The 121,896-nt window shown below is 39.6% G+C and overlaps 4 protein-coding genes and 1 long non-coding RNA gene across 9 annotated transcripts; 1 reads left to right on the top strand and 4 right to left on the bottom strand.

Moving 5' to 3' along the window:
* Positions 1 to 306: 306 nt before the first annotated feature.
* On the bottom strand, positions 307 to 55,218 carry wdr27 (WD repeat domain 27). Of its 4 annotated transcripts, none has more exons than XM_074646337.1 (24): positions 55,092 to 55,218; positions 48,183 to 48,324; positions 47,743 to 47,867; positions 47,499 to 47,612; positions 47,324 to 47,375; positions 46,976 to 47,046; positions 46,763 to 46,877; positions 46,545 to 46,647; positions 44,292 to 44,383; positions 44,039 to 44,103; positions 42,766 to 42,878; positions 41,091 to 41,164; positions 36,142 to 36,211; positions 35,866 to 35,934; positions 35,679 to 35,782; positions 34,496 to 34,585; positions 33,498 to 33,619; positions 31,068 to 31,201; positions 28,983 to 29,080; positions 27,903 to 28,024; positions 25,543 to 25,640; positions 20,062 to 20,164; positions 17,617 to 17,715; positions 307 to 1,396 (listed from the first exon to the last, which is right to left on the bottom strand). In XM_074646337.1, the coding sequence occupies exons 2-24, from the start codon at positions 48,283 to 48,285 to the stop codon at positions 1,283 to 1,285; spliced, it is 2,250 nt and encodes a 749-aa protein (XP_074502438.1). In that variant the 5' UTR covers positions 48,286 to 48,324; positions 55,092 to 55,218; the 3' UTR covers positions 307 to 1,282. The 4 variants fall into 4 exon arrangements, with proteins under 4 accessions (XP_074502438.1, XP_074502435.1, XP_074502437.1 ...); XM_074646334.1 differs by lacking the exon at positions 55,092 to 55,218 and adding an exon at positions 49,165 to 49,473; XM_074646336.1 differs by lacking the exons at positions 35,866 to 35,934; positions 55,092 to 55,218 and adding an exon at positions 49,165 to 49,473.
* Positions 11,839 to 13,278, top strand: LOC141774038 (uncharacterized). The gene is made up of 2 exons (XR_012595224.1): positions 11,839 to 13,008; positions 13,111 to 13,278. It is a non-coding gene; the product is annotated as an uncharacterized LOC141774038 (long non-coding RNA).
* On the bottom strand, positions 51,950 to 55,097 carry gpr75 (G protein-coupled receptor 75). The gene is made up of 2 exons (XM_074646339.1): positions 54,709 to 55,097; positions 51,950 to 54,333 (listed from the first exon to the last, which is right to left on the bottom strand). The coding sequence occupies exon 2, from the start codon at positions 54,203 to 54,205 to the stop codon at positions 52,559 to 52,561; it is 1,647 nt and encodes a 548-aa protein (XP_074502440.1). The 5' UTR covers positions 54,206 to 54,333; positions 54,709 to 55,097; the 3' UTR covers positions 51,950 to 52,558.
* A 1,973-nt stretch (positions 55,219 to 57,191) lies between the features above and the next one.
* psme4a (proteasome activator subunit 4a) lies at positions 57,192 to 89,137 on the bottom strand. 2 transcript variants are annotated; one of them, XM_074646307.1, is made up of 48 exons: positions 88,610 to 89,137; positions 86,043 to 86,183; positions 85,667 to 85,783; positions 83,202 to 83,258; positions 81,049 to 81,093; positions 79,175 to 79,324; positions 77,029 to 77,092; positions 76,859 to 76,933; positions 76,326 to 76,448; positions 76,140 to 76,232; positions 73,847 to 74,112; positions 73,498 to 73,684; positions 73,291 to 73,380; positions 73,123 to 73,187; positions 72,677 to 72,827; positions 72,479 to 72,577; positions 72,316 to 72,385; positions 72,127 to 72,194; positions 71,792 to 72,007; positions 70,370 to 70,527; positions 70,175 to 70,270; positions 69,676 to 69,731; positions 69,119 to 69,175; positions 68,894 to 68,949; positions 68,408 to 68,506; positions 68,170 to 68,232; positions 67,992 to 68,087; positions 67,709 to 67,840; positions 67,391 to 67,600; positions 66,151 to 66,287; positions 65,808 to 65,861; positions 65,592 to 65,721; positions 65,386 to 65,467; positions 64,483 to 64,636; positions 64,278 to 64,347; positions 64,042 to 64,167; positions 63,797 to 63,949; positions 63,491 to 63,595; positions 63,289 to 63,380; positions 63,076 to 63,207; positions 62,749 to 62,957; positions 62,530 to 62,615; positions 62,251 to 62,379; positions 61,479 to 61,634; positions 59,200 to 59,362; positions 58,984 to 59,117; positions 58,648 to 58,788; positions 57,192 to 58,255 (listed from the first exon to the last, which is right to left on the bottom strand). In XM_074646307.1, the coding sequence occupies exons 1-47, from the start codon at positions 88,804 to 88,806 to the stop codon at positions 58,654 to 58,656; spliced, it is 5,544 nt and encodes a 1,847-aa protein (XP_074502408.1). In that variant the 5' UTR covers positions 88,807 to 89,137; the 3' UTR covers positions 57,192 to 58,255; positions 58,648 to 58,653. The 2 variants fall into 2 exon arrangements, with proteins under 2 accessions (XP_074502408.1, XP_074502409.1); XM_074646308.1 differs by lacking the exon at positions 83,202 to 83,258.
* Positions 89,138 to 90,852: 1,715 nt separating this feature from the next.
* Positions 90,853 to 97,444, bottom strand: erlec1 (endoplasmic reticulum lectin 1). Its single transcript, XM_074646330.1, has 14 exons — positions 97,111 to 97,444; positions 96,874 to 96,978; positions 96,044 to 96,124; positions 95,777 to 95,854; positions 95,624 to 95,687; positions 95,465 to 95,511; positions 95,129 to 95,352; positions 94,868 to 95,009; positions 94,614 to 94,775; positions 94,466 to 94,525; positions 93,269 to 93,393; positions 93,094 to 93,171; positions 92,896 to 92,971; positions 90,853 to 91,767 (listed from the first exon to the last, which is right to left on the bottom strand). Exons 1-14 carry the CDS (start codon positions 97,249 to 97,251, stop codon positions 91,696 to 91,698), a joined length of 1,455 nt encoding a protein of 484 aa, XP_074502431.1. The 5' UTR covers positions 97,252 to 97,444; the 3' UTR covers positions 90,853 to 91,695.
* Positions 97,445 to 121,896: the final 24,452 nt, after the last annotated feature.

The raw sequence follows: 121,896 nt of genomic DNA, 5'->3' as shown, positions 1-121,896 counted from the left end.
TTTAGAGGAAGGAGATTGGCTTTAAAAGAATTTTGACCAACGTCAGGTCGGCATAGTTCAGTATTGTTATGTAAGTCTATTTATAACATTAAGACTGGAACAATACAGAACACCGCTACCAAAATTAACTATTTTTTATTATAACATGATCAATGTGTGGTTTAAAGGTAAGTCCAGAGTCGATCCATAATCCCAGCTATTTCATTTGATCAACTTTCTGGAGAGATGTACCGTCTTTACAAACTAAAACCAGAGACTTGGATTTGGAGTTGAGGTTCTGACTCATACCAAAGACCATTGTGTAAGACTTTTTTTTAATGGGTTTCTTAGCTGACAACCAAGTTTCTACAATTTTAAAGTCAGATTGCAAAGTGTCTTTATATATGTGATAAATAAGGCTTTGACATAGTTTCAATGTATACATTGTAGTATATATAATAGTAACTAATAACAATCAGAAACGGAAAACACAAGTGGTCCTAAAGTAGAACCTTGAGACATGCAGTAACACAGCTGCATAGGCATGTACTGTAACCAGGGTGTAACAGTTTATTTATACTTGACATACATATAACCAACAATGAAGCCCTGTGTCCTTTATTTTTTATTAGGTTCCATTACAGTTGTTAGTCTTAGCTGACATTTTGTTGCGACTGCTGGTGAGAAGAGTACATGTACAGCTCAAACAATGTGGACGGGTGTGTCAGTATGAACAGTAGTAGCATCTGTGTCTGGCAGCCAAATAGGTTGCACCCAGTTGATGTCATAGCTCTTTGTGTTGATCTGTTAAGTAGTGGTCACAGCCAGGGATATAGAAGTACATCTGTTCCACATGCTGAACAAAGAAAATCTGATGCTGGACCATCCAGAATGTGCACGGACGGATGGGAACAACTTCTGCTAGTACTTTTTTTTTGGCAAAATTATCTGTAATTATCTGTAATTGAGTACATATTACATCATCTCATGACAGAAATGTGGTTAAATGAATCTGATGAAAGGTATTCAATCAAGCCACTGATAATGTCAAAAGAAACGCGGTCTAATGATGTACATACTGGAGGTTTTACAAAGATGAGCTGAAATGAAGCACAGGAGTAGAAGAACACAACAGGCACATAACAAGAAGAACAAAATCTCTTTAAACTTGTATCTATTTTAGATCTTCATTTAACAACTACAAACAAAACCCCTTACTTTCTCCTTTCCCAGTAAAATCCTAGCCAGGAGGTTGGAACTGCTTTAATGAGACCTGCATGGTCTTTGCAGCAGCCTGCTGTAATTACACAGTCATGTTGGGGACACTATGCACAGCAGCACTGTTGTCATGAGACAGACGGGCCCCACTGTTGGACTGAAACAGTCTCAGCTTCCCATCCAGGGTCCCAGTTAGCAGCTAGGAGAGACAGAAAAAAAAATGACATCACATTCAACTTTTACTCTTGTGGTTCTAACTCACACAGGCTCCACTTTCTACGGAGCTCTATGGGTAATACTCTCCTCCAATCACAAACACGGCCACTGAAAATTTGCACAAGTGTAGCCAATCAGGACATTCCTACCTGAATATGTGCGGACCCCACGGTATATAAGGCAGCACACACCGCTGTCTGCTATCCTTTTTCTCTTCAGATTTGCCCACTAACTGCTCATCTCCACGGATGGAGTTGCTGCTTCCAGAACCTCGTCAGTGCCTGTCATGTCTCGGCCATTGCCGGGACGGATCTTCCCGATGCCTGCTTCGAGCGCCTTGGCGCAAACCACACAGAGAGCCACCAGCTTGCCCGGCCTGCCGAGCGCTGCCCAAGATTTGACACCAGCAGCCGCTGTGCGACCATGGCATGAGGGTCTTCTTTTATCTTGACGACCTCATCGTCATGGCCAAGTCCAGAGAATGGGCTATGTTCCACATGGCCCAATTTATCTTACACCTAATCAAGTTGGGGTTCACAATCAACTGGAAGAAGAGCGGCCCCCTGCCACACCAACAGGTGGAGTATCTGGTGGTTGTGTTCGACACACGTAGGCTGCGGGCCACTCTGTCGGAACACCGACAGACGGCCCTGCAGAAGGCAGTTGGCAAAGTGAGGCGGGATGCGACTGTGACGGCATTGACCGTCCTGCAGGCGCTGGGGTTTATGGCGGCTGCACATCTGGTGGTGCAACTGGGGCTGCTGCACATGCAGAGGTGATTTATTTTCACATCTAACTCGGTGAAATAAGGGTTTACTTCGACCAAACCAGTGTTGGTGAGTTTTATTTAGTTTCTCTTTCTCTTCTCCTCTTCTCTTTTTTACGATGCTCCGCCGCTAGAACAGTTGAACACAGTGCACCATGCGCACACACACACACACAGTTACACAAATATATCTGCAATCGCCGGTTGTTGGGCTGACGATGGCCGGTTGACAAATTTGAACATATCGCCCAACCCTATCTGCCTCATCCTTTCCCTGTTGGAGAGAGTGAGTCAGGAGCAGTTGTCGGACATTCAGGTACCCCCAGATTGCCGCTCGGCACCGTGGTATGCGGAAATGAGTCAGATGTTGGTGGCCCACTCTGGGCCATCCTCTCCAGGTTTGGCTCCTGAGAGGGACAGGCTGAGCAGGGCTGGACTGTCAGTACAGGTTGTGCAGACCATCCTGGCAACAAGAGCAGGATCCACCATTGCCTGGAAAGAGGTCAGGGTTCCAACGCTGGTGCGAGGAAAGGAGGCTAGATCCCCTGTCCTGTTCAGTTGGGTCTATTCTCTCCTTTTTGCAGTGTTTGGTGGATCGAGGATTGTCTCATACCTCTGCTCCACCCTCTGTACCCATAAGTCTAGCAGAGGGCGGAGCCTGTGCGAGTTAGAACAGAGGTTACAATTTCGTAACCCTAGTTGTATAAGCACAGGTGGAGCCCTCTACCTAGGGGCCCTGCTGCTCCTACGGCGCTTGCTGAAGGATAGTAGACAGCGGTGTGTGTTGCCTTATATACTGTGGGGTCCGCATATATTCAGGTACGTCCTGATTGGCTGGCTACACTTTTAAATGCAAATTTTCACTGGGCAAATGTGTGCGTGTGATTGGAGGAGAGAATTACCCATAGAGTCCAGTAGAGGGCCCCGCCTGTGCTTATTACAATATTGTAACCTTCGTTATTTCACAGGAACTGTGTCACACAGCACTCTCATTGTAAAGACTCTATTTTTAGAGGTCCAAGTTGCATAACAGCACATCTGCTTCCTTAAAAAGCAGACTAGCATCACCGGGGCCAAGATCCATACTGAGTTTCTTGTAGAAATTCTTGATTTTCCATACCTGCCATATATCACAAAAAACATGAAGCCTCCTGGCCTGAACTTTGTTATATAACTTTGTTTAATCTTGAGGTTCCTGACAGTGGTAGTCATGGTGAGTCAACTGCTTACACATTAATAAGCCACCCACATATCAATAAACTAACATCAACCCACACCCTGCACAGCCATTTAGGCAAAGACATGTGTACACACACACACACACACACACACACACACACACACACACACACACACACACACACACACACACACACACACACACACACACACACACACACACACACACACACACACACACACACAAACACACACACACACACACACACACACCAACCAACATGTGGATGCGGTACACGCACACATGTACACAATCACTTCTTCATTATATTCCTTAACAAGAAGGGAGGATTATCTCATCTGTTTCTATCAGCAAGTAGAGCAGATGAGGGTGAGGGAACATTACCTCAACACTCTGACAGCCAATCAGCAGCAATAACAATAGGAGACGAGGCTCATGATACATATTCATGTCTGCAGCTGCTCAAAGTAGAGAATATGATACGATGGAACACTCATCATCCAAGACATTTGTTAATAAACGGCTCTATTTTCACTTTATTTTCAAGCATACGTGATGCGTAAGACCAGGGCATGTGACAAACCATTTCAAATCAATTCCATACTACTTCAAGCCAAGGTTATTTGTACTACACTTAATCCCACTTAAAGTTCACAAATCCTACATGATGAAAAAATAAGTGGAAACAACGCAACAAGTTGCAAACATAAAGTGAATGCTTGGGGGAATGTCCAGATCTGCTGAGGAGCATCAATGATTTCAGCGATTTTTTTCCGGTGGTTGTAAAGACAGAGTATCTTTTTAAAGTATACTAACAGCGGGGAATCTTGGAAAACAACGATTTGCCAAGCAGTGATAAAAAACACATTTGGTACAACAATAGTCCAGCATTTTTTCCCATGTATTAAAGCTGTTTTATGCAGGAGAACTCATCTTTTACCAGCAAAGCAGATGCCTGTGCTGGGAAAGGGAGTCACAATAGCTGAGGTCTGAGGATGACTCAAAGATACAAAAGATTAAGCTGGGGTGGATTTAATCTTCTTTTGACGGGTGATCATTGCGGCCCCTCTCCTATAGACACACAGAAGATTTGCAGGTGTGTGTGGAGCCCAAAGACGAGAGGATTTCTGCAAAAAGGCAGCCAAGTAAGAACAAACACTACACCTACATAAGCATGTGTTGTACTAGTGTTTTAGCTTGTAAAAATGTTTGAGGCTCTCCCACAAAACAAACAGTTTGACAGCTCATTTCACTAGCTCTTCTATTTTAAAGAAGTCTTCTTTCTCCTGACCTCCTGCTCAATGGCCTTAATCAACAATAGTCAAGCTGTCTGGGTCCTGCCCCCGAGCTGCTTAAATAGCTACTTAAAACTTAAGAGGGTCAGAGGGCAGCTCCATTAGCAACCACAGCTCTCTTCATTAGCTGCCATCCAAAACCATTAGACTGTGTAATCGCCTAAGCATTGCACTTGTCCGGGTAAACTTGCAGTGTGGAGTTGAGGCTAAATCAAATTTTTTTTAAAAAGGTAATGGAATTAATTAACATTAATGGAATTTAAACGTCATAGCAAACATATGTGATCCGACACATTCCATGTCTGCAACCTTCAACCTTTGTTCAGTGAGGCTGAAACAAGCTAAGCTGCTGAGGACAGAGGGTTTTGGGCGACCATCAGGGTCAGATGTAAAAACTTCTTGCGATTCGCTGTAGATGTGGAGCATGGGGTCATGTTGGACCATCACAAGTAAGATATTTGTAATACTTCAGCATCCCACTTCTAGGAAACACCGTTTTCATAGATTTCTCTGTTTTAAAGATTTATTTGCAATGGCAGATGTCCATATGCAATCCTGTCACAACTGATGATTTATCATTTACAAGAATATGTTTGTCACTTTTCTAAAAAACATTTGACTTTTAATAATCTCAAAGACAGGTCATGCATGAGAAAAGGTTGAAAATATGGGCCCCATCCTCTTTTATGATCTTGTTCTTTGAAATTGTTTTTCTGTTTAGTGTATTAAAATTTCATTCAAATCTTTTTATGAACTCAGGGATCGTAAATCAGATTGAGAATTTACATGGCTTGTCACGCATGTTACAAAATCTAAGTTATGGTCAGACATGCTGGCTTGATACCACGGAAAAAAAGACCACAAATCTAAAGTTCAAAGCAGGAATAAAAAAATCAGGATTAAGAAATGTGCAATGTGGGTTGGATTTGTGTCAAATATTGTCATTCTGGACAAAAGAAAGTGCCTGTCTGCAGAAACTGATACGAACAATAGGCTGAAGCTTTGAAGATATGAGGAGCGATGTGTTTTTCCTCCCAAAGGATATCATTCATCAGTCGTAGAGTGCAGACTTCACAAATGCCAACATACTAGGATGTTCTGTACTGTACATGGGAAAGGAAGCTCCACATGAGAGACGGGAAAAGGAGCAGACGGTCACCAGGGTCACCAATTTGATAACAAGTACATGAACTCTCAGTGAAATACAAGTATAATCTGTTGCTATTGGTGATAGTATTGGTGGTGACTTACGTATATGATCCCATGGAGATCTTTTTAACTCTCTAATGCAATCATAGTATCAACACACAAAGTTCTATATAAACCTACAAACTTTTATTTTTGTTGCTGTTAAGCCTCCGTCTTGTTTATTAAAAATGTCTCTTATTTCTCCATTGACAATTAGGGAACTGATAGTAGTCAAAATTGGTAACTGAATGCACTGACCAACTACATTGGCAGTGAATTAAAGACACTTTTTGTATTCAGAAAGTGTCCATTGTAATTAAAGCTTCAGGAAAATAAAACTCATATCACATTGGAGACATGAAATTCTTCACTGTTTTGTTCTTTAATACATTTTCAATCAAGTTTGCATTAATCTAACCTCAGCTCTTATCCTATTTATTATTACTGATGGCAATTAAAACGATCCAAATAAAGAAAGTAACAGTAAATTTATATCTGTCCAGCGAAAACTCGCTTCCTGTTCATCCATCTGTCTCTGACAGTCAACTTAGATCTCATTTATAGGGCCCTGGACAGGCCCATCTGCGTGAATGTTACAGAACGCAGAGAAACACAGATACGATCAGACTCACAGCATTCCACGTGTCTGCTCCAGCAGCTGTGTTGCTGCTGTTGCTGCTGTTAGCTGCTTTCTTTCTCCAAGAAAAAGGCAGGAAATGTATACTGGGGCTTACACAATGACAGAACACATTATTATTTCAATGTGTTGGAGCGCTAGCCCTGTCAATATCTCAGCTATTTTAAAAGCAAGTTTAATGTCATCACCAAAATGGTTGCATAATGAATGTGAAATACTGCACATCCAAACTGACTGGTTAGTCGCTTGAACTCTAAATTCCTCCGCTGATAGCATCAAGTTAGAAAAAACATTCTTGACAACATTAAATGTATTCTGTGTTTGTTGAGTATCTGTTTGTTTAAACATGACTATCTGTATGATGAAGAGTGCGACAAGTATGTAGCTGGAGCCAGCAGCTGGTTAGCTTAGCTTAGCATAAAGACTGGAAACAGGGAAACTAGTGTGTCACAGGTACCAAAAACGTATCAATTAACACATTATATCATCTTTGTTAAATCATAAATCCTATGTAGTTTTTTTTCTACTGTTTTTTTTTTCCAAAAGAAACACTTACATTTAAGAAAAATGATTTTAACATTACATCAATTTGATCGCTGTGCATTCAAAGTGTTCAATCATAAACCCCCTGGATATGTAATCTTTAGTTTAGTTAGTTAGACATATTATATGCTATTTCATAATTTTGTGTTCATGGCAACTGTAAATGTTCATATATGAGCTACCTTAAAGGTGCAGTGTGTAGGATTTGGCGGCATGTAGGGTTGTGGTTGCAGACTGCAACCAACTGAGTACCCCTCTGCTCACTCCTCCCTTTCCAAGACTGCAGTAACGTGAGCTACCGAGTGCAAAACTGTGGTAATGCCGTTCGCCTCGCTCAGAGGTCATCCTTAAACTTAATGAGGAAGTCAGACGGCAGCATATTCGATTTCTGCAAAAAGATCCCCCGAAATGTTACACACTGTTCCTTTAATGCATTTAAGCTACACAGACCAGACATAATGCTGCATGTCATTCCAATTTACAGTGTCCTGTCCTTCATATTTTGGGTATTCAGGCAAAGAAAGGACAACACTATTAACTAACACCAACTAACCAACTAAACATGGACAACTGAGAAAATGATGTCTCCTATATGTGAAAGGTTTTGATACTTGAGAATGCCTCATGCAACTTTGGAGCCAGACTCTTTATTTCCTCACTTCCTGTTCATTGCCTTCCAGCTGTGTTGAACACCGGCCAATTGAATTCAGAGAGGCTGTCTCAGCTCAGTCTGTGTCTCACTCTAATGTGACATTCTGGAGCAGACAGCAGAGTCCACCTCTGTATTTACTGTCTGGCCACTACAGTAAGAGGAGCACGTTTTGCTCTCTTGGGTCAGGCAAAGAGGAAACAAAGAGATAAACTATAAAAAAAATGACTACGGAGTGTGGAAAGCTTTTCAAATGCCAAATGGCCAAAATGATAAGATACAGTTAAAAGGTCTAGTGGGACGGCAGCTGCATCTTTTTCCTGCCTGCAAAGAGCAAAGATGATGCGTGCTGACACATGGAGACAAGAGAAGCACTGAGCTTGAAAGCCAGTGAGATGATTCACTCATTGTTCATCTTCCTATTTGGGATGATAGACCATGTTAACTTTTAGAGACAGCTGCTTGTGTCAGTAAGCGGTCACAGTCCTGCACTAACTCCAACACATGAAGTACAAACTAGGTCTAAAGTATTTGAGGGAAAGAGTTCAGAGAGTTTACACTAAATCAAAAGACTAAAACTGAAAACATTATTTAATAGATCTTATTTCATTCTGATACTATTGTTGAAATAAACAATACTAAAAGAGTACTGGATTCTGTTTCTTTTCACATCCCCTTACAACAAACACACACGTGTATGCATTTATTGACCAGATATGTCAGAGTGCAGCGGTGTCTCTGGGACAGATGGGCTGTCTTATTCAAGGATACTTTCACAGAAACAAACACACTTGTGGAAACCATGCTCACCATGATTTAAACACACTTTATAATTTGACATTCGTTATGTCAGATTACTAAAACTTCTTTATGTTTGGTAGTTTTGAAGTCTATCTTTAGTGTCTTGTGATCTGAGAACCCTTTTTTGCACAAAATCTTCATCAATCCTCAAATCTTTTAAACCAAAAACAAAACAGAACGTTCTTTGTTTTTAAATTTGATCTTTTTGTCATTTTGGCCAGCATATAGAGAACGGAAATTACACAAAAGATGATGACACGGCAACTCAAGTATGTTTAAAACTCTGCCTGAAACACCTGGTTTAGGATTACTCAAAAGCACGACCCCCGTTTTCATTTGATGGCTCTGGCTTGTAAATGTCTCCTACTGCACCATCCATCAGCTGAAAGTTACAACTTTTACAAATTTTCAAATTCGTATAGTATGAGTCATGTCTAATAAAGGCAGACATAACACAAGGAGACTTTAACGTCATTGTTAACACTTTTTGTCTCTTTCCTCTTGAATCTGTTGTAAAGTTCAGATTGGAGAGAACTATTCCTTATTGGTCTCCTACTCTAAGTCTTTTAAGACTCTCTTCTTACACAAACAAGGTGGTAGAAACTCAAGAGCATAGAGAGAACAGTTAAGGATGAGGGCTTTGCTATTTGTGACCAATCTCAGTGCTCAATCTAACTATCCACCTTATTCTCGGGGGCGTTACTGTAGAAACGATTATTGGCGTAACTTCCGGTAAGGCAGCGGAAGTAGCAGTAAGCTAGTTAGTCCCATAGGCTAACCATAGTAGCTAACCGCCAACAGTAATTTGCCTTAAATTGAGCAAATCCTGCTATATTTTGAACTGATATTTAACTAACGTTAAATTTGCATTTTCTAAAATGTCCTTGTGGAACTCTGGTACTTGTTGCGCTGTTCGCGGCTGTACTAACAAACAAACAAAGCTACTTTTTTGGATTGTTGATGTTCCATACAGTTTTACTATAGCTGGCCCTCAAATGTAGTTCAAATGCTGTGGGCAGGGCTTTTATTACAAAAAAATACCATATCTCCTGAGCGCTTTGTGCTATTGGGACCACATTTGGTGGACATGTGTAGATATGCTGCTTGAGTAACCAAGGCAAATCCAGTGCCATTTGGACAATAGGTGGAGCTGTAGCAGCATCATCTAACTATACAGGAAGTATGCGCTGTCTGTCTGTCTGTGTATGTATGTATGACTGCCATTCGCATATCTCAAGAACCGTTCATCCAATCAACTTCACACTTGGTGGGTGCAAGCAGCCATACTGCAGTTCTCAACAACGCTGCAAGCTGAACTTCCGGGGGCCAAGCAATCGGCCCGTTCCGGACGAGCACTGCACTAGTGAGATTCAATGTACAAAGCACAAAGCCATCCTTTCAATCACGGACGCAAAAGAAGCACAAACAAGCCCTTTTTAATCTAGAAAGAGGAGTTTCTAAGATAAAAACCCTAAATCAGCTTCAGCTTCTTTTTCACAAATTGCTCATTGTGATGCTGAAATGTAAAAGGTTCCCAATTAAAACTCCAAGGTGTCTGAATGAAGAATAATTTAGCAATGGAAGTAATAATAGACAAGAGGTTCAACATCTTTTCTTAAAATACATTAAAGAAATTATGTCAGAATAGTCTGCATTTAAAACAGTCCACTGAAAACAAATTAAGGAATATGAGAGGACACTCCACTGTCTACTAATAAGCTGACCTTTGGCAAATACAACAAAGATGTTTCCACTGCTGATGTGGAACAATGTAACTGGAGCTATCGTCAACGCGGGATGAGACAGTACAGGAATCTGAGTAACCCAAATAGAGCACAGCCCCATGAAGTCTATACCTCTTGTCTGACCTAGTAACCTGTTTCTCTGAAGTCCCTGTCGATTCGCCTCTGGGTACAGCATTTTTCTTTGCCTTTACTTATATGAGCTTTTAAATTCCTAAAGTCATTGGAGGATGTAGCTTCAGATACACGCTTTGTTTCCAGGCGCTACTCAAATTGGATACAGCTTAGTTTGCCTCCCTTAACTCTATTCTGAAAAGAAAATGAAACCAGCAGAGACAAAATCACTCCTGTTGCAAGTGTGAACCCACTTTGCAACTTTTGCAGTATAATTTGCAAGTCTACTTTTATGGTAGCACAACACAGGAGAGCTTACAAAAACTTTACAGAGGCATGCCATGTGAAATCCCACACAAGATTTTACTAGACAACAAAGTGAAGAGACAGTAAAAGTTGGGATCTTTCATTACAGACTAAAGTACAGGAATAAACCTGAGGGAATGAACCCCGGAGGTAGATCTGCCTGCTCGATGGTCTTTTAAGTATTACGGTGGAAAACATGAGTGAAAAATGAGTGGAAAATATGCATTGCATTATCTGTCTGTGCCTTGCATCCGAGGGTTCTCACAGCAGTAAATATGGAGAACATCTGGCCCTCAAATGTGGCTAAAAAGCAAGGTGAGAACAGGTTGGGGACACTTTTTGCCAGTACTTTTTCATGTCTTTGTAAGGAGAAAGCGCAGGCTCAGGAAATACAGTGATGTTACCATTATGACATCACATGGCCTTGGTCTCAGTTAACTGTAAGAGTGACCATCCATTTCCCAAGACTTCTTGAACTTCTAATCATTTTTTTTATTCACACGTCTCTTTTTTGGCCACAAGGAGAAGAAAAATAAAGATAGATATGTATGGATCCATTCCAGTCAGACATTAGATCAACCGGATCAAGTTTAACTAGAAGCAGCCTCACAACGCCGAGCCAGACACTCAATACATCAATAAATTATCAACCTCTGTCTGAGGAACAGGAAAGACACACTTTTCAGTTAATGTGAAGGCGAGCTTTCTGTAACTATGCGCCATCAGTGTGCTTCATCTGAAAGCTGTATAACAGGACGGTATAACTGTATAACCATGTTTAGCAGCAACATAAATCTGCAAAATGTAAAGATGCATCAGCAACATTTCACTACTTCTTTACTGTATAATTCTGATTTTTCTAAAACATGTGGCAAATCCTGAAACCTACACAATTTATCCTGCCTTGCTGATCCCTTGTTTTTATTTTTATGTCAACTTTGCAGGGTGCTAAATGTTGAAAAACATTTAATTATTAGCATAATAATGCATCTTGACCAATTACGTAGAATAATTGAAGCTACACATTGTAATAAAAATAATATAACTATGTAAATGTAATGACATTAATATGATTATTATCCATATATATGTATATAATAGGAGTTTAATGGGTCAGAAGGAGAGATTTCTGTCTTAAAACAATCCATCTGTATGACAAGTGAGCAAACTGAAAAAAAAAAATCTGGAAAATGCTAGTAAGTGGACCTTGAGATTGTTTTGTTCGGCTGCCATTTCCAAGGTAAAGACTGAGCTGAAGAATGAAGGATGAACTTCGACTCTTGACTTTAAGCTAACACGGACGAGAAGCCATAAAACTGCTATGGATGGAATCATGACATTACTGAGTTCACATGTCAACAGATCCATCTCCATGACAACTGAGCAAACTCCTTCCACTAATGAAGACAATGGCTTCGTCTGAAATCACATAGCATGCACTACATACCCAATATGTGTACTATCGTTCAACATACTTTTATGTGAATAAACAGTAGCGTGTATCTTTTCGGACGCACTGAGCAGTAATTTACGTCGTCACTTACTGAGAGCCTCCTTGCCGGTTGGAGACGTGTAACCATGGTAACCAGTGCTAACCTCATGTGACCAAAAACAACGGTTTGTCTCTGAATTAATTTAAAATATATATTACGCCTAGCAAAGAGAAATCTTATACTTACACAGTTAAATTGAAGTGTTAGTGATGTTACAGAGCTGTCCGTCAATGTTGTCGTCACTACAGCATTGCATTGTGGCATATTTATGCAAGCATAGTGTCCAGCATTGCATACTGTAATATTTCACTGGAAATAGTATGCAATTCGCGTACTATTGGTTTTATACTAAGGTTTCAGACATACTAAAAAATCTCACATACTGTTTTTGTCATTGTGCCTCTCTGGAGTGCTAGCATAGGGCTATAATAGCCAAAACAATATTGAAGTTATGGCTCTGTAACTTCAATATTACAACAAACGTTAATGTTATTGTCAGTGCTAATGATAGCTGCTGTAGTTATAACCTAACCTAACCAACATTTGAGTATAGTACTCATGTCGCAGCTGACGTTGGAGACATCGCTGTTACATCGGGTATTGCAGAGATTCATGATAATGTTATTGATGTCACGGCTCTGGCCTTGACTCCAGTAGTTTTCCGGTGTTCTGCTTCCCCTGGGTCTCCCCCTCCCCTGCCTGTCTGTGTGGGTGTGGCAGGGGCGCGGCTTCCTCATCAGGCACCTGGTCTCACTCTCCACTCTGCATTCTGCACCTGTCAACAATCACCTAATCAACCCACAGTACAAGAACACCAGCTTTCCTGCCAGTCCTCGCCAGATTGTTCTGCCTACCAGTTGGTATTCTCTCGGCCGCTCTGTACTATAATTACCAGAGTAATTCTTGTTTTTCCTAGTGCTTCTCATATTTAACATTGTGTTCTCCTGTCTTCTGGATTCCAGTGCCAGCCTCCCATCGAGCCATCCTCACGCCGCCGCAGCTCATTCCTCCAGCTACTCCACCCTGCTCAACAGCCTGCCTGTCCCCTGCCTTCTCCAGCGCCCTCACCACCTTTATTATAATAAATCCACCTGACTTTCAACCACCATCCAGCTGTGTCTGTGTCTGTTTCTGGGTCCTAAACCAAAGCCCTCACAATTGATATCTAACTATTCATTCCGAGTTCCAGGAGGACACCACCAAGTTTATTTATTTTCAATATATGCTGAATATTTTATTTCAGTAGTGTAAAATTTCCATACTAGCAGCAACAGGTATCCTATAGGTGTTTACCAGGATAACGCACGGAGGAAATAATGTCTGTGTTGGTGACATTGCAGGCTGGTCCGAATGGAGGAATTTTGTTGAGGGAAGTTCCCTTAACCGACATTCCCTGAACATGGAGCGGGGCGTACGGTTTATGTACATTGTGGAACCGAACGCAGCTTGTGTGATACGGTTGAAAGCTAGTAAGTAGACCTCAGGGTGGGATTGTTTTGTCAAACCACCCTGAAATTAATTTGACAAAGTTTGGTCACAGGATGTGAATCTTTCAATTTCATACAGTTTTGTCTCAATTTCCTAAGAATTTCAGAGGTCTTCCTCCCTCTAAGAGGTCTCGAGAAAGATTAAATAGGCCACAGTGAATGTTGATTTCAGTCACTGTTCAAGAACAGCCCTTTCCCCTTCGAGTGGACAGAGAAAAAGGTAGCTGTGCCGTGGTGAATGCACATGACATGTGCAGCTGACAAACACTGGAGCAGACAGTTAATTCAATAAACTACAGCACTGGTTGTTGGTTAGTATGACGCACGTTTATTTCATGAGCAACTATTTATGTGCTTAAAATTTAAATTTGAATGAGACAGACAACTACAGTACCAAAGTAGACATCAAGCCTGAAAAAACAATAATAAAAGTATATTAAGAGCCACCTAAATCCTACTCTCACACACAAGGCCCAAGCCCATTGTACCTAACTAATTGTTTTATGATTCAATGGCTCTCACTTAGTCAATATGTGTCAACACAACATAAATCCTATGTTAAGAACTAACTTTCGCATGGTTTGATTTTCAAGGTGGGAAGACTTATCCTGGCTCTTTATGTAGCTGCAGACCCTCTGGAGCCCTCCAATTTTTTCACACATTTGTGAATTTGACGATTTCAATCTGGTCAAATCTTGGCAGGTTCATGTAGTGTGAGATATTTAGTGACACAAATCGGAGACGTGACGGCCAAGAGGAGATGACCTCATGAAAAACATCTGATTGATAGAATGATACATGATATTACACTGAAGAGAAAACATATTACACTGAAACGAGAAGGTTTTGATTATTTGCACAAATTTGAATATTTTCAAAGAAATATGGCCAGATTTCCATGTGGAAATAATTTGTCAAAGTATTACTGCAACTATAGTAAGTGTTCACATTTGTGTCCTAATTTATCATATCAATGTTCAGTTTGATTAAGGCTAAAGCAGTATCTTAATTTATCACCTGACACGTGGTGGAAAATACAATAAAGGTTCAGTCGATAGCGGCAATCTTTCTTGATTTTTTTTTAGTTTCTTGCTTTGAGAGCATGTCCTATCGAACAGAACACAATGTGCAGCAGTGCTGATGGGGAGCGAGCTTGCTCTGACTGATGAAGTGTGTCTTCAAACTCTGCAGATTACTGTAATTCAGCCAGTTAATGGCCACAGATCAAACTTTCCACTTTGGAAATCTGAATGTATCATTGCACTGCAAAGTTTAACTGAATGGAGTTACACAGATGGACATAAATTAGATTTAAAACATGTGCCTCAAGGCCAAAAGACAGTCAACAAGAGGTCTCATAAGACATCCAGCAGAGGTTGTGATATTACATTTTAAAATGCTTCTTTTGCAAATCTATTTGCTTTGAACAGTTCCAAAGGAAAATCATTAAGCAGACAATAAAACATTTCGGAAGGAAATTTTGCTCTGTACGAAATGCTCTGGAGATTTTGAAAGGATGCTGGTACTAAGTACAGCTTTAAACTTTTGTTTCTTCTTTTCCTGTAATAGCATTTCAAGACAGACAAGTAACTTTGTCCTGTGTTAAGCTTTACTTCATGTTTTCCTTGGCGAGACACTACAGTTTCTACATTTCTATGGACATCTACTAAGGCTGTAAAAGTTAACACAATAAGGCAAATTTGTTTTAATGCTACGAACTTCTTTAACGCAACTTGCGTTTTTTAGGTTGTATGGGACTCAGTTATCATACTAACTTCTCGCAAAGGAGGCTAAATAATGCTCCAAGCTAAATTTGGGAAAGGAAAAACTGGCATGGCCATTTTCAAAGGGGTCCCTTGACCTCTGACCTCAAGATATGTGAATGAAAATGGGTTCTATGGGTACCCACGAGTCTCCCCTTTACAGACATGCCCACTTTATGATAATCACTTGCAGTTTGGGGCAAGTCATAGTCAAGTCAGCACACTGAGACACTGACACTGTTGTTGTCTGTTGGGCTTGAGTTTGCCATGTTATGAGCATATATCTTTTTGGCTAAATGCAGTAGTTTTGAGGGTTTCTGGACAATATTTGTCATTGTTTTGTGTTGTTAATTGATTCCCAATAATAAATATATACATACATTTGCATAAAGCAAGCGTGTTTGCCCACTCCCATGTTGAAGAGTATTAAATACTTGACAAATCTCCCTTTAAGGTACATTTTGAACAGATAAAAAATGTGTTATTAATTTGCAATGAATCGCAATTAACTATAGACAATCATGCAATTAATCGTGCTAAAGTATTTTTATTGATTGACAGCCCTAATATCTACCAGTTTAGATTGATAGTAGGCCAAGCAAAAAAAAAAAATAGCTTTAAATTAATTGTGGTGACAACCTGAAATAAAGAGATCACAAACTGATGCATTCAAAGCATTTCTACATTTGGCACACACAGTGCCATCGAATCGAATCGAATCAAATTTTGTCTCTGTCGCATCCATTTAGACATAGTGCAAAAAAAATGGTACAACATTAAACTACAATGGACCCAGTTACAAATTGTATAAACAGTCCACATTAAAGTTGGAAAGCGGATTCTGGGCTGAACAAGCACAACCCTGTATACAACTTTTGTCGACTGTGGAACTGTGCAGCCAATCACCGGCTGGAACAACCCTGCAGGCAGCCCGTCATAGACGTGGATCAGCACGGTGAACAGTCCCACAGGGTTATGGCACGATAGAGCGGTAGTCATTATCTGATTGGACTCTTAACTGGCCACCACTGGTTAAAGCCACAGCGATTTGGGGGATATTCATTTTAAATGAAAATGGTATTATTGGTACAGGAGGCTAACATTTATAAAAAAATGTGCGTTGTCTCAGTAATGTTTGTAGATGCAAGCAGCATTTTTAGTTTGGGTTTATACACATTGAAATTCTTGGGTGTTTTGTTAACACCTGCACTATACCGTGCGGTACGTATAGACAGTATAGACAAAGACACAAAGGTCTGCACCCAGACACTGAAACACACACGTACACCCATCTTATACATATGAAATGTTACAAAGGGTTCAGCTTCATCTTTATATTGAATTTGTTCCTGGCTATTAATAGAAATTCTGTGAGGTCACTGACATACAAGTCCACCCTCCCTGAACTTTGGGATGGTCTCTATAAACCCTGCCATGTGACCTCAGCCTGACGATATCATTCCTTCATTACAAACACTCGTACACTTACACACACACAGAGCAAGTAGAGATGCTGCAGACCTGTGTTACCAACTGACTCTATGATATATTAGTAAAAAATGATGTATATATGACTTTCAAACCATGCAATGTGATTTTTTAAAATCACATCACATAAAGATGACTCAAAAACAACATACTACTATTTCTATTTGTTAATTATCACAAAGCGCTTTACATATTTGTACTACTGTATATCCTGAGAACCTATATTCACTTTGGAAATGTGTATTTTACAACATTTCCAGAGTGAAATTCAAGTAAAATACAGACTTAAGAGGTGTAGCAATTTCTGACCTCTGACTGACACTGCTTTTCATCTTGACCTCTTATCTTTACTTTTAAATATTTTTCTTTCATACCTGTTCGATATGCTTGAAAGTAAACGCACATTAACACTTTTGCCTGTATGCATATCCCCTGGGGTGTTTACACAGATTGAATATAGGTCAACTTCTGGAAAGTAAAAACAATCTCTGGTTTTACTTCAGCTGTCTGATATCTGATGTCAGTAGGTAAAAGTGAACGTAGGACATTTACTGAAACTGTACCGAATATTTACTCTGGTCAATAGCTTGTACAGATGTAGAGAAATAAGACTAAATTCAAGATGATGAGATATTTCAGTTCTTGGAGATGGGGCATTAAATGCATGGTAGAGGAGTAGAGAAAGGAAATAACAGAACCACAAAGACAGATAGTAAAGATGGGTTCTTACCTCTGGTGTGGCAGGGTTGAAAGTTACACTGAGCACCGTGTCTGAGTGTTTCTGAAGTTTGTGGAGGTAGCTGCTGCTGCGGATGTCATACACGTATGCCTGAAATTAATGAGATAGACCTCATGAACAAAAGCCAATATAATATATTTTGTTATTTGGCATTCAATGACATGATATTACAGAATATTTATATTCAGGGGAGACAATTAGCACACATTTTAACTAATGGGGGCGGTAAGGCACCTGGATAATAGATAGGTGGCCAAAAAAAAGGTTGAGAACCACTGTCATAGAGTGACAAAAAGGTGGTGTTTCACCAAACTCTCCAGTTGAAAGTCTCAAGTGAGTTGTATCCAGCAGCTAGCATCACTGATTAGTGTTATCAGAAGTTTGCTCTGTTGCACCTGTAACTACGCCCAACAGTGATGCCACAAGATTTTCAGTTTGTATGAAGTTGCTCTTTAAATGTAAATATCAAAACACACTCATAGCACTCAAATCGTGAGCTACTGAAGTGGCAATTGAGACCAATTAACAGTCCTAATAAACCCTTGCAGATATATTAGTTATTTTCTGCTTTGAGGTAGTAATAACCATCAACTTATCATCCCTTTACTTGAGGGTGTTAAGTATAGGTGTGGATTTTACACTTGGCCTTGGATGCACTGCACAATAAGATATTTGTGCTCCGCTTGTGTAGACATCTTAGAATCAGCACTTCAAATTGAAATCTTCGAATAGATATTAATGTGTTATCAGCTTGTTAGTACAGTTTTTTTTTCTTTTCTAAATACAATCAGTGAGACACATTCGTTTGCTTCAGTACCAGGAGCACAGATAAAAACAGATGTGGAGATGTTTGTTACCAGACGACGACTCATCAGATTCCTGCAGCTGTTTTGTATTATGTTTCCCCGAAAAACGCTTCAAGTGAGCTCCGTCAAACGGTCCATGGGTAGAGTGTCTCCTGTCTAAGGCATATGACGTGTGTGGTGCCTAGCAGGGCATTAGATACTTGGAAGAAAGACATTCTTTCAGGAATGCTTAAATATCACGTGGATCCCCAGATGTATCAGTTTATATCAACTGTAACTGAAGCGGAGAGCAGGGGCAATACTGAATAGACAACAGGTTAATAGTGACCACACTGAAATCATATTCCACTTAGATTGTTTTTGGCCTTATGTTTTTTTGGAAAATGTGTAATATGATCTAGGGAGTCTTTTTAAAGTATTTAGGTTCTTTTTTTCCATGATTGCTTTTTGATATATTAAGACAAGTACAAATGTGTCTGGCTTATGGAAGTCTCAGGGCAGCTACAAATAAATACGGTGAAGCTCACTACCATATACTCTCCCGATTTCCAAGAAGCGTTGGAAATGTCCGATCTCGACAGAGATGCTCTCAAATGTCCGTGCTGCGCTGAGTCCCCATAATTAATAGTAACCAGCAGCATGCATATATTATTCCACTGCTTTCAACAAGCACATACACCAGAAGAAAAGAGAGATGGATAAGGAAAAGGGAGGCAGTCTTCTGAAAACGTCTTGAAAGCAAGTATAAGGCGCAGTCTGGAAAAGCAATTAAACAGTTCTGCTTCGACATGAATGTTGAATTTGACTTCCACGGAAAAAGGCTCGAGTCCAAATGAAAACCTCTGAGTCAAGCACAAACAATCCTCACCTTAAATGGAGGTGAAACTGATAAAGATGTGCTGTGGTTTTTCCTGCTGTCCTTCTGCTTTACAAGATCAAGTAAGTTATAAACAATATAAAGTATATCTAAAATAATTTATCGTTGTAAGTCAGAATACTTTGCTGTGTATGCCTCTGGTGAACTGCAACTACAATTCAACACACATGGTAACAGATACGAAAAAGATAACATTTTCATACAGGAGTCATCTGCCCCTTTGCATTAGTGTTTTGTGGGCTTGATTTAAAAATTTTGTAAAATATCTCAAGCTACTATATATGAATCAGGGTAAGTACCGGAAGTAAACAAGTCACCATTAATGCGGTGGCGTCTCCCTTCAATACGAGTGCGTTTGAATGCAGGCTGTCCTAAGTAGTGTACAATTTTCAACTTTTCCCTTTACTTTCTATGTAACGTTGCTTTTGACAAAGATGTTTATTTTACTTAAGTTACTACAAGCAACCACAGAAGCGGTCGCTGGATTTGTCTATATTTTGTTGCTCTCTTAACAGCAGATTCACCGCTATGTAAACTGGCAAGACACTGATATACAGTGACATATAATCAAGTACATATTCAGTCTTGTTGAAGCTTTTAAAATGCCACAATAGCCATCAACTTTTTGCATCTTTCTATCACTGTTCTCACTGAACACCACACAATTTATAGGTGGCGTGTACACACACACACACACACACACACACACACACGCACACACGCTGTATAAGGAAAGAGAGTATTACAACTTACACAGTTATCCTCAGAGCCTGAGGCAATGAACCGGCCGCATGGTGAGATGGCTGAAGAGCACGGATGGCAGCGATTCAGATGGTTTTCATAACGCCGTACACACCTGAGGAGGATATGCACACTGTGGTGAGATATTAAATTGGGTTAACACTACTCAAACCAACCTGATGTAAAGGAAAGACGGAATTTTTGACTGGTGATGTCATAATACAATCTTAGTTTTTCAGGGTCTCTGTGGGATAAAATCAATATATATATATATATCATTCCTGGCTTGTCCCATTGCAATGGTCATATTAAGAGCACATACTATATAAAATAACATAATTTAATCCATTAGAAATTCTTTTACCCTGAACTCTGTGTGCCAAGAAAAACTGCGATATAGAAAGGGACATCTTTAAAAAACAGTATTATAATCGAAAAAGCAATGCTTGAAAATGAGATATCGAGTGCAACCATTTTTTGTAATCTGTTATGATGTGATGTTAGATGAAAAGATGCAAAGTCTATATGTTATACTGAACTCTGGCAGGGATAACCAAGCCGAGCCGACTGCCACCCCGCAGACTTAACGTTTTACAAACATCAGAACCAGCCGAGGACAAGGAGTTGAGCATGACTCAAGCAAAACACAGGAAAGAGAAGGTAGCAGATGACAAACGGCCCCCTCGTGCCACTTCTGTGCTGTTTCTTTTGGTTTGCAGCAGCATGTAATGTCTTTACAATGCCACTAACAGCTAGCTGAGCTAGGGTCTCTGTATGGGCTGGCATGTAGGCCGGGCTTTGACAGGATATGGTGAGAGCATGTCTTTGACATTCACATGCTAATGTCATTAAGCTGGGCTGAAAGTAGGTCATATTCACTGGTGATCATAAAGACATTTGATATACCCAGTACACAGTGAGCAAGTTAAATAAAAGCAAGCAATACAAACAGTATGAAGCTTATAATGTTGATTGTTGTTAAGACTGTCAGAGAAGTGTTGATTCAACTCTATGGCAATTTAATTTTTTTGTATTCACTGGTATCACTGTATTTTGTAAGGTGTTCCTCTCATTTTCCCAGTATATTGTCAGCTGACTATGCTATCTGCCCATACAGCCCTCAGTAGGTCATAAAGTCTAACTGTCTGCAACTGAACACCTCATGAGACTGACTTGGTTCAGCCAAAAACCTAGAGTCTTGACAATGCTGCAAAGATTGACTAGTGCTAAGGCCTTTGCAAGAAGATACTGAAAACTGAAAAAGAAATTGTCTTTTAATGTTTAAAAGAATTTATTTTGTAAACACTTCTAAATTTGCCCAGGTTACCTTGAATTTAAGAATATACTTATACCAGGGCTGTCAAAGTTAACGCAATAATAACGTGCTATCGCAAATTTGTTTTAACGCCACTAATTTCTTTAACGCATTAACACAACTGATTTTTAGGTTGTAGCAGGCTCAGTTGTTTTGAAGCTAGAGTGAAGATACTGGCATCATATGAAACTAGAAAACCTAAGGAATCCATTGGTACCAACTATGTCACACTACTAGCTTGTCAAGAAGGAGGTTAAATAACGCTCCAAACTTACGCTAAGTTTTGGCAAGGAAGGAGTCCCTTGACCTCTGATCTCAAGATATGTGAATGAAAATGGGTTCTATGGGTACCCACGAGTCTCTCCTTTACAGACACGGACTATGGACAATCATGCGATTAATCGCGATTACATATTTGAATCAACTGACAGCCCTAACTTATACCCAACAGGGTTATATTATCTCCTGTGTGAGAGCTAGTCTTGACATAAATAGTGACAGCCTCTTATCATTTCGATGCATAGCAAGATGGATGAGAAGTATCTGTTTCTAAATCTATATCAGTACATCTGGACATTCAGGTGTGCAGCAGATCTGACAGAACCTGTCACTATCACACTGATAAGAGGCAGTTTAACAAGCTGGAATAAACACTCATCTGGTTTTCTAGGTCAGAATGTGGATCTAATGTTTTGACTTAAGGAGCGGAGATGCTTGGCTGAATCCCCCCCACTACCACACACACTCTCTGTGTTGTGTGAGTGATGACTATCCGGCGTTTTCCTGATGACTAACACAGACTGCACTGGAGGGTCCGATCCTCTTGAGTGGGAGCCTATACGGTTACTGAATCCTCCTGGGTACTCAGTGTCAGTCATCAAGGTAATCAGCAGGCTAATCATAGCTCTTTATTTGCAGCCAATACATTTCACCCAATTTAACTGCGTCAGAGCAAATCAGCCAAAAGTTTGCTTGTACTATTTGATATTATTCATTATAAATGCATTATTGATCTATTTAGTCACAGCATTAATTTATCACGATAGAAATTCCACATTATTTAAGGGAGATACATCACTGGACTAAAGAGAAACATCTGTTCTCTCTATCTTTAGAATCGGTATCTGAGGGGGGGGGCTGATTTTAAACTATGCTAAATCCTGCAGTGTAGACCCTAAACTGGAACCTTGCACACTTAAACAAGTAATTTCAAAATACAAGGAGTGAGTGAAGGCTTTAAAAAATAACTGTAATCAATCCAGTGACTTATATTTCTTATAAAACTCTTTCTTTAGGTGTTGGAAACTTTCATGAACAATTACCCTCATGCAATCTTTGATGGATACACATGGGTATCATGCATGTTTGTGCTTCTGTCTAGAAAGGAAGGAGCAAGACGTGCTGGGGATTCTCATGTGACAGAGCAAAATAAAATTAAGATTGAGTTTCAGAGGTTTCCACTGAGTTAAATGCACATTTCCAACTGTGGTTTTTCTGGAAGTTCTCTAGTTTGATTGAAGACGGTATACAGTTTTAACCCCACGTCTGTCCCAACTTAGAGTTTATGTCGATGGAGTTTGAACGTCTAATAAGAACACTATTCCATTAATATATCAATACGCTTTATTGGCATGAATGTAACAAGGAAAATATTGCCAAAGAGTCAAGTAATAATGAGATTATAAAGAAAAAGCACATTAACTGTGCTGTATAATGGTCATGGCCATTATACAGCACAATATGGCCATGGGTAAAAAAAACGTAATCTTTTACCCAGACAGCCATTCATCAGTAGTGTTTATAGACAAGCACGATAAAGTCATAAAATAACTCTGTTAATGACTCCGATTCCGAACAATTTATTGCATTTTTCTTGATAAAATGGCAATAACCCTACAAAATTGCGGATGTCAAACTAAACATGACTGCATATTTAATCAGTCTTGTGAGAGAATGTCTGGTCACAATGACTTCCTCAGTGATTTAATGTTTTTGCCTGCAAGCCAAATTTTTATACACTTAGGTTTAACTTAGACAGATGAAAAGGCATTAAGTTCCACCGTAAGTTAACAGCTTAAAGGCAAAATCACCAAAAACACATTTTCTCTATTAACCCTATAAGGAAATCTAGCCATTCAAAGATCTTTGGTTTTACGTGCTGAGGTTTAGAGATATTTTCTTCTTAAACTTCTGCCACCAGTCCAATACAATGAGGACAATTTTATTTTCTTTCTGATGCTCAAAGCATCAGAAAAATAATAAATAAAGACATATATACAGTATATATATGTACACTGCTAATTCAGAGACTTTGCTGTTGACAGATTTCATTGATGAAATTCAACTTCAAGTATTCTCATTAGCTTCAGCAGCACATTACACTAAAATAGTGGTTATTATATTGTAGCTACTTACATTTTTGTATTAATTTATCAAGAGTTTCCTTCAGTATAATGTCACTAACATTTGTTTTTCACAACTTATAAAATTGTATGCACTATGCACACATTTGTTGTCAACTTCTGAACAAACAAACTAAATGGTAGCTCAAAGCATTGTTCCATTTAGAAGAAAAAGCAGGAGCAGTCACATGAGTGCCTTATGTAAGCTCTACTCCAGCAACTCATTGTTCCAAGATTTTTTATCTTGCCTTATTATATCATGAGGAGATTCTGATGAACATAAAATCTAGAACAGACTTAACTGCTTCCATTAGCGGCAAGCCTCACATAAAAACAAATTAATCTAGGGGAGCTGTAACTCTTTCTGTGGTTAGTGCTATAGCTACAGAAAGAGACGCATACAGTTTATCAAAGAGGGGAAATCAAATTAACATGGCCGACAAATTGGAAGAAAAAGCTCCTACATATTGTTTTCATCCATCCATATGTTTCACCTCAGGGGAACTGCATCTGCTGAGGGATGCTTGATGACAGCATCAGGTACAAATATTTATCAGACAGAAATAAGGTTTTGATTGAGTCTGGGATGAGGGGTTAAAGATGGAAGCTGTCTCAGACAAGAAAGAATGAAATACCGAGCCAAAAAGAACATTTTGAAATCCAAGAGAGCCTACTTGAATTATCCGCCTTATAAGGAGCAAAGAAAAATACTCTCAGCTACGTACTTTGGAAATTGAACAATTGCAGATTTGCTCATTAACTGAGGAATGTTTCTGAAAGAAACAATTTTTAATGTAATTGGAATATAAGGTAATATCTGCCAGGGATAGCAGAGGAAAAAAACAATATTGGTTTCTTCCTTAATGTGCTTGAACATTTATTGCTCTTGGGTAATTTCGACAGATATGACGAAGCAACCCTTCAGCCAGTGTGAGCAGCCTGAGTAGAGATTAAGACTGTAAAGCCGGCACAAAACAAATGAGGTACAAATGACAGAACAGTTTCATTAAAGTTGCTCTTCACTGTAAATCTAATAGGTTTGTCTTTCTGTCAGAAAATAAATACACCTTGATGCAAACCTGTTATAGAGGTTGCATTCAGGTGTTACAAATAACATGTTACAGTAACATGAGGGAGTAATTTCCGAATTGTATGCCAGTTGTTCCGGATAGCACGATAAGCCAAGAGTCCAAAATGTCATGAAAAAGTGAATGTATTAGATATCGATGCTTTCTTGTTTTGGTTAAGTTGCCATTAGGGCTGCAACTAATGATTATTTTCATTATCGAGTAATCTGTTGATTATTTTCTTGATTAATTGATTAGTTGTTTGGTCTATAAAATGTCAGAAAAAAAATGTAAATGTCGATCAGTGTTTCCTAAAGCCCAAGATGACGTCCTCAAATGTCTTGTTTTGTCCACAACTTAAAGATATTCAGTGTATTGTCATAGAGGAGTAAAGAAACCAGAAAATATTCACCTTTTTTTCTTAAAGAATTACTAATCGATTAGCAATAGTTGCTGATTAATTTAGTGGTTAACAACTAATCGATTAATCTATTAATTGTTGCAGCTCTAGTTGCCATACACTACTATAATGCCACCAATGTTGTGCTCATGGGTTTTGAACATAATGTTCCTTCTGAAAAGCCTACAGAAGTATTTAGTAAACGTGAATATACAGACTTCGCCATTTAATTGCACTTTTCTTGCCTTATTTTTACATTAAAGGTGCATTGATTACAAATCCAAGAGAACAGACTATATTAAAACCAACCTCAGTGTCCTGAGGTCCCAGATCTTCACACCGTCTGTGACTGCACTGGTGAGGAAGAGGTTGTATGAATCCAGCGCTTGTGTGCTGAACATGGAGCCCTGTGAAATAAACACAAAAAAAACAAAAATGACTAGTCAGCACATGCTTGACTGAAATAGGTTATAAATCAGCTTCTCTTATTGTCCAGTACTGGAAAGGTTTTTTGCTGTTTGTCCTGTATTGGCAAACAGTTTTCACATTATTATTCCAGGTAGTATTATTACTACCTAAAAGTAGAAGGTGACGTTAAAGACAATCTATGCACAGTGGGAGTGGAAGGAAAACTGGAATGCAAGCAAAATTGTTAATTTGTCATTTTCCATCTTGTATGCACCACACTGTGATACGCTTCAGCTATAAATATATAGATTTTCCACTGCACATCTTAATATACATTCCATATCTGACTTTCACACCAAGTTATCAGATGATACAGTGGAGTGTGTGTGTAAGAGGGAGGGAGAGAGAGAGAGAGAGAGAGGGCAGCGGTGGGGGTGTTTTTTGTTTAGATTTCCATTAAGAGTGTGAGAACGGGAGTCTGAGAGGGCATTTCCAGTTTAAATTTTCCGAGAAGTCCTCTGCTCTGATGAGTTCCAGGTGAATTTTGACGAAGAGGCGATGGAAATTTGAAATGGGAAAAGCTGCTTCACATGCGGCAGTTCCTGATGTTTGGTCTGCCTCGGGACGAGAAAGCAAGAGGGGAGGGAAGAGTGATGTTATGTGTGCAGTCTCCAGGCAGGGGCAATCCCTCTGATCCGCAGGTATTAACCCTACAGCATCCAAAAGGCCCTCGGGCTCCCGGGCGGAGGACCCCACATTGACGCAATAGCCAAGCTGAAACAACACACTGCAGGCTTTCCGCAGTGTATGGCACACAATAGCTGGCGTGACAAAGACCAGGCACCTCTGGGTGGAAGGAGTATAGTCAGCTGTGTGCAAGAGTGCATCACAGTTGAATGGGTTGATGCATTTAATCCATGCCACTAGCTGCAGTGTGTCCAGCTAATCCAGGCTGGCCTTGAGTGTCAAGTATGCACAGGTCAACATGCAGAAAGTCAATAGCCCGGGGTCACTGGGTACAAGCCTCTCTTTCGCATAAATACACACTTTTCTGTATTCCATCTGTAGGATTTCTATATTTTTATGATCAAAATGAATGGCTTTGTTGCTATAACAAAGCTGGGAAACATTAATATGACTATATATGGAGATAAACCAGGACCTTCATTTGATAGCTGCACAGAAGTGTAAATAATATGCAGAAAATCCAGACTTGAATGCGTGAGTCTATTACTGATATTTATAGTTTCATTTTGAGTGATGCGGTATTACATTCTTCTTAGCACTATAATGGATGTGGATATAGGCCCGAGCTGTCTACTTGTTAGACACCAGCAAATTGGACCCACATTGGTCCAAGACAGTGATGAGGGAGTAAGGCCACATAAACCCAAACTGCATCATGGAACAGCATTACTCCAAGGCCAGCATCCAGCGTGGAATCTGCGCCTGCCATCTCCTATGGCAGTCTTAATCCTGATGCACGAGGGATTTACATTCAAACACTCAGCAAGATGAATGATACCGATGATGGCACGTCCTGTCTGTCTGTCATGGAAACTTTTGGGGTATTTTACTCTTTTTTTTTTTCTTCATTCACACCACAAACTAACACTTTTTATTCCCTCAAAGATGATCTGGGCCTTATGTAACTCGCGGCAACACTCATAGAAGTCTTATGTAAGACTATAACATCTGCCAAATAGTAGACCCTTCAAGAGTAAGATGGAAGATGGGGCTCATAAGACCAATTGATGCCAAGCCAAGCTGAATCTTTGCTGTGCGAGTCCAAACGTCGCTCAGTCTGTCTGTGGAGGGATGAGATGTCTTTGACTCTATCCATTCACAAAGGTTAGAGGTTATCATAAGTTTTAGTCAAACTACATACTGTATAAGAGAAAAGAGTCTGTGAAGCAGATGTGACAAAAAAGGTACGCTACACGTGTGACTAGTCTTTCTGTTTCTAAGATTAGAATGAGGAACAGTTGAAAAAATGTTGTTATGCAATTAGTATGAAATAATTTAGCATTTTAAGAATCACACTACACTACTGATGTAAGAAGGTAGAGCTGAAGCTGCAGAATAAAGAGATTAAAAACAAAACTGATATCTTGAATTTGAATAACTGGTCGATCGATCGACATCCACTTTCAACATGGATCCTCGATCCATCGATTGATATAATATAGATGATAGAACATATAGTACATAGAACTTTTAAATTCCTATTTGTGCAGTCGGGAACATATACATGGCCTCACCTTGTTCTGTGTAATGCAGTGGACGGCTCTGCTGTGGGCATCAGGCAGGACTGAGGCAACTAAACCCTTGTTCATGTCAAATACTTGAATGGACCGATCTGAACCACACACTAGAACGATGTCTGGGACAGCTTTTAAGAAAAGTTATGAGATTTATTATATACAAACTATAGGCCTGCTGTAGATAAGATGTGAGATATAGAGATATATAAGTGTTTGTGATAAGTGTTCAAAATGACTTTTCTAGGACAAAAAACATATATCTGATCAATAACTGACTTTCCGTCATTCTTCATGGGCCAGCACTAGCAGCTAGTTCTGAGCTGAGTAGATAGAGCTGCATACATCAGTTTGCTTTCTAGCAGACAGCTTCTATCTGTGATGCAAAAGTATTTAGCTTTTAAATGTCAGCAGTTGTCTGGCAAGTTTGCAAATTGTTGTATTTAGCCTTCTAAATAGTCTTTTATGCTCAGGTTTTACACAATGTCTGACTCTACATGCAACATGAACAGATACTTTCAATGAAATGATAAAAACAAAAATGTAGATTTTCTTTTAAATAACAATTTTCCTAAAGTAATTCCTATTTATTCACTTTAATGCCGTGTTAAAAGCATTTGGATTGTAGTATACTATACAAGCGAGAGAGTCTCCTTTTTACGCTCTCTCAGTTTAATTCTCTAAAAAAAATCTCAATGGGGCTTTTAATGATACGCAAAGTAATCCTTAATTTATATGGAAAATCCAGAGCCAAAATATCAAAACGTATTTTACTGTAATCACTGTATATCCATTTTCCACTCCCAAGCATGGTGGTGCAAAATAACTCCTGACATGACTTCCCTCATCCAGACGCAGCTCACTTCAGTGGATTTATAGGAAAGTAAATGCATTGTAAACCCTAACAAGGGGCTGGAATGCAGACATTCCTGAAAAATTAAAGACCCCTAAATGATTTATAGGTGAGGTCGGCAGTAGAAGCCCTGAGGCTTCAAGTTCATTTTGCCCTCCACAGCATCAGTGCAGTCTAAACTATAACACTTCCTGCTGCAACAACAATAACAGCAACAAAAAGGATACAAGAGAAGAAATCATTGATTGCAGACAAGGCGGTGATGTCTGTTGCTGATGTCGTCGTAAAGCATCTTGCCAATTCGACGACACTCCGTTGTTGATATCTAAGAAGAAAAAGAAGAAGATGCATCATTTTCTAAACCAATAAAAGTGACTATATGATCTGCACATCTATCATTCTTCATTTCTGTCTCAGCTATATACGGAGGAGGAGAGAATTCACTATCCTTTACGACAAATTTCAGATTTTGTTTTTTTCAGTTAAGTGTTTCCATTCACAAGAGACATCACACAAACAACTACCTAAAGAGGAAATGAATGAATAAGCAACATGCACTGCTAAAATAGGGTATGGGGGCTGGCCTCCAGAATAAGCCCTGACAGCTTACAGTACACAGCCAAGCAGTTTGGGTGGTAATGAGTGTCAGCCGTGTGTGGTAGCAGCTAAATAAAGCCAGACCCTCATCAAATCAGTTACAAAGCTAGCTTAAGCAACAAAGCCTGCTTCCTTACTTGGATGACATAAGTCTCAAAAAAGAGCAATCTATATATCCCCTTTTTACCTGCATTGCAATGTTGTTGCAACAGATATATTGCATTGGTAGTCATTATGACAATTGTTGGAGGAGAAAAGTGGCAGATGATTGGTTTAAATCTCTGAAAAATGCCCTCTCTACCCTGCAAGTATTGTTAATGTTCACTTGAGAAAGGCAAATGTGTCAGCGTTACTGTTTAGAGGCCAACAAGAGTGGGGTTCATGTGCAGCTTTGAGGTTTGCATGTATACCATTGTGACTGTGTAACACAATTAGATTTATTTCTATGTTGTGATGCTTCTCTAACAGGCCAGGGTCGTGGCCCACATTTCTTTCAGCTGTATTCTACTTATGGCTTACAGGGAAGATATATTAACAGATACTAGAATACAATAATACAGTATACAGTATTTATACAGGAATTGACTATTACAATTATATCTCTTATTTCTTGTGCACAATGTTTGTATAGAGCAAGAGTAAAATGTTGAGATCATTTAGTACAGTGCAACAACTAAGATGTTAATGATATGAGGCATTGCCAGTAAATGTTATTGTTGATTCCCCATTGCTATACTGTCTTAAACACACAAAAAAAACGTGCATTTCTGCAGTTAATTGCATTAGATCAGGGGAGCCCAAACTTTTTCCCTCGGAGGGCCAAAACTGTAACTCAATGGTGGGCCACAGGCCAAAAGTAAACACCTATTGTATTGTACTGTTAAGATGCAAAATGATACAAGGATCCCAAGTTCCCCTAATTGAATGTTATTTTAGCTTTTACATAGTTAACCCCTTAAAACCCACCTGCTGAATACAATTGGACTCATTTCCAGTCATACCCAATTCATGCAATTCCTGAGAGATTGTTTAGGGACCCAGCATGCAGAAATATTCAAATACACCATTTTTAGAATAAGAGAAAATAACACATTTATACTTCATTCAAAAACTGATTACCATAAAGTGTGCATGTCTGTAAATGGGAGACTCGTGGGTACCCATAGAACCCATTTTCATTCACATATCTTGAGGTCAGAGGTCAAGGCACCCCTTGTGAAAATGGCCATGACAAATGGCTATGATATCTGTACTTTCACTCTAACTCTAAAACTGAGCCTGCTACAGCCTCCGAAAGACAGTAAAGTCGGTCAGGATCGCCAGGGCCTTTTAATAAAAATAAAAAAAAGCCAACATCTGGCGGACCAAATCGAACCTGATAGTGGGCAAACTTTGGCCAATGGACCCCACATTGGGCAGCCCTGCATTAGACCAATAGCTTCAAATGACTACCCAGCTGTGACCATGAATTTCAGGTGTGTGAAAAAACTGAGATTCAGCTTTGACACCAAAAGAGAAAGAGAAATCTTTGCCCTGACTCCAGTGGAATCTGTGTTTCTTTGCACTGAATAGTGTAATACATTTTTATATTGGTGATTGATTAATAATAAATGACATGCATTAGTAAAAACAATTCAAAAACTCATAGTTAGTTTATCCATCACAATCAAGTGTACATGCTGAACTGTTCTATATCATAATCCCTTAATAATTACCTTTTGATGTTGTCCCTTGTGATGTCCACATTATACAGGTACAGGTATAGAGAGGGTCCAGACGCCAGGAGCAGAAATTTGTCGAGGTAATAAAACTGAGCACTTCTAATGGGTTTGGAGAACATACTGTCGCCCTAAAGGAGGAAAGAAAGGAGCCAAAAATCAAGATAATCTCTTGGAATTATTGAGACATTCAAGATGTAAGAAAATATATTACTAAAATAAAAATATAACCTAATTTAATTTCATATGAAAAATAACTAAAAATAATACATTTTATCAATGCATCTTTTTTTTTAATTATTGGGAATGTATGCTAAAAAAATACCTTGAAAAATAGATTAGTCTAACTTCTTACTCCATATTGCCTGAAGGTGATTTAAAGCAAAGTCACGGCTGAATTCTTTAAGCAATAAAAAGCTGTAATAGTAAGTGCTGCACACCGCTATAGCTTTTTAATTGCTCAAAATGATACATGTAACAGCCTCAATTGGGGAGAGATAATCTGCACATACTGTCTGTGTTATCTCATTAAACCCACGGGAATAAACTTACTCTACCTCTCAAAAAAACATCTCCTCATTTTTGTCTCTTTATAGTTCATAGAGAAGTTTTTCACACCATGTGGAAAGGAGACTTAACATTAATCTCCTTAAACTGCATAGTTGGAGTCCATCAGGGTAAAAGACGCTAACAGATGGGCTATCCTGTCAGATTGTTTTCTCTGTCAAGGTTTATAGATGTATTAATCTTCCAACTATCTGACCTCTTCAGACTTCCAATGACAACATATTATAAGAATATGATGTTGTCATTTGTGGTTATTTCTTCCTAGAGTTTTCAAGTATAACTGAGAAAAAGCTATTTGTGATTCTGGCTCACCCCGACAGAACTCTTGTCCCCGAAAAGACTTGCATTTGTTGCCAAGATCTTTCACAAGAACACCGAGCAGTCAAAGGCTGCAGACCCGGCCAAGCCAAAAACAATCTGACCGAGTGGAGAAAAGCATGGATGGTTAGCATCAGCTATGGGGAGACCCCAGATTTTGTTTGTACTTGGCATGGGGAAAGAGACACACTTCTGACTGTCCCATTAAATGTGATACCCAATGAAGTAAGGATGATCTGCGTATGATCAGAGTTTTGGATGCTCTGAGTCCAGCAGATGCTTTGAATGACAAAGTCACTATCTTTGAGCCAAGAAACACACAATGTCATCATCCCAATTAATTTTCTTTTTTTTAATTCCATGAGGATCGTCTTATTAGAAGGAAAACGTGAATTAAGCAAGTTTTACATCAGTATGTCAAAGATACACTTTGAACATTACACAGAAATCCCCCTGCAGGAGCTCTGTTACAAAGGTGAGCCAGTTTCTAATGCGTAACAGACAAAACAAATTAAAGAATTTTCATCAGAGCATCTCTTACCTGCATTACACCACTATATAATATACTACACCCTTTCCATCACCCTTAATACACTACGCATCTCTTAATAACCGTATGTAAGTTAAATTACATACGGTATGTTATCAATTGATAACATTTATAACATTCATCCACTAGATGTCGCATTCTCCTTCCCCTGTTCTATTGCATTCACTTCACAACAAGTCATTGCCAAACATTTACTGTCAATCTCAGCCATTTATCTACTTTTTCCACACTAACTCTCGACCCAGAAATACCACGTGATATCAATGTCGTTATACTATTGGCTCACAAGCCTTGTTAGAAGTGGGAACCAGACATCAGATATCTTCCAGAGAAATAAACAAAACATTTATTTTGGACCTGTAAAAAATTCTTTAAATGATTAATTCACAATCATAATAATTTCTTTTCAGGAAAAGTCATACTTCTGTTTGGCACCTTTCTAAAGGCTCTGTACATGTATTATTTAAAAAAAAAAAAATATTAGTCTACATAAAAATGTTATCAATAAGCCCTTTAATCACAGAATCCAAACCTGAGACATTATACTTTGAAAGCATGCTCTTGAGAACAACAAATGAAAACATTGTGGATACAGTAGCAACCACCTTTTTAAGGTCACTCAAGTGTGGCATTGTTGCCTCATTTACAACACTGCAATTACGGGCAAAATCCTTCCAGCGGCCATAGCCGTCTCTGAAGACAGGAGTGAGAGTGAAAAATGTGTATGGCATGTGTCTGTAGTTATTGTGTTATACTTCTAAACCAATTTGAGTTTTAGACCTTCAGAGTGAGGACATTTTTGCAATATGAGGTCACTCTGGCTCGTCCTCATTTCACTGTTTTTTTTTATGGTCAGGACTTGAGTAAGAGAAGGTTTGATAAGGACTTGAGGTAGGGTCTGTAGTGGTTATGATTAGGGTGATGTGAAATTCATAAGAAAGGAAAAAATAAATAGGTACAACTTTGTATTAATGAATGCAAGGGACATTTACCATTATAATGGCAGGCTCTGGGCTGCCATGGGTCCAGATTTGTAGTGACAGGTCCTCTGACGCACTCAACCACCACTGTCTGTTGAGGCTCCAGCTCACGCTGCTCACTGGCTTGTCATGCCCTGCTTATAAAGAGAGATGTTTGAAATTAACCTGGAAACAACAAGTGGCTGCAACATTTACTTTTATGGTGCTGTTGAGCGAGTCAGGCAGAGGGAAGAGAAGAGTCACACGGTGACCTACTGGTCACCTCAACTTCTCTCTTCTTATCTCTGCTGCACCCTTGTGGAGACTGTGTTCCCGCTGCTCTAGAGCCACCAAGTGCAAAACAGATGCTTGACATGGATGGATATCCGTGTTTACTTTATAGCCTAGGATTGCTCTGTGGCAGACCGAATTGATCGCTCTTAGTACTACTTTAATTTTGAATACTGTGTCAAATACTGAGAAATTTTATTAGTTCAAACATAGTTGATCTCAAAAGACAATGTGCTCTTTTCATCTTTCTTTTTCTATCATTACCTAGGATTTACTGTCTGGTAAGAACAAAGATGGTATGTACCCAATTATTGCGTTGGAATATAACCAAACCATGCTTATTCTGGTAAAAGAGAACTCTTTATCTACCATTTTGACAGTGATAGCTTCGAAAGGATGAGGATATTCATGGAGTCTTTCATCTCAAGCCATGGATCCATTTCAAAGTATGTTAATCAGAAATATCCCAAATAAGACCTAAATCCAAGCAGAAGATGAACCGATCATCCTCTTTGTTTTCAGATCTTAACCTGTGATGACTCTAAAATGTGAGGAGTCAATTAATAAAGCCCTCTCATAAAAAAAATTTCATGAATAACTCATGAAATGAATCATTCTCTTCGTGAAAGAACCTCCAACTTTCAAGTGCACCGCTGACAAAAACACTGAGGTAACTGAGGTCAAACACTGTTCAACCCAGAGGTTTATAAGGTATGGATACTCATGAGCACTTCATGCACCTGTGTAGACAGCTGGATTGCCAGTAAGGGAGGACTTGTACAATAACACTGAGCTGTCGCCAAGACCACACAGGATCTGTTTTCCGTCACCTGGGAGAGACAAGGAAACACAGAATCATTTTATTAGGATTTTTCAGTCAACATTCAATTTAATATTAGAGAATAGGAACGCGTTTTTTAAACGTAGCCGGGAAGTGAGGTGTTTTGTCTATATGTACTATAATTCTCTATCAACAACAATGAACTGATCTTAATGTATTGCCAATCATACTTAATAAATTATTGTTTTACGTTGATTCAGCCTTCCAGTAGAGGATGGACAAAACTGGATGCAGCATATAACTCTTCTCTGTTTGCTATGCAATGTTTCAAACTCTGTTACTGCTGATGAAATATTACAAATTCAGGCTCCAATGGGTCTTTGCAATCCAAATAAATGTAAAATGCCTTCATTCAATGCCCCTCATGTTGTAGTACCATAGAGTACCATTCTGCATATATGACACATAATCATGGGACGGTTCAGTAGGAGTGGGGGAAAAGAAATCGATACAGCATCGCGATATTTTGCGTGGCAATATTGTATCGATACACAGACGTCAAGTATCGATCTTTTATGATGTGAACTATTAACCTCTTAACAACCTGATGCCCGGCCGGCAGGCCCAGCAGCTATTCTGTCTTTCAGAGGTTGAAGATACTTGTATCAAATTAAACTAGAAAACCTAAGGAATCACATGGTACTAACCATGTCATGTTAGCTAGCGGGGAGAACGCTAAATAAAGCTCCAAAGTTATGCAAAATTTTGGCGAGGAAAGACTGTCATGGCCATTTTCAAAGGGGTCCCTTGACCTCTGACCTCAAGATATGTGAATGAAAACTCTGAGATGAACAGAGTGAAAACTGTATCTTATCAAATAAAACAGATGTTGACCAACTGCATAATTTGCAGTTAAAAAAAAGGTAATAAATTGCAATATATCTTATCGGAATACTCAGCATATCGCAAAATGTTTAAAATTGCAATAAGGTCGTATCGTGATAATATCGTATCGTGGGACCTCTGGTGATACCCACCCCTACAGTTCAGTGAACAACTGTGTGCTCAAACACATTTCCAGTAGTTCAACCTTTACACAGAGATAATCAGGATGTAGAATTGCAGCAGCTAAATTGTCTCACCTGAATACTGAAGGCAGTGAACTGGCTTGTTGGCAATGGTTAGATGAATGTGTGGAATAGTAGGTGCTGCACTGTCTGCTGGATAATCTCTGAGGAGTAAACCTCTAAATGACAAAGAAAAGTTTAGTGTTAATATCAACAATTAAAAAAAATACTAACAATTAATTTAAATGATGGGACTGCTTACGTATTTTTGTTAGCCTTTTTAGGGGAAGGATTCTTCTGGATATTTGTTTTAGGTGAAAACATACTACTTCTGAAAAGCAAAAATATTCCTGTGATGTTTCATGTATCAACTGATTTGATTAATCAAACCTCATTTCATACTGTATTTTTTAGATTTGGTGCATTGTATATTATTTTTATTTTCAATCCTCCACTTCAATTTACATTAAAGTTGCTCTTTAGCCTGACTGCAATAAACTGTACTTTGATTTTCTATTCAGTTACTCTGTGAACCTACCTTGGGGCACTGGTGTATCCAGATGACTTCACTTTTGTGTGGAAAACCAGGGGCTGCTCCTTCATTCCTCCTTTGTTAAAAAGATAAGATGGTTTATTAGACACCGAAAAACATATAAAAGATCTACAGTATGCTCAAAACAAAGACAAAAGATACTACAAAAAGAGTCCTATTTAAAAATGAGTAGATGTTACAATATGAGTCAAAGGTGGAAAGAAAAGAATGCTCATTATTTTCCATAATCAGGATAGAACTATTCATTATACCGTAGTGGCTTTTCATGAATTATATTTAAGGAAGATACAATATTATTATTATACATTGGGTGACCACTCTGCGCTGTGAGCATTAAGTGCATCAGCCACAAACTGTGGGATGGTTCATTCTGCTCCCTGCTCACTGTCAGTGCCTTTACTATATTACAATGAGCTCACTTTTTCCACAACCATTAAAATGTGTGAGGCTTTCCAAAAACTGTTCTCCTGTCAAATACAGGCAAAGCAAGAAAACGTCACATAATCTAAAACTAAAACTAAATCAAAACTACAAGCAAACCTTGAAAAGGAAACTGTGTGTTTGAGATCTTAAGATACGGCTCTTTAATTTCTTTCCATGCAATTACATGTTTTAGACAGTTAATATTTTTTTCAGTAACAGTAATTCCTTTTATAGATGCTGCAGTTTCCTGACAGATTGTTATTGAACATGAACTTGAAAAACACAGACTGATCAGTACTGTAGTCTGATTCGGTCACACAGATGTGTTTACAGTAGGGATGCACTGATCCGACTTTTTCAGTCCCGTTACCAATAGCGATACCTGAGCTTTGTGTATCGGCCGATACCGAGGCGAAAACCAATCCGATACCAGTGTTTACTTAATAAGCTGTATGCCTCACTGGCTGGAAGTTGTATCATTCTTTTATGTGTAAGGAAACATCAGGCTCGACTCATACATCACTCTCTTAACTTTGTAAAACAAGATGTAACAAATAAATACATAGATATAAATTTACTGAATTGTCATTTATTATAAAAAATAATAAGTTGTACACCAGCAACTTGGTAAAAATCTTCAAAATGATCAGGAATTGCAAGTGTAAACCATTTTAATGCAGCAACAAATTAATTAATTAAAATTCCAGTATATAATGTATATAGTATATAAACATAGAATTGAATTGAATAGATCGGCCCCATTGTCACGATATTCGATCCAGCTGTTATCGGTGCATCCATAGTTTACAGCAATAGCTTATTTCCTATATGTCAAGTGGCAATAGACATACAACATGTCAGTAGTTTTAATTTGCTATTATATAAATAAAATGACAAACGGCAACAAACAGCTTAACAGACTCACCTGATGAATCATTTACCTAGTGTTTGAGTGCTAGGTACTATCAATTGTCTTTTTTAGGCTCTTGGACAACTCAGTGTAGGCGCGTTTCCAAACCAATGATAAATGTAACAAGTTAAACCAACCAGTCAAAAATAGAAATACATCTGGATCTCATTTCAATTCTCTCTTATCTGGGAGTGCTTTTCATCTTTGATCGCTGCTGATCAAAAATGTTAAATTCAGTTTTGGCTTGAAGGGTATTTTCCTGTAAAGCAATCTTGACAACCTCAGAACAACTGCTTCGTTCTCTTTTCCTTGGATTTTAAAGTGAAATATGAGTTTGTCTAGGTACATGTTGTTTCTTTATCTGTCCAGCCCAAAGGATTGCAAATTGGTATTGTATAGTATCAACAAAGACATTATGAAAAAGTACATTTCAACTTGAGAAAGGTCTTGTGACAGGGGTTGCTTCCATGTAGCACCTTCCTCCATTCCTCCACTGTGTTGTGTGTGAGGTTGGGTACTGGAAGTTGCTTTTGATCCAGAACAGATTACATGCAGGAAATTTTAGGCCAGAAATCTAATTACCTGGCAACACAATCACTTTGCATTGCTCAACAGCCCTATTAACCCCCTGTTGATATATAATGGTCATTTAGTTTTATGGTGCAGTAAAAATCTCATAATTTACGCTGACTTCACACTAGACGCTATTTGAAGCAAAGAGAGGGTTTCAGAGAAAATTTCCAAGTCGAGTCATATCTGCGTAAAACCACAGCGGTTTTGCTGTGTGCTCCCTTTACAGCACTCATTATGTAAATTTGAGCCTAAACTGCCTTAACCATTGCAGCAAAAAAGTCTCATGATATTGAACTCTAGCTCAAAAACATCAGGATTTTTAGCCTCTGATGCAACAACTAAAGCAGCAACAAATGATTATTGGTACAATAAGTTTCTATCTGCCGTATTCAGGTCTGTACCTGTAGGTGCAAAAACCAAGTGGTTGTTAGGATTAACAAGACTTAAAATATACACCACTTTTTTGGCTTCTGTGACTTTTAGAAGTGACAGTGATTTGTTTTACAGTTTGGGTTCTCAGCACTAGCAGGGACAAGGCTCAGGCCGGCCCCAGAGTTTATTCTAAAATAAACTCTTGTTCTCAGTTGGAGAACAGGAGATGGGAAAACGCAGACCTCCCTCTGAGTTAGCTGTTGAACGTGGCCCAAGAAAAAGAAAAAGAAATAATTCAAGCTTCTAAAAATGTATAAACCGTAGCAGGTATATGTGTCTCTAAGATATTATTTTGACTGTAACCAGAGTCTCTGGTATGAGTTATTGCCTTACTGACCTGTGAAAAGTGGGTCACACAGTAGGGGAAAGGAGCGAGAGTAAAAGTAAAAAGGTATCAGAGGCACGCTAACTGAAGACTGACAGGAATTACAAATATGGAGCCAAACTAAGGGTCTCCCAGCCATAAAAAAAATCATGTAGAATATGCTGGCCATGTGGAACATGTATGTAGCATGCTGGGGGGAAATGAACAAAGAGGGCAAAGAATGTACTACTACATGTAGCTATGTGAATAAAATACTAACTACGATATCAAATTTTAACAGACAGCTAGATGTGAACTAGATTTACGAAACACTAAGGTGCTCTGTACAGCAGTTGCTGTAAAGCAGTGACTAATGACCCAATAGTCAGAGGCATGAAATACTTTCCTCTTTCATTCAAACTGGAATAGTCAAGGCCTCGCAGTTCCCTTGTTTTTCCCATCTCACTCCACCCAAAACTAGAAAAAAGGAGCTCTAATAAATGGGGCTGACATTGATGCTTGATGTTCTATGCCATGTCAAAGTAGGCTGATGTCTTGCAACAGTCATCCAGATCAGTGTTTCCCAAATAGTTTTCCTGGGGACCCATTTTTAAAAAAATGACAAATCATCGCAACCCGATTCACAATAGGGTGAATCTATAAATTGTAAGAAGAGAGAATTTGTGCGTAAATGAACGTTCCTGACCATCTTTACTGCCATTTCCACATAATATTATATTATCTTGTAATCTCCCTCACAAAAAATAACAAGGCTAGGGAATTACACTTCAGACATCATGCAAAAACGTAATGGCAACTGATTATCATCATCTCAAAAGGCCAAGAGTCCTGGTTCACTTCATGATTATGTAACGTGACGGTGTGACGTGACAACGGACATCTAATCTGCACACGCAGTTCTCTTAAAAAAAAAAGCTGTACCAGACTTACAACGGAAAAACATTTTCCTTTCCAGGAGTCTCAGAGGTTTATGGTGTAATTTGTATACAGTTCTGCAGAAATCCTTAATAATATAGAGATACATGGGCGCAGCATGGTGGGTTTGCACTACTCTGTAAATGTTTGCGTTTTTTTGGTCTGACAGTTCAGTCATAGAGCACCTCTGGACTCCCGTGAAGATCCCCTACATAGTCTGGCACTGGCAGCTCCCTTCACTCCAGCTGTGGGGAGCCCGGCTAATACTGGCTTTGTCAGCGGTAGCTCTCTGTAAGAGCAACATGTGAACCACAGTATACTAGGTCTTCAGCAGAATAGGTTCAAGCTGCCAGATCCTAATGATACACCAAAGAACCACAAATAGGCTCACTTTACCTCGTTGTCCACTACTGCAAGAAGCAACCGTACAACACAATGAGCTCATTAATGAGAATGTCTCAGTCTGAATGTGTGGTACTCTCACTGTTGCATCATTTGAAGCACCTGCCTATCAAGGTGACCAGATCCCAACAAAACCAAATGTGGGACAAAGAGTATGTTTGTGTGGGACAATGTGGAACACATTGCCAAGACTGAGAGGTAGTCTACAATTTTGATATAATGTCTACCTAACTTAAATAATAAACATTTCTATTCTGCCCCTTAGCTTGTAACATCTGCACATCTGTTTTTGAGCCGCGCGTTTCTTGGTGAGACTTATGAACTTTGTCGCTTCATGTCGTATTACCCCCTGTGTGAAATGTGGTAGTTTCCATCATATTCTGTCGAAATCTGCATAGTGACTTTGTGGTAACTCGCAATTTTCTCCGTTGGGCGTAGCGTAGCAAAGACTGTGAAATGTTAACCTGCACTTGACCCACGTGTGCGCAGTTTGACAGCAAACACAGCCCCGTGATGACAGCCTTCCCTGCTTTCTTCACAGCTATTGGATAAAAGCCAGATTTTAAAAAAGCGTCTTTCCTGCAGCGGTTTGACTTTTGAAAACTAGAGCCAATGAAAATGTGGGACATCGTCTCAATATGTGGGACGTGGGACAAGGGTTAAAAATGCTGTGCTCGTCACCTGGTCAACCATACTGCCTATGTGGCAAATGAAAACTGAGGGAAATTTAATTATGACATCAACACTGCCCAAACAGACTTTCTATAAACCTACAATAAGTACAATTTAAGAGAATTGTCTGTGTCCAAGCAAAACAGACAACGAGCCAGACATGGAGTGAACTATAAAATGGGTCATACTTTTAAAACCCTGAGTCATCAAACAGCAGTAGCTTTCTTTTTATTTGATGTGCGTGAACATAAGTGAGAGGGGAGTGGGTGTTCTGACGCTGACCTTTCTTTTTAGGATGCTCGGGCTCCTTCTTCTTTAACTCGGCATTCAGAGGAGATTCAGGCAGTCGAGGAGAACTGAAAACAAGGGGAGGGGTGAAATGGGGGAAAAGAGTTACTGGAAATGAAGGAGCAAAGCATTTTCCAGCATTGTGGATTATTAGTTCTTCTAATTCTCAGTACCATGATATTGTTGACTCATGAAAAACAGATGTCAAGAAGAATGGTTATAATATGCAAAGTTAATATGGAAATGTCAGAGTCAGAAGGCGTTACAGGCAGGAGGCCAACTGAAAAATAGAACACACTTCTGTATATGTCTGACTGCTGGTGGTGAGGTCAGGTGACCAGCGTCTGGGAGAAAGCAACAGTCTACAACTGCACTGTTTGGCTAATTTTAACAAGCTGACATGATTGTGCTTCGGCTCATAAATCGCAGATTTGTTAAAGCAGAAAAACACATAACGTTGATGAAATTATCATTATTTATTGGTGCTGCAGGATGTTTCTACATAATCCTTTATGGAGGTACAGGTAATGGATTGCATTCCTTCCCCAGAGGACAATTTAAAATGTTTGGCATTTATAAAGTGATGTTATTATGAGAGCAATAAGTATGATTTCTGGATTAATTTCGTACATCCATCCAGAACGTACAGCTTTATTAACCCATGTGGATTTAAAAGCTTAGACATATAAAAAATGCTGACAGAGTTAAGTCATTCACTGAGCAGAGAGCAGTTCCAGACGGGAACCAAATGATTACGTGAGCTACAGAAAAGCAGTACTTGTGTCTTTTGTAGATTGTTTCATTAAGTGGAATGTACTATTGTCACTGAATAAACAAATGACAGAATACCTGAATATTATTTACAATACAAGCAGCTGAGATACATATTACAGTATTTACCATGTAGTCCTTTAAAGGGGACCTATTATGCTTTTTCCCTTTCCTTTAGTGTGTTATATAGTTTTTTTGGTGCATGTAAAAGGTGTGCAAAGTTACAAAGACCAGAGTCAACGGCAAAGGGAGTTACTCTCCCGCACAGAAACACTGCTCCTGAACTTCCTGAAACGCCTCGCTGGAAGTCCAATCTTTTCTTCCATAACGTGGTGATGTCACCAAGTAACACATTTGCATAATGGCTAGCTTGGCACGACCTCAAACAAAGCTAGTGAGAGTGGAGCTGGAGCTGAGTCCAAAGAGTTTGGTTTGGTTAACCAATCACAACAGAGTGGGCCAGCTGACCAATCAGAGCAGACTGGGCTTTTGGGAGGGGAGGAGGGCAGGAGCTCAAACAGAGCGTTTCAGACAGAGGGTGAAAAGTGGTAATGCAGCCCAGCTGGTATGAGAAAAATAAAGTGCTTTTTGAACATTAAAGCATATAAACATGTTCTAGAAACCCAAAATACAAGTATGCACCTGAAAATAAGCATAATAGGTCCTCTTTAACAAAAAACCTGGGTTCCAGCCCCTGCGTATACAAGACTACTGTAGGCCAGGTCAAAGTGTCCCCGAGCAAAATCTTTTCAAACAGAGCTGATTTGTTACTGCACTTTGATCTCTATATTGAAGGGAGCAAGCAAACAGGTAAATTTGTCCTCTAGGGGGTCAACATATCAATATACAGTATACCAATGTAGTCTCACTAAATATTTGCCTTTAACTCCAGGTTTACCTCGGGAACACAGAAAAGCCTTCACCACAAGCCGAGGTCCTCCTTAGGTCACACAGACGTAACTCCAACAGGACCACACATGGAGTAAACAAAGAGCTCACTAATAACACCATCTGTGTGGAGGATTTCATAAAATGGATCATTAAAACAATTGTATTACTCCATAATTGTTTCAAAAAGAAACATTAAAAATATAACTTTATGAATAATGTTGAGGAAAATACAGACAATGGAAAGTCAGGGTGTTTTTTATGCTGCACTATAACATAATTGCTTCTCTGTAGGAACACAAAAAAGGGGCAAACCATTGTAAAATCTTGTAAAATATATATTTCACATAATCCTATAGTGGATTGTGAAAACAAAGTTTAAATACTAATTACAGGGGCACCTTAAGACATTCAAAATTAGTGAAGGAAACAAAATGAAAAATTCCACACAGAACCTGAATCTGATACTTAATAGGGATTGATTTCAGTTGTTGTTACTATAGTGCAAAGGACATTTTTTAGGGCTGCCAATCAATTAAAAAATGTAATCACAATTAATCGCACATTTTTGATCTATTCAAAATTTACCTTAAAGGGAGATTCGTCAAGTATTTAATACTCTTATCAACATGGGAGTGGGAAACTATGCTTGTTTTATGCAAATGTATGTATATATGTATTACTGGAAATCAATTAACAACACAAAACAATGACAAACATTGTACAGAAACCCTCACACGAACTGCATTTAGCATAAAAAGCTACGACACGCTACTATGACGTGTTGGTACCAATGGATTTCGTAGGTTTTTCTAGTTTTATATAACAGTATCTTCAATCTAGCTTTAAAACTGAGCCTGCTACAACCTCCGAAAGATCGATTTTCTTAATGCGCTAAAGAAATTAGTGCAGTTAAAACAAATTTGCGTTAACACGTTATTATCGGGTTAACTTTGACCTAAATTATAGACCTATAGACCTAAAATTTGTATAAATTCAATAGTTACACATGTCATTTTATGGGACTTTTATCATCATAAACTAATAAGATTCACCAAATATGACAAAAGCAGCCAGGCCTGCATGATCTTCAGCAAGTAGTCTGACTCAAAGGATCACTTGCAACATGATACAAATCTGATTAGCGATTTAATTACAATTATTACAATTACAGATAGTCCATACTATATCATGGTCCAATTGAATGATAGAAGTCCAGTTGAAAGGATAATTTAGTGCAATGTCTTAATGTGGTTTATCAAGATATTATTGGAATTACTCACAGTGTTATCCCACCCTGGAGAGATTGACCACGACCCAGCCATTGTGATACTCAGATTGGGGTAATCTATAAAAACAAACATCAGTCATGAGTTTGGTGTCAGTAAATTCCCTTTAGAGTTTGAAATCAATCAGTGTTTCTTAAAAAGAAAGATAATCTTAAGTAGAGTAATGGGGCACTGGTTGTGCACAAATGCTTAAAAATATCACAGCAGTGCAGCAGCAATCGGAGAAGCCGCACCACCAGCAGCCTACCTTTGAAATATAGTACTGTTAGGAGTTCTGAGGTAGCCAGGTCCACCACATACAGGCCATCCGAGCTTCCAATGCACAACCAGCTGTTGTCCCTGCAGGGGCCCACACAGAAAAGTATGGAAAAAGTGTTACAGGATTTCCCTTTAAAGTATTTTTTTTCCAGCTCATTTGGGGAAAGACAATGTAACCACATACTAAAGAAAAACATACTGATGTGATGAGTGGCAAGGCATGCACACCATAGGGCTAAAGGTCTTTATTCAAGTTTCCATTGACTTCATGTAGTCTAAACTATGTACACCCAGCAAGATGGAAACTTCTGCCACACAGAGGAGAAGGGAGAGGAAGCTGAGTCTGAAGGATCCTTTTCTTCCACTTCCTGCACTGAGCTACATGCTGAGGCTATAATATTGTTAGACAAACTTTATATTTTAGTGCATCATTATTTTCATGCTGAGCGTGTGCTTTTGTACAGGATGGAGACAATTAAAGCCATTGTGTGTGGACGTTTATGGGATTTTTACACCATTCAAATTGTTGGCTTGTAGAGTGGCATGCACTGCTGTAAGCCACAATGAATCTTTAAAATTCTACCACTGGGGGGCGCCAATGTCTGAATTTTAAAATTCGACACATAATGGATTTAACATTATAACATTAGCATTGGACCTGTTAAACAATGACTAATTTGAAGCATCAGAATCATTTTTAGTCTTTGTCACACCCAAAATATAATGCACTGTACATACTCTGTTATACGACACGATAGTTAGGTTTAGGAAAGAACTACATAAATGGGTGTAAAACCACTACGTTTGTACAGTGAAAATGACACTGAACTACAGTGAAAATGACAGAACTACGTGAAAATGACACAGAACGTTGTGAAGAGGAGACACGAACGACCAGCTGATTGTAACGTGACGCACAGGACAGGAACAGCGGTCTCCTGGATGAAAGCCCTGTGTTTGTTGGACCCATCCACCTCCCCTCCCGCCTGCCCGGTGAGTGTCTTTTCGCTCTTTAAACTACGTCACCACACTCCAGGTGCACTTCCTCGGAGTGTTTACTGTTGCCACGGGTGGGTTTCCATTATAGATAATGGAACGCCCGGTGCGTTTCATACGGGCGCTAAAGGAGTGCATTGTGCGGCGGTACCGAACACCGACGGCCGTGACAAAGCCTTGGTATTTGACACCCTGATAATGAGAAATGTGCTAATGGAGCTAGTAACTTTTCCAGCTGCATATTTATCCCATAATACACCTGAGCAAAATTGTTTAAATTGTTAAAGCCGGTAAAAAGGTGGTTGCAGATGGACCTCATGCGGTTGATGAACTACGCTAGAGCGTCTGTTCAAGGTAAAGACTAAAGATTATGTAGATACTGCTCTGAGATCATGTGCTTTGCTTAGGGCAATAAAGAATCAACGTCCATGTCATTCCAGTGGTCCACAAAACACACAGAGAGTTATGTCCGTGCTTTTTAAGTGCCTGCTTCCTGTCATAACATCAAATGTTTTAACAGCCTGAAGCAGTTTATGCTACGAGCCTGCAAAGTTTCCTGTGATGTGTGAAGTTTCCTGTGACGTTTTTCTGTGACACGTGCAGAATGTAGCTCATAAAGATGTGGCGTTTAGTTCAGGATTTTCTTTCCAGGCTTGTGTGGCAGTATGACATCTATGTAGCGTTACTCCCATTACAACTGTGTTTGTATTGCTTTTGTCATATTTTCCAGGATCACATACAAGTTTTACCTTGTGGAAATAAGAACACAATTGGGCTCTTGAGAATGACCACAGTGTTGATAGTATCATGTCTTGCTTTAACATTAAGATTCCTTGTCACAAATGAAGTAAAACACTTCTTCTTTGTGGTAAAGTCACATTACAAGGTCTATTAATCATTTTTGAGCACTTGGGAGTGAGACTGGTCTCTATGCTGACACTATGAAGTCCACCTTGGACCATGTGATTTTCCCCTCTATCTATGCATCCATTCATCTTATAACTGCTTATCTAGGTCTGCCAATTCAAAGGAAATGCTCCTGGAAGTCAGGCATTAAAAAGTAATAGACTTCAGCATCAGTTTATCACTTCTGCAACTACCCGAGCTAAACATGGCCTATCTGGTATACCATTAGCCCAGTGCTGAGTCAGGAGTCTCTTGTGGTAATGGCTATGGCCCAGAAATCATGTACCTACTGTAAATGTTTTCACACTGTTTATGAATGCTATGGAGATTATTCACTTACTTTTTTTGATCACTACTGGTGTCAGTGAATGAGCTACATAAAGCTATTCTGAGGACAGGTTTTGAAATCTCCACTGTATCCACAGCTGATTTTTCAGCGAACCCTGGAAGAAAATATCAAAAAAAGTAGTGTAAAAGTAGATCATTCATGTAGCTGATCATCCACAAAGCCGGTGCTAAATATGCTCATTGTTTTTATTGTTAGATCAGTAACATCACCTGCTTGATCGCTCGCAGTCCCTTGGTGCATTTGATGTCTTTTTTCCATCTTCTCAAGGTCCATTTTGGTCACCAGGTGACACTTGTGGTCATCGGGGAGTGAAAAGCACCACAGCTAAACCAAACGGGTGCAGGTGTGTTAAACAGCTTGTGGAATTTCATCCTCTGATGGTGATTATGAACTGTTAAGGGCTGTGGGCCTCAGTCACTAACCTGTCCATCAGTTGAGCCAGTGATAAGGTGCCTGTTCTCCTCCAAGAAGAACACACTGAGCAGTGGAGAGGCTGAAGCATTGAAGAATTAGCTTTGGGTACGTTAACAGAGAATGTTACATTTTCAATCATTTGGCAAGCTCTGACTCTAAGCTATTTAAAGTTTAAAGTGCTTGTATTCAACCCTTTCCAGTACTTAAAGATAAGCCTTGACACCTATATTTGGATACTTGTAGTTCATTTATATACTAACAAATTCTACCACCTCTACTGTACAAAGTTAATGGAATGAATGGCCAAATGAATGACTGATGTTGTGTGTATTTTTACTACAGTAGTAATATCATACCTGAAAGCACAAAAGACTGGTAGCAAACAGCTTCAGTTTTTAAATCCCACACCTGAAAAGAAACATGGAAAAGTACATTTTAGTTATTCAAACTCAATTACAGTGTGTGTAATATTTGGTATAAATCAAAAGAGTGATCATTTTGACTATCATTTTGTGAATCTTAATTCATTACCTTAAAAGTACGATCCTCTGATGCGGTGACAAGAACGTCTTTATTCCAGGGACAGAACTCTGCTGATGTTAAAGGTCCGAGGTGGCTGGTCAAGGTAGAGATCACTTCACGTCTCTGATGTGGAAAGCAACAATACAACTATGTGGTAAGATAAAGCTATGACCTGTGATGGTGAGCCAAAAATGTATTCAGCAAGTGTTCATGTGCACCAAAGGGAACTGAGAAAATGTGCATCATCTTGTACCTTTGAGCTAAGGATATATACGGTTGCCCCCGAGCACGCAGCCACTCGTTCATCTGAGAAACAGAATGAAAGATGGACGACTTCACCCAGTAAAGTCCCGATAACTGTTCCAGCTGCAACTTTACCTGCAAACAAATCAATTCAAGGAAGTTCATGACCATATGAGTGACCTATCTGGTAATATTCCACTAGATGGCAGGCTTGTTAAGATATTCACTCAGGAAAATGATCATATAAACAGCATATAATATGATGTGTGCCACAAGTTTGCTCCATAACTTATTAGGGATTTAAACTAGTTGGACATTATAACAAAGGTTATGAAGAAAATATTGATTTCAGAACAAAATAAACAACACTGAATTAAACTAATGTTGAAGAGAATGCACCAAACTCTGACCAGGGGAGCCACTGCACGCACAGATGAAGTATTTCCTCACCCTCCTGTGTTCTCTTCTGGCACAGTTCAATATCCCAGACAATGATGTAGTCAGCAGAGGCAGAGCAGAGGAGAGCAGGTCCGCTTCCTTTTCCAAAGGTCATGGCACTGACCTCACCGTGGTGGCCGGTTAGCAGCAGGGGCTATGAACAAACATTTAGACTCACAATAAAAAACACACAATACATTATAACTAATTATTTCTAAATCTGTGTGGCTCCTGGATGACAGATTAAGTGATTAAGAAAATCAATGTTGTCTTTCTCAATCTTAAAAAACAACATAATTGATATAACTACATGCAAGATGCTTTTTCGTCTTATCAGATTGTGGCCAATTTGGGCAAATATAAAGTACGTTTTATAAGATAAGATAAGATAAGATAAGATATTCCTTTATAAATCCCACAGTGGGGAAATGTGCAGTGTACAGCAGCAAAAGGGGATAGTGCAAAAACAAGAAGCATCAGCTAACACATTAAAAAAGAGCTAAACAAAGTGTAACAAAATATGAACCATTTAAATAGAAGGAAGTATAAAAATAGGAGCAGTATATACAGTATTGACAATAAACAGACTATAAACAAAATTGTACAAGTGGAAAATGATATTGCACAGTGAGAATGAAATGAATGAATGAATGAATGAATGAATGAATGAATGAATGAAATTCCACCTGAAAATATCAGGTTATTGTCAGTTTTTTGGTGTGTAAGTAATCTACTCTTATTTACTTTTATTTAGAAATGTATATACATTTGATATCTTTATTTTATAGCCTTTCCTTTCCCCCAAAAAAGACTATAGTTAATGTGTAAAAGACAAGATACAACTTAGCTACATTACAAAAACACGTGGGTCAAACTGTGGTTTGCATCTTGAAGCCTTCAATGTTGTTACAGACAGTATAACGTTAGCTAATTGCATTCTTGATAAAATAACACTTGGAAGTTGTATGTAAGTAACCAAACTTAGTTAACAAACCTTGTGTTGTATGTCCACATTGCTGTAAATCAGCATGTCCTTTCCATTCAGTGGTAAACCACAGTATGAGTGACAACATGCGAGCTGTCGGTGGGACTGAAGGCTATCACAAGCTAAACTCAGCCTTTCAATCACCATCTTTGCTAATAGTGAATATAACGCTACTTAAATCTCGTTAAAGGTGACCGAGGTGTCATGTTTAACCGCATACAGTTACATTAAAGGTGAGTTATGTTGGGAAAACATTAGGAGAGGAGCTTCTTCGACGCAGAGTGGACACATTAAGCAGGTGGTTACCATGGTGGTTACCAGGACAACGACACTACATCAATTTCCGTTACAATAGATTGTCTATAGAAAAGTGACGTCTCACACGTAAGTTTAAAAAAAAAAAAACGAACCTTGTTAATGTAAATACGCGCTGCCTCTCATTGTTTCTTTCATACGCTAGGCATTGTTAACACTTTTTTTTATAATTTTTATAATCTCTGAACAGTACACTTTTCTGGGCGTTAGCAGTACATTTATTCGTTATTGAAATTTAAATGCCAGTCAATTATTTGACCACCAGTGGTACTTGGAAATAGGTTCAGAGTGGGACTTCCTCACTATTGTATTCCTGGGTTCTTTGCTTCTTGTACGTCTGCGTTTAACCACCAGATGGAGATCACAGCTCACTAGTACCATAAGTACTCATGAACATGTTACCATCATGGATGTATTAAGGTTACCATCCATTATTACCATACATGATGACCAGTCCAGTAATGACAAATGCAAATAAAATATCATAAGAAAATATATACGAGTTGACTGAATCCCCACTCCCATATAATTATAATATAATAAACATATAACTGACAATAACCTGATATTTTCAGGTGGAATTTCATTTAATTCTTACTGTGCAAATATAATTTTCCACTTGTGCAATTTTGTTAATAGTATGTTTATTGTCAATACTGTAAATATTGCTCCTATTTTTATACTTCCTTCTATTAAAATGGTTAATATTTTGTTACACTTTGTTTAGCTCTTTTTTTTTTACTGTGTTCGCTGATGCATCTTGTTTTTTGCACTATCCCCTTTGCTGCTATACACTGCAAATTTCCACACTGCAGGACTAATAAAGGAATATCTTATCTTATCTTATCTTATCATATCTTATAATTTACTGAATGAATAATAGACTGAAAAAAATCCTGTAAAACACATCTCTCAGTTTCGGAAAAAACTATGTGATAATGCTATTATTGGTTCAGACTCTTTTATTATTATCAAAATTAAAATGGTATCTGACTGAACCATGAGAAGCATGTAAAATTATAAATCTGTTATTTGCCTCCTGGAAAGAACATAAAGTATGTTGATCATCCAAAACTCCAATAATAACCTTTCAGCATATTGTAATTCAAGTGTTCTGAGAGAAAACTAGACTTCTGCACCTTCTCATGGCTCTGTTTTCAGGCTTTAAAAAATTTAGCCCGTGACGGGAGACTTTGGCCAATCACAGGTCATTTCAGAGAGAGAGCGTTCCTATTGGCTGTTCATTCAACAGAGGCCGCTGTCAATCACTCGCAAACTCCGGTCTAACAGTCAAACTAGGCAGTGCTGATCAAATATGAATCAATATTCTGTTACTGTGATGACTAACAGAATATTGAATCATATTTGATCAGCGCTGCCTGGTTTGACCATTAGACCGGAGTTTGCGAGTGATTGACAGCTGCTCAGAGACGGCAGGCTCCAGCTCGGCTCTGATTGGTTGTTTTCTTCCGGTCTGGGAAATCTTGCAGATGCCATTAGGAGCACCGGAGGACACCTTATTTTATTTTTGTCTCATGCACTACTGTCAGGATATGGTGACCGTTTTATAAAAATAACTTTTTTTATCATATTTGCTCCTATTCTACCTACTTCAGCTTGAAGGTCAAATATAGTATACAGTAATACAGTATAAATACAGTATAATGTAAAGAATACCAGGTCAATACTGTGGATGTGGATATAATCTGAAATGCTCTAAGGCACTTTTACGTGAATATATTAAAATAAAATAATATAGCATTAGTTGTGAGACATAAAATGCCAATTAAAACTGTTTTTGTCTCACTGAGTTATCATACCTTTATTGGTCAAGTATGTTTGTTTAAAACAAGCATGTTGTTTTCACATTCTTGACATCATCATCATTCATGAAAGGTGTTCAACCCCAGCAGACATGAGGCCTGGAATACTGTCAAGCAACCAGCCTTATGATCATTTCATTAGCCACCACACTAGGGCTGCAACTTACAATTATTTTCATTGTCGACTAATCCAGTGGTTTTCAAAGTGTTGTCTGGGGATCCCCAGGGTCTTTGAAGAGGTTCCAGGGGGTCCGCATTAAAAAACAATAATTTCAACAAAAAAAAATCCAACAGCAAAAAGTGACTTGACATGAAAAAGTTTGGGAACCACTAGATTAATCTACCATTATTTTCTTGATTCATGTCTAAAAATATCAGAAAATAGTGAAAAAAGCCTCTTATATTTTACAAGAGCCCAAAGTGACGTCTTCAAATGTCTTTTGTTTGACCGACAATAAAACCCAAAGATATTAAGTTAACTATCATATACGACAAAGAAAAGCATCAAATGTTCGCATTTTACAAGCCACCAGCAAAAGTTTGATTTGAAAACGATCAATCAATTATCAAAATAGCTGCTGATTCATTTTCTGTCGATCAACCAATCGATTCATCGTTTCAGGTCTATAGTTAAAAAAGTGAAAGCCAAGATCCACTGCACTTGCCAAACATTTATTGTGTTGAAAAGTGTATGAGTTTCACAAATACATTTCTCTTTAAAGAAGCAATAGTTCATCAAAGTGCAACCACATGCCATCAAAACAGCCATGTGTGGGCCTGTGCAGGGTTTCATAGCAGCCCGACACTACAGCAGCTTATATCAGCACTCAGCAACTTCAGCCAGAGAGGAAACAGCCGTGATCTAACAACTGCAGTCTTTGGCTGCAATGAAAAACCTACAGAGTATTGGGTTATAACGGCACATGCGTGCACAACACAGGGGGCAGATTTATGTGAAAATTAAGTAATCTGTAAAAGAAAAGAAAATAAGCCAATTCAATAACAGTAAATAACTTTTTTGGAACGGACACTTTCATTACAAATCTATTGCTTGTTTTTAGTTAATCATAGCAAGGCTTATAATACTTCAATTTTTTCATTCAAGAAAACTTAACATGTATTTCCACTGTAGAAGAGAACAAAGGGTTAATGTAGATTCCAAATACATAAAATGGGCTGTTTTCATGTTCCTCTTTTGATTCACATTTGATTTTAAAGCCATGGTGAGATTGTCCCAAACCTTTCTGTTTATAGCAGCTCTTTGATTAGACTGAGGGAATGGGAATCTGGTGCACTGAGGTGCTTTCAAAGTCTTGTAGTGCGTCTTGGTGAGTGTGGTAGTGCATGGCTACGTAAGACTTGGCAAAGGCAAATGTCTGAGAGCTGACAGGCTGCAGGCTGGTGGGCGAGCTGGGCCCTGCAGAGGGACTGCTGTTGTATATACTGTAGTAGGGCTCAATGCGGGTGTTGATGGGTGTAGAGGTGCTCGGTGGGCGAGGTTTGCGTGCACCTGTTACCCTCGGACTACCGGCACAGTCCCTGGAGTGACTAGGCCCGCAAGCCTGGTCTACCAGCCTCCTCTGTGGCTTGGGTGACAGTACATAGGCCGAGTTGGTCTCATGATGGGAGGATTTATTGCGATTGACTTCCAGGCTGCCCTTCCCCATCGCATGCAGACGAGTCTTTTGCTTGCAACAGAGAAAGCCCAGCGCCGCCCACTGCATACAGCACAGCACGCGGCGGCGGAGGCCTGCGCTGTTGCGCGAGTACACAAAGGGGTTGATGCCCGACTTGAGAAAAATGAGCACAAAGCCGCACAGTTCAAATTGGTAATGTGCAAAGTTGCTTTCTGGCGTCAAAACATCCTGTGCCAGCGAAACTCCCATCGGCAAGCAGCAGAGCAGCACGGAGAACACTATTACCACGCAGGTGACGACCGCCTTGGAGTCTTTGGCCGTGGCCAAGTTGACCGTGGACACCAACTGACAGCAGGTGGCTCCTTGGGCGGCCCCCGGTACCAGAGGCTGGCTGGTCTTGTTGACGTAAGAGTGCGTCTGAACGTTCTGCAGCTTGTTGTAAGTCTGGTTGCGGTACAGAGAGGGGCCTTGAACGGCACACTGCATGCTCTCGAAGCCTGCTGCGATGAGAGGCGGTGGGGGCGGAGGGCACGTGGCGTCTACGGTGATGACAGGACATTTCCTCACTTGTGCGTTCTTCCTCAGCGTCTGAGCGATCATCAGATAGGACACCGACACCACGGCTACGCAAAAGGCAAAATCTGCCAGGTAGACGTACAACACGACCCTGGCCTGTCCACCTCCCAGGCCGAAGTGAGGCAAGCAGGGTCCATCTCTACGCGGGTACGCTCGCATGGTGAGCAGGGCGGCCATGGTGAAGCTGGACGTCCACAGCAGGGCGGTGAGGGCCAGCGTGCACGGGAAGGACGCGGTACGGTTGGGCTGCTGCCCCAAAACCATGCGCAGCCTGTGCAAAGCGATGACGGCCACCGTCTCCAGGGACATGATGATGAAGCCCGAGCTGGTCAAGTGGAAGGCGAAGCAGAAGCTTTTTGACACGCCGTCGCCTCCGCCCGCGTCCAGGAAGAGCACCAGCGCGAACATGGGAGCGGTCACGCAGCAGATGAACAAGTCGCAGAACGACAGGTTGAGGATCATGAAGTCGAAGTTGGTGCGGAACTTGCGAAACATGGGGTCAAAGAAGGACAGGAACACCACGAGGTTGCCGTACGAGCCCAGGCAGAAGATGAAGACAAGGAGGAGGGAGCAAAAGGTCAAGGTGGCGGTGTGGATCACGGCCCACCCCGAGGGGGTCTGCGTGCCCAGGGTGCCATTGAAGCTCTGCTGTCTCGGCACATCCACCAGGTCTGATGGCGTAACAACAGTGGTGTTCATTGTATTATTAACAATTTATAAGGATCCCACAGTCATCAATTTCAGCATTATTCCTCTATATGGACGGAGTGCATGATGATCACAGTGTCTGCTGCTGCTCGCGCCATTGCTGCCACCTTGGTAGAGTGCTACAAAGGATACAAAGTCACATATTAACTATTATATTGTGCAGTAGATCACATTTAATACATTTATAGTCGATGAAAAGGAACAATAATGTATAGATGAGTGTAAATAGGCACATTTTTTAATAATGATGCACTATAGGCCTACATGTTAGACACAAGCTACAGTATGCTATAACTATGCACCACTGCATTTGGCCAATTATACCTCACACACACACACACACACACACACAGAGAGAGAGAGAGAGAGAGAGAGAGAGAAGACAGAGAGAGAGAGAGGAAATATGTGCACATCACTGTTTTCCTATCCTATTTTTCCTATATATCTACATTTCAATGACTTGGATAATCTATAAAATGATAAATATAACCTACCATCTGTAATCGATCGTGCGTCCATCATCATCATCACCATCACCATCATCCTCATCATCATCATTTGATACAGCCCATCTTGATTTTAAAGCATAGTAAGTGAACGCACCGCGGTTTTTAAGAAAAATACGACAAAATCATCCAAAACAGAGCAAACACTGCCATCAAATATCCTTATACGTCTGTATTATATTGTTTTTAAAGCGTCTACAGCAAAATTAGATGATAGCATGTTGGTTTTCTTGTCGGTGGATCCATTCAGGAGCGACGGCCGCTGGACGTGCACTGAAAAATGAGTATGAAGTCACTGCCTACGTATCTGGGCATGATGAGCATATAACCACTGCATTCGAGTAGTCACATCTGTAATGTTAAAAACTCACCCCGCTTCTCCGTGTTTATAAGAATCTAACGGTGAGAAATGGCGTTATTATTTCCCCATAAAGTCACAAGATGTGAAAGAGACCGTTTACACCATATTCTGACGCTATCCCCGCAGCATCCGGGGGTTTCACCATGGCAACACAAATGGTGGTCCATATAGTATTAAAAAAAGGATTGGGTAAATTACAATTTTTTTTTTTTTTTATCATATGAGATTATTATTATTACACATTAGTAAAAAAATTAAACAAATTTATATTTTTTTAAATTTTCCCCCCTCCTTTTTTCACTGCCGTCCTTGGGAAACAGCAGCTTAACAACGTCGTTGCTAGGCGACACGCACATCACTGATGATTCTCTGTGAATGTTTCTTCAGTTGAATTGAATACATAGAGACTGTATGTGACTGAATTAAAGGTCCCATATTGTGCTCATTTTCAGGTTCATACTTGTATTTTGTGTTTCTACTAGAACATGTTTACATGCTTTAATGTTAAAAAAACACACGTTGTTTTCCTCATACTATCTGCCTGAATATGCCTGTATTTACCCTCTGTCTGAAACGCTCCGTTTTAGCACAGATAATAATGCACTATACTCACTTTTTTAATAGTCGTGTATCACAGCTGTTACCCTGCACTATATTCAGTTTGAACAGTTTTCTTCATCTCCTTGTATTTTTATATCTGGTATATTTTTTTGTACTTTGCACTTCTAACTTTTTTACTGCCTTTTTACTAACATGTTTTGCACTATGGAACTGTGATGTTGGAAACTTGAATTTCCCTCGGGATCAATGAAGTTACTATCTATCTATCTATCTATCTGTATATCTATCTGTCTATCTATCTATTTTGAAGGATTTGCAGCAGAATTGCATTGCTAGGCAGCAGCTTGGGTCCATGTGTACTTCCTGTCAGCTGATGACATTCACATATACTGCAACCAGGAAATAAACTGGGACACATTTAGAATGTTTACATTTAAAATTGTGTCATGGGTCTAAATATTGTATATTCGTGACATCACGAATGGGCAGAAATCCTGACAGCTTGTTTCAAATGCAGAGTTTCTGAATACAAGCTGTGTGTATTTCCCTGTGGATTGAGTGTTTCGATACTTTCACAGTATTTATATAGGACTTAAGCCTGCTTTATAATAAAAAAACATGAAAATCTCAAGTTTTTATATATGGGATTTATAATATGGGACCTTTAAAGCAGGTGCAGTAATCAACATGTGTCATGGAGATGTGTTTTTATGCTAATCATTAAAAACATCTGGGAAAAAAAGTAGAATGATGAATTTGGAGTTGCCCTAAGTCAGTGTTTGTCAAAGTGGGGTTCTGGGGACCCTCAGGGGTCCATGGCACTCTGTCAGGGGGTCCGCAAAATAATTTGCTATTAAAGCAGCAGTGGGTAGAAATGGAGAAAAATATGATGGACCATTTGCGCCAATAAAACAGGCATGCTGTGTCCATTACTCTCACCCACGTTAGCTTTGGGCCAACAGAAACTCTGATATGATTGTGACACACAGCAATAAGTTCATTATTTTTAAGTTGAAGCACTTACTGAAAGTCAGCTTTAGACTGGTAATTATAAATATCTGGATTTATTAGGACTATGCCAGCCTTGCTACTGTTCATTTTCTGAAAGCTTTTAAGATCAATTACTTGAAATGTTGGCTAAATGCTGTCAAGTTGAGCCAAAATGCAATTTGAATAAAATCACCCTCTGTTTAAAAGGTATAGAAGTGGTATTAACATTCAATATCATTGCAAATGTCCCCATTGTGGGACTCATAAAGGTTCCTCTCTTCTTATCCTAACATGATTCAAATTAAAATGTTTTCAAAATGTGTTGAGCATGTCTTAAGTATTTAGGTTGAAAAGTTTTAGAATACAAATTGTTCCAACGGCATCTAAGAGTACAAATGGTAGTAAGCTAAATCAGTGTTACGATTAAGAGGGGGTCTTTGGAAAATGTTCTCCCCTGTAGTGGGGTTCCTGGCTCAAAGACGTTTGAGAACCCCTGCTCTATGCACATATAAAAAATATTGAGACAATTTCAATTAAAAGAAAAAAAAATTAAATGCAGTTTTTGTTACAAACGATTTATTGACATCTCATTCAATAAGCAAACAGTACATCTAAAAAAAAAAAAAAAAAATCACTGCAGTTTTGGCACTACACTATACATAAGTGAGGTACTAAATGTGTCAATGCTTGGACTGATTTCAAGTCATCAGGGGAAAGCGAACCAAAATCTTAGTGGGTTTTAGAAAAAGGTAAATGATACCGGGGACACGAGAGAAGTCACGATTATGGACAGGCGGTTTGGTTATTTTCGAGACACACGAAATGGTAATCAAACGGTTCTCACAGCAAACGCATCACACAGCACAGCAGTGGGGAGCTTGCCCTCTCCCTTTCTTTTGCAAGAGTAGACGACAACAGGCTCCAATGCTAAAAGCTCAGCCATCTACTTTATCTCGACAATACCTTCTATGGAAAAAAAAAATTAAACTTAGCACTTCAAAAAATAAATAAATAAATATGTTTGTGCATATTTGCTATACCATGATTTACACATGCACAATGCATATAATCATATATAGATCAAACAGCCACACAAACATTGTGTGTTGCAGGTTTAAGTCTAATCTAAAGAGACCATTGCTCAATAGTCAGTTCTCTGTGGCTTGTAACAAACACTTCGCTATTGGGAGATAGCAAAGAGAATGTCCTACACTGGACATTGTGTTGGCTCAGAGTTGATACTTGGGACAGAATCCTGAGAAATGTGTGGGACAGTGGCTGATGTCTTCAAGCATCCCATAAAACGCGCACACGCATACACCCGTGCACATGCACACAAACAAACCCAAAAAAAGGAAGAAATAAAATCTGTACAGTAATGTTACAAACTGCAGGTCATTCATCCCTGCTATGATTGATCCTTAAATATTAAGTATAGTAGAAATGTAAATGAGCTAAATACATGAATACACAACTTTTCAATCCTTCTGTGTGTGCCACAACTCGGTTGCTTTGTGTGTCACTCTTCTTCCAGGGTGTCTTTCATCAGACGAGAGCTGGAGCATCCTCCCCAATGCAGGCTGGTTTATCTGTACCGTCTGGAGTCGTCCCAAACTGATACAACTGAATCAGAAACAAACACGATTATTACACGGCTGTGTTGAATACTAACAGACTGTTGCTATGGGCGCAGTTCTGATGTCGGACTCTGGCGGACCGTTTTTTGTGTCAAAATATTGATTTCTTCAGTAAGTAGCCGTGTAATAAGCGGGATAATGTACAGCAGGTCGGTCATTGTTGTGAAAGAATCCCCTTCAGGGCGATGAGAGAGCCCTCCGTGTCGCAGCATCGCCCTGTCGGGGGTTCTTTCACAACAATGACCGGCTCGCTGTACATTATCCCTTACTTGTTTGACTGTAAAAAGGCCGTATTTAGTAATGAATAATAATCAAGTTGTGTCTTTTGAATGCGTAATATTTGTGTTTCACGAACAGTGTGGTGTTAAAATGCTTTACCAGGTTTTAGGCATAGTAACAGGGGGAGACCAGCAAGTCAGTCAGGACCAGCAGCTGGTCATCTGTGAACTGCTGCTTATGTTGCTGCCAGTTGTCGTGGTGAGTCCGTCGGAAGTTTGACAGAGTTTTCTTCACAGTCATCTGGAAATCCACAAACACGAAAATTATGGCTATTTTTTCCATTTTTTATTCAGTGAATATACTGTATATATATATTAACAGTAAATAATTGACATTGCACAGGTTTTGTTGACAACAAGAGCTAGACAATTGGGGACAAAAATGAGGTTGAAAAATAATTCCACTGCAACAGTATAAAGTGATAAGTACACATACTTCAATGGGTTGTGTGTCATTCAGGTGAGCACTCAGGTCCATCAACAGCTGGGGCATCCAGGTGGGCACATCATACGGGCTGGAGAGAATACAAGCACTCAACCCGAGAACACCTGCATGGCGCCGCATAAGGTCTACGAAAAACAACAGGAGGGATTCCATTAAAATGAGAATATTGAGTGTATCATCACATATTCTACCGAGACAATTCCTTACCAGCTGAGGGTATAGTGTCCACTATAGAGCCGAGCTCCCTCTTCCTCTTCTTAGGCAAGCGAGTCTTGCAGAGAGCCTCGAAATGTGCCTGCATGGGGGCGTCCATGGACAGGAAATTGCACTGAAGGAAGCCGCTGAGTGTGGTGGCGGCCATTTCTCTTACCTAGAAAAACAAAGACAGAGACAGACTGTATATAAGAGGTGGACGTAGTCACCGTGATGTTAGCCACTGGTTTGTGGACTGCCGTTTTTTACAATGTTTACTTATGTAATAAACCAAGTGAGAAGTAGGGTAGTACATCATCTGTTACTTGGATACTTGAACGATATTTTATACTATATTGTAATTCCATAAACTTTAGAATGTAAAGTGCCCCTCATTGAACAACATTACAAATTAGCGTTAAGGCTAATATATACAATAAAGAGAGAACGTGGTCATTCCTGCGTCACCCAAAGATGGAGGGGCTTGGATTTTCCAGGAATCATACAGTCACAGGTGTCCTAAAAGTTCATCCTATATTCTGGCCATCATGGCGTAATCTAACTGCAGTAGCATCTCTGTCTGGTATTTTTTTACTGCCCATACGAACACACAAGGACCCATCACCTTACTGACAACCTCTTGCTGCACTGTATAAGACATACCAATGTCATTAGGCAGGGTGTTCCACTAGTGTGTACACTGGCCAGCTGGATGGAAATAGCAGCCAGCTGGGGACTGGGGGTGGATGTGTGTGTGTGGGGAAGCTTCTCTATAATGTGAGCTAAAATGGTCTTTTGCACATTTGATGTCTCTTTTCTCAGTGGAACTCTCAGCAGGAGAGGTAAACTTTGAAATGGGTATCATGCAGATCTTTGAGCAGCGTTCTCCAGAGGAAAGGCTTTTTTAGATTAAGTAGGACTACAGGGGCAAAGAGGTTACAGCTTTCCTCTGAGGTGCACTTTTAAGTTACAATGTTTTAATAAAATGTGTCTTGGCACCAGTGTCAGCTAGTTCAAATTCTGTGAACATATGTATTTGTCTAATAAAGGCGATCCTGAAGAAATGAGAGCAATGAAAGCATCACATCGCAGAGGCCTATAAAATCAGGCTTAGGTTAGTTTAAGAGGCCAAATAAAAATGGCTACTTCCATCCATCCCCCACTTCTCCTTTGTCTCTACTCCATCCCTCTCCCTCTCATCCTCCTTCAATCTGAACGTTATCTCCATAGCAACAGATTACTGCAGCCTGTGGTTTCCATAGCAACAGCTAGAGGACTGGAGGAGAGGGGGGGAGTGGAGAGCCAGGAGGAGAGTGCTGAATCACTACAGTGAAGCTGAAAGACAGTAAGGCTGCCTGCTGGCTATAGATGCACCGATCCGACTTTTTCAGTCCCGATACCGAGACCTGGATTTTGGGTATCAGCCGATACCGAGTACCGATCTGATGCCAGTGTTTAATTAAGAAGCTGTATGCCTCACTGTGTGGAAGTGACTGGGATCATTCTTTTATGTGTAAGGCAACATCAGACTTGACTTAAACATTGCTTTCCTAATTTTGTAAAACAAAATGTAACAAATAAATACATAGATATATATTTATTGCATTGTCATTTATTATTAAAATAAGAAATCGGACGCCAGCAACTTCAAAATTGACAGGAATTACAATTAAAGTGTAAACCTTTTTTAATGTAGCAACAAATTGGTCAAAACTTAAACAGGAATTAAAATTCCTGAATATAATGTATAGGATATACTGTAGATATTAGGGGTGTCGCGATATACCGGTATTGGCGATAACCGTGATATTTAAAAATGAAATATTAATATCATGTAAATAATACACATATGATAATATTGTGTGAATAATCGCCTCTTCAATCACATCTTTGTACAGTTATGGTTACAGACTCTCTCTCCACCTCCCTATACTCGTTTTTTTTAGTGTAATTAATTGGCTAAAAGAGAGACAAAACACACAATAAACGATTATCGTGTAGTGAAAATCTGATATCGAGACAGCCCTAATACATATAAAATTGAATTTAATAGATTGGTCCCATTGTCACTGATAACCGATCCAGCTATTTGAGACAGTATCGGCCCGATGTCCGGCATCGGTGCATCCCTACTGCTAGCATAAACAAGTATGTATTAGCCAATAGCTTGACGATCATTATATAGTCAGACTGCCATTATGTTTGTTCATCTTCCAAACCATCTCCAAGTGATGGTTAAGCCAGACTTTATTTAAGACTTATTGTTAAACAAATGAATGAAAGGTTGTTTTTACCTCAAGCTGCTCATCCTCCAGCAGTTGTACCACCAGTGCCCGGACATCATCCACTGATTTCTGGTCATTCATGAAGGTGAACAGGTTGTAGAAAACCATGATCTGGAGGTATGTGAGCACCGTGTAACGAGCGTGCCAGGAGCTGCTGCCAGCAATCTGCAACACACAACAATAAAGCCAATCCCACATCAATATCCTCTGAGCATTTTGTTTCACTAGAGGAACAGATCACGCCCTGGATGAGTCCTCTATTTTGCTTTTTTCCGTAATGGAGCTCCTCTTTCAGGGAACACCACTCATTTTGAAAATGTATACAATACAAAACGAGTTACAACGGTTAAATCAGAATTTGTGAGCATGAACAAGTCGATCTCCGCATGTGTGTCATACCAGTTCACAGCTTGGAATTGTTCAGTTTCTAATAGACTTTACATATTATGTCGGTTATTTCTCTTTATTTTCATGTGGCGCATCTGAAAATCGCCAGGGAATTCTCCAGAATACTGGCACAGTTACATTTTTCAGGTTTTATTCTCCAGCTGGGAGCTACACACTACTGTACTGACAAAATATGTAACAGATTCATTTAAGAAACGAATGTTCAGCAGGGCAGACTCAAAAACCTCATTCAGCTGTCATTCCCTTTGAACCTTTCATCTTTTTTTGCTTATTAACCTTAACAGGTTAGAAGATGTGAGGGTCTGTAAAAAGCCCAATCATGTGTGATGCAGGTGAAAAGTGGAATAACAGCCACAGCTGCCAGATGACTCACCTCCTGCAAGGCGCTGAGGACCATGGGGATCTGTTCTGTGTAAAGGAGTCCCTGAGACATCAGAGACAGACAGGTCTTTGCATCCCTCTTCAGTTCATCGTAACTGTCGTCATTCTCAACCGGAGCAATCTGGAACAGAGGACAGAGATAGGTTAACGGGGAGGCAGGCGTCATTTCAAGTCCCTGTATGGTATGATTGATATGATGACATTAAGATTTAAAGTCGGTAGTGATGAAGCTAGCGGATCAAAGATATGAATTAATGATTGATTGTTTCACCTTGAAGAGCAGGGGAAGCAACCGTAGATGCTCTGGGACGGCAGTGGAGAAGGAGCGACCAGCACTTGCAATCAGCCACTTCAGCACTGCAGATATTTGAAGACAGGAATTTTTATGTTTAAAGAATAATCTCTGCTGTTTATTGTTTCAACCATTCCTATAATAACCAGTATTTATTGTGATATCATTCAGAGTAATGGTGATAGATCCTTGACCCACCTGTTTTGAGCAGCTTGATGGCTTGCGTCCTCTCATCCTGCTCTCCCACCTCATTCTCCTCAATCACGTGGTTCTGGATCTCCTCGTCGCCCTCGGTTAGAGGCTTCAGCTGCACCAGAATTCGCTCTGTGAAGTCCGAGATGCGCGGGGAGGTGGTTGGCTGAGTGTACGGCAAGTTGACATCGATCATGAAGATGTACGTGAGCACACTGAAAAGGATACCAAATCAGTGAGGATTAGATGAGACACAAAAATACAGAAAGCATTTAAAAAAGAATGCAGTAATGGTTCATTCATGTTCACTAGGGGGAGTAAAAAGGACCTCACCTGCCAATGCGTTCCCGTACATTCTTGTAGACCTGTGTGAGTTTGGGCTCCAGGTATTGTAGCAACCTGTGGAGGAGCTCTGGAACGCGCCACTCCTGCTGAGCGAGGCCTCCCTGCAGCACATAGAGACGACTGGAAAGCAAAAAGAAGCGCAATCATCACAGTTTGTCAGTCACATCGACATCTGCTTCAGGCAGCAACCTTTCTACTCACCAGGCATCGACAAAGGAGCCCCCCTCTCCGTTGACTGGAGACTCCATTAGCATCTCAAACAGCCAGTAGAGCTTGCGCGGGTCTCTGCTCTCCTGTACGAGACAGAAACAACAGAGTCGTAAGGAGAGAAGGATGAGTGACACAAGTTTAACAAATGGAAGGATAAAGTCATGATTGGTATAAACGAAAAAAAAAATCTTACACAGGCTGTGGCAATGCAGGTGCCCCAGTCTGCATATGTTTCTATTGTGATGTTGGACAGGGCAGTACGGAGCAGTGGACACAAGACCTCCCAAAGGTTCTCAATCTGCAATAGAGCACAAGTGTATGTACTGTGTTTATTCGAAGATAGATGGTCTGAAAGGACACTCAATTTGAAAAAACACCATCAGAAGCCAGGACATGATGAAATTATATGTAGTTTTTTATTACATTTTATATGAATTCTATGACTTTTCCAATGTGGAACATCTAGCCACCTTACTAAGTGAGAGTTTAAATTCCATACCCTTGAGTAGCTCCAGTGCTTGGAGCCTCTGATCAGTCCAGAGATGATCTCCGCGACACAACGCTGTTTGCTCTCATGGGAGTCGGCCACCAGGCGCTCCATGTGTGGCCGCAGCAGGGGGAGAAAGACGTCACTGAAATTGCGAAACAATCCCTGGACAGAGCAGGAGAAGGGAACAAATTAATTTCTTTATTAACTGATTTTAGTTACCTTCTGCATTTAACGCTTATCACAGGAAATCTCACCTTGAACAAACAGAACCTGCGAGGGCTGAACTTGTCCTTGCCTTTACGATCCTCGAGAGAGAGAAACTCGATGAACTGGTTGATGAACACTGGGTCTGAGAAGTGGTCAAAGATGATCTGTTCCCGCTGTTAGGAAGGGCATGAAAACAAATTTTACTAGAGGCAGTTGAAATTACTTCACATTATTGAATGTGTTATATATTTTTCCTAGGTGGTATGCATGATTGTGCACAAACCTCTGTCATTTCCTCCCTGCTCAGGTTCTGTTTGGGCTGCTCCTCCAGTGGTGCATACATCATCAGTTTTCTAGAGAAAAAAATAATGAGGCGATGGTAAATAAACACATGGTGAAAGACGCTGTCTGACGGATAACAATACAGATAAATATATCAAGACAGCAAAAGACAGTCAAGTAAAGGAAATAAGACATAAAATGAGAACCTTGGCCAGGAGTAGTATCCCCAGTGGGTCTTTTCCACAAACGCACAGCCATCCCAGTCCTTTTGTGTGCGTGGCAGGCTGCTGGCGTTGTACTGGAGCCACTTGTTGTCTAGACGGTCCCCTGCTACAATACCACTTAGCTCCTTCCCTCCACCTACCATAGACGAGTGAGATGAGTTTTAGAGACTATAATAAGGGCGCTTTCACGAGCCAACATTTAGTCCGTTTTAATCAAACTCTGGTGCGGTTCAACCCCTGGTGTGGTTCATTTGGGCAGTTGCGAACGCATTATTCGTACTCTGGTGCGGACCAAACAACCAGTCCGAGACCGCTTGTGAGAGGACCGTCTCCAAGCAAACCAAAACGCAGGCTGCCAGAGATTTGTTGAGATGGACACAGGTAAATGTTAACATGAGTTGGAGAGGACTGAGTTGGACTTCTGAAAAAGTCCAAGTCAGTCCGATGTTTGCTTGACATCTGGGCGGAAAACAACACACGGAATATGCTAAATAAAGTCCACAAAAATAATGACGTTTATGAAATCATTCAAGATAAACTGAAGAAGAAAGGATTTGTGTGCACAGTAGATCAGTGCCGAGTCAAAATGAAAAAACAGCAATATATCAAAGTCTGTGATTCCCTGTATAGCAGCGGCAGCTCTCGAGACAAAAAAAGATAAGTATGCTCTTTTGTACACAACCCCTCGGCAAATAATTTTTTTGATTTGGTCCGCTTTAATTTGTGCACTGTGAAACCAAACCAGACAAAAATAGAAAACAATCACTTTCCCTGTGATTGGGACCAGCCAAACGGACTACGGCTTGTGAAAGCACCCTAAGAAACACAACAACTGTTATATTCATCCACAGGAACACTTGACAAACAAAACCTGATGATTCTTACAAAGCTCTGAGGGGCTGACGGGGATTTTCTTATGCAGCCTCTTTATTTGCTTCATTATCCCTGCCACGGCCGATATCGCCACCTAATGGAGAAAATAAGACATGTCAAACAAAACGGCCACAGGAAAGACTGGAGTGCATCCATATGCTGTAGAATCACAGCACTGCTACTACATGTCTCATAATGTGTGTGTGTGTGTGCCACACCTTGCGGACATAGAGAGAGTCATGGTTGAGGCTTTTCACAAAGAACGTAATAGCAGGTGGTGGGAGTTGGTGGTCATCTCTCAGCAGCAATGACAGGAAGCCGATTGCGATGTGTTCGAACTTCCAAGGCCTAGAAAATGTTAAACAAAGCAGGTGTTACAGACTCATAAATACATATAAATGGGATTTGATGAAGTAAATATGAAATTAACGAACATGTTCCTGTTGTTGACGAAGTCCAGCAGATCACCAATGAGCTGCTTGTATTTTCTACAAAAAAAAAAAAAATAGAACAGTATTAGTATTTTATGCAACTAAACCCATCTTGTTAAGGTTGTATGCAGAGTAAGCACATCCTCTAAACAGATGGATTATGTGTCAGTACTTTGAAGATTTTAAGTCTTAATATTCTGCAGGGCCTAAAGACCGTAATGTGAACTGGAGACTCCAAATTGAGCCATTTTATATCAAAATAGTGGCTCAAAGAGGGGGAGCCGAATTCAAGAGGAGGTCTTTTGTGTGGTGATGATTCTTTGTCTTGTTCCTGATGTGAACTCACTCAACAGACTCTGAGTTCTTGAGCTCCTGCCTCTCCAGAGCCTCTGCTGCTTCTTCCTCTGGAGGAACAGGCTCTTTGGGAACAGGGTTTCCAGCGATCATCAGTTGTTTGGCCACAGCACAGCACTCAGCAGGGATCTAAAGGGAGGAAAAAGATAAAACATATAGTAACAGGAGACTTCAGAGACCAGGTCCAAAGCACACTGGAGCACACGGATTTAAGGCAATCAACTTAGACGACTAGCGTTTCGACGCCAACTGTGTCTTCATCAGAGTCAAACCGATCTGAGACTCACATTCTCTTAAATAACCTCCCCTAGCTGGGAACTGATTCAGCATAGGCTGGAAAAATGGGGTTGGTTTGACTCTGATGAAGACAGTTGGCGTTGAAACATTAGTCTTCTAATTGCCTTAAATCCGTGTGCTCTTGTGTGCTTTGGACCTGGTCTGTGAAGTATCTCCTGTTACAAGATTGTCCTATTCTGTGAGCACCAGACAGGCCTACTATTCCTTGTGAAATGGTTGAAGCGCGTCATTATTATTATTATTTAAACTTAATTAAAATGGTAAAACAATGATGAGTATTAAACAAGCATTTACACTGAAGACAGTAGGCTTCACAAAAAACTAGGGTCCTATACATGCGTTCCTAGGACTGCGGTCCTGAAACTGCAGCTTCCTCTATTGCAGGAACATGCTACTCAGAATATTACTTACATGTATATGTAAAATTGCTGAATCACTGTTAAATCATCTGCTGGATAATTCAAAAGGGGCTTTGCAACATTTGACGTGAGAGAAGGTTCAGACTGTCCATTCATAAAGATTAGAAAGCCGTGGGGTGTCTCAATTTATTGAGATATGCTATGTTAGAAACTGGTTTTGACTAGATTTGTTAAGAGAAGACAAGATAGCTGAGAGGAGCCATAAACGCCACTCTTTATGACCTTGTTTTTTTTGCAACTTTGCTATAACTTCAGAATTTTTTATTTTTAATTCAGTGTAATTGGTGTGTGTGTGGTGTGCAATGAAGCTCAAAATCATATTTTAATGTTTTCATGCCTTAATATTTGGGAATTAATACAATTTCACCACATATTTTTTAGATTATGTCACTCAGAGCTAACCTAACCTATGTTATCTGTATTATTGAGGTTCTACTATCATAGGTAGGCAGATATCACAATTGCCTTTGATTCTATGATGAATCTATGAAAGTGTTCTTCGTGCTTTTTCCTTACAGAGAAGTCGACGCCGATGGTCTCATACTGCCGATGGATTTTGTCTGCGAGGTCATCGAAGAGCCGCACAATGGAGGGCTTCTCCAGAGACATGGCTGAGCTGAGGCCAGAGCGTACGACGGCGGGCCATGTCAGGGCAATGCAGTCCCAGTCGTGCAAATTGGCCAGGCACACTCCGCTGTGATTCCCCAGAAGACAGTACAAGGCACCCTGGAGACGTACAGAGTTAATGTTATTGAGAAGATATTACAAATTTTAATCTTGAAAGTGTAAAACTTTTGTGTTTCTATGTTGTAGAGCAACATAGGACTGTCATACTTTGAACTGCTGCTGTGTGACACTGCTGTTTTCCGGGTTGAGAAACTCTAGGACATGGGGGATCAGATCTCTGCAGCAGAAATTGTAGGTTCCCAGTGCAGTGTACAACACATTTTGAGCTCTGCTGCGTACCTGGAAGGAAATAAAAAGTAACATTTACTTAATGTGTATTAAGAACACTAGTCAAATGTATTTTGGATTCATGATGTGTAACAGGAAGCTAATAAATGCCTTGAATAAGATGTAGATAATGCACTGCTGTGGAGTGTCCTGTTGAACTCACTTGACTGTAGGTGCTTGTGGAAAGCCTCAACAGATCTCTCATCAGCTCCTGGTGAATGCTCCTGTACTGACACCCTTCCACTGTCAGCTTTCGCAGCTGATAAGATACAAAGATTCAAAGTTATAAATGCAAAAATACAATGATACCCAATAAAGTAATTTCTCCATTAAGGACATACCTCATGCTGGAGCATGACTCGGTCTATCAGCAGAGCTCTGATGTGCTGCTTTCTGCCGTGAAGCTGCAAATACAACGGCAAGGCATTATACACTTTGAATTGTCAGTTTTAAACATAGGATGTAATATCAGTATCACTAATGTATTTGATGTAAGCGTTGGGGAGAGAGTGCATGGTTTTTAACCTCTTCCCAGGATAACAGTGGTACAGAAGTACAACAAAATGTTAGATTTCTCACTCGGTTTTCCATTGATTTCTTCACAAGGTTGAAGCTCTTCCAGCGGGAGTCAAACTCATGTTTGTGAGAACCTTTGAAGTGCAACAGGTCGCTGATGATCTGAAAGGTAGCGCAGACAAAAATATTGATTAGTGATGGGTGATAGCTGGCAATAGCCAAGAGACTTTGAAGGATTCCAGATGGAAAACATGATTCAAATAAATTCAGGGATAACCTATGTCTACACAATGTCCCATGCAGCATATCATAATGCACTGCTCCACTGTTATTAAAAGATATCATGTGAGTGTATGTTTTGTTTGAAGGATTTGTGATCCAGTGGTATACAGCGGTTTTGTAGACATGGGCCAAATATATCAGCAAATGTTTGTAAAGGGTGGCAAAGTGCAACAGGGCAAATTAGCCTGAACCCTAGTACTGTATTGGCATTATTATTCAACACAAACAAATAAGAGTATCCAGGCTATCATGTTACTGCCAGCCTACCTTGATGATGGAGAAAAGAGACTTGGTGTCATCTTCAGAGTGCTCCAGGATGTAATCTGCAAGAAGAAGTAAAGGAACTCAGATGGCAGGGCCGGAGACCTACATTATACTGTGAGCTTGCCTGTTAAGATGAATGTGACTACAACATGGTTAGGGATGTAGCTGTAGAACAAAACAAAAAAAATAAGACCACAAGTCGAAGAGAGAGTATAAGTGAACACTTACGCAGCAGCTGTCTCATCACTTTACAGACGGCATCTCTGTAGTTCTCTCTGGACACATCTGCAGGTAGAGATAATATTACAGTGTCAGATTATACTCCAACAATCCCTGTGGTTTAAATGCCTTGTGATAGAATCATTTATCATCCAACAGTTCTTAACACTAGGACCGCCAGGCTCTTTAGGGGTACTATTTTCAAAGAGCGTCTGTATCCTTTTGTTCACGCTGATGAGCCAGTAACGCCTCATCAGACAATGAGCTTAAGAGCCATCTCTTAAGTGCATTGTGACGACTCAGGCTGTGCCGCTGTGTTTCCATAGCGCAGCAATGACGTCAGTCGATACGTAGCCCCCACAAACCATACACAGCTTATCTAACAGTTACAACCTACATAAAACTGGTATACTCTTAGCAGTGTAAAATGTGCTATTTCCGTATAATATCTATTTTTAGAAGAACTATTTTCACGCCGCCACCCACAGAATAATTCCAACTTTAGAACCACAACGTTAAAAATCGTGGGCTATGGCGGCCCTGGTGATAAAAAGTGACTTGCGTACCATACTGCGCTCCAGTGTAGAGAGTGGTCTCATCTAGATTCACCATACTATGGACCCTGGGGAAAAAGCAGATTCAAAGCCAAGTTAAATATTTAAAATTCAAAATGGGAGTCTGAAAACAAAGTTAGTGAAATAAAAATGTGCCTCAAAACATCTGTCCGATATTAAGTCCATCCTACAGTCCTTACAATTATAAATATATAAGTGATTTTTCTTTGTTTTCAGTATTAAAATGTGCAAATCCAGTAGGCCTTCGATCCATATCCGTATTTTAATGGAAAGTGAGCCATCATGAGGGGATTTAGGTGCTTCTACTGAATATACTTTCTTAACAAATATGAAATCGACAAACTTCTTGGTCCCTCCCTCCAGAAGAAACCCCGCACACATGCCAACTGTTTTCCTAAAGGTGACTTCAACTAACATTTGTTAACCAACAGTTTCTTTCTCTGGTTTTCTTGGACAGGACAGAGTTTAGTATGTGAATGCAACTGCTCACAGTTCAGGGATGGGCTCTCCTTTCAGTGGAGGCATCAGACTCCCAGCTCCTAGGAGGCAGTGTTGAATAATGGTCAGGCTCTGCAGGACGTCATCTCTGAAAAACACAAAATCAAAACATGTATCATATATATAGGAATCAGAATGTAATTTCTGTCGATAGCACAGGTTAACGCTCAGACTTGTTCCTCCATACCTGCTCATGTCCTGTTCTCCCTGTGCAAATCTCTGAAGGCGCTGCAGTTCAGGCTGGAGGATCAGGTCCAGTAAATAAAAAGCAAAGGAGGTCTCCTCAACACTGGGCACATGCCACCGGATATCCAAATTCCACAGGTCCCCAGGCCGACCCCAGTCCTGCATGGGAAAAGGACAATGAGCAAAGCTTGTACTTTTTATACATTAACTAGTCAGGTAGAAATGTCAGGCTGCATTAATACCACCTCATAAAAGTGAACCAATTTGTTTTTGTGGCACAACTCAGTTATCCACTATAAATGTTTAATCAGGAAAAAAAAGGGGATTTTTTCAGATCTGGTTCATATGCGGTAATATATACCAAATAGAACGTGAATATTTGCCGATGCAACTTTAATCCAAGCACATGAATTTGCCAGTTGGAGAGACAGCGCGTCTTGTCTCACTGGTAAAAATGAAAAAAGAGGGAAAAGAGCACTAAGAGAAGGACATAGCTGTATTTTTGTTCATTTTTTCTTTGTTGTATTACAAAAGTTATGTCTCTCCCCTGCTCCATTCAATACCGGGGTCATTGCCTTGCGGCCCTATGCAAATAGCCTTAGCATAGCCTTTCTGTACTTTTGTTAATTTGGCTATTTTTCTATAGGGTACATAAAACTTAAACTTGGAGGGAAAATACAGCCCCCTCTTGGTGCCAAGTCTGTGTTAATGTGTTGCGCAAAGAAAATGAAATGTTGATGGCGCCTTTTTTTGCCTTGGCTCAAACTACAGTCATTCATGTTGCACATTCCACTGAAGTTAGACATTATTGGCTGTACCGCAGAGGGCCAGCCCTACAAATGCAAAAGTCTGTCACTGACTGACTGAGTGTCCCCTAGTGTCCTCGCCGGACCTGGTGTAGCGCTGGATTTAACATTACAGACATGACCACTGACTATTTGTGTAACAATTTAACCACAAGTTCATAGACTGACCATACACTGTCCAGCCATATACTCTTGTTTATCTTCTATCGGCACACCCTAGACAGTAATCCAGCAATGTGATCTACTATCCATGCCTCCACCAAGGAAGCGACTTAATGGGATCAAAGTACGGGCTGTCTCACAGACAGGATCGGACAATTAATCAAACCAGGTCACAATGAGAGCCTGCTGAGAGTTGTATGGCTTATCTGGTTTAAGGACAAATGTCTGTGACCGCAAGGGTTTCATCGTTTCTAATACACAATCTCTCTCTGGTTTGGGGGGATGATAAGAGCAGTATGCTGCAAACATCACAGGTTTAGTCATGAAGTTTCAAAACACAGATTTACCCGGCAGATATGTGGGACAAAGTAAGACCATTGTTGGTTACAAGTTGAAGAAAATGTAATACTGATTTGATTAAGCTTCCGAAATGTAAAACCAATCAATATTAGTACCTTGATGGGTAAGTAGTCACTGATTGGTTGGTGGAAGCCTCCTGGCATACTGCAGTACTCTGTGGGGTAGATGAGGGCTGAGGAGCGAAGGATGTGGTGCAGCAGGTTGCAAGCTAGAGTGTAGCCCTGCTTACACTTGAGGTGGAGGGTCAACTGCAAAATCTGGACCAGATTAGAGCGATAGGGCAGGACCTTATCACCATCCACCCGGGTCACCTGAGGTGCACATATCCAAGAGGGAAAAATATAGTTAAGTATAGAATTATAAATAGGAGGTGTTGGTAAATACAGGAACTTAGGGGTTAAGTTAGTAAATCATGAGTGGTCTAAATCACCTCAGAAAGTAGCTGAAGATTCCACAACAACTCCTTGTCAAGCTCTTCCTCATTCAACACTTCCTCATCTGTTTAAAAATAAAGTGTGCGTCAGGCAAATGACAAAGACTCATTGAAAAAAAAACATGACTCATGCGTTTGAAAGCCTCCACTTATAGAAATACTTATTCCAGTGTAGTGAGCACTTACTTTCAGCGATTTGGTTTATGGCATTGCAGCAGTGTGGCACAAACACCTTGAGAGACTCGGCAGGGTGACACTAAAAAAACAGAAGCACAGCGAGGATGAAGATAGTAAATTAATAAGCTACAAGAAAGTTGATGCCCACATGAGGAAGTCTGAGTGGACTCACTTTGGAAGCAGCTCTGCACATGTCGGCCACCATTCTCCCAGCTACGCGAGTCTCAAAGATGTTGGTGGTTGCAAAGTTGAACACCTTTTCCAAAGCCACCTGATAAAACAAATGTGACAAATGTGTTCATATGTATATACAGTATATACATGAGAATAAAAAAATGTGGAACGAGATAAGTGTGTGAAAAGTCTTAACCTTGAAGATGTCCAAGGAGCACTGTGTGAGGATGGTGCTGAAGGTGGAAGACAGGCCGAGCTCTACCAGACTCTCCAAATGAGTCATTTTCTCCGTTTCCGTTTCCTCGCGAGTTTGTTCCAGAGTGCTGCTGTCGATCAGGGCAAAGCATCTGTGCAGATAACAAAAAGAAACACTCAAGTTGTCAGTCATTTCTGAAGGACACAGACACAAATACAGCAGACATATTTCCTCATGTCTATTTAAAATAATAATCTTTTCTTTTTTTTTCTTCAGATGACATTAATTACATAACTAATAATGTTCTGAGAAGAAATACGTTAACATTTTGCTATGATAGTTGATTTTTGCAGTGGTTTATTCTTGCGGTCCCCAGTCGGTAGTCCTTGCATGTTAAATGTGTTGGTAGGATGAGGGTTAATGTTCTTCATCAAAACTCCACGTACCTGTCCATGAACTGAAGCACAAAGTCTTCAAACTCAGCCGAGGCGGAGCACATCTCTCTTTCCACCTGAAAGTCATACAAAAAGTATGAAAAAGCTATACACAAAGATCATTTAACACCTTGCATGTATTTATTGACGAGGCGAGGAACAATAACAATAGTGATTCACCTCTGTCAAGTCAGTTCTTTCATGTAGGGCGGACGAACAGTCCACCAAAGGCACAAGAGTCACAAACGTAGCAATAAATTGGAATGTGATCTGTGGGGATGGAAATGTTTGGGTCAGATTTAAGAAGTTTAACGAAAACAAAACCACCAAAAAAAAATACAGTAAGAGTGCTGTAAGAAGACAGACGTGAATAACACTGGATCGCACCATGCATTTGCTGAAGTCATTTGGGTCAACGCCCGGCAAAGCCCTCATGAGCAGGGGCAGCATGTGAGTTGGCCCCTCAGGATAGCGCTGCCCACCTGACACTAGGCTCCGTGCCACACCAATCATGCAGCTCAGAGTGGCTGTCAGCTGGTGGGGCTCTGTTAGAGTCTCCAGAGCAGGGTATGTTCTGTGGTAGAGAGAGAGAACAATTAGCCCTTTATGTTCATTTCAAAATGAGGCCTTGTCTCGTATCTAAGCGGAAAACTAGCATTAGTGCTCCAGATTCTTAAGAAGCAGAACGTGGGTCAAACACTTATCCATGAGATTCTCTAGTTCAGTACAGACTTACTTCTCCAGCACGGGGGGAATGACCAACTCAGGCCTCATTAAAGCAAGGTTTTGCAGAGCCTGGGCAGCATCCAGACTGCCCGTCTTGCTGAACATGGCCAGCAGCACCGGCTGCATCATACTCTCCACGAAGTCTGTGATATCCTCCTCTGTGAGCTTGTGACTGTCTGGTATTGGCGTTAGCCACGTGGGCTTTCTGTAGCGCTCTCGGTGCAGCCGCCGCACCACGCTGGCAGGGAGACGTTGGAGCAGCTTCATGAGCTTCATCTGGACATGAGGGCAGAGGGACAGAAAGACAGATACATGAGAAAGGGGTGACACACAGGTGGACAGTGTGCCTCCATAGTAGTGTGGACAAATGGCGAAGTAGAGGGTGTATGGAGCATCTGGAGACACAGATGACATAACACACATACGAACGCAAACCGAAACACTGTGAACACAGCTTTGTCTACATGTCTTGCATGTATGTGGAAATTATGGGATCACTTTAGTACAGTAAAATCACGAATATTTAATTTCATCAAGCAAAGAAGAAAACTAATTTTGTTACACATAGAGGTGTAATGACACAAAATTCACGGTTCGGTATGTATGTACCTCAGATTTGGGGTCACGGTTAAAAGAACAAAGAAAAATGCAGAAAATAACTTCTTTGTTTTCATTTATTTTGAAAATTATAACATTCTATAGTTGCTCATTGGCCATACTTTTTACTTTAACAGTTAAGGCACTCAAATACTGAAATATTGTCAATAAAAGATAAATAAATAAAATAAATTACAGAAATGTCTGTAATGTAAATGTAACCCAGTTTCCCCCGTGTATCAATAAAGTATTTCTAATTCTGTAATGCCATCATAAGACTCTGACCTGTTAATTCCTGAACTGAACTGCAGCTTGTGCTCGTTCATACAGGGCAAGCACAACTGACTGAGTAAAATGCACACATGAAGGCAAATTGTAGTGGAGCTCAAAACACTTTGACCATATGCTTTAATTCGGCATTGTTTTTTACGATCGAGTGAAGTCGCACATGCAGCGAATAACACTCTTATAGAATTAGTTATGACTTCGGCACAGCCTGAATCTGCAGTGGGAGGCTGCCTGAATGCTGTGGGGAGACGGACACGCTGTCCAGTCTGTTTTTGTTTTGCTCTGTTAATTGCCACATCAGGGTGATGCCATCGTAAATTAAATGTTTGAAGTGCATCCACAGATATACCGGACTTCAGTTTAACAGTGTTGGCATACAATTTGATGTTGTTGTTTGAAAACGTTGTCCATTGAGCGTGATTAACCTGGAGAACTGGGCTAAACCACCTAGCGTACAGCGCTGCTATAACTTATAGAGAACAACTGGTGCCCTGCCAAAACTTTCCAGGTGAAACTCGTGCTCCAGAATTTCTGTTACGTGTGTGCGGTTAGTAGGCATAAACAACTGTTTGGGTCACAAGGAGTACAGAAGGGATGTCGCGGACGAACCGACCGCCTTGTACCCAACGGTTCAATACAATCGCACGTATTGTTACACCCCTCGTTACACAGTGACATGAGTTATAATTTCCACTTTTCCTCCACTGAGTGGCTTAGCTGAGGTTCTGAAGACATGAACAATATATCCTGAACTGACTTCAGTAGTGCTTGCTACACTTCGTTGATTGCAAAACACTGTTTACATGTAATAAAAGCACAGCCAAGTGGATGACACTCTCATGTGTATCCGAGCAACAGCCTAGAATACACACTCGCAAACTCACCCCCCCCGCCAAAAGTATGTGTATGAGGACACGTTGCTGCCTGTGGTGCTTCAACTCTAGTAGAGGGGGATCCTCAAAACAGAAAGGCATTTGGCCCCACTCCCAGAGACCTTTAATAGCATTGCAACCATCTCCATCACATGTCCTCTTGTTATTTCTGAAGATGATACAGACGTTCAGGAAGCTTCCTAGAAAAAGGATGACGAGTGACTACGCACTTGTCATTGTGCTGCCGTTGGGTGCCAAGGTATGCTGTGTTAACATGATGCTGGAATTATAGTTGGGACAAGTTGGAAGAGTGATGTATCTAAACTCACTGGTAGCAGTCAAACCATCACGACTCATGTTTCCTATAGATTTTAGTTAAAACAAAGCTAACGTCACTAAAAAAAGTTGTTGATGCAGAGCTGTCAATTATATTGAACTGCTTCTCCAAAACACATTATTTCTACTGGACTGTCTCATGAAGCAGTCCCCATCCTTTATGGTTTCTTCTATTCCACAGTCATCCAAAAGGGGAAAGAAATGACTCACCAACCAGCGGCCATGGTTTGATGGGTGAAAGAAGGATGTAATACTGTTGAAAAGGCCACTGAGCTGTTCTTGAGCTTGCTTGCTGGGTCCTCCCTGAAATTAGCACAGTAAGGGTCAGTATGACAATAATCTTTCACACTAACTGTAGCTGCAATTATTAACATAATTTATGAACACTGAACCAACCAGGAGGGATGAGACCCAAAGCACCACATGGCTGATGTCGTAGGCATTGGTGATATATCGTGGTACCATCATCTGACTGGTCCCCACAGGGAGATTCAAACTCCTCAAAATTCTTGTGAAAATCTGAAATGTGAAAAACAATTAGTGTCAAATATTCCATTGTCTGATTATTTGAATGTGGACTTATTCATTTTAAAACTGATAAAAAGCCCATTATATTTATATTGGCTTAACAAGTCAGGAGTGAATGTTTATGTTCATCATGCTAGTGTTGACAAATAGCATGGATCAAAACAGTCACTCAGTTGAACTGCAAGCATGATGCAAGTCACTTCCCATCATTGAGCAAGAGCAACAGCAACAAGGAAACATGATAGTTTGCTTCTCTGACAAGCAGCAATGGCCATGAGATACACACCATGAGCCCAAATCATAAGGGTCAGGCCACACATGAGGAAATGTGCCGCAAAACTATAACAACCGAGTACTAAATTGCGTAATGGGTGGTGGAAAGAAAAACAACAACAACAAACCTTAGGGATGTAGGGGTCCCAGTCAATGTAGCCAATGTTGTCGTTGGCCAAGCGAGCAAAGAGATTGACCAGATGCTGCAAAGATGGAGGAAAACATGTTACACTGGGCAGACAGAAATACGCACTATTGTACATTCAGTCCTTTTTAAAACTTAAATTAACCTACTCACCATTTCCCAGCTTGGAAGATTTTGCACAGACAACCATAAGGTGATCAACTCGTCGTACCACAACCTGTCAGACAAACAAATGGTTACATAAGCAGAAGACAACCCTAAGTACGTATATGTGACATTTAACAGACGGGCGTCAAACGGAAGTTTCAGTGAAAGTAGGCTTAGGAGTGGGGGAAGATTGGGACCGACAAGATTTAATGTCATTTCCTTTAAGAGCCCTGGTACAACAGCGTAAAACAAGTAAAGCATTTTATTTTATGGGTATTCCCTAAGCCAACCTCGACAGGCCAAAAACATATTTTTTTATGGCAAAAATAGCACCAAATATCCACTCCAACGTTTCCCATATATTCATTCTGCAGCGGAGAACCGCCATGATTCCATGAACGAGGCAAGTGTCTGCGGTTTGTTCACATTTCTGTCATAACAGTCAAGTGTCTGTTATCTAAACTGATCAAATCAGTGAAGATAACGTTGTTATGGAAGAAGGAAATAATGGCAGTAAAAGGTGAACCAGCTTTAACCTCTTCCACTCCTTGAGGGTGCAAGTGCCCTCTGCAAACTTTACCGCCTTTCAGAGGCTGTAGCAGGCTCAATCATGTCAGGTTAGCTTGTCGGGAAGGGGGCTAAATAATGCTCCGAACTTGGGCTACATTTTGGCAAAGAAAAATTGCATGGCGATTTTCAAAGGGTTCCCTTGACCTCTGACCTCAAGATATACAGTATGAATGAAAATGGGTTCTACGAGTACCCAGGAGTCTCCCCTTTACAGACACTTTGTGATAATCTGATGCATGTTTGGGGCAAAAACAATTCAGTTTTCTGCATGCAGTATAAATGTGTTATTTTCACCTTTTCTAAAATGATGTGTTTGAATATTTCTACATACTGGGGTCCCTAAACAGTCGTGGAATTACATAAATTGGGTATCACTGTAAAACAGACTCTTGTGGATCCAGTGATCCTAACTGTATTCATATGTGATGATGTTAGTCCCCACAGTAGCCATTTCATTGTAGTGACATACTTTTTTAAATGTGACCTCACTGTATAAAATGACCTGTGGTGACCTCTAGGATAATCACAGCCTCATGAAACTTTACAAACACAAACTAGAGACCTAGGGCATTCGGGGGATGGATGGTATACTGACAATAAGGGTGTTTCTGAGCAGTATCCACAACAGAAGTGCTCGACTTCCAAATACCAAAAAGTCTCCAAATGTCAAATGTTTCTGATACCAAATCACAGCATGGCTTTTTCTATGGTGTTCCTCAAGGTCTTGGTGTCTTAAGGTGGTATTCTGGAGGAATTATTGATCTTTTTTTATCAATTCTTGAGTGGTAGAAAATAGTTTAAAGTATTAAAAAGGAACAGAATGTGGTGTGGTGTAAATTATGTTAAAATCCCATCTACATTGACAAGGTACTATCTGCACCGGAAAACTAAATCTGGAAATGTACCTGATAGCAAAAGTGAGTCAAGTAGAGTCGAGCTGTACCATGCAGTGGAAATGACGCATTAGTGTGACTACTTTCTTTGTTCCCGTGGTGTAAGTGTATGTTTTAGAAGGATCTACTGTACAGTGGCCATGAAGGGATGCATCCTTCACATTGTTAAGACATTAAGTAGGCGGTGACATTTGAGGGATGCACCGCCAGTATCAAGGGGCCTAAGAAATCACTCACCACATCTCTACACCATGGTGTGATGAGGTGGGAGGAATGGAAAGCCGGACAATAGGGCAAAAAATTGTTTTATTCATTTTTAACATGCAGTAAAAATACTGAGAATCTGGAACAGGAATCAATGTGGGTTTTATAATCTCACTGGTTAGGAAAACATAGGGAACTGTGTCTTGGATTTCTTTTAGGGCGCTTGTTTTAATGTCTCATTATGTGATACTCCCCCTCACATATTCACAGACGCACTATTTTCATTATGCCAGCCCTGAGCTGGCAGACATGACGTCTGAGTCAGGACCCTCTGCCTTTATACTGTATATTTCTGACACAGCATTGCTCGTCATTCATTCATCTCGAGCTCAAGCTATTCTTTACCGGATCTCAAGGCTAACTAGCTGAACTGTCTTCAGACTGGAGCGATCTCAACCATACGTAGGAGACAATCGGTTTCTTACTTGAACCCCTTGTTGTGCAGCTCAGGAGGCAGAGTCGTTGGTAGAAAGAGCTCAAAGTAGCTGATTGCTCTTTGCATGGTGACATCAAAGGGACAGAGGAGTGGTCTCCATTCATCCAGCATCTCTTCAGTAGCGGACACTGGAAAGTATCTGTATGACCAGAGAGAGGATAATAGTTAGATTTTTTTGTAAAATTAAAGCTTCGGTAGGGAGAATGGTTTTGGCATAATTTGGCAAAAATTCCATAATAACCTCTCAGCATATTGTAATTCAAGTGTTCTGAGAGATAACTACACTTCTGCACCTCCTCATGGCTGTTTTCAGGCTTTAAAAAAATCTAGCCTGTGATGGGAGACTTTGGCCAATCACAGGTCATTTCAGAGAGTGTTTCTATTAAGCGTTCCTATTGGCTGTGCTCTGGGTGATGGGCGGTGCTTGGTATTTCCTAAACTGATATCAACATTGCTGCAGGGTCACAAACTTTCTCATTTTACAGCTAAACAGTACACTACAAGATGTTTCTGAAAATATTTGAGGTGAGAAATAGGCATTACAATAACAGAATATTGATTCATATTTGATCAGCGCTGCCTAGTTTGACCGTTTGATCGGAGTTCGCGAGTGATTGACAGCTGACTCTCATAGACGGCAGCTGGCTCTGATTGGTTGTTTTCCTCCAGTCTGTGAAATCTTGCAGATGCCATTAGGAGCACCGGAGGACACAGAGGCACATAATGTTTTTCAGATTACCTGTCTCATGCACTGTCAGGCTATAGTGACCGTTTTACAAAAATAACTTTTTTTTTTGCTCCAATTCTACGCACTGCAGCTTTAAGCCAATGACGGGTGTGTTCATGACAAGAACGTTATTAATATCATTCGCCAGCTTATGAATAGGTATATACGGACACTTGAAGCATCCCCACCAGCAGAGCAGCTTAGAGAGCGCTATAAAAGATGCACAAGCCTCTTAGGTCACATCCTCACACACATCAGATGCTGGAGACTGACAACCAGACTTTACTGTCAAGGAAACCTAGGCTACATTCATATAAAGCAAAAATAATAAGACCTTATTTGATAGCTTCAAAGCAATAGCATACAACTATCTTCATTCAGAGTTTCCATTCATCACCATCTGTATGAACCAGCAGCTACTGAAATTTCAATGTTGGAGGGCAATGTTACACAAACGTGAGATTACAAGTTAGACACCTGGCATATTTTTAGCTGTTAGGGTAAATCCTGCGGTTCCGCCGGGCTCATAGTCCCACGGGGGGATTTTCATGGTTCATAATGCGCTTGTGTAAACTCTGCAGGTTATTTCAGGTCACGCAGCCTCCTCAGCGATTCCACATCCATTAGAGTGAAAAAAGTGTCACTTCCAAGCGAGGCTACTTCCGTCTGCCTCACCGCTGATCCACAGCGTCTCAGCAGCTGACCACAAATCACTCTCCCTTCTCACAGACAGGAAACCCTCGCACAAGACAGAATTAGATGAGATAATAGGATTATCTGCCTAAGTGCAAACTGAGGGGTGAGTCCTAGGGCTCAAGTAAGGAATCTGCACGCGCACAACTAGACTGAAAACAATCAGGGAGCTGCTGGTGACAGCAAAGCTTTGGAATTATGATGCAATTTAGTAAAGTCTAACATCCTTATTCTTCATCCACTACAGCACCTAAAATATAACCAACATTTAGGGGTTTTCTTTCCTATCAGCTCAGCTTAACATTTTAGATTTGTCCCTCTTCCTATTAGTAAATGTCTTGACAACTTACTAAAATCAATATTTACACAATCAATGAATTCTCAGACTGATATAACTCTAATAAAAGAGACACACACGACATAAATGACTGATATGTACTTACGGTCTGCAGCTTTTCACAAGTGTCTTCAGCACATTTTCCACAGAGCTGTAAAAAAAACAAAATGACAGAGGAAGGTCATTTCATGTCAAAACAACCACTGAAACACTGATGTTAAACCAATCTCCACACCAATGCAACTTGACTTTGATTGCATGCACACAGAAACTTCTTTACACACCTGACAGGTGTACAGTGAACGAGACAATTTACGATCTGGTGTGTAGTGAGGTAATAAAAACGTAATTAACGGACAGTAATCAATTCACGGACAGTAATCAATTCACATTCACACAAAATAAACATACTAATTGTTGCAGATAGTGGTTGACCTTCCCGGATGGCCTCATGCTGATATACAGATGTATATATAGTTTCACTAACTGTTCATTCATAACGTGTCACTTTGGAATCAACCGCTGCTTTAACACTTTGTTAATAGAGGTGGTTTTGGATTTACGACTAATAATAACACATCACAAACACCTGACATGATTATCGTCACATATAGACTGCAAACTCAGGACTGAGGTCACATAACGGTGTTGAAAGCTCGAGACCGATATAACTACAGCTTTTGAGCTCCCCTCCCGCAATCCCACCCGCAATCCCACCGATCTGCTCGCATGCAAGCTCAAGCCATGCCTTGTTGGAAATGCCCTGCCAATCCCACTCAACAACTGGTCACTTATCTCCACATCATTCACATCTTTTTGTAGCTGACATACTGCATATTTTATACTGTTAAAGACAGCTGAATTATGGGTGACACTCAACTGCCAAACTGCAGCTTTCTAAATGCATGGGTCTAGCCCAATGTTTAGCACTGTAAGCCCACAACAAACAAGAGGCCACAGACCAGGGTCAAACTCATGCACTGCAAATCCAACAACAACAACAAGAGCTAGTCAAACTGATTGCCCCAGACACTCAGGCAGAAGGAACCCAAGACTACACTATATGACCTTTGTATCTGAGTTGAAGTGAACCCTAACGCATTCCAGGAGGGGAGGAAACGTGACAAGAGCTTGCGCTCCTCCATGACTCCTGAAAATGCTGTGTAGGAGAGTGCTACAGGGATGATGTATTTTTGTAGGCCAACCAGGAAGTTAGCATCGTCCTGGGTTCCCTCGACAAAAAGCCAATGGGATTTTTCCATTGGGTTTTGGATTACCGCCGAAAATAAGCTCTGTGGCAAACACACATTTATGATACTTACACGTTTTGTTCAGCAAGATAATCTCCACAAATGAACACCACTCTTATGATTTTTGAAGTGCAAATGCAATCACCAGAAGTAAAAGCTAATGTCAGGCTATAAACAAACTACACCACGGTCGCATGAGTGCGAGTATAGACAAGGAGACTGTAAAGGCGGACAAAACGGCATGATGACACTTAATAGTCTCATTTCGCCACTTATTAGCAACCGCCTTTTTTAAGACACACAGCGGCTTCAAAATTCACAAATGGGGTATTTGTTAATGCATTTTATGTCGTAGAATAAAATGTTAAAATCTCTTCAGCATGTGTTAACCACAGACCTTATTTCAGGCATCTTACTAAAAACCCATTAAAATACCCATTGACTTCCAGTCAAGGGAACCGGAAGTGCTAAAATGCTAACTCATTTCTGGGTTTTAGGACTCATTCCTGTAGCACTCTGTTTTGCAGGTATGTCTAAGTAGTGATCAGTAACAGGAAAAGCTCGTCTGAACATGGGCCAATTATAGATAATTGTTGAGAGATCATTAATACTACCATTAATGCCACTGCTTATGGAGTAATAAATGTTATGTATAATTAAAAAATCAAACTGTATTACTTCCTAATATGGTCATCGTCTTGTTACTATATTGCTGCCACATAATAATCCACTATAGAAAGAAAGAAACTACACGGCCTATTATCACTCTCTCATGGTTGATATGGGGATAGGAGAAGGGTAAAATAATATGTTAGCTGCAGTGCGACAGTCTCCAGTATGAGTGAAATGTTAACATTGCTTTAGTCTCGATTTTTCCTCTGTCACAATGTGGGATGTCCAGTTTTTGTTTTCACATGCAATGTATAAAAAAAAATAATAAAACAAAAACAAAAAAAGTGCCTCAAATGATGAATTCAAAGTAAAACACAAAGAGAAGTATTGTCCTTACCACCTCTGAACCAATTTTAGCATTATGAGTTTAGAGGATGAACGAGGCCGTGGAGAACTGAATGTGAAAGGAGACAAAGGCATAAAGAACACATTCAGCACACGACAAAGTGCCAATCACTCAAAATATGAACATACTATGCATCAACTTATACAATTTATTATGTAATCAGAGTATCATGTTTTGTATGCATTAGTATAGTTTTCAAAGAGGTGAGCTGGCAATCAAGCCGAAGCAGCTTGCTTTCATCGGCTGTAACGCAAAAGTGATGCGCTAGCAAAGGCATTTATGTGATAAACGCACAATGTTCCCATAGCACCATAAAAGAGCATCTCGCACTGCTTGCTACTTCATAGGGAATTTTTAAGGGTGTTGCGTAGGGTGAAGCGACATTTAAACTTCTCTCCAAAACTGTGCTAAGTGTAATGGTCATAGTGGACATTGTTCCTTGTAAAAAGTACAGTTATGAAAGGTATGTGGCGTCCAAAATGTTCCTCTTGTTCGCCAACAACTGGTCCAATTATGCAAACACAACTAGATTTTATTCAAACTGAAACCCATAATCTAAATCAAAGATAAAACAAAATTGGCTTACGGAACTATTTCCCTTGATATACAAATATATCTATGTATCTATGATGACTAAAATATTCTGTGTGTACATTTCATTAAAGTTAAGTTGTCAAAGCACAAAGTGAACAATGTACTACCTTATTTTCTACATCGATTACACTCTCAAAATACTATAGTAGCTATCTAATTTAATATCTGAAGTCATCTGTGATGGATTAAAACTGCCGTTGGTAGTGTTCAAAAACATTTTTGTTATATTTGTTAAAATTCTTATTATATCCCGAAAGCAATCAATAAATCAAATGTTCTGACAATAAAAAAGAAAAAACTCTGGTATCTTTGGCTGTCGCAAGACTGTAATAAGCCCGTTCAATCATTTCATTCGGCCTGAATCGACGGGCTACCTGCCAGTCTACCTACCTTCCTGCCTACCTGCGTGCACTCTGCCCGTGCACTCATTGCGCGTCACCGGAATCTTCCACAAGCTGCTAGCTTGACAGCTGTGAGTACTAACAATAGCCATGTTCGTTGTTTACGTTCATTATGATACTTTTGGGGGAGTGGCTTTGGAAGGAGGCCTGAAGGGACGGGCTGTCAGTGTTACTGACTTGGCGACTTTTTCGCTAGATTTGAGCTGCCTTCACATGATAAGAGATTTGCTCTTCACTCACCGCGAGGTAGGGCGCAGAGACTTGCAGAGGCAGCAGGTAAAATATCTCCCCAAAGGAGAGCAAGGAACGCCATTCACTGTTTTTAGTCAACAACAACAGCATCAGCTTTGAAAGGTCAGTAGCAACCGAGGTCAAAGTCTAAATAATTTGAACTTTGACTGGGTAGTGCTTCTGCCTAGTCAGGTGGCACCACTCTCCCCATAGGAGGCGAGCGATTTCCCCGCTGATCCGTGTGTAGACGGTCCAATCATTTCATTCGGCTCGAATGGACAGGCTACCTGTCTGTCTACATACCTGCCTGCGCACACTTTGTCCGTGCACTCATTGGAGGGTGTCCTGAAGGGACAGGCTGTCAGTGTTGCCGACTTGGCGACTTTCTCGCTAGATTTAGCAACTTTTGGAGCTAGTCAGCAGCTACTGTTGCTAGCTACTTTCATTGGAAAAGAGTTGGCAACACTGGGCTGGGTTTTTCGGCTTGGATCATTTTTAAAATCTAGCGTAATCTTGCTAGTTTCTTAACAATACCAACTTTAGCTTTAATTGCATAAAAACATTTGGCAAACTTGGACCAGGACTTTTTAATGTGAATGAAAGGCAACTAACCCAAATTAAATTGGATGGGCCTTTGTGCGATACTCTGAAAGCAATCTGGACAATTAGGAAATGGTCAGCAACCTATTGGTTAATAGTCTGAGCCCAACAAGGTGACAATCCCTGTTTATGCTCAGTTCCAATATAAATAAATCTTACGTACTACGACATTTCCTAATATGCATCTATTTTCAGTGATTTCAGTCTTCCTCATATCAACATTAGCTTTTCCAGTAACAGGAATTTAATCACTTTATATGTTCTGCTTTTCCGTGAGGGAAAGTACAGACATGCAAAAATGAATGTTATGTTTTCTACAGTATTTTTCTTCAATAATTACTTTACTATCATGAAAAATTGAATTTGCAGGGGGAAAAAAAACACACTCCAGAGTTTCTGCTGGAGCTTAATGATTACCGAGAGTTTAACTGAAGGAAATATAAATTAAAAACACTTTCATTTCCAAGTGTGGCTACTAAACATTAGCCGATGTACTACACAACCACGAAATGTGTACAATGTAAATGTAGTGAATGCGCCTTCCTCACTGGATATGTCCACTTCCTAAATTCTATGACTAAGCATGCTTTTAAAAAAAACTAATAATATCAACAGCAACAGTAGGCATACTTGGGAAACCAGTTGAGGCCCAGATGCTCTGTCTTGGAGAAAAGAATCCTGTCATGTAGCTCATACAGTGGTCTCCAATCCAACTCAAGGTCCTCCCTTGACAGTAGTTCCCGTTTCCTGTTGGATGAATCAGACATGCAGATAGGTGAGAATAAACACACAGATCCTAGCTCATCATGCAGCTTTACCCAATGAAAAAATAATCTAATTTATTATCAGTGATAAGGTCGCAGCATTTTTTAGCATTTAACTTAGCTTTTTCAGAAAACAAAAACCTTCCAAGATTACCTTTTACTATGACATTTTCAGCATTGCATAAGTGAGTGTTTAGCATGTGTACAAGTTGTTGAGTAGAAGAGATGGGGCCCATTCTTACTTGAGGAGGTTGATAAGAAGCCGTGCAAGGCCCTGCATCATGCTTATCTCCAGCTTGGGGATCGTCACTAGCTCATAGAGCAACTTGATGAACAGCACATGGTCTTCTTTGCTGAACTTTCGTCCATACAGTCTCATGTACCTAAACAAGAAGTACAGATTTAGGGACAAATGCTCCAGTTTCAACACACATAATACGTGGGCAGCGCTCCTGTGAGCAGCATGAACAATGCAAAAATAAGGTGCTTATTTTTCTCTTGTGTAAAAAAACTAATGATATATCACAACAAACTCCAAAACATCCAAATTTGAAAAGCAAACATGTTATTTTTTTTAATAACGCAACTAAAGTTTGAATAAGCGGAGATGAGAAATTGAGACCTTTGAAAGTGACCATTAATATTTCTTTTGTATCACTGTTTAAAATGCCAAAATACCAGTGAACAGAATCTGGGTCAACCCCACAGTAAACTTTCCATCTCTCTGAGCCGGCAGTGACTCACTCTTGGACAGAGCAATGCGCCAGCATTGGGGACTGAAATGGATTAAAGACAGCCCAGCAACCAAGCACAACTAAATTAAACAGCACTCTAAGTAATCCACTGTCATATTGACAATATTTCTGCTGGTCATTAACTAAATACTGTAACTGAAAGATACATGCAGGGGGGGTAGGGTAATATATAATACTGTGATTTATTGCCTTTAATAAAGTTATAATGAACAAGAATTACTTATCTGTTTAGCAGTAAACTTTCAACAGATACCTGATAATAATGATCTCTACAAACATTACAATGCATATATTTTAGATCTTTATTCCTTTTATAGATCTTTATTACTTTTTTGTTATTGTTTTTTTTTCTCCTGGGGTTGGGGGGAGGTCCTTTGTATAAGCCTGTGGCTTCTTGACCTCTCCTGACACATTTAATTTTTTTGTTTTTTTCATTGACTGGTTTTGTGCAGTTTTATATATGTGCAAATAAATAACAAAAAAATAATAAAAAATATAAAAATCTGGGTGTTCACAATAAACTCATAAGTCCATCAAATTAAAATCTTGTTATTTCTATTTTGAGATATATCAAGTGACTTGTCACTTGACTTGCTGATTCAAAATGAAAATGTCAAAGCCTCACAAGCACAAGAGTAATAACAATGGCCTATTATTGTGCTGCACTACCGGGGTCAGGTTGGTGTATTTGACACGCTATTGCCCCCAATTGTGAAACCCCAGACTGAGATACACAGGGCAGTTTGTAGTTCACAAGGTATAAACAGCTAACGTTAGCTAACACGTAACCCATAAAAACACACCAGGCTATAAAGAAATACAGGCTTTTACAGGCGAGTTTCTGAGCCTGCCAGAATACAGATAATAATGCACTATACTCACTTTTAACAGTCTCTTCTGCACTATACTCATTTATTTAATAGTCGTGTATCACAGCTGTTACCCTGCTCTATATTCAGTTATAACAGTTTTCTTCATCTCCTTGTATTTTTATATCTGGTATATTTTTTGGTACTTTGTACTACTAACTTTTTTACTGCCTTTTTACTAACAAGTTTTGCACTATGGAACTGTGATGCTGGAAACTTGAATTTCCCTCGGGATCAATAAAGTTACTATCTATCTATCTATATCTATCTATTAAGACACAATATACACATAACCACAGTGCAAATACAAAAAGCTGAAGTTAAATTATCTGTCAGCCTGAAAACAAACTCACTTTCTTGCACTTGTATACTTTATTATTATTATTGAATTATTATAATTTCTAACAAGCTTGTGGCCGAGCTCCAAAAATGAGATAAAAACAGATGTAAACAAAAGAATAAAATACAAGATTTTCATCCCATTGTATCTGGATGAGACCAAATATAAGAACTAATGTTAGCAAACAGCATATCTTCAATGTTGCCCTGCAGCCAAATACATCATATATATATATATATATATATGGTGTATCTAAGTATATATATATATACACACAAACATCAATAAAGTTGCTATCTATCTACCTGTCTGTCTACCTATCTATCTAATATGCACTTCATGACATCTATCTATTGATCTATCCATCTATCCATCTATAAGAACTAAGGTTAGCAAACAGCATATCTTCCATGTTGCCCTACAGCCAAATACATCATATATATACAAACATCAATAAATCAATAAAGTAACTATCTATCTATCTATCTATCTATCTATCTATCTATCTATCTATCTATGTATCTATCTATCTAATATGCACTTCATGACATCTATATATCTATCTATCTATCTATCCATCTATCTACCTATCTATCTAATATGCACTTCATGACATCTATCCATCTATAAGAACTAAGGTTAGCAAACAGCATATCTTCCATGTTGCCCTACAGCCAAATACATCATGTAACCAGAGAAATGTTGCACAACACGTTATGTTACGCAAAAGTTTGTTTACTTCAAGGAGGTTGAAAACATTATGCCAAGACTCTCAATGCTTAAAAACATGATGTTAAGTAAGCAACAACTGTGGATACTAAAAAGATAAGCCAACATTAACTTACGTGGAAAGTTTCCTGGTCCAGAACAGCACACCGGGCCATATCTCTCTGAGCTGAACAGCCCGGCACAAGTTCCCTTTTATCTTACTCAAAACATCATTAGACTCATCATCTAGCTTGTCCGCGTACGGCAGGAGTTTGTTATAAACGATGTCCTTCTGAGGAACAAACCCCAATGTGTCAGACTGAACCTTCTTCATGGTATCCAACTAGCTGCACTGTGCTAGGCTAGCAACCGTTGCTGGGGTGAACTTAGCTTCTCACTGCTACTCGGCTAATATATAACAGTTAAGTTCCTTTAGCTACCAGAAAACATCTTGTAAAACATATATTAAGGCTAACAACAAAACACGAGTTCTCAGTTTCTCTTTCGGTGAATGTAGTCCTTTAAAAACCCCACCGGACAAGCAGCTAGCTACAGTTAGCTCTACTACAAAAGCACAGTCATATCCCAGTAAAGGACTGTGTGTCAACGTCGACTGATTCATCCAACTACGGCAGAGCAAGACGGCAGACGACACCCAGCTACAAGCTACACAACACTGCCGTCATATCCGCTAGCAGGCTACAAGAGGGGGAGACTACACTACCCAGCATGCACCTCTCCATTCATGCTTTTTATAACTGCTTATCCTTTAGCTTATGCTTTAGCCACTCAAACAGGATGACTTGAAATCCACTTAAGAGACCTAGGGTGTCCTCTGATGTCTTTTCTAACGTTGCTGTAGTAACATTAATCCCTTAATAGATATTTTAGTAATATATATTTATATTAATATTAATATTTTTTAATATATTTTAATCATGACTTTTTATAGTGCTTTCCTGTATTGTAATGTATGATATCATATATAATACATTACAAAAAAAAAGAAAAAAAGAAAAAACAACAACGATATTACATTGCATATAATTTAAATGCAATGTATTATTGTTGTTGTTTTTTTAATTTTTTTCTGATCTGGATCTTGAGTCTGCAATAAAGTTTGAATTGAATTGAATTATTCATGCCTGCTATTATTGCTAATTAATCACAAAACACACACCCATAGGCTATACAGAATACAATAATTGTTCAAATGCATTTATCATAACTTCAAAAAAGGAAGAAAGACACTAATTAAAATTACTAACTAATTAAAAACTAATTAAGATATTATTTATGTAATTTATATTATTCTTTTTTTAATTAAATTGTATTATCTTTTAGAGTTTATTATAATTACCATTTGTCCTGATATAAAGATGAATGTAGCAACCTAGTAATAATGGAGACATACCTGCCTTGGTACCATATAATAATGCACACAGTGCACTTTCATAGACTAAGCTACTGGAGTTACCCTGCACTATACTCATTTTTAACAGTCTCTTCTGCACTATATTCACTTTTTTAATAGTCGTGTATCACAGCTGTTATCCTGCACTATATTCAGTTTTAACAGTTTTCTTCATCTTCTTGTATTTTTATATCTGGTATATTTTTTGTACTTTGCACTACTAACTTTTTTACTGCCTTCTTACTAACATGTTTTGCTATTTTTTAGAGTTTTTCATAATTATCATATGTCCTGATATAAAGTTGAATGTAGCAGCCTTATAATAATGAAGACATACCTGCCTTGGTACCATATATTAGTTTGATGCCTATTCTTTGATCTGTCATAAACAAAACAAAATAAAGAAAAAAAAAAAAACAGTACCTGAGGTACAACAAAATATGATCATGTTTTTTTCCCAATTTTGATGATGATGGTTGTAACAAAAATATTTCATACAGCAAAAAAAGTGATGAAATTGATCAACATATTGACTCAGTCATCCCATAGGTTAAACATTGCAGAATAAAAGCACTCTGGAGTTGGTGTTAGGGGGCTAACTACCTAATCACATCATTTTTCACCTATTGCTTGGATTTAATTCAAATTTGCACCGATAGTGCCCTGATATCTGCCCTACACCTCAAAGCAATATGAATATCAAAATATATATTCATTATAAAACTCGAGCCTATGGCTTTTCAATACAAAGTTGCCATACTGTATATACTCGGAAATTTCACACAGACACCTTTTTATGACCTTTTTACTTTTACTTAAGGTAATATACAGTATGATGTAATATCTGCTGAGCTGCTGGCTGTCCCCCCCGACAAAGTATGCACTTGCATCCATGTAATTATTTGCAATTATGTCTTTATATCTCAGTCAAGTTTGTTTTCCTGTGCGGTAATGCAACACTATAAATGAGGTTTCACGTTTTAGTTTTATTCTTTGCTGCAAATGCATTGGATTGTATATCCCTGTGATACAGCAGTGATCAGGATCCCAGTGTGCATCTTCATAAAACCACAGAATACCTCTTACAGGAACCCACAGACATTCTGTACATCCAACAAAAACTTATAGGAAATTTTAATCAACCACTCACTTTTGTTGCTATTCCATAGCACCCTCTAATTTATAAGTTACACTCACTCATCCTGTAAATTAACACAATACACATTCTCACCGATGCAAAACATTTTCACACTTGCTTTTTCCCCCATCTACAAGTAAGTGCCACAGTCAAACAGCTAATCATTTCACATCATCACACACACACACACACACGCACACACACACACAAAAAAACAAATAAACCTTAAAGACAATAAAACCACTATGAATAATTCAATTCCCCTGAGGATTATGAATCCCCTGATTCATCACTCCTTTGCTTGCAATTAATCAACACAAAGTGAAGCATAGATATGGAGTACAGGCAATAAATCCACTGCCTTGTGGAGTGAGGCGTCGGCACCAATTCACTGTGGTCACAAAGTCTGAGCTAGCCTGCTGGAGTAGGCTGTGATGTACAGCACAGACCGGGGCATGGGCTGAGGCTGTGCTCATAGGCTACGTGAAGTCCAGCCCTCAGGATCAAGTTTAAACTCAGTTTAGCCTCGATTTTGGCTTTCAGCGCAGTGTCATGGGCATCTCTCTTCCTCCACCAAAACAGGCCTCTGCTTTATGATAAATGTTCTCTCTTCAAGTACACCTCTCTCTTTTTCCTTCATGCTCCATAGCTGTCATATGATCTTTGTCAGTTTAGCTGGAGATTGAGAGAAGTCCATGTTCATCAGCAGTGTCCAGAATCCTGCATATGACCGGAGACTCAACCTAGAAAAAAAAACAAAAAACAGATGTCAATCACCTCGAATGTGGTGCCAATCATCCAGGCTGACGTCCTGTATAGTTTCATATTAGCACTTCTAGTCTTCCTCCTTTTCATTTATTTTCAAGGCATTTATTGCCATTGATTCATTGTATGAAAAACTACTTGATAGACAGACAGACATACTTGAAAACTGCTTAAGCTGGAGCATCTTTCTTCTGTCATGCCCTCTTTAGGAGCCCAAAACATTCTATACCACATAAATAATTGATAGCATTTTTATGAACCAATATCAGTGCTGGAGAAAAAAGTATTTAAACAAATAAATAAACACTCAAAAACTAGATTGAATTTTCTTAAAATAACAATATTAAAAGGTGCAGTGTGTAGGAAATGAGGGCATCTCGGGGTGTGGCTTGCAGATTGCAACCAACTGAGTACCCCTACGCTCATTCCTCCCTCTCCAAAACTGAGGTAATGTGAGCCGTCGAGTGTAAAAACGTGGTAACGCCGTTCGCCTCGCTCAGAGGCCATCCATACCATAATATCACTACTTTAGGAGCAGACAACAGCTGGCTGTACCAATGTTTTTCACTCTGTGGCTCACAAGTGTGTCTGAGAACTACAGCGGCCTTCAGGTCACGTATATACGTGAAAGGCTCTTGCTAGAGCCAGTGTTTGGTTTGTCCCTTCTGGGCTACTGTAGAAACATGGCGGAGCAACATGGCAGACTCTGTGAAGAGGACCCGCTCCCATATATAGATATGAAAGGCTCATTTTAAGCTAACGAAAACACAACAATTCTTATTTTCAGGTGAAAATACACTGATAAAAACATAATTGTGAATTTTATATTCCATTTTTGCTAAAAGACCCCCTAAAAAGTTACATACTGTTCCTTTAAGAAAACAAACTGTATGCTTCTTTTCACATTTTTTTTTAGTTTTTAGTGGATAAATAAAATAATGCAAGTTAGCTTTGCCCTAAAGCACACATATGTTGGATTTTCGTGGGACTTTCCTTTTATTTAGCTCTCAAAACTTAAGTAGAGGTCAGCACTCTAAGTTTCAGCATTGTAACTAAGCACGTTTCTTTTTCAAAGACTGTGAGTCACTGGTTACTAGAGAACTTACCCCAAGGATGTACTGACAAGTCTGAGGCTCCAGCATGTAGACAGTGACAGCATGGGGAGACTCAGACTCCTTACATCTGACAGAGAGAAGATAAATGAGATGAAACATCGGGGTATTGTCTTACTCATTCATTAACCCAGGGCAGTGACATTGAACCGGTGCTATGGTTCCTCCCCCAACCCATGTCTGTTTACTCACTTGAGCTTGACAATGACCTGTCTGGGTTTCCCTGTCAGATCACACAAATCCCCGTGGCCATAGAAGTGGGAAACCAACCTGTCATGGAGAAGAGAGAATAAACAGAGAGAAAATTCAAAAACAATCTCAGTTTAATTTGCATCCAGGTTAGGCTTCAAAAATATGAATGGCCTACTTGACTTTCTGCACTCCGTCGTCTTTGAGCTGGTAGGATCGGGCGACGTTGTTCTTGGCCCACTCAGTGTGCTCCAGGTCGTTCCAATTCCCGACCACTACAGTGTTCTTTCCTTGCTCTTTATCCTGGACCACCAAGGAATATTTTCATCACTGACTGTACAAGTGCAATCAAATAACCAAACAATCTTACATACACAGTTACGATAAACTATTTCAACTTTTATGTCGTTGAAATAGAGCTGAAACAATCACTCGATAAATCAACTAATTGGAAATGAATGAATTGCCACCTATTTTGAAAATTGATGAAGTCATTTTTCAAGCAAAGATGGCAAAAGTTACCAAGTTCCAGCTTTTCAATTGCGAGGATTTACTACTTTTCTTTGTCTTATGTAATTATGAACTGCATGTCTTTGGGTTTTGGACTGTTGGTCAGAAACAAGCAACTTGAAGAAAGCCCCTCAGGCTTTAGGAAACCATTTTTTTTTTACATTTTATAGACCAAATGATTAATTGAGTAAATAATCAGATTGATTGATAATGATAACAAAAAAAAAAAAATCTTTAATTGAGGCCCTACAAAAGTGATGCTAGAAGTGCATTTGATTTTTTAGATATTCCACATTAAAAAGGTACAGCGTGTAGGATTTGGCGACATCTAGTGGTGTGGTTGCAGATTGCAACCAACTGAGAAGCCCTCCCCTCACACCTCCCTTTCCAAGACTGCGGAGTGCAAAACTGTGGTAATGCCATTCGCCTAGCTCAAAGGCCATCCTTACCATAATAACACTACTTTACGAGCAACGGAAGTCAGACGGCGGCTGGCGGTATCACGGTTTTGCACGTGCAAGCGTGTTGGAGAACTATGGTGGCCTTCAGGTAACGTAAAAACGCTCAAGGCTCTCTCTAGAGCCAATGTTTGGTTTGTCTGTTCTGGGCTACTTTAGAAACATGGCAAAGCTACATTGTGGACTCCATGTAGAGGACCCGCTCCCTATGTAGCTATGAAGGTCTCATTCTGAGCTAACGAAAACACGATTCTTAGCTTCAGGTGATTATACACAAATGAATACATAGTTATGAATATTCTATTCTATTTCTAATGCTAATAGATCCCCTGAAATATTACACACTGTTACTTTAATGTCCCAGCTTCCACACAGACATACTCACACTAGCGAGGAGGGACCCTTACCTCATGGTACTGATGGACATGCTTTCCGTAACAGAATTCATATTTCCACCACCCTACCCCCTGAAACACACATGAAGATGATTATAAGCCACTGAATGGTTTATTAAACACTGGTCAGGTGATATACTGCAGATAGAGTATGTCTCACCCCATGCAGACAGTACGAGCCACTGAGGAACTCCTTGATTAGCTGGTCATCCGTCAAACGGGAGATGTGAGTGGTGCCGACGGTGACCTGAGTCTGCCCTCCAACAGTCATAGGCTTGTGAGTGGAGGTGAACGCCTCCTCTCTCACTGGCGGCGTCTCTTCCTGTAACATGTCAAAGATATAAATGAGTCAGGTGTCGTCGGTGCACGCAGTCCCCTATTTTTTCCTCTCTGTCATTTCTGTGCATGTCTCACCTCTCTGGTCTCGGAGGCGGCGCTGAAAGGCGGTTTAAGCTGCTCCTCTTGCTCCTTATCCAACTGGGCGAGCCGCCGAGGTCGCAAAGGGGAGCCAGCTAGAGCCTGGCAGAAGATGGCGTTCACCGGGGAGGACTTGAACCTGCAAGGGAATACGTTTAGTTAAGAAACAGTTTGATTAAGAAAATGCATTTCAGCAGAACCCTGAAGGTGTATTCCTTTGAGCACAATATTTAAATATGGTAGGTTTGACAGATCTACCTGTATTTTGGGTGTGCGCAAAGCAGCGGCGTCAACACCACCACCTCATATTCACAGGTGGTGACCTCGGCGACGGACAAGATCTCATGCTTGGCCTCTGGATGACAGACGTACAGCACAAATGTGACGCGAGCCTCGTTCTGTTTCAGGACACAAGGAGTCCCGTTTCCCATCTCCAACGAGAAGAAGGGAGTCAGCTGGCCTTCTATGTTCTTAGTTTGAACCTGGACACCAGTGGAAAGGGTGAAGGAAACGAAAAAGAGACGACAAATGTGAGAATTGACAGCTAGCCTTGCAAATATGGTTGGTTAATCGAAGTTTCATTATTATACTTGCTTCAATTTCCTCTGCTGATTTGACATTTTCCGCCTCTTCAACTTTATCTGAAAAAAAAATTAATTTGTTATCTTTAGCACAATAAGGAAAAGACTTAATACACTAATTAACATATGCAAATTAATAATACCATAAAATTGCATTAACAAATTAACTCACCCGTCTCTGTTGACTGACTCTTCGGTGCCATATTACCCAGGAAGTACTCCTGAACACTAATTTTCTGTGGAAACACACATGCACATACTGCACTAAGCGCTGGCTTCTCATTCATGTCATCTGGAAATTATTTTACCCTCCCAAAACACTGACCTGGCCTGTCTCCTTCTCTTCATGATACTGTCTTATATGCTTTCCATGGCATACTTCATACGTCCAGTACGACTCAATCTGCAATGTTGGCGAGCCAAGAGCAAGTTTAGAGTTTTTCAAATCACCAAACACCACAACGGAAAAATATGTTTTTTAGTTACGCTCTGCTAATGAAGCGTGAACTCCACCTGAACACACTCTCAGTCTCTCCGCTGAGAGCAGTAGGGAAATTAGATGGAAATTAAAGTGAAACTTGAGAAGTCTCACCCTGTAGGAGCAGCTGCTTCGCTTGAATAATGGCTCCAGCAGTTCACCCGGACTGGGCCCAGTGTAGTCCTTATCATCATCCTAAATCAACAAAAGACACCAATCAAATGCATTAAAGACTGAGGGAGATAAGGCAGTGTAGGGTGTAGCTGTGTGATATAACACAAAAATATAAAAATATTTGTACGATCTTTGTTTCACCAGCTCACGTTTGTTGCCACTCTCAATTTAAAGGGGACCTGTTATGCTTATTTTTAGTTTCATACTTATATATTTTGGGTTTCTACTAGAACATTTACATGGTTTAATGTTCAAAAAACACTTTATTTTTCTCATACTGGCTGTGTTGCAGCAGCATTTAGGCAAAATGTGTTACTGGGTGACATCACCGTGTTATGGAAAAAAGTCAGGACTTCAAGCAAGGTATTTCAGGCAGTTCAAGAGCAGGGTTTCTGTGGGGGAGAGTAACTCCCTTTGGCCTGGCCTTTGTAACTTTGTAACTTTGCAGACCTTTTACATTCACAAAAAAATGTAAAACACACTAACGGAAAGGGAAAAAGAACAAAAGCATAATAAGTCCCCTTTAATGGTTCGAATAATGTAGTCTAACTGGGTACTTGTTTAAAACCATATGAGAGTTACCGCTGCTTGCCCTAGTGTGCTTTTTAAACAATTCCATTGTCAAGCAGTTTTTGCATCACCTTATATCAGCACAGATATGAATGATGGCCAAAGATACAAAAATATGACACAATCAATGGTAAATATAGGCTCGTCTTATACAACTGAAGACGGTGCACAGACTGCACATGTCTGCAACAAGGGCTTACCTCATCTCCAGAAGTCAGGGAAGGCAGCATACATTTATACTTCTCCTTCTCTGTTGTTGTCATGATGACAAAGTCCTCTTCCTTGTACAGTACCCCTGCAGCTGGCTGAAATACACAGACACACACAGTTAGTTACAGATGAAAGAAAGAGGGACTAAACATAGTGCATGCTCACAGTTGACAGGAACATCTCCCCAACAACATATTATAGTAAATGTGTTAAAGGAGGAGACATACCAGCGTGAATTCAGGTCCTGGCCAGTTGATTTTGAAGGGGACTTCGTCTGTGAAGGAGGGATATCCTCCTCTGTTTGCTGAGACTCCGCTGCAGACCTCCAGCAGACCACCGAGGAACACCAGCACCAGCAGCCCAGCCATCGTGTCTCCTGTCCAGCTGCTGAGCTCCTACAGCCCGCTCCTCATGTACCGAGAACAGCCGGCTCTCCTCACACCAACAGCGGCCCAAAGTGAGGAGTTTAAAGCTACTACAGAAGTCAGAGGAAGTCTGTCAGATGTAAGATAGACGGATGTCAATACAGCACAAACTACAGGAAGTGATCTGTTTACTTGCCACGTCGTGTTCCGCCTGTTGGTGGAGCTGAAATAACCACAGCGCCCTCTGGAGGAGACACGTGGTGTTGAAGGAGAGTTTGACACCTGGAAAGCAACAAAAAAACAATTACAATTTTTGTCATTTGCTTTTGCTCAATTCTTTTTTTTTGTTTTGTTTCAAAGTCTTTTTTATTGGCATTCTGTACAAAATCCAATAAATCATAGAAATCAACAGCATTCAGCTCAACAAACCTGACATTCTGGTGTAGTACAGTAAGTAGTCAGTGTCAATAAACAAGTAGAAAAAAACAGAGATTTGCATATAAGACACATTTCTAGGGTTGACTGTCATGGTGAAAAAACACATAAACACACACGATGACTAAACAACTTTTCATTTTGGTGCCATTGGCCAACTTACTGACACAATAACTAGGTTTCGAAGCAGGAATGAGGTGTTTTGGGTGAGTTACTTCCTTTTGCAGACATGTAATAGAGTTGTGATGTCCCATCAAACAGTTTTGACAATTAAGCTTAAAGTTTAGTGAAAGTTCAGATTGTTTCAGAAAATGAGCTAAAGCAATTGAGAAAAACTGTAAACCACTGAAACAGTGGACAATAAATCTTTTGTTGTACCATTTTTTCCACCATCCTTTGCCAATATACACTACTGCCTCAAATCAAATAAGTGGCAGCACAACTTCAAATAGTCTACCTATGACCAAGTTTCCCCTCAAATCCATATATAATTTTATATTCACTCTATATCAATTATGTAGCTTACAATGAAAGCTCAGCTTTACTGTACAGGCTACTTGCAATATATTACTTGCTTATTACTAATGCGTTTTTATTGATGATATAATAATGTCAATCTTAATTCTATTTCATCACTTTGTCTACTTGCGTATATGGATGTCTGCTAGTGTGTGTGTAATCTTTTGTTTTACTATTTTTCTTCTTCTCTCTCTCTTTACCATCCTTTTTAATAATTTATTCTCTTTTTATAATTGATTATGGTAAGCACTGGAGAGTGCCCTGAGGTTTTTTATTGCACCTCTCCATCACATTTGTTCTTGTTTATGTAATAACAACTTGTACCTTTTTATATGTGTAAACAAAATAAAATATAAAATCGTTGCAGCTTCACTGACATTGTCAACAGTCAATCAATGCGAAGAAAGTCATTGTTCAAATCCACAGAGCCTTATTTTCAATGCTAGTGAAGTTCTAAAAAATGTCCTTATCAAAAGATTTTTCCATCCATAAAGCTGAAATTGGAAAACTGGTTGTTAAGGTGTTCATACAAATAAAGTAGGTTAAATAAAGTATAACTTGTATCAATTATCCAGTATAAAACATTTGTGTGAGCAGCAAGTAATTCCTCATTTTATGAGCCATGAAGGAAAAATAGATAAATCTTCATTTAGTTTTCTGTTAATATGATCTGAAATAATTCTGGTGAAAGTGAACAGAGCTTTTTATCTATCTCAAAATACATATTAATACCAACTGGATCACCAAAATGAAAGCAATTTATGATATCTGACAGTTTTGAAAAAGGGTCATGATCTCCTCTAGCTGTTCAAACCAAGGTCAGTAATGTAAATATTTCAGAGCTCTTTTGAGAGGCACATTTACTGCTCTTGCATACAGTTTTTAAAGGTGAAATACAATTTCCCCAATGTCTTGCTAAACCAACCACATCCTCATATGCTGAGAATAGTGCTCATAAAGCTGTTATTGAACGCAGACCACAGCTGGCCTGAAGCACTTGGCTCCTTATGAGTTGAAATGTTTGAGAGAGGTTTCCTGATCACGTAGACACAAGTCAAAGGCAGATTGCCTCATCTCTGCCTCCCAGTGGATGGATTTGGAAGTTTAATTGTGTTTAAGTGTGTGTGCTGAATATAGAGCTGATGTTTTAGGGTATTTTAAAGATACAACGTATGATAGATCCAGTTGAATCCTGGATGTTGGTTGACTTATATACAGGCAACGACAAAAGCAGCTTTGTGCCAATGTGCAATGTCCTTTTATCCTGTGACTCTGTTGATTCAGCAGTGCTGTGTGTTGAATGACAATAAATAATTCCCCCCAACCTGAACAGCTCACATGGAAACAGCTCTCAGTTAACAGGAAATTTAAAGCTTGGACCTTGAAAATATGGTGGTGTTGCATTTCGCTGTCAGGGGGGAAATGTACAGAACTCTTCCTCGGACTGATGGAGCGTAAACCTGAGATGGGCATTTTTCCACCTGTTGGTGGAGCTGTTGATATGAGAATGTGCAGCACAGGAGCCAACAGAAAGGAGAGAGATTTTAACAGAGATTTTGAGACAAAGAGTGGGAGGATTAGGAGGAGAAAAGGATATGGAGGAACAGGGAAGGATACAAGCGAGAGAAAATCCCACTAGATCATCCATCCTCTACAACCCCTCCCCTCTGCTTACATAGGCTACATACAGCTTCTACTCACACCCGTCTCCTATGTACACACAACATATGGATGTAAATATTAATCTGCACTTGCCTGTATGTGCACATATAGTATGTACTGCATGTATTTATGATAGATAGATAGATAGATAGATAGATAGATAGATAGATAGATAGATAGATAGATAGATAGATAGATAGATATGGAACATGAATTTTGAAAATGGGCGTAGTTCCCCTTTAAACAAGATGTAGCGTTAATTTGTGAGCTTTATGGGTGCTTTTGTTACCTTTGGAGAGAACCAGGCTTTTTCCCGCTGTTTACTTAGCAAAGATAACTGGCTGCTGGCTCCGACTACATATTGTACAGACATGAGAGTGGTATCGATCTTATCATGGATCTCTTGACAAGATGACACATAGCTACACCTCATAAAAATAAAATCATTAATAGTAGAAGAATTACTTATTTTCCAAAGCATACAGAGCAGAGTTAAACCTTTTGTCTGTTTTTATGTATTGTACGTCCGTCAAAAAAGGCAATAATAAGTGATCTGAGACATAAAAAGTATTTGTAGTTGAGATACAATCAGCTGAAATGACACAACACTTCTCTAGTGTCTCTTCCTCGGTGGTTGTTCACAGACTTTTCTGGAGCCTGACTGGAACTCACCTGAACTCACAATGAGCATTTTCATTTATTTCACTGCCATCCGTGGGGTGAACTTGATTTGCATAGACGCCATCCACACACCCTCACCTTATGCATAATTGATACAACTGTCATCTCCCCAACCATAATAACATCATTCCAAAGGGAGCAGAGAGAAATGAATGTTGGCATTTGAAGGTCTTGAGCGAGATTAAGATATCTCCTGAGCTGTCACCCAAAAATACACACGTGTAATTCTATATTATACATCATACCTAGAGATGTCAGATCAATATTGTCACTTGGGCTGGATTTTCTTAATGACATTCAGTATTGATTTGGGGGAAGCATTTTTACATGTTGTATATAGCTTTCCACTTCTTTCTTCTATAACATTTCAGACTGTCGTCAGGCCATTAAATAGGCGTTATCAGTCGCTATCAGCACCATAGATGTGGGTCAATAGGGGCCTACTACACCTAATATTTGTTTTTATCATCTATTCACATGGTCGATCACCGAAAGAAGGTATGAAAGAAGACGACAGCGACCTCTAGCGACTGCAATAATAATGACAGCGTGAAACTCCATATGGGATGGGGGGTCGGGGGTGATGGATGGGCCACAAAACACAGGGTTTTCACCCAGGAGGCCAGGTTTCGCACCCCGTGTAAAACCAATTTGTAGTCTGTGCGTTCACAAGCGTTACGTTTTGCTTTCACTTTTAAAACATAGTTATTTTAAGCCAAAACACAATGTTTTTCCCTAAATTTTACTAAATGGTTTCGTTGCCTAAACCTAAAGAAGTTGTAATTTTGTTTCATAAACCTAAAAAAGTATTTTTGTTTGTGTTCAAAACGTAAGCTTTCATTCAGTTTTACAACGTGTGCTTTTAAGTTTCGCTTTCACTTTCACTTTTACAACGTAGTAGGCCCCTACTGATCCACATCTATGGTGCTTATAGCGACCGATAACGCCTATTTAATGGCCTGATAACAGTCAAATCGGGTGAACATTTCCCTAACGACTCAAAGTCCATATAGCATGTCTAATTAATCAATTAGAGTTCATTTTAATGTTCACGCTAATGCTGCACACTTGTCAAACGTATTAACTTTAGATCATGTCCTTTTTCTAACCCCATTTTGTTGGAGTGATGAAAACACCAAGAAGCTCAAACTGATTTTCCCGTTTTGAATAATCTTCAACAAACTGGTGGGTGTGTTTACCAGCTTAAGGACTGAAGTGTCAGAACATGTGGTATGTATCCCCATATTAATTTTAAAGCACGCTGAGCAAACTCTCCTAATCCTGTCTGCTCTACATATACACAGTTGTCACTCATGCACCTGTTGTGTTTGTCAAAATGAAACACTGTGTTATTGGCTAAACGAATCTTGTAAGACGCTACAACTTGAATAAATGATGCAGAGAAGCAAAACAAAAGTCGGCGAAACATGAGAGAAATGGATTTAAAGCATGCCAGTGGATCAGAGTGCTGCTCTCCACATCCCTGCAGAGATGGTAATGAGAGAGTATTTTTGTTTGGATGGATCTGGATAGGCTCCAGATATTCACAGAGCTAGTTCTCGCTATATTTGCCTGTGATTGAGGCTTAGCTCTTATATGAGAATATCAGAGAGGGGTCAGTGGAGACACAACATCTCAGAGTCCCTGAATGCATTATAATGGCACAGAGCCCACGATTTCATTTATACGTTAACCAAAGCCAACGTTTTCTATCAACCAAATGTTGAGGTTATGATACTGATGTATGTTTGGGTGTTCATGGATTGACCCAATCCTTACATGAATACAAACTTGTTACAGCTTCATCACAACTAAAGCATCCGACCATGACCATTCTCAAAGGTGACGTTTATGTAAATGCTGTTTGCAGTGTCTGAGACGTTAAGCTGTTTCAGAGTCTTGAGACGCAATACGCTCGGATTCAAAAGTCATTGAAACCCCAGAAGTATGTTTTGTCCATAAGCAAGAACAGAAAGTGGGTTAACTGCTTGAAAATGCATCCTAAGCAGCGTGCATAAGCTAGAAGAGCTTACGGAAGCTAGGGAGACTTTGAGATTGAAAGTCATTTAGTGGTTCTTCACAGTTTGAGAGTGGCACAAATACTGCAAGGTAAGGAACAGAGCTCTTGACAGACCGGGTGAAGAAAGGAAACTGAGATTCTGTGGATATTTTTAATCAATATCAGCACTTCAGCTGCTAGAAATGACTGTGAAGGATTAGAAAGTAAGCCAGATAATAGTGAAAAATGACTATGCTACATACTAGTCATATTGATTGGAATCTTAGAAACAAAACATGAATTTTAGGTTCAACTGTACGAGTGTATAATGCATGTTGTTTTTTTCTAAAAAATAAACAATTCAGCCGTGTTGGCTCCAAACAAATAACACCTGGGAAATATTGGACGAAAGATACCGCATGTTTTACTGTTTCCTCTAAATGATGAATAAAAAGATCATTTTAAACAGGCGTATCGGTCGCTATAAGCGCCATAGATATGGGTCAATAGGGGCCTACTACACCCAATAGTAGGTTTTATCATCTATTCACATGGTAGATCACCGAAAGAAGGTATAAAAGAACACAACAGTGACCTTTAGTGACCGTAGTAATTATGACAGGAGCAGAAGCAGAAGTCAGGCGCTGTAGCATAGACACCAACAATGTGTAGTTGTCTTTGTGTTCACAGGTGTTAAGTTTCGCTTTCATTTTTGAAACATAAGCCAAAACACAATGTTTTTCCCTAAACTTAACTAAGTGGTTTTGTTGCCTAAACTTAAAGAAGCATTTTTGTTTGTGTTCAGCCTAACGTTTCATGCAGTTTTACAACGTTAGAACGTGTTGCTTTTAAATTTCGCTTTCACTTTTACAATGTAGTAGACGTAGCAGGCCCACAATGACCACATCTATGGTGCTTATAGCGACCAATAACACCTATTTAATGGCCTGATTACAGTCGAATAGGGTGCACGCTTGCTCTGACCATTTCAAACTTAGTCTTCATTTTGATCTCAACTACACACCTGTAAAGTTTGGTGGCTGCATCTTCCATGGTTGTGACAAAATCTGTCCACAGACAGACAGACATATAAACACGTGGCAAAGTACTCCAAACCTCCTCTGTGGTAGTCCCCGCTACACTAGGTGTCTCCGGGACCACATTTTGCCATGATGACTCACACAGACTCACAAGGTGAAAACAATACGGCTGGTAATAAATACATTTCTTTCTTAACAGTTCTTAATCTTGCCCATGAGAAGTACAGTATGTGCTGCATTTGCTGAGTCATTTATATTCGACTGGCTGCTCTGGCGCTATTGATGCAGAGTAACCCTAGACAATCCATCATCATTTGAATGCAGTCGCAAGATCTCTTTGGCACCAATTTGGGCCGCAGATGGGTTTAATTGGCTGAGATATGCGCAAGATGATGGCTTCTTCCATTTTATGTATGAGTACACAGTCTACCACTTAGCTGGTGGTTGACAACGGAAAGAAAACAATAGAAACAATAGTGTAATGTGTAGAATTCAACCTTCAGCATTTGTGTATCATACTTCAAGATATGAAGTCTTTAAAGTATTTAAAGATCATGAAAAACAAGCTCCAACAATATAGATATTCATACTAAATATAAAAAGCAGCAATTATACACGATTGAACATAAATGCTTGAACCAGCCTAACCTAATCTTAAATAACATAATTTAACATGACATCCACACAATGTCATACATCTGCATGATTATGATTGGACATTACTAGTCAGCCGGCACGCAAATGGCTGATAAATGAGCCAGTGTTCGTGAAGCATGAGTGAAACAGCTGATGCCAATTAGCTAATGCAGCACAACTTCATGTCTGAACTAACCCATATGCTTCAAATAACACAACATAACACCCTAAAATATACAAACATCCACGAAGATGCCTTGTTGTTGAATTGAAAGCTAGCAGGTTTGTAATATTCATTATTAGGTGGTACAAATGTCTTCCAATGTATGAATTCAACTGTAAAATGTATGGATCAGGCTCATAGACTATATATAATAAGTAGACGTAGTCACCGTGACGTCACCCATTGGTTTGTGGATCTCGAGCTCGGTATTTTGGCCGTCGCCATCTTGGTCTTTTGGACACGAGAGGGTGGAGCTAAGTACAACCGAATGCTGAATAAGACATTTTTAGGCAACCAAAAAGGTTGTAATTAACTTTCATGAACTGAAAACACACTGTGAAAGGGTTAAAAGTTGTAAGACGAAAACAGACAACTCCCAGACCGGACAACGCTGTGGTAGCGACCTGTTAATCACAAGGTAGCCACGCCCTAAAGCATACCCTGCTTTATGATCTATTTTACTATTAAATGGGAACATAATTTACTAAAAGAACATCATTATTGGAGAAGACTTGAAACTAGCTTTTGAGACCATAAACTCATGTTTACAATGTTTACTGAGATCAAGTGAGGAGTAGGCTCATTTTCTCATAGACTTCTATACAATCAGACTTCTTTTTGCAACCAGAGGAGTCGCCCCCTGCTGGCCATTAGAAATAATGCAAGTTTAAGGCACTTCAGCATTGGCTTCACTTTTCAGACCCAACAGTTGGTCACTGGTCAGGACTCCTGGCTCAAAGCACTACGCTGATGCTAAGTACAAGTTACAGTAAGTCTCAATGAAGTCTAGTCGAGTTAATCTAACTATGAGCACCTTATGTCGATATTATTTGCACCTTCAGATGGTTTCACATTTAATGAACTGTATGTATTTGTATGCATGTCACAACATAATGGAGACAATAACTAATCATTGCACTTATTATGCAGAGCATTGTCCTCTATTACACTTTGTTCTTTATATCTACTGCATTTTAACAGAGTGAGTAATTGATTCAAAATTGAGGTTCATATTCTGACAAAAAATAAGTCAAAACACATAATACCCATAATGCACTTCATTCTGTATGTTATCCGATTCATGCAGGTGTATTTGGCTACAAAAATAATACAGTGCTGCACTGTGCCCATGTTTGTATGTAAGTTATTCAAAGTCTCCCCCCAGGGGCCCAAAACAGCTTCGATGAATCTTCTTTCCGTCTCACCATACGCAGTGTTTACTTACCTTATATCTGTTCAACACTAGAACACAAATCACAGAAACGGCGTGTTTCATTTCCACTTAGTGTTGCAGCTTCAATTCATTTTCATTCAACACCGCACCTCTTTCTTTACAGCCTCCAATGTTTTCCTAACTTCCTCCCTAACATCAGTTTGCCATACAGCCACAGTAAACTATTTAATAAACAATGTATAGCGTTAACACTCAGATGAAAAAGACATGCTGAAATTATATTGGCAGGTTGGTATCACACTGCCTCTTTTTTAAATGGCACAAGGAGTCTGACCTTTTCCTGATCTCAGCGCTGTCAAAAGATGACCTTTGTGCACAGCATCACGTAGTCAATGTGTACGAGTTAGTCTTTAGACACGGCACACACCTTGCCTTTTCAAAATCACTTGTCAATAGCAACGCTGTGCACTAAATAATAATAAAAAAGAGCTATTTTATTTTGCATAACTTGACCAGAAGTTATTCAAGGTCTGGCTTGTGTGACAAAATGAGTTTTGGTTAGAATGACAGAAAAAAATAATAATAAAGAAGAAGAAAAATGGTTCAGAGACAAATTTACACCCAGTCCTTCGGCATTGATAGAGGCAGCGACTGGATCTCTAGTGAATAAAAGAAAACTCAATTCAAACACCCACATAAAATCTGTTAATGTTTTTCTTTTTCAGTACTTTCTCACACCTCTTTTTTCGTGGAGTTGAAAAACTTAGTAAATCAATAAACTTCTGTTACACTTCTCGGTTTGTGGGTGTAACCGGAGGGAATTGCAGAAGGAGGAAGAGGAGGTTGAGAATGGGCAGCTTGGCTTCCCTGGTGGGTCAAGGTGAGTCTGTTAGCCTGATGGCTTGTTCACTCTGCAGATGTCACCTGGTCATTATCCTGAGGCAGCCATCTGCCAGTTGGTCCTGCATGGCCCGGCCACTCAGTCTTCTGGGCCCCGTGTGACTGGCAGGATCCATGCTGCTTTCTCTTCTGTCCTGACCTGCTACTCCACCTGCCTCCAGTGTCCAAAAGGCCAGGCTGGTCAGAGCCATAGGGAAGGCTGAGGACACACACAGAGAAACAAAAAAAAAAAGCAAGCTTTGAACTCTCTGCCACAATGTAAACTGGGATAAATTAATGATGCATCCGCAGTTTTTACCTGGGCTCCCCTCACAGCTGACTGCTTGGCTTCTCACCCTCAGCGCTGCTGGGATGCAGAGGTATGCTGCCAAAATAAACTCCAGCCTCCCCAATCGGCTCACCCATTTCACTTGCCGGTGGTTTTACCTAGAAAGTGCTTGACGTGATTATTCTATTTCTAAAAATGATCTATTGAGATAATCCTGGGATACTAAAGCCAATAAAGGGAGTCGTTACATCAGAAAGTTAATTGTCAGCCCTTAAATCTTCCAGGAAGTGTCTCACGGCGGGTAATTATCTTGGAAAATTAGAGCCTTACGTTTGGACACACTTAATCATGCCCTCCTTCAAGGTGTTGGATTTGGCTGGGACTTCTGCTTTTAAGATGTAATTTTGACTTGATAGGGTTTTAAGTTTACGTCCTTGGCTCATTACAATGAGATTTAATATCTGAAGAGAGGAAAGGAATCTCACCGAGAAATGAACGTGCCCATAGACAAACAGATGAATGTGCTGTGACTTATGTAATATAGTTGGTAAGCAGTGATGAGGCGGTTGAAAATGTATTATTAAGAGTGAAGTGATCTCTCTTTGTGATTTTAGAGGAGGTATATGCTTTAACTTGCCAGTTTTTTTGTCAAAGTTGCCCAGCATCAGTGCTATAGACTGAGACGCAGATGGATAAACTGTTGTTTGTCAAGAATTTACACCCTCAACTGATAATTTCTACTTTTTTTTTTTTTACATATGTTTTCAACAAACAATATACAGCATGTAAATTGTGTAATTTAGAGGTGCTGGTATTTTGATTTAACTTTGGAGAGAGCCCGGCTAGCTGTTTCCCCCTGCTTCCAGTCTTTATGCTAAGCTAAGCTAGTGTTACACACACATGCTGAATGATGACAACTTCCATCCAGTTGCCAGATCATGTTATTGCAACAAAAGGACAGTCATGGGTGAACGTTGGCTTTCTTATTTGCTGCTATCCTGACTGTCTTATGCTCATTCTGGGCTGACTTCCTTCTAAGGAAAAATAACCAAAAAGTAATAAACCAAAAGTGATTCAGTGCACAATATAACTGAATCTGTCATGTAATTCAAATGAATTTCCAAGACACAATAGCAAATGTGCAGCCTCTACAACACACTCTGAAAGACTGCTCATATCAGCCGTTGAACAAATATGTATTTAACGTCACAACCATGGATATAACACTGTTTTATACTACTAAATGCACAAACATGCGAGATCTTCTCTTCATTTCTTTCTCTTCGTCTCTCAGAAAGAAAGCGAATTAGCGAGTTTCCCAAATTAACTGTTTCTTAAATCAATTTCAAACCTTAATCATAGTGAAACATATAAAAGGTAATGCAAATAAAGAAATGCAATAACTTGTAAATTCAATTCCCCAATTTTTTAAATAGTTCTTGACTAAACTGCACATAGTCATGTTTGTGACTGCTTATATGAAAGGAGATACAAAGGATTTCAGAATTATGTATTTGATTAACTACTTATGTTTTAATTCATCACTGCCAATAAGACAAAAAGTGTAGCCTACCTACAGTTCTCAAGTGGAATCTCAGCTTCATGTCACAGGTTACATCTGTGCAAAACTTGTGGTTTGTCTTTTTTAAGTAAGTCTTTTCATCTTGTAAAAGTTATTTTTCCTCTTTGACCTGTTTCTCTCTTTAACAGTGAACTTTGTTTAGGTCATGCGTTCCTTACAGTGCTGCTGTTGGTGTCACACATGCTGATAGCAGGGTCTATCTGAGGACACATTCACAGATAACCAATCAGGTGAAACCCATAAACACACTCATCTCCTGCCTGCCAGTAATGTCCGGGAGGCGTTCAGTTTTTTATCATCTCCACACTTTCATCATTTTTACTGACCACAAAATACCTTCACTGGCTAATCGCATACATACTAACACGCACGCTTGCACACCTTTGATCTTGTAGCCTCAGTGATTCTGATATTTCATCCTTGACCCACTTTGAACTCGGGACCTGCAGTAATGTGCTGGACATGAATGGCTGCGTGGGCAATCTGCTCCTCCTTTCCTTCTGTTGTTTTTTTGGATCAATTATGCTGTTGTTCTGGAGGACGGCACATCACAACTTGAGGCTTGGCTGTGTTTCCAGCCCCTGATATAGAAAGGAGAACCGTGATTGTGGGAGGCCCACCCTCTAACCTGCCTGTACCCCTGGCAGCCAGAACGGGCCAGCTGGTACTGTCAGCAACCCTGACAGATGACCTGCTGAGCGGATACTTTTAGCTCATGATTCACCCATCATTATACAAACATACTGTATAATGCACAATGTACTGAAACAGAGTCTTATCTCGAGATAGGAGCATCCACAAAGTGTATTACATGCAATTACGGCCTGAAAATATGTACTTTAAATCAGTTTTTCCCACATTTTTAATCTGGGGACAAAAATGACAAACCTTCGCGACCCATTTCACAATAGGCCTTATCTATAAATCGTGAAAAGAGCAAATTTGTGAGTAAGAGAACATTCCTGATCATTTTTACTGCTATTCCCGCATCACCGCATATCATCTTGAATAGGTAAACCAGCCATTTCGAAGAGATATACGTTTGATAAATCACAACTTTGTTTTATGCATGTATAATTGAAAACATATACACATGTTAAACACTTTATAAATGAGACCAAAAAAATGCATTTTGTCATTTCCTCTCATCAGTAAAACGATTCATTTAGGCCGAGTTAGCAGGCTCAATGTTATAATAGGCTACAATTATCAGAACAATAAGAACATTAAAAGTGAACTGCAGATATAAATGAATTTATTTGGCTACCCTAATAAAATCTACGAACCCATTCTTTGGGAATGACTGCTTTAAAGCACTATCGTAAAGAACCCAAGGCCATTTTTGGCTCTTTTTTTGTAGTTTGTTGGTATATTTTTCTCATTCCTGAGCACAAGTAGCCAAATATCTGTATTTTATAGGATACTGTCCATTAGGCCTGACCCGAATGCTTCAAAGATTCGAAGCTTCGACTGTTGCCATGGTAACCCACCTCCAAAATCAGTATTCGAATGCTTTTTTTGTTTTGTTTATATATATGTATGTAATAATAATGTATAAATCCCCAAATAGCCCATGAAATAAAGAATAATCTCACAACATTATTCATTACTCATATTCAACATTAATTATTATTAATTATTCTCAGACGGATATCGCTGTTTGTTGTGTGTGGAGGTGCGTTTGTGTACAGTAGTGCGGCAGCGACAGTCCTGAATCTTCAAATACCTTAGAATATTATTCATCGAAAGTTCAAAGCCCAAAAAATTGTATTCGGGACAGCCCTACTGTCCATGTACAACGGTGTTGAATGAATATAAAACAATGTTTTCAACTACAAATGCCATGTTTGAAAACCTGAATAAAAGAGAAGAACAAATGCCTGCTTACAACACAATTTGCAGCAATCCTCAGCAATCATGCAGGCAGGAGTCCATTGTTGAAGAGGAAGAGATACTAAATCCAGACAGTAGCCACAAACAATAAAACATAATGTAACATAGCCACAAGTCATGTTGTGTTTCAGAGCACAAACTCAGTTACTGGAAACATTTTTGCTCTCTTGCTCTCTTACAGTATGTTTGCACTATCTCTGCTACAATCGCCACCCACACGGATAACCTATGGCTCGATGCCATGGAGTTTGTGCCCATTCTGGAGGCTGTTAAAGGGCATTATGGGGAAAAGTACCAAGTACAATGCAGGTTGAGGGAGAATGTTTTAGGGTTAAATAAATAGCAAATTAAAATATGTTGTGCACACTGCAGATCGCAGACTGATCAGCAGCAGTAGTGTATATTTATGTATTTAAATGTTAATTGTTTCTTTCCTCCTGTACTCTTGACATTATCTCTTTCTGAACTTCTCTTTATTTCCCCTCCATTCGTATCCTAACAACAGATTCATTCAAGTATTCAATCTATATGAACACATCTAGTGTGAAAACATTGTGAATGTAACAACGTAATTGAATTGTATTAGATTTTTACAAGACTTGAGCCAATTAACACTTAATTAAAATCCTCAAGTGTATTGCACTGCATGTACGTATCTCGGCTGGTGCCGTGTATGTAGATGAATCTCTGTTTTGCACAGCCGCCATAAAATCCCCTCCTGTATTAAGCTGCTGTCTGCTTGAATAATATACTGTCTGTTTATATGATGCGATGTGATTGGACACTTTATTCAATGTGAACAGAGATCAGCACGAGCACAGATTGAATTTGAGCTGCATAAATATGAATTCACCAAGCTCAACACTGAGCAGCTGAATTTACATGTCTTGAATGCATCAATTTTGAAATTGAAAGCAAATACTTGAAATTGAATGTGACAATTAGTGAAATTCACCAACTTGCCAACAATTACAGCCCATTTCCTGATTCATATTCAAATTTCTTTAGTTCAGACTGATCTCTGAGTACCCGAACATCTGGAGGGAACTTTTGTTCTCTGAGTGACTGGAGGACAGCTGCCTCCTCACAGTGGTCTGACACTCTTCACTTAGCCAACTGCAAGCCATGTGGCACTGTGCCTTCCTCGTCTCCTCTTCTTCACAGTGGTTGAAAGGGATGCAAATTGCGTCTCAAAGCCGCTAATACTGTGGTGAACGGAAAACACTCTTATGAGTTTGTGTCCTTGCAGGTGCACAGTTTTTTGTTGTGGCATTTTTGGACAGTAAGCTGCAGAAAATAAGGGGATTTCTCTGACACAGTGTCAACAAAAAGGAACATTATAGGCTTCACAAAGTTGCAGTGCAACTATACCGGACTGCTTAGACATATCATGCTGTTGTTATATGTTCCGGTAACACTTTATTATAACCATAATCATTAATAAATGGTAAATCGATAGTTAATTAACATAGTTAATAGTTATTTTACTGTTAACAAACAATGAAATAATAATTATTACAAATTATTAGTAATGCTTTAATTTCGGTATTTCATTAGTTTTCGTAATATGAAATATTTAGTTTATACATTATATATTGTATCATTGCTGATAAGCGACGATAACAATTACATTATGATTACATTAGTAAACTATTTATTATCAGTTTATTGTTGCACATATTATAACATCTTATGTACTATATTAAGTATTTGTTAGTGATTACCAAATAATTTGTAAACCTTCAAGAAATATTTGTAAAACATCTATAAATATTACATTGATATATGGACCAGAAACCAATTATTAACATTGACAAAGTATTAACTATCTATCTAAATTAAAAAATTATGTTAGTAATGCTATAATAAATTATAGCTATAATAAATTAGAGCATTACTAATAATTAGTAAACAATATTAATTATCATTTTATTGTTTGTTAACAGTAAAATAACTATTAACTACCAATTTAACTATCAATTTACCATTTATAAATGGTGCTTATTATAAAGTGTTATGTTCCAAGCATTGCTACAGTGAAACCACCGATCTGTCGTTCTCAAAGCAACAAAGAGACACTAGCAGTAACTTCTTCACCAAGTAGAGAACAGGACAATCGCTGGCTGAGAAGATGAGCGAGGCACAACGCCACATCATGTCTCGAGGTTGGCTAAGTAGCGTTAGCTCACAGTTGGCAGCTTTGGAGGAAGAAGCTGCCTTCAAGTCTACTTTAATGGCTGCCATCAAAGTGAAGCCAGAAAGGTGATGAAAGGATCCCCTTTTGGCTCGAGCTGTCAGTCCAGCTGCTGGCTGCAGGGACCCAGGAATTTAATCTCTTTGTAATAGTCTGCTCGTACCAGGGGGGGATGCAAAGTCAAGTCAGAACACTTTACTAAAGGGGACATAATACAAAAAACATCCACTCCAAATACAACCTAAATGAAAACACAACAGACAGTTTAGGACAAGTAAATGTAGTCGAGGCTAACAGAGGTGACCTTGAGAATGCAGGTTGTCAGAGATGAATCACTGCACACTGAACAATATGAAGGTTACTTCTGATAAAGTTCAGAATATTCTATATTTATAGTTTTAAGCAGGATGTATCGATTTCTTTCACATTTGAGTCAAAGTAAGACACAGGGCTCATTTATTTTGCCTGCAAAATTTGTCACATATTTAAATGAGGACATAAATATTCTCCTAATGTTACAACTAGACAGGTAACCAGTACAATACTATCATCATCTTTCTGTATTAAACCTGCAGAAGGCAGAATGTTTTTGGCATCATTGGGCAAAAAATCCATAATAACCTTTCAGCATATTGTAATTCAAGTGTTCTGAGAGAAAACTAGACTTCTGCACCTCCTCATGGCTCTGTTTTCAGGATTTAAAAAATCTATCATTTCAGAGAGGGAGCTTTCCTATTGGCTGTTCATTCAATGGAGGCAGCTGTCAATCACTTGCTAACTCCGATCAAATTATCAAACTCGGCAGCGCCGATCAAATATGAATCAATATTGTTTTCAGAAACTTCTTGTAGTGTACTGTTTAGCTGTAAGGTGAGAAAGTTTGCTTTGGCTGGTGGGCGGTGCTTGGTATTTCCTCAACTGATCTCAACATGGCTGCCGGGTCACAAACTTTTTCATTTTACAGCTAAACAGTACACAATGTTTCTGAAAACATTTGAGGCGAGAAATAGGCATTAACGTAACAGAATATTGATTCATAATTGATCAGCGCTGCCTAGTTTGACCGTTTGATCGAAGTTTGCAAGTGATTGACAGCTGCTCAGAGACGGCAGGCTCCTGCTCGGCTCTGATTGGTTGTTTTCCTCCGGTCTGTGAAGTCTTGCAGATGCCATTAGGAGCACCGGAGGACACAGAGGCACATGATTCTTTTTCAGATTACCTGTCTTACTGTCAGGATATAGTGACCGTTTTATAAAAATAACTTTTTTTCAATCATATTTGCTCCATTTCTACCCACTGCAGCTTTAAGTGCTCTGCTGACTGTGAACGTGAGATTAACTTAGTGAGCCTGTCGTGTTTGTGTATACTTCATTTCTCAGTAATGCTAACAGTTTTAAACCAGGACCCAGAGTAATCTGTGTATAATTTAAAGATAATACTTGCTGAGATAATCATTTATCATTATTATGGTGCAAAAGTAACTGCAATAGCAAAAATAATTTTAGGTTTCACAAATGTCCATCCTTAAGTCCAAAGAACAATGTTATTTTTCTTAAACTGTTTGTAAATTGTACTTCCTTCGTGTTACAGGCTGCTGACTCAGTGGACGACCTTGTGTCAAATGAAGACCTTATTTACCTGCTGAGATACTTACAGTAAGACAGGCCTTGAATTAATTTATTCAGGTGTTTAGATAGCATTTATGTAGAAATGGGATACAGTGAATTATAAAAAAGAGCTTCACCACAGTTGAACCACACTAAGTTCATTTAGTTTATGATCCATTTTCACGTTTGATACGATATCACCGCTTTCATTCAGTTGTTATCTCCTTAGAAACATCTGCATGTTGAAAACCCCAGAATCAATAACAGAATTGTTAAATACACCCAGGAATAGTTTATTGAGTTTTCCAAGACCCCAAGGATGGTTTCTGATGTGCTAATTTGATCACAGTTGCACAGAGCCTAAGTAAGTGTCAGAAACATGAAAGCAACTGTCGGGAAAATCCTGCACATGGAAGCCGCGGCTCGCAACTTGGCAGGTCGCTCATTTGTTTCTCTGAGGAGATAAGCATGTATGTGAGGATATCCACAACACCTGGGAGCACATACATGTCAAATGTAGCACAGATGATCTAAGGTATGGGAGCTGCAGTAATGTAGGAAATCTATCTTTATACAGGTGCCTACTTGTTATTGTATACGCTAGTAGTGATTTAAAGGAACGGTGTGTAACTTTTAGGGGGATCTATTGGCAGAAATTATGAAAATATGAATAGTTGTGTTTTCGTTACCTTAGAATGAGCCGTTTATATCTACATACGGAGCGGGTCCTCTTCACAGAGCTGAACTTCATGTTTCTACAGCAGCCCGGAATGGACAAACCATAACAATGGCTCTAGATAGTTCCATTCTTTCATCCATTTTTGCGTGTTTGCGTTTTCGAGTCGGCCACCGTAGTTCTTCTACGCTTGGCAAACGGGAGAAGTTTCAGTTGGTTGCAATCTGCAATGTCACCGCTAGATGTCGCCAAATCCTACCCACTGCACCTTTAAATGCAAAAAAAAGACATACTATGTAAATGTTCATTTTATTACTGCAAAGGTTCTTGTATAACAACCGTATGTGTTTTTTACTTTCACTGTGGTACTCAAGTTTTATAGCAAAGACTAAATCATTGAATTAATGCATTGTTGTATAACACCAGCGAGCCGCCTCCTGTGGTCAGTGTGTGGTCAGTTCAATACTGCCCGCTGTATACTGTATGAGCCCACACTGTGGGCTGTAGGCTGGGCATGGTATAAAGAGTCACACACTGTAATTCCCTTAAGCACTGTGCATTACAAAAGGCTTTATGTACGAAAAACCCCAGCGACCCACCAGGACAAACAAAGCTCAGTTCTTTATGAAGAGCTGCGACCACCTAAAAAACAAAGCAAAACAAGAGGGGCTTTAATGAATAACATATGCCAGTGCAGTCACACCATGGGCTCTTTTCTTTATATTGAATTGGGCTCTGACATTAAAGGGAGAATAAATAATAAATCTTATTTGAACAGTAGTGTAAATTCCACCAGCATGGCACTGTTTGCCCCCAACGCTTCCTCTCGCTGGAAAATCCCTCTCTTTTGTTGTCAGAGCGCTAAGGAATCTCTTCTCTCCTTGTACCTACAGTATTATAGTCTGTTTTATCATTAATGAGACATCAATACCCTAAACACACCACCCTGTCACAAGAATATAGGGAGTATTTACTGGCCTCATTACAACATTTTATTCTATGAAGTTCCAAAACAATTGCTTATATGACTGATTTCTGATCTGCCACAATTATCACATGATTTGTATGACAAGTTGACAACATCCCGCTAACACACAGTAACTGTGTTTACATTCTTTAATTTGCTTTGTGTGATATAGAGTGACGATGATACTTATAGAACTGGAGTTACATTTTATTTCACCTTGTCTCATTTCTGCTGCAGTGCAGTCGCTATGTTTAGTTCATTCACTATCACAGAGAGCGGCGACCTGCAGTAGAGATTACTGCTTACTGAAAGAGAAGAATACAATGTGTCTTAAACGTGCTTAATGTTGTCTTCACTATCAACAATTTCTACTGACGGGATGGAAGACACTGATGGGAGACTTGTAGGCTAAAACACAAGCAACTGTTGTCCAATAATGTGGTATCTCTGTAGCTGTCGTAGCCTCTTTGACGAGGCACACGTCAGCTATGGCCTACGGCTGCTACCTACGCTATATGCTACCAATGCAGAACTATGAATCGGTCATGTCTAGAAGGTAACCCACAGGTTGCGAAACTTTCGCAAGATGGTTGAAGTTAGGCATTGACCTGGAATGGTTAAAGTTAGGATAGGTCGTCGGGCAGTGAATATCCCACTCGTTTTCGCTAATTTTTGCTCGTTTTTGCAACTTGTGGGTTACCATCTAGACTAACACCTTATCATCCCAACTCGTAACATACTGATGCTTTGTCAGACCTCTCGGCGTCACTTTTCGGTTGCAGTAAACACGTGCTTAATGTTGTGAATTAAACAAAAACACTTAGTTAGGTTCAGGTAAAAACAACATGGTTGGGCTTAAAATGACGATGATTTTACAGTGAAAATGTGTCTTGATGTTGTGAACACGGGACACGAACAAACAGCTGATTGTAAAGTGAAACAGCGGTTTCCTGGATAAAAGCCTTGTGTTGTTGGAACCATCCACCTCATCCCCCGACTGCCCTGTGTACCTCTTTGCTCTTTAAACTACGTCACCACATGTACGTTTACTGTTGCCGCGGATGAGTTTACATTGTAGTTAATGGAAAGCCCATGTTGTGCAGTTATCGAACGCCGGCGGCCGTGACAAAGTGGAGCTATTTGACGCCTTGGGAATGAGAATGGGCTGTCTTAATTTGACCCTATACAATACAGTATATCCAGCTTTACAGTACACAGGAAAGGTATTATTCACACCACAGCAAGAGGTCCGTGCTTTACATTGCAGATGTTCTTCCATCAGAAAAAGCTGCAAAGGAAGATGGTGGGCAGAGTGAAAGACAATATAACGCTTAAACGTGGCACATGTACTCCTTGAAATTCTCCTTGTTCTTAAATGTACCGTAGTATTGCATTTTAACGTTTTAACTCTGTTACACGGAATGGACGATTTGTCGTGACTTCAGTCTCACTGCTATGGAGAGAGTCAACATGGAATGATCATTGGGACAAATGGCTCCATTAGTATGCAGAATTAAATACCGTACAAAATTCAAGACATAGGAATGTCCATCCATCCATCCATCCATCCATCTGCAACCGCTTATCCCGTTAGGGGTCGCGGGGGGGCTGGAGCCGATCCCAGCCGACATTGGGCGAAGGCAGGGTACACCCTGGACAGGTCGCCAGTCCATCGCAGGGCTGACACATAGAGACAGACAACCATTCACGCTCACATTCACACCTACGGGCAATTTTTTTAGAGTCCACAATTAACCTAACCTGCATGTCTTTGGACTGTGGGAGGAAACCGGAGTACCCGGAGAAAACCCACGCTGACACGGGGAGAACATGCAAACTCCACACAGAAGGGTCCCAAGCCGGATTCGAACCTGCAACCCTCTAGCTGTGAGGCGCCAGTGCTAACCACTGCACCACCGTGCAGCCCCTTAAGAATGTGTCTCACTTAATATGTTCCTTAGGGGTGGTGCCCCTTTGTATTAAATGAGTCAGTTAATTTAAAGTTAAGCTGAATGTGTTCTTTTTTTCCTTCTGAGCAAGATAAGGTAATCGGCCTCAGTAGTGATTCAGCGTCTCACTGAGATGTCCCCAAAAGCTACACGTCTCTTGTAAATCAGTAGGGTGCCTAATCCTAAGTGAAATAATTCCTTTTGACATTTGAACTCGCTGTCAAATTACACTTCTATCATATCTGATGGAAGGGAAATTTGACAGCCTGAAGACTTCATGGTCGCTGACAGCTAACAGAGAGAATACAGAATCTATTTGAGCAGCTGAACATAAGGAGTATGTATGATCAAAGATGTTTAATGAAGATATGAAAGAAATGTGAGAGGTCACTGTGGGGCAGATTGTGACAATATTTCAGGTGCAAATGCATACTTTGTGAATTAATTTAAACATCAGACATAAAGTGGGCGTACAGAGTTATTTATAGAGCATCATTCACTAAAATAGTAAAGATAAGCTAAAAACTGATATGTAGAAAGAATGAGAGAATAATAGTATTAAACGTCCTCCGACTGTAAAAACCAACAGATGGTGAGGAGTTTTGGTTTGTGTTGTGATTCACTTGAATTTGAACTTGACATTCAAACAATTGTAATTTCACTAAAGGCTACTACACTACACTAATGTTTACTGCATTTACCTTAGTGTTGTACTGAGACATACAGTATATGTCATGACTTCTATTACATTAATAATATAATTCTGTGTGTGTCTGCTCAATAGACTGTATGTAAAGATGGGCGACATGACAGCTCTCCAAAAGTGAAGCCAAAACATCTGGATCGCCCCCTGGTGGCCGGCTGCAGTATAAGTCATAAATCCCACCCCCTCCATGTTAGCGGATGGGACATGGGCCAAACTAAAAAGTCAAAGTTCACGTCAGATAAACTTTTCCCAAAGATGATTTCTGTCATTTCAGGTAGTTCTCATCACGCTGATGTATGTTCAAGTGTGTTAGTTTGTTAGTTGTTTGATGCTATAAAAAGGGTGTGAGAGGTCATGATTGACAGCTGTGATTGACAGCTGCTCTGAGTGAAGTATATAGTCGAGTGATAGTAGTCCATAACCGTCATAAGTCTGTGTAATAGAACATGTCAATTGGATCATAAATGTAGTTATAGAGCCCCCCGATTACTACTGCGGCTCCAAATGACGTTAAAATCTCAATATGACAGCCCCTGTATCTGGATTATTTTGGCTTAACTTTTGTACAGTAGGAGGAAGTGGAGACACGTCAACCATCTTTATACAGTCTATGGTCTGCTCTCATTGGATGACGCTCTATTCTTGTCTCAGACTCGGTTCCCAACTACGAGCGCGTCCAGTTTATGGCTTAGAGAAAATCAAGCATGCTTGAAAACTGTGGTAATGTCTGGGACAACTCATGATGAGGTGATGTCTCTGAAATGGAAGACCCGTCCAGACAGGCACGAGCGTGGACTCTGTGCCGACATGAGGGTTTCAGTCTCAGATCAAAGAAATGTGTCTGAGATGGCAAAATGACAAAAGTCTTCTAATCTGCACAACCACAGATGAAAGCATTGCCAAGGTCAAAGCTCCCCAACAAGACATGTCATGAAGGCCCCTGAGTGCAGAGATGATCATGGACATGTATGTATGTAGAAAGCTTAACACGAAAGAATGACTGAAAACAGGTCCTTTAAAAAGAAAATTTCCCTCTTAGCTGCTTTGAAAACAGATTTCCAACGGAGGTGCGGACCATTTCGATGGGTGTTATGAGTTTGGTCAGCGTAGCTGCTTTACACAAAGAATATATGATGAAGCTAACTTTCTGAACAAGTTAATTTAAGGACTAAACCTCACTTTGAAAAATACAGAAATTTGTCAAAGTGAGGTTTACTCATTAAATGCCTTAAGTCCATAAGTAGCTACATGTGAAAATTGCTTTTTGACACATCTGTCAAAAAGCTATTTTCACATGTGTTACTTTGTCTCATCCTCTCAATATCAGTGACACTTAAACACAGTTCTCCATCTGTTTTGTATTTGGCCTTTAATATAAATAGAGTTGGACTATGAATATGTGTTCATAGCTGCAAAACAAGCTCTTTTAGTCCCCAAGACGTGACATGTAAATCCTTGTCCATGTTTCATGAACTTTGCTTCTGTTTTTGATAACATATCTATCCATTTGATGTGCAGTGAACTACGCAAGATGAGAGACTACCTTTTCCTGTCACACTGCATTATTCTTCCATTTAATCTCTATCAAAGAATGCAAAAAGCGGATTGCTGACCAAAATCATGTTGGAGCATCATAAAGGGGGCTGTGTCGTACAAAACTTCTTATCACTAGATACAGGATATGACTCTCAGTGCTATTACAATGTCATATTGAATGAGGAAGATATAAGTCAGATAGTAGGATTAACATTAAGGTCGACAGAATGCAGGAAAAAAATCCCTACAAAGAAACGGTGCTCCATTATTTATCTTTTCTAAGTAATGATTCACTGCAGGAAGAGCTTTGAGGTCACTTCTTTGAAAACTTTCCTGCTCAAAGTTTCAGTGACGCAAGTATTTCACTCATATGATGATACAGTATGAGATGAAAAATAAAATGATGACTTTATTTGCTACCAATTTATGAAGTTACAGAATAAGTCCCAGAGGGAATAAATCAAAACACTGTAACCGGAAAGTCATGTAAAATTGATTCCTAACAGAAAAACAGAAAATTGTTTTTAGTAAGAAAAATTGCAGTAGAGTATTTTACATAAATCATTTTGCAGTATATAGCTAATTCATTTACAGATTGACAATAAAGTAAAAGACAATGTGAAGTATGACGACGAATGAACTGGCCCAAAATATACATCATAAAACGTAATAAATGTGTGTCGTTTGTAAAATATGTCATAAAATATGCTGTTCCTGCAAGAATGAGTAAGTGCAATAAGCTAACTGATAAGTATTGGTATAAGAATAAAGGCAATGGCCCTCTTTATTCTCAACTCAATGTATCTGAGGCATTCCAGGAAGGGTTCCTTATTTCTGCTCAGGGCAAACAGCTTATAGTTAGCATAAAGACTGCAAACAGGGGGCCAAAACAAGCTTGGCTCCTTCCAAAGGTAACACAATCTGCCCACCAGCACCTCTTAAGCTCACTAATTAACACATATTGATTTTCTGAGAGTGATTTTCTTTCTCTCGGCAAGAAAGCCAACAAGTGTATTTCCCCAAAACATTGAAATATTGCTTTAAGAATCAGTGACAATGAAAGAAAACCTAATTTGTATCCATCAAAATCTGTGGAAATACGAATGAAGACTTAAAGGGCTGCAAACCACTGCACATTAACCTGTTAAGCCCTAGCCGTATCCCTCGGAAAAAAACGCCTATAAAAACTTCATCAACTACCCAAAACGAATCAAGAATAGCTCCTCAACCATAAGGCTTATATGCATATATCTGGTCTCCTTTGAAAGGTAAGATGTTTAGGAATATGAATCCATTGTAAGTAAACTAAACTATATTATCATTCCAGAGAAAATAGAGATGCAATAAAGGAAAAAATACGATTTTTACAATTAAATAGAATCTTCATTTCAGAGGCAATATCACCATTGTAACAAAGAGCCTATGGATAATGATGCAAGGTATTCTGCTACTCTTTACTACAACTGGGACTGTAAATTTGATGAAAATACACTAAAATACACCACTTATGATACAATTCACAAAGATATACTCAGGTGGTCCCCATGTTTTTGCCTCCATGTTTGCTGTTTACATGTTGACTCTTTATTGTGAGTTTTACTTCAAAACGATTGAAAAAAAAAAGATTTATTTCCATATAGCCATGTTACAAATAACATCACAACTTTTTTTCTGAACAGCAGGTATAACATGCATATCTTCTATAAAAATCTTTCATCGCGACTGTTTGTAACTACGCCACAGGGTACGACCCGGTTCGACCCGGTACCGGGTCCGTCGGGCTTAAACATAATATCCTTACTTACTTAAGTAGTATTATATTATGCTGCTGCATAATTGTAGTGGTTTGTGGTTCATTAATTAGCTTAGAGAATTTTGGAAATTAATTGAATAGTAAATAATTGCATTCATGCCCTCGTATAGGCCAAGATCTGGGATAAAATATGTATGCGAATGTAACAGGCAGCAAGGAAGGATTTGACTCTGAAATAAATGTTTACT

Source organism: Sebastes fasciatus, chromosome 9 (assembly GCF_043250625.1).
Source record: "Sebastes fasciatus isolate fSebFas1 chromosome 9, fSebFas1.pri, whole genome shotgun sequence".
NCBI lineage: Eukaryota > Metazoa > Chordata > Actinopteri > Perciformes > Sebastidae > Sebastes > Sebastes fasciatus.
This window is presented reverse-complemented; position numbering and strand designations above follow the sequence as displayed.

Coding starts and splice junctions, on each gene's coding strand:
- erlec1 (XM_074646330.1), bottom strand. CDS start 97,251: ATGGCTGGGCTGCTGGTGCTGGTGTTCCTCGGTGGTCTGCTGGAGGTC. Junction 96,125..96,873: donor CCCTGACTTCTGGAGATGAG/GTAAGCCCTTGT, acceptor TTGTTGATTTAG/GATGATGATAAGGACTACAC. Junction 92,972..93,093: donor CAGGTCATTGTCAAGCTCAA/GTGAGTAAACAG, acceptor TCTCTCTGTCAG/ATGTAAGGAGTCTGAGTCTC.
- psme4a (XM_074646307.1), bottom strand. CDS start 88,806: ATGAAGAAGGTTCAGTCTGACACATTGGGGTTTGTTCCTCAGAAGGAC. Junction 77,093..79,174: donor CTGCACAACAAGGGGTTCAA/GTAAGAAACCGA, acceptor TTTGTCTGACAG/GTTGTGGTACGACGAGTTGA. Junction 72,828..73,122: donor GTGCTTCAGTTCATGGACAG/GTACGTGGAGTT, acceptor TTATCTGCACAG/ATGCTTTGCCCTGATCGACA.
- wdr27 (XM_074646334.1), bottom strand. CDS start 49,302: ATGGTGATTGAAAGGCTGAGTTTAGCTTGTGATAGCCTTCAGTCCCAC. Junction 46,648..46,762: donor GACTGCGAGCGATCAAGCAG/GTGATGTTACTG, acceptor ATTTTCTTCCAG/GGTTCGCTGAAAAATCAGCT. Junction 36,212..41,090: donor CGAGCATCCTAAAAAGAAAG/GTCAGCGTCAGA, acceptor TTTTTAACAAAG/GAGGAATGAAGGAGCAGCCC.
- gpr75 (XM_074646339.1), bottom strand. CDS start 54,205: ATGAACACCACTGTTGTTACGCCATCAGACCTGGTGGATGTGCCGAGA.